General features: G+C 38.0%; 3 protein-coding genes across 5 annotated transcripts in view; 2 read left to right on the top strand and 1 right to left on the bottom strand.

Moving 5' to 3' along the window:
• Positions 1-4,425: 4,425 nt before the first annotated feature.
• On the top strand, positions 4,426-43,969 carry LOC106870685 (uncharacterized). 3 transcript variants are annotated; one of them, XM_089364314.1, is made up of 11 exons: positions 4,426-5,702; positions 30,114-30,203; positions 30,659-30,914; positions 31,232-31,416; positions 32,764-32,957; positions 33,754-33,916; positions 34,907-34,933; positions 36,060-36,227; positions 39,301-39,516; positions 39,858-40,010; positions 40,922-43,969. In XM_089364314.1, exons 1-11 carry the CDS (start codon positions 5,699-5,701, stop codon positions 41,014-41,016), a joined length of 1,551 nt encoding a protein of 516 aa, XP_089220440.1. In that variant the 5' UTR covers positions 4,426-5,698; the 3' UTR covers positions 41,017-43,969. The 3 variants fall into 3 exon arrangements, 2 of the variants coding, with proteins under 2 accessions (XP_089220440.1, XP_089220441.1); XR_016244620.1 differs by having other exon boundaries at positions 5,563-5,702; positions 39,923-40,010; positions 40,922-41,026; XM_089364315.1 differs by lacking the exons at positions 4,426-5,702; positions 30,114-30,203 and having other exon boundaries at positions 30,710-30,910; positions 40,922-41,026.
• A 6,284-nt stretch (positions 43,970-50,253) lies between these two features.
• LOC106870693 (metal cation symporter ZIP14) lies at positions 50,254-66,635 on the bottom strand. The gene is made up of 8 exons (XM_014916855.3): positions 64,878-66,635; positions 57,091-57,346; positions 56,810-56,979; positions 55,335-55,505; positions 54,238-54,379; positions 53,704-54,045; positions 52,900-53,087; positions 50,254-51,555 (listed from the first exon to the last, which is right to left on the bottom strand). Exons 1-8 carry the CDS (start codon positions 65,436-65,438, stop codon positions 51,412-51,414), a joined length of 1,974 nt encoding a protein of 657 aa, XP_014772341.1. The 5' UTR covers positions 65,439-66,635; the 3' UTR covers positions 50,254-51,411.
• A 40,646-nt stretch (positions 66,636-107,281) lies between these two features.
• LOC106870684 (protein virilizer homolog) overlaps positions 107,282-112,500 on the top strand; it is a 68,459-nt gene continuing 63,240 nt past the window's right edge. The window contains exons 1-2 of the mRNA XM_089364308.1: positions 107,282-107,354; positions 111,482-111,594. Coding sequence (XP_089220434.1) covers positions 107,292-107,354; positions 111,482-111,594 — 176 coding nt within the window. The 5' untranslated portion in view covers positions 107,282-107,291. The remainder of the gene's footprint in view (positions 107,355-111,481; positions 111,595-112,500) is intronic.

Raw genomic sequence — 112,500 nt, 5'->3', positions numbered from 1 at the left:
ATTCAGATTCTTCTCAGAAGAACACAAGAGATCCATCATCACCATTGTCATCCTATTCTACTGCTACCACCACCACCACCAACAACAACAACAACAACAACAACAATACCACTACTACTACTACAATAAATGAAGAATCACCCTCCCCATTTCCCGTCCACCTCAGTCTGAATGAATACCTGACAGCTCCATGATAAATCTGCCAAATGTAAATAGGTGCAGAAGTGGCTTGCATACCAACCACATGGTTCTGGGTTCAGTCTCACTGTGTGACATGTTGGACAAGTGAATTCTTCTATAGCCTCTGGCCGACCTGGTAGATGGAAACTGAAAGAAGCATGTTGCCAGTGCCGCTGGACTGGCTCCTGTGCAGGTGGCACATAAAAAACACCATTTGAGCATGGCCATTGCCAGTACTGCCTGACTGGCCCTCGTGCCGGTGGCACATAAAAGCACCCACTACACTATCTGAGTGGTTGGCATTAGGAAAGGCATCCAGCTGTAGAAACTCTGCCAGACAAGATTGGAGCCTGGTGCAGCCATCTGGTTTGCCAGTCCTCAGTCAAATCGTCCAACCCATGCTAGCATGGAAAGCGGACGTTAAATGATGATGATGATGATGATATATAAATGTGTTTGTATGTGTATGCTTGTGTGTCTGTGTTTGTCCCTACACCATCGCTTAACAACCGATACTGGTGTGTTTATGTCCCTGTAACTCAGTGGTTCAGCAAAAGGGCCTATAGAATAAGTACTTGGCTTACAAATAAGGGATTAAGAAATAATACATAAAATTTCTTTCAGTTATTTCTAGAATAGCTGAGCGTGTGGATCATATATCATTGAGCAAAGATTTCCACGTAAGTCAACTATTCCGTCTTTGGAGACAAAAAAATTAAGGAATATCTTTAATAAAAGACATTAGCAGTTACCAATTCATTGAAGAATTAAGGAACATCTTTAGTGAAAGATAATAGTGGTTAGCACTTACATGATCAGAGAATTAAGGAAATCCTTAGTAAAAGACAACAGCAGTTTGCAGTTCCATTGTTGAAGGATCAAGGAATATCCTTAGTAAAAGATAAAAGAAGTTACTAGTACCATCTTGAAAGAGAAAGTTAACAGACATTAGCGGGAACTTTGTAAATCTCATGAAAGAACTTGCTGTAAAAAGTGGTGCAGAAACAAGTCAGCAGCTTATACGACAAGTTAATTTCCTATCTGATACCATACAAAATAAAATCCTGGACCATATGCTCATAACACCCTACATGAGATCAGAAAAATTGTTGGAGATTCCATGTTTATTGATATCATATATGATTTGCTCTGGCATGGAACAAGAACCAATTATTGTCATTATGTTTCTGAAAGCCAGGATGTCCACAAAGATTTTCAAGGCTTTTATGATCCTCCTGACTACTCTTTGAAGGCACCGACTAAAGTTATTCTGGAGGTTTTTGTTGCCTAAACATTTCTCTGGGCTCAAGGTTATGCTGCTTTTGCCTTCGATGGCACACATACCATGAGCAGAAACATTTCAGGCACACAAAAGAGATTAAAAGACATGTTTCTTGGTACATATTTTGTACACTGTGGAAACCACTCTCAGGACAGGACCATGTCCTCCAAGAAGTTGGATCTATGGCTGCCGTGGTCACTGATGCATTGAACTTTGTTCATCACCGCACCATTCTTCTGAAAGCACTATGCACAAGCCTTTGTGATGGGAATGTCATCATGCTGCAAGCCAGTGTCTGTTGCATCAAGTGAGATGTTCAGCACACTTTGCTGTTTGAAGACATGACTCCGTACCACAATGAAGCAACACCGTCTGACACACTGTGCTGTAATGTATGTACATAAAAAAACTTGTGTGCAATGAAAACACTTTGGACATCCTCTTGAAAAACTTCATCACCAAAACGAATGAGCATATAAAGTTTTTTTGGAATGATTTGAAGCATTACTTTCCCATTTATGATAATGAAAATTATTATTATATTTGTTTTTATTTTGATATCAAGATTGAAAAAATTGGCCTTGTTTGTAAAAAATTATGGACCTGAGTTTGCACCTGCAAAGCAAATTTCGTTCAATTGAGCAAATGATTTCATGATCAAAAGTTTTCAAGTTGTGATCATTCGGTCTTTTGTCAGGCATAATCGTTATCCAATAGATTCTATTCTTAAAGGCATATGGCTGTGGTTTGGGGGTTATTTGGTTGCTGTTTAGCAGGTTCAGCATCTGTAAAGAAGCTCTCTCATTGGTTCGTTTGCTACAAAGTTTAAAACGACTGTGGTGATGGTGGTGGTGGTGTGATACTTAGCTGCTTCATATTATAATCTTCCTTTTGCTCCGCTTGATATCTAGAACCTCTCTTTTGACTACATCAGGGTTAAAAATATAGGAGAGTCAATGACGAAACCTCAGATACAAGCCTCTTTCTCGTGATTAAGATGGCAATCCTGAAAAAGCAGATATAATTAATATTTATATGACTTAAAAAGCAGGAGTTGAGGAGGAGCTAGCATCTAACTAGAAAATCGCAGCTTCTGCTAATTCTATTCAGAGCCATATCACTTTCGTCTTTGCCATTAACAGCTTGAATATCCCAGATGCCTTTTCTCTGCCTCACAGAAATTATTACGATCATTTTTCCTAACTCTTTATTGATTAAATATTCTTTTTTTTTTTATTTTTCTCATTCTTGATAGGGCTGCCATTTCAGTTTCATAAAACGTTGCATCAACATTTTTGAAAACCAGCAGATTATGCCAGAAAGTGGCTTAAAATGAAAATTTTGTTAGTATACATACACACACGTGGGCATGCATGCATACCTACTCTATTAACAAATATACGACTATATTTTTTTCTAACTTATGGATTCTTAGACAACAATGTATGTACTTCTGTCTGTGTGTCTGTCACTGAATGGCAAATGAACAAGAATTACGTAATACTCAACTTCATCAGCTTGCAACAGTTTGCTCTAGAAGACACAAAGCACTCAAAGCCGAGTGTCTGCAACATCTTATAGCTTCCGCGGAGCCCTTAAAAATGAAGTGTATGCGTGTATCTTATTTCGGAAAACACACACACACACATACCAGGGTTACCTAGAGATTGGCTCTAATTTACTCAGTAATATTATAGTCAATGCGATTCTTTATAAGTTAAAATCTTAAACTACCGTCTAACCCCATCCCCAAAGTAACACGCAGTCCTGAAACGTATCGTAATTCACTTTAATAGCTAATCCCAACTAATCCGCATCAGAATATTTACTGTGTTTAAGCCATTGTTGACGTCCAAGTAGATAAACCATATGGATCGGATAGTGTATCTGCTACAATACAAGTATTCATTAGGCGGGGGTATTAAACCAAGAATCAACGAACAAAAATAAAAAAAAAGTATAAAAAAAAAATAAGCGCGCATGTATGTATATGAAAAATAATGTGAATGAATTTCATAGGTAGGTGCATGCAGAGAGACGTGTGTGTTTGCGTGTGCGCGCGCGCGTAGTAAACTAGCAGAGAACATCTTGAAGATGTACACTGAAAACTTTTGATACCATTAAAAAAAGAAAGAAGGAAAAAAAGAAAGGAAATCAGTGAATTCCACAAAGTGTTTTAAATGACCTAAAATGCAACAATATAGGAACGATCTTTTCTGACAAACAGCAGTCGAGAGAGAGAGAGAGAGAGAGAGAGAGAGAGAGAGAGAGGGGGGGGGGGTTCTGCAACAATATTCAACTATTTGCCAATTAACTTAAAGAAAGACTTGTGGAATATATTAGAGTTCTGGTAACATTTGCATTCTGATTATGAAATTTTGCGAATCTGTTCATTATACCGAAGGAAAAACACTTACAAGGCAACCAACCACCTTAGTGGCACAAAACAATTTGTTTGTGTAACCAAAGACCCATCGTTCTAATCATTACTTCCCCCCTCTCTCCCTCTAAAAAGAAAAAAGAAAAAGAAAAAGAAAAAAAAGGATAAAAGCCCCCGAAGCTTTGCAACTTACTGGGGGTAGACAGACATCTGTGCAGAAAGATAAATTTCAGCGAGTAGCGAAGTTGGTACCATACCGTTATTCTTACCATTAGAGATTTGGGAATAAAGACAAACGATTTTTATAACTGCGTTCATATATTGCTAATCGTTATGAAAAATAATTTTTCGGATAGGAAAAAAAAAAGGAATCAAAAACGATTCCTAAGTTATTACCAAATAGACCAAATGTGTGATTTAGTATCAGAATGGTACCATTCTTTTAAATATCTACCCTAGCCTGGAAGTAGCTTCACTATTGACTTGTACGGAAATAGCCCAGGTCTGACATATAATGAACTGAATCACATAGAGTCTATGAAGAACCACAGCTTAGATATTTGTTTCTACTAGTTGGTTCTGAGGAGCTATTTCTCTCGCTTTTCCCTCTCTCAGATAAACAAATCTGAAGCAGCCGGAACCAATTTTGACAATTAAGTTGCTCCACTCTACCTTTTTTTTTCTATCTCAACCACCAACAAAACAGAGATGAGAAAGACAAGCTAATAGAGGAGCCTGTAACATCGTAACACAATCTGCTAGAAATATCAACCAAATTTTTCTCATATTACAATCTATTCTTTCAAAAAGGGAAGGACAGTTGATAATGTAATCCTAAATATACCATTTCTGGAGAGAAAAAAAAGATAAAAAAAGAAATGGAAAACGGGTAGTTGAGGCTGTAATATCTTTGAGTATATCTGATATGATCTGGAACTAAACAACAGCAGAGTTTAGCCAATTTTACAGAATGTATTCAAGTTAGTTGTTTATAGAATTGTAATTAATTTCAATCGTCTTTCAGAAGTTTAATGAAACAACATAAATACCGTGGTTAGCAAATAATTATATAAACCACCGCTCCCTCCGGAGTTAAGTAAAAGGGTAATATTTCTTCTACACAATGGTTAATGAAAAACAACTAACAACGAGTGCAAGTTAACTTGAAAAAATAAGCTATTGAGATTTGGTTTCGATTCATAGTTCCAGCTATTTCAGCTGCTGTCCTTGAGAAAGGCATGGATGTTATGCAATCTTTTTCTTCTTTTCACCTATCAAATTGCTCTCTTGTGTCTATCTAAAGAAATTAATAAATAAAATAAAATAGATAAAGATAATAATTTCTTTATTCACCACTAAAGGTGTCCACAAAGACCAAGAATGGTACAGAACAATATAATACGATATATGAGGACAGATAAAAAAAAGGAGAGGGCTTCTGAGGGTTACTCGTGGAAACTTCCACAAAAATCACGACTACCCTGACTGCTAAAGGCAAGGGCCCTTATCATAAATCATCCAGTGGGATCAACCCTGACAAATAAATGAGTTAGGAAAAGAAATTAATTTAAATGAAAAATGTTAGCTGGAAATTTAACCACCTCCCAAAACAAGTTAAATAAGAAACAGGTGAAAAAAGAAAAGAAAAAGAAACAAGATTTGTGTGGAAAGTAAGACAGGAGCAGCCAAAAACAGACGAATTTCGGTAAAGCTATGTTAGAGGTACGCCAACATCGTCATGAGGTGCTCTGCGAATGTAAACAGCACCATGCCAAAGCTAGAGTTACTTAAGAACTGGTCTGGTTTATACGCAATAGAGCAGCAACACACGTCGGAGCCGCGACTTCACTACAAAGATGCGTGAGTAATTGTTAGTCCCCTTCTCGTAGTTTTAGACCTTTCTGTTTTTCTTTCTTTCTTTTATTTTGGATGTATTTTCGCGTCTAATTTCTACCTACACCAAACCAATTCAAGTGTATTGTTGAGGTTGAAATGGTCAGTCGAAGGGGTGAAAAATTATAGATCTTACAAACGTGGGATTTTCACCAGTAAGTGAATGGATAAGCAGTTATTTATACTGCTTGGATAGAAACTAGTTGAAGGCTACGAGTGGTAGTAGTAGTAGTAGTAGTAGTAGTAGTAGTAGTATAAATAATAATATAGGGCTACTAAATATAAAGATAGTTGATATTGCCTCTGAGCAATTCTCGAAAAGTTTCCTTTCAAATAAGGAACTTGCTCCGAAACAATTACCAACACTTTCATCAGATTCCGGATTTTATGTACATACACGCATGCATATACATATGTACTCGTACGCGCGTGCGCAACACACACATACACACACATACACACACATATATATACACTTATACACACACACACACATATATATGCATGTATAAATATATATACACATATATTTATATATATGCATACATATATATACTAGTCTGTATGTGTATAGATGGATATATATACATACATGTATATACATATATACACACATATGCATGTATATATATATATATATATATTGGTCATCCCTTCTTATACGTATGTATATATGTATATATTATGCCACTCAGCAAGGGGGCCGGCCTTGTCACGCTATGTGTCACGCTGAATCTCTCTGAGAACTACATTAGGGGTACACATGTCTGTGGAGTGCTCAGCCACTTGCACGTTAATTTCATGAGCAAGCTGTTCCGTTGATCGTATCAGCTGGGACCCTCGTCGTCGTAATTGACAGAATGCTCCTTTAATATATATATGCATATATACAAACATACATGTATAAACTTACATATATATGTATATACACAGGCATATATAGGTACAGGACATCTATATATATATATATAAACATACATACATATATATATATACATATATATAAGTGCATTGCAACTTGTCAGAAATGGTTAAAAAAGGGGACAGAAAGTGGACATAGAAGTCAAGTAGAGGAAGCTAGGAAGTCCATTCACAATAGTAAAAGAATTGAATAGGTTCATCAGTGTTGGGGAATTTCAGGAAGCATTGAATTTTCAAAGGATGTCATGTCTTGACAGCTAGCCACTGACATGGGTAGAATGTTACATGCTTCAATAATTCTGAGCAGGAAAAAAATTGTTTCTGAAAATCATGGATGTTGCACTGTTTTTGATAATATAATCATGTCTACAAGTGGTAGAGGTATTGAATTCAAAATGCTGGCCAAAGTTGTGGGAAATGTGACAGATAATCTTGTGGGCTTCTACTAAGTCAGCCGCTAGATATGAAAGCGTTTGTGTGTCAATGCCCTGAGAAGCACTACATTCAAGATATGGTAAGTGAGTGACAGAGGATATTCATCTGGTTGCATGTCTCTGGACTGCTTTGAATAAATTAATATTCTGGACAAGATGGAAGTCCTAAACTGGAGATGCTAACTTTAAATGTGGACATATAGCTATAAATAGTTTAACCCTTTAGCATTCAGATTACTCTGTCAAATATAAAGCCTGTTTAATTACATTGTTTTAAATTAATTGTACAACATCTTGTAACTCTGAGATTTTGATGATGTCCCTGTTTATTTTTAGAATGACTTTGTAGGGTAGATGTGAGAGGTCAGAGCTGGCTGGTTTGAGCATAAAACAAGAAGACAATTTTGGCTTGATATGGCCGGTTTAAACACTAAAGGGTTAAATAGATAGCTGGTGAGTAACTGACAAAGCTAGGGCCATCTTAACAGTATCATAGGTCCCTGAACAAATCAATGCACTAGGTCCTATAATTTTTATTTATTGACAGCAAATTATAGCATATATTGATCCGAATTAGGCCCCTTGAGCTGTTAAGCTTCTGGGTAACTGTACAGTATACTTGTGACCTAAGGTGACATTGGATAAAAGTTTTGCTGAGTACGGCTCAGACACTTCTGACCTTTTTGACAATCTCAAAACTGTTGTTCATCCACTGCAGATCCTTGTTGACATTAACGCCTTGGTCAAGGCAGCGAGCTGGCAGAAAACATAGCACGCTAGGCAAAATGCTTAGCGGTATTTCGTCTGTCTTTACTTTCTGAGTTCAAATTCCACCAAGGTTGACTTTGCCTTTCATCCTTTTGAGGCCGATAAATTAAGTACCAGTTGCATACTGGGGTTGATCTAATCGACTGGCCGCCTTTCCCATAATTTCGGGCCTTGTGCCGAGAGTAGAAAAGAATAAGGCCTTGGTCACTTTCACCAGTAGACTACTTAATGTTGGTGTCATGGATGGTGAATTCTGAGTTTTAACTCATATTATGTATAGTAGTTCACTAGTTTACTGTGAGTTGCCAGTCAGCAATCTATTGCTGCATTGTGTCTAAACCAAATTGTCAGAAAGATTTATAGTGTATGATCCGTTTATTTTATCTCGAGGTACAACTTAATGTCATTTGCATTTTTTACTGTAGAAACATACTTCAAATTGGTATCTGTTTCCAAACCTGGGCACCAATCTATTAATCTGTTAATCAACAAAGTTAACATTTTCATTAATAATTTAACTTTTAAGTTAACTTTGGAAATCATTATTGGACTAATTAACTTCTATTACATTTAACTTCCATTAACTCAAGTCAACTTCTGTTAACTTCAATTGAATTGAAGTTAACAGATTTTATAGTTTTGGCACTTTTTAAAAGTGTGTTTAGGTGGGTTTTAGAGCAAAAACTGATTTTTCACCTTTTCTATAAAGAAAATTAATGTTAATGGTTTATCAATAACTTTGGTTAAATTTTTAAAGAATTAACTGGTTGACAGTTAACAAAGTTAACTTTTTGGTTCTGGATTCACAGTTAACAATGTTAACTTTTTGATTAACGGTGCCCACCTTTGTCTATTTCATTAATGTATGCAACAAATAAAAGGGGACTGAGGACAGATCTCTTCAGGACACCAGGTGTTGCATGAAGTGCAGAATGTTCTAGTTAATGTGACTACCACATTTCAGTTAAGAATGCAGAACTTCAGCCAGTTACAAAGATTAGCCTCCACCCCACTGCCGAGAGCTTTGCAATAAGTATTTTGTGTGGCACAGAATTAAAGGCTTTGCTGAAGACAAGATTGACAACATCCATCCATGAGCTGTCATCTGTGATTTGGGTGATGTCTTCAAAAAATTTGATGAGTTTACCACAGCAGCAAGAGTTAGGGATAAATCCAAATTAGGTTCTAAGAGTTCCAGAAGTCCCTGAGTGTCAGAGAGACACTCAGGGATCCATCAGTTTGGTGATACAGCATTTAAGACTGATCAAATGGTTAATTGACAGGTGGTGTGCAGTCACTATTTTTGAATGGGGGAATAAAGCTGGCAATCTTCCACTTTTCTGGTGAAATGTATATATTAATCCAAAATTGGAAAAGTAGTGAAACTTGGTGCAGTGGAAAGAGCCTGCCATGTTTGAGAAGCAGTGACACCATCAAAATCAGGGGAGGCATAGTTGCATATACGCTTGAGGTGGCATTGCAGCATTAAATTTAGCAGATGTTATGGAGTTTGGTTTCAATAGTGGTGAAGACAGTACATTTGGATTTTCATTAATAAAAATGCCAACATACTATTCAACAGTAAGATCTGCACACTCTTTGAGATCATCTGGGATCATCTGTAAGTTATATAGGGACGGTGAAGAAGGCTAATTGGAGAGTGAGGCCTCTATTTCAAAGGTACATATTTTCAGAACTCTTTACTCTCTGGTTTGGTTGCTGTGTTGTTTAAATTTAAGTACTGCGTCTTTTAAGTCACCTTCGTGACATGGTTTGACACTCTGTTGCCCCTTCTTCTCTTTTCGTCTGTTCTATGTAATCTGTATCCAAGTTCAGCATCTCATCATCCTTTCCTGACTGACAGTAAAGAAGAGGGTGAAGAGCAGCAGAATAATAATAATAATGATGCAGTAGACAGGGGAGAATAAGAGGAAGGGAAATGGTGTGTGTGTGTGTGAGGGTAGGTTGCATGAGAGTTACTGGAGGGGCAGATGTAGTATATGGTGAGAAAGAGAGATGTATGGTGATTGACAAGGAGAGAAAATTTGGTCGTGCAGAGGAGTGATCAATGTAAAATGTGAGTGGAGAGCAACAGTATTAAGAATGTCAATATATCATATCACTCCTATAAATTATTTATGTCCGTGAGCATTTTAATAGTGAAATTGCATTAACACTTTCATTACAGTATTTATTTTGAGATGCTCTGTTTCTTTCAATTACTTTAAAATTTAACAAAGAATTTAGTAAAATAACTTCGTTATCATTAAGCCAATGTTAGGAACATAAATTGTGACTAAAGTTTGGTGGAAAATTTTAATTCAAAACTTATGAAAACAAGACATTTGTACTTAGAGCCAGAAGCAGTTTCAACCAGGTTGGTATCAAAGGGGTTAAAAATTGTTTATTATATATTTTAACCCATGTGTTACCATATTTCCGTTGAGATGCTCTGTGTTTCTTTCAATTACTTTAAATATAACAAAGAATTTAGTAAAATAACTTAGTTATCATAAAGCTAGTGTCAGGAACATAAATTGTGACTAAGGTTTGGAGGAAGATTTTAATTCAAAACTTATGAAAACAAGACATTTGTACACAGAGCCAGAGCGGGTTTCAACCAGGTTACTAACGAACGGGTTAAATACAATAACAATTTATTACAGAAGTTCACAGAGGCAAGAAAAATTGTTTTTTTTCTATTTCAGTGAAACATAACCTGCAAGTCTTGTCTCATTGTTTTAGATGGGATGGTGAACAGTTTCAATTGGAAGACTTTGTCAGTTTGAATCAAGATATTATTGGAAAGAAATTTATCTGAAATGTTATGGGTGCTTTTAAAAATAAAGAAGCATGAAGATAAGAAGAGCTTATCCTTATTAAAGCCAGTAGAGGCCCTGTCTGCAGAGATTAGAAGGGAAGTTGAGAGAAAAACAAATAAAATCGTAATGTAACAGAAATCTGTACCACCATCAAGGATGTTTGCCAATCTAGTGATGAGTAGTTGAGATAATACTAATCACTCACGGAGATAAGCAGAATTTACAGGGGGTGGAGGTGGGGATATCAGTTCTGTTGACTGGCAGAACAACAGCTTTGTTAACTATTATAGAAGCAATGGCTATATACAAGAGAGGGGGGGAGAGGTTGTAATGGATTTAAGTAATGGACCTTGTAATAAAGGTGATAGTGAGTCATAGCAAAGCTAGTATAGGATTCAGTTGAGTTTCGTTAAATGCACCCCCCCCCCGCCCTGTTAACTCTTTTGTTACCATATATGTGTTGAAATGCACTGTTTTTGTTTTGTTGCAAAGGTGGTTTGGCTGCTTGAATAGTGGGGAAATGAAGATATATTTTGTTGGCTGCGTAAACAACCACTGGAACACACTTGCAAATATGAATTGCTGGACATCAAGATATTTGGTGTTGAGCTATTTATGATGACCAACGTAAAAAATATTTGCTGACTGGGAGAGAGAGAAAAGCCATGTCACATCGATAGAAGTTATTTATGAGACATTATGTGAATATTCAGTTTGGTCAATTCAAGAACATGAAAGTGTCTGGAACCATCAGAGTGGCAAAAGTGGAGGTAGGAGTTAATCAGCTGCCTTCAGCACTCGGCAATTAAGTTGAGAGCCAAAATGGTCTTTTATTGGGTACAAGAACATTTGAGAAAACCATATCAGGCTAAAGCCTCAAAATGATGTGTCTGTGGAGTGCTCAGCCACTTGCACGTTAATTTCATGAGCAGGCTGTTCCGTTGATCGGATCAGCTGGAACCCTCGACGTTGTAAGCGACAGAGTGCCAACAACAACAACATGATCAAAGCCATACCAGCTGTGACAGTCCTGTCCCTTTATGTATCTAGGATTATATCGTCCAATATGTCTTTTCCTCTTTCCTTTTAAGCTTGTTGGGTGCAATATGATGAACTTGACTTCTATTTCTGGCAAGTAGATTGGCCACACACACATACATGTATGTATGTTTGTATGTATGTATGTATGTATGTATGTATGTATGTATGTATGTATGCTCACACTCCATTATTGGCTTGTGCTGCTTTTGTTATTGCTGTTGTTGTAAACATGTGTCACACCAAAATGGAGAACCTGCAAAAGTTATGGAGGCCAATCCTTCTCTTGAAACTTAACAACAACAACAACAACAACAACAACAATAATAATGAAATCTTTTCTGGAAAACAAATAGATAGAATATTGAGATGCAAGAGTCAGAAGATAATGTTGTATTTTATTGGTACAAAGTGTACTGTAGGTTTTGGAATGATTCCAATATCTTTATGCTTCAAGTGGTTTCTTTCCAGAGTATCTTAGTCCTTCTGTCTGGCACTCAAAGAAGTAAACAAAAAAAAACAAAATTCTTATTAGCTTAGTCAGAGAAGGGAAAGGCAGTGCCCATGATCCTTTTCAAGACTGGTAGAAGGATTGGTTGAAGAAATCTTTAAACCAAAGACTGGGACTAAATACTTGCAGCTGAGAGGAATTTTGAAGGCCAAGGGCCAGGAGGGGATTTTAAAGGCAGAAGGACCAAGAGAGGATGTTAAACCAAGCAACGGGTTAAGTCTACCTTTAAGGAAATGAACTCTCCCTTTCATAGCATTCTACAGAGTTCCATTACCCAGGTAACCTAATTAGTGTGAGAAGTGACAGTTGTAAAAGCCTAATTGCCAGAATAATTCTTTGAATAAGCCTTTCTCTCCTTGTGAAGCACAAGGCCGTCAGTGGTTTTTCTTCCCTGTTCTTCAATCTGGGCTGACTTTTCTGCTTCCTGATGGTCAGAAACGGGATCAACCTTGCAGCTTGCTTTCAGGTTTTACTGCTCCTCTGTCGGCGGTGTGTAAAAAGCACCATTTGAGTGTAGTTGATGTTAGTACCACCTGACTGGCCCTCATGCCGGTGGCACATAAAAAGCACCCACTACACTCTTGGAGTGGTTGGCATTAGGAAGGGCATCCAGCTGTAGAAACTTTGCCAGATCAGATTGGAGCTTGGTGCAGCCTTCTGGCTCACCGGCCCTCAGTCAAACCGTCCAACCCCTGCCAGTATGGAAAGTGGACGTTAAACAACGATGACGATGATGATGATGATGATGATGTCCCCATCTCTCAGGTCTTGTTTGTTTTGCATTGTCATTGATTTTTCTGTGACTTAGCTTTTCTTCTAGGTAGGGGTGTTGGCCCTATGCACACTGATTTTTACCTTTGGGAAGAGGTGGTCCATCTTCACTAACCTTTGACCTACTGGAAGCTCATGCTCCATTGGAATAACTATAAGAGTCATTGAGGCATTCAAGCCACCACACTGTATCAAGGACTGGGCCTTGTGGTGGTCAATACATGCTGAGTACTTTACTTTATCAACCCCTGGAAAGCTTTAAAAGGGCACATAAATATAAAAGATATATAAATAACTTGACATTGAAGCTATCAGCCAGTGTTCAGCCTGGGTCAAGATGATGACTGCTGGAAGATCCTATGTCTGGCAACAGGACTCTGCACCATGCTACACAAGCAGGAGAACCCAGTCATGACTGTCAGACAGTTTCTGCAACCACATAACCCCTAACATCTGGCCATCTAACTCCCCACACTGCAACCTCCTTGATTATTGTGTGTGGGACACAGTTGAGCAAGAGACCCACAAGACTCCTTGTAACATTAAAGATGAACTGAAGGCAAGGATTATGACAGCATTCACCAACTTAAACAAGGAGACTGTTCAGAAAAGCTATAAGAGATTCCAAAATGATCTGGAGGCCGTGGTTGCAGCCAATGACAATTTTATTGAATAAATTTACTCTTTATAGTATTTCAAGATATTTTAATGTAATTTTGGTAAATATATCTGTTAAATTGAGATGTCAGTGTTATTTTCATTTGTGTGTAATTTAGATGATGATATATTCACTGCACCCTGTCTATATATATATATTGTGGTGTTAGAAAGGTCATCCAGCTGAAGAAGTCATCCCAAAACAGATGACTGGAGTCTGGTGCAACTCTTCGGCTTGCCAGCTCCTGTCAAATCATCCAACCCATGCCAGCATGGAAAATGGACATTAAGTAATTACAATGATATGTATTATTGGTCAGTTATCCATAAGTCAGAAACAAAAGCATAATTTAAAAGAGAATTTGAGTAGTTATACTTTTATATCGTCAAGTAGTATATTCCTTGTTTTGGCAAATAACTGGTCAGGTTACCAGTGGTTTCACATTTATTGTTGCACCTGGCAATACAGACATACTGGCTAGAAATGCACGTGCATGGACACACACACACACACACACACACACACACACACACACACACACACACACACACACACACACACACACGACTAGAATACTAACAATTATAAAGTACTAGCAGAAATACCCGGCTTTGCCCGGGTTAAAGAGAATAATGAAATCTAAAAACGCCGTCTAGACTACGCAACCCTCAACTGTTAGTAGCTACGATACCATATTTCTACATTAATAACTCCCCAATCCATGCCAGCATGGAACATAGACATTAAGTGGAATGCCAGTCTCTCATCTAGGAGGGCCTTGAAATCAATGTTACCAACTGGGGACTATGTGTGTCGCAGTGATAATAAAAAGACCCAAAGGAGGTCTGCAACGAAATAATTTTACTCAACACTTTGCAAGTGAATCAGTGGAGGCAAAGATGCGTCTCATTTACTTGACAATTTATGCACCACATTGCAGAAATCACAATGTAAGTATATCTGAAAGGGTAGTCTTACACTGTTGTACTGTTGAATTACAAATAATGCTCATCTGTTATGTTCGGGTTAAAATTTCATCATCAAAAATATATGAATTTTCATGGGAGTTATGGCCGTTATACATAGAATATAATTTCCAAATTTCATAAAGATCCGTTCAGTACTTTTGACGTAGTTTTGAATAAGAAAACAAATGACTAATGTGTGTGTTTGTGTGCATGTGTTTGTGTGTGATGGGTGTATATATGTATAGATATTTGTATGCATGTATATATATGTATATATGTGTACATATTACATGTATATCTATATATATATACATCTACACATATGTATACATATACATGTATGCATATAGATCTAGATCTATATATATATCTATGCATATACGTGTACATATACATGTATATGTATACATATACATCTCTTTCTCTCTCTTTCTCTCTCTTTCTCTCTTTCTCTCTCTCTGAAAGTATCTGTCATTACAGTATCGAAATGTGATTGTTTCAGTTAGTGGAATAACGTGTACATATACATCTATATGTATACATATACATCTCTCTCTCTCTCTCTTTCTCTCTTTCTCTCTCTCTCTGAAAGTATCTGTCATTACAGTATCGAAATGTGATTGTTTCAGTTAGTAGAATAGTTTCATTTTTAAAGTGAAAGTATTTAACATGAGTGTTTTTGTTTCAATTTTGACACGTAATACTTAAATAGCGGAGGAGATATTATGTTGCCGTGGGCTCGAACTCTGCAAGAAGTTTAATTTTTTTTTGACTAAAACACAACTGGAACCCTAAGTAAGGCATGTGTAAAATTTGAATGAAATTGGTTGCGTAGTTCTCGAGTTTTAGGGATTCACACAGACAGACAGACAGACAGACAGACAGACACACATTCTCATTTTTATATATATAGATAATTGGGAACAAGAACATTTGAGAAAACCATATCATGTCACAGCCTCATGCTGATTGGTTGTTTAACCCTTTCGTTACCAACCTGGCTGAAACCGCTTCTGGCTCTGTAATACAAATCTCTTGTTTTCATAAGTTTTGAATTAAAATCTTCCACCAAACCTTAGTCACAATTTGTGTTCCTAGCACTAGCTGAATGATAACTAAGCTATTTTACTAAATTCTTTGCTATATTTAAAGTAACTGAAAGAAACACAGAGCATCTCAACAGAAATAGAGTAACAAAAGGGTTAATTGAACAATCATGTGAAACTGTGGTGGTTCACTTCTGGTGTCTGACTGGTTATCTGGTGATTAGGGTTTTGAATCTATAGATGGAATCTATCCACTACCGTCTGGCAATCGCAATGACTTGTTCTGCTGTGGGTCAGTGACAGTTGATCAAAAACTTTTTCAATTTATAAAAAAAGGAGAGAACTTTAAAATAGCAAGCGATCATTATTTATTTTTGATCCAGGCCTGTTGAAACGCCAAGTATTTTCTTGGTTAGCTTGTTCCAAGACACATCTCACGGATGTTCTGCATTGCATCATCAATGCTGCTTCTGGGATTCTGGGATCTCAGTGGGATCTGGGCTTTTCAACATCAGACCCCACTTCACCTGGTTAACCCAGCTGGAGCTGATCGAAACCCAACTTGCAACCTGGTAGCAGCAAACCATCAGTTTGCCCTCTTTATTCAGAGCCACTGTCAAGTGGCCTGCTCTGCAGCTTCAGTTGTGCCATATATGGTCCACCTCTTTGCTGCACCAGCAACTCCAAGCCTAGTCAAAGCTTTGCAGTATGAACAGTAATAGAATAAAAGATGTTTTATTTTCATACAACTGATATTTCATAGAATTTTTTTTCAAAATATTGACCACCAACATCGATTCATGTTGAATGAATTGTTTTCAAAAAATAATTCTATTTGTATTAATTAGCTGTTCCAACCTAACTTGATTATATTGTTTATAAACATTGTAAAAAATCACTTTGAGGAGATGACAAATGCTACAAGGCATTGAAATTCTATTATTGGTTGATGAAATTCTGTCAGCACATTGGCAGATGGCACCGACATATAACATGGTTTCAACATATCACAGATCATCAATGGCAGCTAGCCAAGCTAAGTACCAGACAGAAAATCAGTCAAGCTGATGTAGAATAATGCTGGCCTAACAGCAATGATGTCACAGAAAGCTGGCAGGCTGTGTATAAATTAGTTGGTAGTGAAAGAAGCAGTCTTTGGAATGAGTATTAATTAGCACACCCAACCTAACTTGGGTGTGTTGTTTATAAAGCCTTAAACTGCTGTAAGTATTTAGACATGTATTTTATTTGTAATTTTCTCTTATAGCATTTTTTTTTTGTGCATTAACAAAAAACAAATGTTGAAAATTTACATTTTTCCCCTGTTGCCCTGATTGTTAGTTCTCGGAGCATTGACACACCAAAGTTTTGGCTTCTACCAAGTGACTTAGTAGAAGCCCACAAGATTATCTGTCACATTTCCCACAACTTTGGCCAGCATTTTGAATTCAATACCTCTACCACTTGTAGACATGGTTATATTATCAAAAAAACAGTGCAGCATCCATGATTTTCAGAAACAAATTTTTCCTGCTCAGAATCATTGAAGCATGTAACATTCTACCCATGTCAGTCGTTAGCTGTCAAGACATGACATTCTTTGAAAGTGGACTTCTATGTCCACTTTCTGTCCCCTCTTTTAACCATTTCTGACAAGTTGCAGGGCACTTGAGTATTCTGTGCAATAAGCTCATTATCATAATTTACTTATATTCATCATCATCATCATCATCATCGTCGTCGTCGTCGTCGTCGTCGTCGTTGTCGTCATTTAACACCTGTTTTCCATGCTGATGTGGATTGTGCCAGCTTACAAGGCCAGGGGCTGCACCAGGTTTCATAGTCTGTTTTTAGCTTGGTTCCTATAGCTGGATGCCCTTTCCAAAATATACTTGGTGCTTTTTCCATGGCACCATAACCAGTGTTTCTTATGTGGCACCTTGATTTTAAAATAAAAGACAAGTTACTGTTAATATATACTCATTGAGTGTGCACCTGGAAGATTGCCCAGGAGAAAACTGATTTTCTTTGTTAGATTTTAATGCCTGGTCTGTTGGACAATAAAAAGGTTGAAGAATCACTGTTGTTGGATTGTTCTTGGGACAACGGTTAACCTTATTCTGGTCGTGAAGGTTTACACTTTATCCTTTACTTGTTCCAATTGTTTGACTATGGCCATGCAGGAGCACCACCTTGAAGGGTTTCAGTTGAATAAATTGACTCCATTTCTTATTTTTTAAACCTGGTACATATTCTATTGGCCTCTTATGCAAACTGTTAAGTTACAGGGATGTAAACAAACCAGCACTGGTTGTCAAGTGATGGTGGTGGGAACAAACACAAAGACACACATGCCCTCATGCTGGTGGCATGTAAAAAGCACTGACTACACTCTCGGAGTGGTTGGCATTAGGAAAGGCATTCAGCTGTAGAAACTTTTCCAAATCAGATTGGAGCCTGGTGCAGCCTCCCAGCTTGCCAGTTCTCAGTCAAACCATCCAACCCATGCCAGTATGGAAAGCAGACATTAAACAACGACAATGACGATGATGATGATATATGTCTCTCTCTCTCTCTCTCTCTCTCTATATATATATATATATATATATATATATATATGCTGTCCAACTCATGCCACCATACAAAGTGAACAGCGAATAATGATGATGTTGATAATAGTATACACCGAGTTTCTTTCAGTTTTCGTGTACCAAATCCACTGACAGGTCTTTGGTCAGCCCAAGGCTAAAAGAGAGGACATTTGCACAAGGTGGCATGCAGTGGGACTGAACCCAGAACATTGAAGTTGGCAAGCAAACTTCTTATCACACAGCCACACCTCCTATTTCTAATAAGTTGAGTGACCATAGGGGGCAGGGGGTGGGGGTGGCTCTGTGCCATTCTGATTGGTCTGGGCTGAACACACTCAGTCCCATTTCTTTAAGCAGTTGTGAGTTTTAACATTTTGATAAACGGATCTTTGTCAGTCGGGTCAGTCGGGTTGGTTGCATGGGGCTTGGGTTTTCCAATTTCATTTCCTGTTTTTTCAAACTTGATAATCTGGTGAGACAAATGGTGGGGGAAGAAGGCAATTCTAAAGGGGTTCTGTGTGTGTGTGTGTGTGTGTGTGTCTGTATGTGTGTGTCTGTGTGTGTCTGTGTGTGTGTCTCTGTGTGTGTGTCTCTGTGTGTGTGTGTGTGTGTGTGTGTGTGTCTGCGTGTGTGTGTGTCTGCGTGTGTGTCTACATGTGTGTCTGCGTGTGTGTGTGTCTGTGTGTGTGTGTGTCTGTGTCTGCATGTGTGTGCATTTGTGTGAGAGAGTCCATGCAAGTAATGTGGAGGTGGAGGCAAAGCAGACAAATAAATATGGCAGGAGTGTTACAGGGACATCCTGACTGAAGAAAGACAGATTATGTATTGTGATATCCTGTGGGTGGATTTAGGGATTTATTTACATAAGTATTGAAAATAGCAAGTGGGATAGGCACATTCTCCTCAGCGAATTTATAAATTGTATTTAAATCTTGTGTAAACTTCCTTAAAAATCTATTGGGTTGGTGCATAATTATTGCAACAAATTTTATTCAGCAAAAACCAATAACAACATGTAACAAAAACATCTTTAAATGATTATTCCGGAGCATATTCACCATCTACTTCAATTACTGCTTCCCATTTGCTTGGCAGACAGTCAGACTGTCATTTAAAGATGATTTTATTTTAAATATTGTTATTGCTTTTGTTGAATAAAATTTATTGAAAAAAAGCGGCAATAATTATGCACCAACCCAATAGTTTACACTGTATCACATTATGTTCGACAACTTCAATTACCCCTCCTCCGATTATGTCTACTATGTCAATAGTATTGTTGGGATGGGAGTAAGGGAATAGTCTGCCCTGGGTGACACTCTTATGGTGTTTGCACTTTGGGGGTGTGCTGTATTTATCAACCCTGAAAGGATGAAAGGCAAAGTCAACCTCAGCAGAATTTGAATTCACAAGGTAAAGACAGACGAAATACCACTAAGCATTTTACCCAGCATGCTAACATTTCTGCCAGCTTGCTGCCTTAGTTCAGTTGATATAGTGAATAAATCCGGGTAAGAAGGCTGGCCTATATATAAACATGACGTTCTTTTGAAAAGACCAATCGTTTTGTTCCTATATTTGCAGTGAATTTCAACTATTTCATTTACACTGACAAGAACCACAAACCAAAAAAGAAAGGAAAAAAAATAAAACTAAAATCAAACTAGAAAAATAAAAATGAGAAAATCAACGGTCATGAGTACACAAGGCAAATATTTTGGTGAGAAGCAGCAAAAGAAAATTTCTTACAAAGAAACTTTAAGAAGCATATCTCTGTGAAACCGGAACCAGAAAAGCTTAGTTAATGGCAGTTTAAAGTTCACTGAAATCTTGGGTGCAGGAGTGGTTGTGTAGTAAGAAGATTACTTCCTCACCACATGGTTCTGGGTTCAGTCTCAATGTATGGCACTTTGGGCAAGTGTCTTCAACTATATCCTCGGTCTGACCAAAGCCTTGTGAGTGGATTTGGTAGTAGACGGAAACTGAACAAAACCCATTGTATATATGTATATATATTTTAGTATATATATATATATATATATATATTATTTTATTCTTTTATTTTTTGACTTGTTTCAGTCGCTTGACTTCGGTCATGTTAGAGTGCCACCTTTAGTCAAACAAACCAACCCTAGGACTTATTCTTTGTAAGTCTAGTACTACTCTATTGGTCCCTTATGTTGAACTGCTAAGTTACAGAGGATATGAACACACCAACATCAGTTGTCAAGTGATGGAGGTGGGAACAGACACAGACACACACACACACAAATATATACATTATATATATATATATATATATATATATATATATATATATATACACGATGGGCTTCTTTCAGTTTCTGTCTACTAAATCCACTCAGCTTTGGTCGGGCTGAGGCTATAGTAAAAGACACTTACCCAAGGTGCCACACAGTGGGACTGAACCCAGAACCATGTGGTTGGTAAGCAAGCTTCTTACCGTGTGTGGGTGGGTGGTGGGTGTTTGTACCCCACTGCTGCTTGATAACTGGTGTTAGCTTGCATACTTCCTCGTAACTTATCAGTTTGGCAAAAGAGACTGATAGAATACCTACCAGGTATAAAAAAAAGAGAAAAGAAAAATAAGTACAGGGGTTGCTTTGTTCGCCTAAAAATTCTTCAAAGCAATGCCCCAACATGGCCACGACCTGATGACTGAAACACATATAAGCTAAAAGATGATCCGATGAAAGATATACAGTTCAATGTATTGAACCCCATTGAACACTTTCATGTGGAGTAATCAGTTTTGTGTGAGTGCTGTATGCAGAAGGATGGGAGTGGGGGTATTTGTACATGGTGGTGGTGGTGGTTGGGGAGGTGATTGCCAGTGCTTGTGGGATCAAATTTAATATCTGTCAGTTTTGTGAAGTGACAATGCCTACATTTTCTAATTAAGTGATTGTTGCCATTTGTTGCTCATCATGTGATGCAGGGAATTAGTAAAATCCAAGTTGTGTTTCTTCTGTTCTCACAATTGTGAAGCACTGCTGGGAGAGAGAGAGAGCGAAAAGAGGAAGAGAGGGAGGTAGATAGATAAAAATAGAGATAGATAGACAGCAGACAAATAGATAAATAGATAGATAGATAGACAGATTGGAGCCTGGTGTTGCCATCCGGTTTCACCAGTCCTCAGTCAAATCGTCCAACCCATGCTAGCATGGAAAGCGGACGTTAAACGATGATGATGATGATGATGATAGACAGATATTGATAGAAAGATAGAAAGATAGATAGATAGATAGATAGATAGAGAGATAGATAGATAGATAGCTACAGAGGTGGGATGAACTTTAATAGCTCACATGTTTTATCTCTTGACAGAGTTACAAGCTATACACTTTTTGAAGTAGACTCAACTGACTTGAATGAAGAAACTTTAAAGTTCATAATTTGGGTTTATTTGCAGAGGTCGACATATGATCCCAGGTCAATCCTCACATTCCTTCACTTTTCTTTCTTTTTTTTCTTCTTAAAGTGCATCTAGGATCACATTATTTTATACAATATGTCTCTTTTTTAAAGACAGTAGTGTGACTTAAGAGAGATTTGGCTGTTGTTTCTAGCAGAGTAAACAACTGCACCCATAAAAGCTCCGTAATCGTTTCTACTCTAGGCACAAGGCCCGAAATGTTTTAGGAGGGGATTAAGTCAATTAGATCGATCCCAGTACGCAACTGGTACTTAATTTATCGACCCTGAAAGGATGAAAGGCAAAGTCGACCTCGGCTGAATTTGAACTCAGAACATAAAGTCAGACGAAATACTGCTAAGCATTTCGCCCTGTGTGCTAACGTTTCTGCCAGCTCACTACCTTACACACATACACACACACACACTCACAATGTTGATTTACATGTAATAAATCAACAGTATGTGTGTGTGTGTGTGTGTGTGTCTGCTTGTGTGTGTGCGTGTGCGCGCACTTTTTCTGTTATTTATTCAACTAAACTGTTGAAGAGACTTGTGGTGTGTGCGTACGAGTAGATGTAATCGCCTTACCTCGGTTTTCCTTTCCTCGACTGCGAGTCCGTCTTGCGGTATCCGATCCTTGAAGCTTGCCTTGACCCAAAGTACACCAGGAATAGCAGCTGCTTCTCCCAAACCTTCCCAAACCTAGACCGTCGCTTAACACGTCTTGTCCTGACCGCAGCCCCGTTCGAAAAAGGCACGAATGCCAATCGAGGCTCCCTCTGCCCTTTTTCTCCTTCCGGTCGACTCGCCCTTCCGGTCAGCCTCCCCAGACACTGACGTCATACCACACGCCACCCTGATCTTAAAGATCACGTTCACCCCTACTCCAATTCGAAGTCCGCCATCCAACCGGGCAGGCGCCCTACATGTCGAGATCTTCTCAAGCTAGGTGGCTCGTTTCCATCGCACTCTTCATCCGACGAAGTGGCTATCCTGCGCAGATCCAGCACGTGACGTGGCATTCCATCCACAGAGACATTGTTTCTGGAATTGACCGCTGTCACTGTTCCCCTGCCCCATTGTGATGTGCAGCGTGCCTTCGGCGGCTTGACCCAAACTTCCTCCCCTACTTTCACGCCGGCGGGTCCTTTCTCTTCCTTGCAGAACTCCGGCGTCTTACAGGGATGCCTCCATTCATATTTGAACACCGCTCTGTGCGGCACAGACTCTTCCGCTTGTCCGGATCGGGGAGACATATTGTACCAGTAGACCGTTTCCAGGGGCGAAATGTGCCCCCTTTCAGCTATGGCCTTGATCGTCCGATGGTGCCTCTCAACGATTCCGTTGCCACTCGGTCTATACGCTGCTCTAAATAATCGTCGCACCTTCCACCGGTCAAGCATCTCTCCCAACGCTTCCGAACGAAGCGCCGCCCCGTTGTCCATTAGCAGTTCTTCCACAGGACCCCTCTCCAAGAATATCCCGTTCAGAATGCGGGCAATCTCATCGGCAATGCCTGTCCTCAGCTCCCTCCAAATGGCCAGCCGGCCCGGCCCGCAGTCGACCATGCTGAGATACATTTCCTGACGTTAGTGCGTCACATCCACAGCCAGTCTCCTCCAGTTGCACTCTACTGAGAGGTTCCCCTGCTCATGCCCACCCGGGGCGGGGTCAATGGACTGGCATCTGTCACATTTCGCGACCACTTTCTTGACGTTTCTCCTAGTGACGTCAGCATCAACCATTTTCGCCAGATACAGGGTCCTATCCACCCCCAAGTGGTGCATAGCATGTAGCTCCTTCAGTTCAGAGTCACCCAGCCGACACGCTGCTGCTATCCCTTTCCTTGCTTCCTCCGGTTCCTCCAGCCACACCCTTTTCACCCTGGTCAGTGCGTCCGCCCTGTTTCTTTCCGAAGGCACGAAAACCACGTTCAGCTCCAATCCAAACTCGGCAATCAGCTCTCCCAGAACTCCTAGGCGGCGTTTCACCAACATCTCCGGTGCACCTTACGTCTGGACTCTCTTCTCGCTGGTAATTACTGTTCCTACCCAGCCGACCACGGTGGCCGAATCCGTCCGGATCTCGATCGAGCGCAGTCCCCATCTCAAGGCCAAGTTCACCCCTTTCAGCACCGCATCTAGTTCGGCGACATTGATGTGGTTGAAGTCGTCCGCTTTCCGTAGCCAGGCCGCATCCTCCACCTCAGCACTCCACCAAACCGTCCCGCACTCCGTCTTAGGCACATACCAGTTTCCTCTGACCGGGTCTTCCGCTCTCGTTCTCTCCAGGATTTCCCGCATCATCGCCTCTCCTACCTTGTCACTCCAACTCTCCCCCTCCGCTCGTCTCTTGATGTAACTACATGCAATGCGCAACCAACCAGTGATCGGATAGTGTCCGATCAACTTCCCACAAACAGAGAACAACTCTCTCCTGCTGACGCTGGAACTCAGCTCTGGGATCTCGTTTCCTCTCCGGAACACCAGCTCGCCCGATCTGTCTTTTTGTAGCTTCAGCCCCAGCGCAGCTCCCCCCACCATCGACTCAGGCGGCTTCGCCATCAGCCCGAACCTCTCCAGGTGTCTCACTACCTCGGTGGCTGGCACTACAGTCTCGTCAACCAAAATGTCGTCGATGTAAGAACTGGTGGCCTTCCTTATTCTCTCCTCTTTCCCTAGGACAGATTTGAGCACCATCGCCATAATTTTTGGAGCGGAATTCAGCCCGAAACCCAGCCTGGTTAAACAGTACGTCCGGCCCTTGTACCGCACCAGCTGGTATCGCCACAGCTTGTCACTCACACGGAGCTGCAAATATGCCGACTTCAAGTCGACGATCGTCGCTGCCGTGGTCGACTGTCTCCACACACGTAACGTCTCACCGCAAACGTCTGTTGCCTCGCCTCCTGTGTGGCACGATATATGGTCGTTCAGTTCCCTAAAGTCCAGCACCGGTCTGACTTTTCCTTTCGTCGGCTGCACCACCGCCATCAGAGGCAGCACTCCACTCACCACCTCCTCTTTCCACGGGACAAGGACTCCTTCCTTGATCCATGTCTCTACCTCCTCATCGAACTCGATGCTGGTAGCAGCTCACCCTGTTCTTTAGTAGTGGGGGCTCATCCTTCCATCGCCACTCTATCGTCCACCTCCGACCATCAAACGCCACCTGAAAATCTTTGTCTTTGATGGTGTAAGCGGCGCTATCCTCGACGGGGCTCTGCTCTCCCTGGCGGTCCAGACTCACGGCACACAATGCCCCCACGCTTCCGAACGTGACCTCATCTCCTGCATTCCTAACGCCACCAAGACGGTTGATGGCGTCCATCCCCAACACGACATCAACCCCGTCTATCACATAGTCGATCACGATCACCCGTAGCCTCAGCGCCACGCTCGGTAATGCTATCTCCAGACTGGAGCTGCCCCTGCAACGGATCTCTCTACCGTCGACCGCTCGGACGCTACTCGTCCCATCCCATTTCTTCACCACCCTTGGCGTCACGAGGGTAGTCGTGCAACCCGTGTCCACGAGGGCCTTGAACTTCTTCCCCTCGACCTCGACTCCGACCATGGGCAGCTCCTCTACTTGGTTGTGGGGAAAGTTTGAGAGGCAGCAACTTCCCCACGGTCGTTTCCCTGGTCGCAATCACGGGCGATGTGCCCAGTCTTCCTGCATAGATAGCAGATGGGCCCCGATTCGGCGCATTCCCTCGCCATGTGCGGCCCCTGACATTTGAAACACCGGCCCGAGAACAGCCGCTGTCGTTGCTCAGTAGGCTTCCTCACGCCGCTCTCAGGCTGTCGTCTGTCGGAACGTGCCTCTGTCGCCGCCATCGCTATCAGCTTCCTTCCGACGTGCTGTGTCAACACGCGAGCTTGCGCTACTAGCTCGCTGAGCGCCATCTTCCTCCCGCCAGGCAACTGCTGTAATCAGATCCCTACGTCGTCGGGGAATCCATTTACAAACGCCAGCCGCGCCGCTCTGTCCAGGCCTTCTCCCGTAAACCCAGCCAGTGTGGCCAGTCTTCACACTTCCGCCGCGTATTCATCCACCTGTTCTCCCCCCCATCTAATCGTTCCTAGTTTTACGAAGGCAGCGTACTCGCTCTCCGTATATGCCTCTCTCAGCCTCCGTTCGACGTTCTCTGCACTTAATCTTTCTTCCTCGTCCATTTCTAGGTAGAGGGTCAGGGCGCTCCCTTCCAAGTACAGAGCCATGAGACTCGCCACATCACTTATTCCTTGCAGCTTGGCAACGAGCCTAATTTTTCGTATCCAAGCCATCACATCTCCTTCGCCATTAAAAGGCCTGATCACATCGCTGGTGATCCTAATCTTGGTGGCTGCCATCGCGGCGAATTTCTGCACGTGGTGCCAAAATAGCTTGTGGTGTGTGCGTACGAGTAGATGTAATCGCCTTACCTCGGTTTTCCTTTCCTCGACTGCGAGTCCGTCTTGCGGTATCCGATCCTTGAAGCTTGCCCCGACCCAAAGTACACGAGGAATAGCAGCTGCTTCTCCCAAACCTTCCCAAACCTAGACCATCGCTTAACACGTCTTGTCCTGACCGCAGCCCCGTTTGAAAAAGGCACGAATGCCGATCGAGGCTCCCTCTGCCCTTTTCCCCCTTCCGGTCGACTCGCCCTTCCGGTCAGCCTCCCCAGACACTGACGTCATACCACAAGACTATTTGAACAAATTGACCCCGTTACTTTTTTATTTGAAGTCTGGTTCTTATTCTGTCAGACTTTTTTTTATCAGACAAACAAAAGCACAATGGTAAATACACACACACACACACGGCAGATTTCTACTCAATTTCCACCTACCAAATTCACTCACATACAAGACAATAGTCCAGCTCGGGGTTATAATATTGCTGTGCAATAGGACTGAACTCAAAACCACATAGTTGCAAATCAAGCTTCTTAACCACACAGCTGTGCCTATGATTTGATGATATTTTTAGCAGATCCACAAAGCACTGACACCAGTGATTCCCAACACTTCCTGGTGTTTCAAACATGTCTACTAAATACTAGATTAAGTATTTAAATGTGTCAAACGACAGTGTTTTGTCTGTAGAAAGGTGGTGAGCTGGCAGAATCGTTAGCATGCTGGACGAAATATTTAGCAGTAGTTTGCCCATCGCTACATTCTAGGTTCAAATTCTGCCAAGGTCGACTTTGTCTTTCATCCTTTTGGGGTTGATAAATTAAGTACCAGTAGAATACTGGGGGTTTGTGTAATCGACTTACGTCCTCCCCATAGATTTTTGGCCTTCTGTTTATAGTAGAAAAAAAAATTATTTTGTCTATAGAAATATCTTTTAGAAATAGTTGTGTCTATTAACTTTTGAGGTGTCTGTATACGGGAAGCAACATATTCCAACAACCAAACAAGCAAGATAAAACGATAATTCTTTCTATTAACATGCGCGCATGCACACATATATGCACATACACACACACACATATAGATGCACACACATGCATAATATATATGCACACACACATGCATATACATACACTCTTACACATACACACACACATCCCATACATATTCACATACTCATAGATATGTACGCGCAGAAGCCAGGTTGACATTGCTCCTATTAGATAAACCAATTTGCCTTTAACAAGAGAGATATGTCATCATCATCATCATCATCCTCATCATCGTCATCACCACCATCACCACCACCATAATCATTTAATATGTTTTTAATGATGATGATGATGATGATGGTCTGATACTAATCAGCAGATAGGATGTAATTATTTACATGTGTGTGTGTGTGTGTGTGTGTGTGTGTGTGTGTGTGTGTGTGTGTGTGTGTGTGTGTTGTTTTATATCTATTCTAAAAGAGCTGCATTTTCTCTCTCTTTTGTAATAAGGGAAGGTATTACATGTCATTCTGTCACCAGCATCCGGTTTAGAGTCATTAGTGAATATTAGTCTCCACCCTTAGAAACACACATAAATAATTTCCCTCGAGAATGACTAATACAACAATAAATATGAAAAAACATGATTGGCTCTTGGCAAACTTCGGAAAACTACTGGCCCAGTTCATGAGATATATTTAAGTCAAAATGACATCTACAATGAGAAAGTTTGCGGCTGCCGAAATCCTTTTTCCATCAGGGTCACCATTTTATAATGGAATTGAAGGCTTGTGATACCTGTGGAGCATCTCCTTCTCCCATTGCAATTGTTTCTGTAGTCTTAAGGATCTGGAACTCGAAAAAGAAGCTTACAAGCGGAGTGCAATTCAATAGTCATTTACTTTTGGTTCTCGTTCATGTGGCTCACTCCCAGTGACCATCTTTATGACAGCGCATGGTTTGTTATAGCTCTGTTCACATGAGATTCATTACTTCTGGAGATAACAGGTGAAGTTAGAGCAGGATAAGAGTCTGCTGTGAGCTGCCAGCTTCGCAGAGTTTCTCATCATATGCGAGAAGGAAGAGAGAGAAAGAATGTCTTAATTCTCCTGCTTAAAGAGTCGTTGTCGATGAGAGTCTCGCTGTCGTCTCACGCATGGCAAATGGTTGCTGGTGAGATCTTGCTCCTACAGCTACCAGCAAGATCTTGTACAAAATAGCGCTGGCTTCTTGTGCCTCACCACATGTCTTTATTTCTCTTCTCAGGCATGATTGTATGGTAAGAAGTGTGCTTTCAGGCCACATGGTCCTGAGTCCAGTCCTATTGCATGGTTCCTTGAGCAAGTATCTTCTACTCTGGTCCTGAGCTGACCAACACTTCGTTAATGGATTTGGTAGACAGAAACTGGAAAAAAAACTGTCACACACATGCACGCACACACGCACACACACACACACACACACACACACACACACACACACACACACATGTATATCAGCATCATTTAATGTCCGTTTTCTATGCTGCCATAGGTTAGACAGTTTGACTGGAGATGGCAAGGCTGGAGAGCTGCATCAGGATCCAGTCATCTGTTTTAGCATGGTTTCTACAGCTGGATGTCCTTCCTAATGCCACTCACTCAGCAGAGTATACTAGGTGCCTTTTGTGTGTCACTGGCACGGGTGCCATTCACTCGTCACGACTGTGTATGTCTGTGTGTCTTTGTCTCTGCGTTTGTCCCCCGTCACTGCTTGACAACTGCTGTTGGTGAACTTATGTCCCCCATAACTTAGCAGTTTCTGCTTACTAAATCCACTCACAGGGCTTTGGTCAGCCCTAGGTTATAGTAGAAGACACTTGCCCAAGGTGCAATGCAGTGGGGCTGAACTCGAAACAATGCGATTGGGTAGGTAGCTTCTTACCACACAGCCATGTCGACACCTTACTGATCTTCGTTTTACATCCCTGATTTTCACATCCCATTATAATGGCTATCGAAAGGGGAGATGTGATAAACAATCATATAAACTTGATGACCAATTTTCTAAAATTAAATGACATATGCTTGACATGATAAAAATGTTTGTAAACAACAGCGGTAAATATTTATCTGTTCGGTGAATAAATTGGACCAGTTTTATGATCAACACAATGCATTAATAAACTAATTTGTAATATTGGGCAGAGGGTAAAATGGGAATGGCTTTTGTGCCACTCACCTTCTTCCCAACATCAGAGTCATTTGTGGTGTGTGAAAAGGTGAAAAACTAAAGTCCAGAGCTAAAATTGAATCAGACTCAAGTGATTTCATTATCTAATTTCAGTTCTATACTTAAGCCATTTACATCCTACCATTTATATCCTGTGCAGTAGTACCTCAGTTTATGAACACTTTTGATCATAAATAAATTGTGATTTATATATATATATATATCATCATCATCATCATTGTTTAACATTCGTTTTCTGTGCTGGCATGGGTTAGATGGTTTGACTGAGGACTGGCAAGCCAGAAGGCTGTGCCAAGCTCCAATTTGATCTGGCAGTATTTCTACAGCTGGATGCCCTTCCTAATGCCAACCACTCCGAGAGTGTAGTGGCTGCTTTTTATGTGCCACTGGCTCAAGGAACCAGTCAGGTGGCACTGGCATCAACCCATACTTGAATGGTGCTCGATAAATTAAGTACCAGTTGTGTACTGGGTTGATCTAATCGACTGATCTCCTCCCCCAAAATTTCAGGCCTTGTACCTAGAGTAGAAAAGAATTTTGGTATTAGGAACTGGGAGAATTGTTAACATGTTGGACAAAATGCTTACTGCCATTGCTTCTGGCTGTCTTTACATTGTGAGTTCAAACCCTGGCAAGGTCAACTTTGCCTTTCATCCTTTCAGGTTCAAAAAAAGATAAAGTACCAATCAAGTCACCAACCTCTTCTTCTAAAACAGTTGGCACCATACCAAAATTTCAAACATAAATTGCAATATTATTTACATTTCTGTTTTATTTTCTATTTGCAGTGTCCTCAACAAGAAAACTGGAATTCTTTTTCCCATTTCTTCTTGTTCTTGTGGAAAGCATTGCAAGTTACCGACATAATGGACAATTAGGTATAATATATTCTATCTTTTCACTTTTACTCGTTGCAGTCATTGGACTGCAACCATGCTGGGGCACCACCTTGAGGGGTTTAGTCCAGTCATTCCCAACCAAAGACCCCTTTTATTTAAATGAGTTTTCCAATGGACCCCTTTTAATATGCTTATCCTTATGGGTATTCTTGTATTCTTTTACTTGTTTCAGTCATTTGACTGTGGCCATGCTGGAGCACCGCCTTTAGCTGAAGGAGTCGACCCCAGGACTTATTCTTTGTAAACCTAGTACTTACTCTATTGGTCTCTTTTGCTGAACCACTAAGTTATGGGTTACGGGGATGTAAACAAATCAACATCGGTTTTCCAGTAATGGTGGGGGGAACTTACAATACATTTAGGATGTTTAATTTTACTATAAATTAATTATTATTAATAATGTTTCTTTATTTTTTAATTTTTTATTCTTACAGGATTGATAGAATGCAGACAAAATTTAAAAGGACCACTGTGGCGGGCTATGGTAGGTGACAGTGGGGCAGTGGTCAGCACTGGTTACCCAAACAGCTATTCTTCCCACCCTGATACGATGTGCGAAGTGCTCTTACGTACCTGTAATAGCTGCCGATTTCTAATAGAACTCAAGAAATTGCATTTCCCATCATGCAATGGGACATCTTTAGGGAATTTTACAACAAAGACAAATGTGGAAAACCAGTGCATAAGTGGGTGTGTATTATTGCCTAATAATTCAGTTAAGAAAAAGTATTTGCTTGACAGAATTAATAGAGCAGCAGATATAATAATAATAATAATAATAATAATAATAATAATAATAATAATAATAATAATAATAATAATAATAATAATAATAATGATATTAAAAATAATAATAATAATAATGAAATTATTGTGTATAGTGCTCAGGTGCAACTCATCAAAGGTGCATGTACAGTACATAGAATTATGTAACAACAAAATTTTAAAATCAAACAAAATCAACAAACAATAAAGATTTTTTTGTTTGTTCTTGCTTTTGTTTCCAGATGTGACCATCTCTATATCTCAGAAGTCGACCATCCTTACAGTTTATATTCTCATCGGAATTATTTCGATGTTAACGAGACATCGACATATGTTTCAATCTCGTCCCATATCCGAATTGTCCATTGTATGTCACAAACGAATCTGGCAGCAGGAAAAATGTTTAAGATTAATTACAAGGTTGTAGGTAAGTTATTGACATGTTAATTACAAGGTATGTTCAGGAAAGTTAAGCCTTGCTATTTTCATTTGCTCTACTTTAGCTGCTATTAATTCTGTTGTTTAGGCCTGGGTCAGCCTTGATCAGAACACCTGCAACCAAAGATGCTCCAGTTGGGACCATTGCATTCCATCCTTTTGTCTTTTTACTTGTTTCACTCATGAAATTGTGGCCATGCTGGGGCACCTCCACAATAATTGTTTTATTTTTTTTTAAAGCCTGGTACTTATTCTGTCAATCTCTTTTGCTGAACTGCTTAGCTATGGGGACATAAAAACAACCATACTGGTTGTCAAGTGGTAGGGGGGGGGGACAAACACAGATGTGTTTGTACGCACGTGCGCACACACACACACACGCACACACACACACACACACACACAGCTGACCTTTTTTCAGTCTACTGAATCCACTCTCAAGGTGCCACACAGTGGGACTGAACCTGGAACTCTGTGGTTGGGAGACAAGCTTCTTACCACACACCCATGCTATCTTTTTATTCTTAATTCTTGTAAGTTGGCAGAGTATGATTTGAGGGAAATTTGGCTGAGGTCTCTAGCATGTTATATGATAGTGCATAGGCTTTTGACTGAAATTCAGTAGCTACAAACTGGGTAGAAGACCAACACACACACACACACACACACATATACCTATATACAATGGTTTGCAAAAGTATGTATACAGTTATGAAAAAAAACATGCACACTACTCATTTATTTTTATCATAAAAATTAAAAATTAGTCTTATTTTGGATATTTTCAGTGTCATTAATCATAATAATATGCTTATCATGATTATAATGATACTTTTATCATAACTATATACTTACTTTTGCTCCCCACTTGTATATATATGTATGTATGTGCATTGGTCTTCTATCCAGTTTGTAACTACCTACTTTTGCACCCCCTGTATTTATAAATATATATACATATATATATATATACATACATATATACATATATATATATATATATATATATATATATATATATATATATATATATATATATATATATATATATATATATATATATATATATATATATATCCAAGATAGAGTACCAACATCCTATGTGGGCAAGCTTGATAATTGTTGAGAATTCTCTGCATGAAACCACTGGTTGCCTTATTAATCCACAAATAAAGAATGTTTATCCACCAGCCTGGTGGTGTTAAGCACTCATTCACTGTTTCATATTAGCATGTATATATATGCATATATATATATATATATATATATATATATATATATATATATATATATATATATGTGTGTGTGTGGCTTTGATTTTTATTTATTTTACTAGTGAAAAAGGAAGAATTTTCTGGACATCCTCAAAAAGGAACTCTTAGTGATGGATTTTTTCATTCTCCAAACTTTCCAAGAGGCTATGCAATCAATGGAGAAATTTTCATATATTCAATACGAAATCTGGATCCAAATGGGTTCATAAAACTTGTCTTTGATGATTGGGATATTGCACAAGACACTACAGTCCAGGTAATCATTTCCCCCTCTTGTTCATTTCTTTATCATGGTGAAATACTTCATATGATTCAATCAGAAATCAAACCTGCCTTTACATACACAGCTTACACAGCTTTGCAGTGTTCACATAACTAAATTGTTCAAAAGCTGTCAAGTTTGTAGGGTTAAGAAGTTTATTTGGCTACTTTTATGGTTTCTGGATTTTATCCCACCTTGGGCAAGTGTTTTCTACCTCAGGTCAACCAAAGCCTTGTGATTAGTTTTAACATCCCCTATTTGGTTTATGGGTACTTTTATTAGAATCTAATCTGATGCAAACACTTGGATCAGGTCCCTACTCTAAATAGCTTCCTCTTTATATCCCACTTGTCTCAAGGGTCCTAAAAAAAAGGAACTGCTTTTTCTCCTCTAATTAAACCATAAAAAAGAAAAAGAACATTACTACCTTTAATTTTAAAAAAGGGTTCTTAGTTTTATTTGAGCCTGAAATTGTGCACATATTGGATAATTATATTCCTGATGAGGATCTATAGTTAAAATTGATAAATGTAAACACACCAACACAGACACAAATACACACAATGGGCTTCTTTCAGTTTCCTTCTACTAAATCCATTGACAAGGTGTTGGTCAGCCGAAGGTTATAATAGAAAACACTTGTCCAAAGTGCCATGTGGTGGGATTGAACCCCAAACCATGTGGTTGGAAAGCAAACTTCTTAACCACACAGCCACATCTGCACAATATAGAGTATTTAACTATTTTGCCATGCAAATGCATTGATTCTTCCTTTCTGTCTTTCTTGAAGGTTTATGAGAACAATCAGAACACTCCACTGACCATAAAACATTTCCAGAGACCAATCATTGTCTCTAACAGCAACAGTCTTCAGTTGATTTTCTACACTGGAGCAAAACCATCTTCAGACAGTGAAAACATTGGATTCAAAGCTTCTTTCAAATATTTATCAGGTTTGTTGAATTTTGGAAATAAAGCAAACCTTGTGCTTTGTTTTCATAATTTTATACAATTTTATATATTTTTGTTTCTTCTTGTATTGGGTCTCTCTCTCTCTCTCTCTACACACACACACATTTATAGAACCCATCCTTACATGTGGCAATGTCTTGGAGGATACATTGAGGTGGTGAGCTGGCAGAAACAATAGCATGCCAGGCAAAATGCTTAATGGTATTTCGTCTGCCATTATGTTCTGAGTTCAAATTCCACCAAGGTCAACTTTGCCTTTCATTTTTTGGGAGTCGATTAAATAAGTACCAGTTACACACTGGGGTCGATGTAATCGACTTAATCCCTTTGCTTGTCCTCTCTATGTTTAGCCCCCTGTGGGCAATAAAAATTTTTTTTTTAAATGTGTCTTGGAGGATCAACAAACAAAAGCTTATCAATGCTACTGAAATGTGGTTGCTTTGATGAATTCTGATGATATTCTATAATGGTAAGGTGACAAACAGTGAAGTCTTTAGGAGAGCAGAAACTCCCTGAAAACGGCACAAGGAGACAACATGCAAAGTTCATTGGACATCACATGAGAACATGAAGCATTGAACATTTGATGCCAATTGAGAAACTGAGGTGAAGAAGTGAGGAAAGACAGAGAATAAAGGCAATTTGATGGCCTTAGCAGATGGTTGCAGGAAGACTTAGCCAATAATATGCTAACATGTATAGGGGGAAGAAAAAGGTGGAAGTCCATAATGAAATAAGCACATGTAGAGCACTGGGGTCAATGGAATATTCCAAATTAATTATATTCCAAATTAATAACAACAAAGTTATTTTTCTAAAATACTTCAAAATTAATTGAAACAGAATCAGTTTATTTCTATAGAAATATGGTAACAAAAGGGTTAAGAGAAGTAATATATGTATTTATTTGGATTTAATTTTCCTTTCGCAAAAGCATCCAATTAATATTTTTACCTTTTGATATTTTTCAGAAAAAATTCAGGACAATACTAAACTTGGTAGGTGTAAATATTCTTATCTCATTTTTTTACAGAAATGTTGCTTCTCACAGCATATAACTATTGGGTTGGCAACTAAGTTCCCGCTGTTTTTTTTTAATTTTGGGATTTATTGCGTTTTTAAATTTTGGAATCTATTTTTTCGAGAATTCTATTTTTGAATCATTTTGGAATCTATTTTTTTTTTTCTAGTTAATTTTAGTTAATTTTTGTTTATCTTTAGATCATTAAAATGGAATGTCAAGTTAAGAAAAACGAGCATTTTCGACACCTCCTTCTTTTTGCTTTTAATCAAGGTTCTAAGGCCGCAAAAGCTGCTCACAACATTTGTGCTGTGTATGGAGAGGGTGCCATAGCTGATAGAATTGCTCGTGATTGGTATGCCGAGTTCAAAAATGGAAATTTTGACCTCAAAGACACAACTCGTTCTGGTGGTCAATACAGAAGCTAAGGATAGATGAGTGGTTGGTGAGAGCCATTACAAGCCATGTACCTGAATGCTGTTAGTAGAGTGAGGGTTGCCAATGTGTATAGTGAGGAGTTTAATGTACAAGTAGGGGTCCACTAGAGTTTGGTTCTTAGCTCCCTCTTATTTATCATGGTCCTCCAAACTATAACTGAGGAATATATGACTAGCTACACTTAGGGGCTCTTTATGCTTATGATTTTGTTCTTATTGTTGAATCACTACCAGAACTAGAGAAGAGATTTCAGGTATAGATGCAAGTTCAGGAATCAAAGGGTCTTAGAGTTAATTTAGCAAAGACCGAAATATTGATAAGTAGCAAAACAGACAAATTGCAGATTCCTTCAGGGAGATGGCCCTGCTCAGTATGTAGAAAATGTATTGGGAGAAACTCCATAAGGTGTATTTAGTGCAAGCTATGGACAAAGGGAGCTTGAACTGCCCTTCAGCTGGTCAGCTCCTGTCAAACCGTCCAACCCATGCCAGCATGGAGAATGAACATTAAATGATGATGATGGTGATGATGATGATGATGGTGATGATGATGATGATGTCTTCGCTTTGCGTTCCACTGTCTGTTGTATGTGTTGCTTTTCCCATTAAAAGAAATATTTCCAAAGAAATCTAATGTCTTTTATTTGGTTTTTGGTTTTTTTCCAGATTGCAGTGCTACTTTCCCTGCCAGCGTTGGAGGTGCGATCTCTTTCTACGGATTATCCCCAATCGACTCTGCATCGTATGACTGTGTCTGGGTCATCAGAAAGATTCCAAACAAAGAATACAATTATGAAATCCATTTACACTTGAAAGAATTAACAATGAAAGATGGTAAGATTGTTATTTTTCTTTTATCTTTTATTTGTTTCAGTCAGTAGACTGTGGCCATCCTGGAGCTTCACCTTGAAGAATTTTTAGTCGAATGAATCAACTCTGATATTTATTTATTTTTAAGCTAAGTATTTATTCTGTCGGTCTCTTTTGCCAAACTGCTAAGTTACAGGGACATAAGCACACCAGCACCAGTTGTCGAGTGGTGGTGGTGGTGGTGGTGGTGTGGGGGGGACCAAACAAACACGCATGTACACACATACACACGTACACATACACACACACATATATATACCCACATACACGCACGACGGGCTTACATTCAATTTCTCTTTACAAAATTCATCAACAAGGCTTTGGTCAGACTGGAGCTATAGCAGAAGACACTTACCCAAGGTGCTGCACAGAGAGATTGAACCCAGAACCATGTAGCTGAGAAGAAAGCTTCCTTAACCACACTGACATGCCTGCAGCCACTTTTACACAAAAGTCACCTGACAGAGAAGAATTATCTGCGTCTCATTTTACAAGAGACTCAGATGACAATCTGATTGATCCCCCCCCACACACACACACACATGTGATAATGATTTTTTTTCTTCGTTTGACATAATTGCTTCGGTCAGTGATCTCTGAAACCTCTGAGTGAGAGAGCAAAGACTATTGTTTTTTCCCCCTTCTCCCATTTTCACACACAAGTGTCGCTGATAACATTGTATTTTTGTATTTTAAGACCAGTTGTTATCATTTAACCGGAAGTCTCATGATCAAAGCAGAGATATAATTAGAAGCTTCCTGCCATGACCATCTTGCTCTTTCTTTTTACAGACTAGGTGCACCTAAGACTACATTATTCATCATCATCATCATCATTATCGTTGTCCTCATCATCAGCTTCTTCATTTTACCATTTTCTTTTCCATGCTTGCATTGGGTCAGATGGGAAAAAAAAAACTGTGTGACCGTAGAGAATGGAAGGGAAATAACCAAGATCTATCGTTGAGGTTTAAGAAAAGTGTTGTGCTTTGAAAATATTTCAGAGTCAATGCACAAGACTGGGAAATGTGGGTTAAGTTCTAGGTTCTCTCTCTCTCTTTCTCTCTCTCTCTTTCTCTCTCTCTCTCTCTCTCACACACACACACGCACACATGTAAACAAGTACACTTTGGCAGAAAGTTATTGTTCTTGTGTCATTTGGGGGATTCTTTGAAAGAACTGAAATACTCTTAAATTATGTACTTTATTTTTGTTCGCTTACTCTGTGTGTGTGTGTGTGTGTGTGTGTGTGTGTGAGACCCAATGACAGGTGTAGCAGCATTGTTGTCTGCTGCTACGGAAATAAAGGAAATGGTCCACGTACAATGCATAGAATTATGTACAAAAGTGTTCAATATGTAGGAAAGGTATTGGAAAGAATTCCATATATATACGCACATATCATCATCATCATCATCATCATCGTCATCGTTTAACGTCCGCTTTCCATGCTAGCATGGGTTGGACGATTTGACTGAGGACTGGTGAAACCGGATGGCAACACCAGGCTCCAGTCTGATTTGGCAGAGTTTCTACAGCTGGATGCCCTTCCTAACGCCAACCACTCAGAGAGTGTAGTGGGTGCTTTTACGTGTCACCCGCACGAAAACGGCCACGCTCGAAATGGTGTCTTTTATGTGCCACCCGCACAAGCCAGTCCAGGGGCACTGGCAACGATCTCGCTCGAAAATCCTACAGGAGCCAGTCAGGCGGTACTGGCAACGGCCACGCTCAAAATGGTGCATCTCATGTGCCACCCGCACAAGAACCAGTCCAGGGGCACTGGCAACGATCTTACTTGGCTTGCCGGGTCTTCTCACGCACAGCCCATTTCCAAAGGTCTCGGTCCGTAGTCATCGCCTCGGTGAGGCCCAATGTACGAAGGTCTTGCCTCACCACCTCAGCCCAGGTCTTCCTGGGCCTACCTCTTCCACGGGTTCCCTCAACTGTTAGGGTGTGGCACTTTTTCACGCAGCTATCCTCCTCCATTCTCACCACATGTCCATACCAGCGCAATCGTCTCTCTTGCACGCCACAACTGATGCTTCTAATGTTCAGCTTTTCTCTCAAGATACTTACACTCTGACGGGTATTCACATTGACATTACACATCCAACGGAGCATACTGGCTTCATTCCTTGCGAGCTTACGTATGTCCTCAGCAGTTACAGCCCATGTTTCACTGCCATGTAGCATGGTTGTTCGTACGCATGCGTCATACAGTCTGCCTTTTACTCTGAGTGAGAGTCCCTTTGTCGCCAGCAGGGGTAAGAGCTCTCTAAACTTTGCCCAGGCTATTCTTATTCTAGCAGCTACACTTTCAGCGCACCCACCCCCACTACTAACTTGGTCGCCCAGATAGCGGAAGCTATCGACTACCTCTAGTTTTTCACCCTGGAATGAGATAGAAGTTGTTTCCTGTTTGTTTGCAGTCTTTATTGCACCTGAACATCTGCCACAAACAAAAACTAACTTGCTAGTTAACCTGCCTTTGATGTTGCTGCACCTCTTATGTGTCCATAGCTTGCACCGGGTACATCTTATAGAGTTACTACCTACTCCTTTTCTACATACTGAGCAGGGCCATCTACCTGAAGGGGTTTGTGTTTTATCTACCTTCCTACTTATTAGGATTTTGGTTTTAGCTAGTGAGTGTATATTATATATGCATATATATATGTATGTGTGTGTGTGTGTGTGTGTGTGTGTGTGAGTCATCTAAGAGATCATAAGTCAGAGTAAAGATGCACTCCTATAACTGTCAGTAGAGTGAGTATATTATCTGAAAAGTACAGTATTAAATATCCATCACAGCTGATCTTACCAATTGGTTTCGCACGAGGAATACAATGGAGTGTTAGGTGACAATCTGATTATATAACCCTATGCTCATCAGAGTTAGCCTGTATGGAAGGGAATATGGCGTTGTTCTTTGTTTTGTCTGTTATGTCTATCATTTATCTATATCTATGCATGTATACATAAACATATTGCTACATATAATGGTGTCTGTTTTGTCTTGCTTTTTTAAATGAAGGTTGGCGTCTTGAACCAAGTAACAGCTTAGAAATTCACAATGGAATCAGTTCTATAGATCCAGTCATTGCTCGTTACACATCAGCTGAATATACACCATCACTTACCTGGAATACATCTTTGCAGAGTGAAGGGTTTTATATTAGACTCCGAGGAAACTTCAACCATTTTGACAGAGTTGAATTTTCTTACGCATCTGCTGTAATGATGACAAAAGGTCAGTCTCAATTTACATTTCCTTTATTCTTTATTAACATAATTATCATAAAAATTATGTTCTTCTTAATCCTTTAACTCTGTATGAAGCATTGGGTGCCAATAAGACATTTTCATCCAACTTGATGAAATTACTAAGTTATCCAATGTGTCCTTCCTTTTTTTCATATCATGAAACGAACAGGGTACGTGATTTAAATGACACAGCCATGCATACGGTTGTAAGTAATTAGAATGTTGAAGGGTTCTAATAGAAATTTAGGTTAAGGAAATATCTTTTACTGGTATTTTGGTATTTTTATTTATCTATTTAATTGAATAAATTTGAATTCTATTTTGCAGATGGCTGCCGTGAGAATTTCAAACTTCCGTGTTTCAACCTTCTGTGTATTGCTGAATCATTGCAGTGTGACGGAGTCGATCACTGTGGAGACAATTCAGATGAAAGTCCGGCCAGGGAATGTAATTTTGAAAGCAAAGAATTGCATATTTTGGGTGATTATTTCTTTTGTTTTCTCTCTAGAACTTGAAACAATTAACGTTACTAAAACCTTTATCTCTTCCTCTGCTGTCACTTCTTCCTCCTCCTCCTCCTCTGTCACTTCCTCCGCCTCCTACTCCTTCTCTGCCACTTCCTCCAGCACCTCCTCCTCCTTCCCATTGACTGTTCATGTTTAGTAATCTTCTCTTGGCAACGAGCAATGTGGTTAGCATCGTCCCTCACCACCAGACTACCTCTCTGGGCCTCCACACTATGTACCTACCAAGTGGTGGACAGCTATTGATCGTCCAGCGTCCAGAGGTTATGACGTCAGGGCTTGTTTTGGTTATTCAGTTGTCAGTGACCACTAACAAATCACAGGAGATTGAGCAGACAGTTAAAACGAAGGGGAGGCTGGTCAAATAAAGTAAGGACTTCAGAAAATTCTTCTAAAGCAATGCAATTAGCAAAAAGCCCATGGGCATATGGTGTAGTGGTTAAGAGTGCGGGCTAGAATAAGGTTCGTTTAAGGATGTTGAGCAAAACGCCCATGTTTCCAAAGGTGAATTATTCAAACCCCAAAGAATTCCTCTCAACACATGGCTATGATGCTCCCTCCACTACTTCTGCTTGTGATCAGAGATGCACATATCGTTAGCCACCAAGGGACATGCTCAACTAGTTAAGGTCAAGCAACTGACAAGCAAATCTATGGTGTTAAGCAGAATATTTGCTGTAGCCCATCTTTTATGCCAAGACAAAACAATGTACATTATTATTGATGTTGTTGTTGTTGTTGTAAAAGATAGTAACACTACTATTGTACAAGTTACCAACCTACTTTGCAGTCATTTACACTGTTATTAACATGCAATTTATTTCAAAGAATTTTTGCCAATTTATCAGAATATCTTTTCTTTTTCAGATACGACACCATTAAGCACAGGACAGAAATTTTTTGAAGATAAAACTGTTCTTTACTTTTTACTCTGCTTTTGTATTTCAAAAGAATTTGTTTGAGAAAAAACCATATTTTGCTTATTTTGGAAGGTTTTGAGTTTTGTTGTTACAAAATAAAATTATGGGGCTGACCCCCTGAACTCCCAACTCTTTCACTGCCTGTTGAACGAGATCAACAGGGAAGCCCAGTTTTTTTTTTCTTTTTACTGGAAAGAGATGCTACTATCTGTGCCTAGAAGCAGATGCAAGCCAAATGCTCCTGTTATTTGGTGATCAAAAAACCCATTCTGCTGACTTATGTTCAGGTAATATCACGAGTTTGATAATGGTTAAAAAAAAAAAGAAATTGTTTCCATACATATATATGTAGTTATATATATATATGTATATATATTATTCTTATTGTTCCAAGTTCAAATCTATGATGAATTCTACAACTTCAAACCCCACTTTTTTTGTGATACCTTTTAGTGGTATTATACCTTTAATTAAATCAAACTTAATTTTCTGATTAATAACTATATTACTTGGCTCAAAAATTTGTGTGAAGTCTAAACCAGTATTTTCCTTATTCCTGAAAAATCGTAATTTCTTGAAATTTAACGTTCCATATATTAAATGGAATATCTTATGGGACTACATATAAAATGAATGTAGAGGTCGTTTGCAATTAATATTCTCTCATTTAGGTGCCTTTTGCTACTTCCTGTCATGTCGAGACACAAATCACAAATATGAACAGCTCTATTAATATAAAAATAAAAAACAAAACTTTGGTGAACTTTTTAAATGATGTATTAAAAATATATTCTAAGTTAAAAATTTGTTGGAATAATATAATATTGATGTGATTCAATTCTATAAATCGAATCAAATTTGAAGATTTATTTTTTACGATTACAACTAAATAACAGCAAGTTCACATTGGACATAATGCGTTTTTACTGCAATAAAATATAAATTTCACAAAATCTTTGTTTTGAATTCCAAATATTTAGAGATGCTTTATTATTTTTTTTCACTAAAAAGGTGGTGAGCTGGCAGAATCGTTAGCACACTGGGCGAAATGCTGAGCAGTCTTTCATCTGCCAACACGTTTTGAGTTCAAATACTGCTGCAGTTGACTTTGTCTTTTGTCTTTTTGGGGTTGATAAATTCAGTACCAGTGAAGCACTGGGGTCAATGTAATCAACTAGTCCCCTCCCCTAAAGTTCCAGGCCTTGTACCTTTAGGAGAAAGGATTCTTTTTTTCACTGAAGTATCACTTGTTTTGACAAGAATTGATCTATCAAAGATATTGTTTGTTCTCTATTCTTGTGTGTGTGTTGAGGGGAAATATATCTAATATTTGGGTTTTGATAAAATATTACTTATTTCTTGGCACGTTTTAAATATTATGATTATATTAGTTATAACTGTCCACTACCTTTTCAAAACATTGGCTTCACATTTTTGTACAAGACCAATAGTTTCAGGGGAGGGGTCAAGTTGAACACATTGATCCCAGTGCATAACTGGTACTTATTTTATTGACCCCGAAAGGACGAAAGGCAAAGCTGACCTCAGCAATATTTGAACTCAGAATGTCAAAACAGATGAAATGCTGCTAAGCATTTGGCTCAACATGTCAACGCTTCTGCCAGCTCACCGCCTTAATATATAACCTTAACAAAATATTGGTTTCAAATTTTGGCACAAGGCCAGAAATTTCAGGGGGGGTGGGTAAGTTGATTATATTGACTCCAGTGTTCAACTGGTACTTATTTTATCATCCCCAAAAGGATGAAAGGCTAAGATGACCTCAGCAGAACTGGAACCTAAAGATGAACAAAATGCTGTTAAGCATTCTAATGATTCTGCCAGCTCACCGTTTTACTATCCTACCATAATACTGAGTATAAAACTTATTGGTGTACTTTTCGATCCATTGGGTCACTATATTCACGTGGATTATCTCTATTAAGTCAGATTGGTGCAAATCTCATCCATCTCTATGATAATCTCACAATAGAAGTTGAACTCATCATTGAGTGGTAACAAGCACTCATCAGCCACTTATTCTATGGGGTTTGTTTAAAACTTGGTGGACAGTACAGTCTGAGAGTTCAATGTGTTGGCCATGGATGGCCTTGGAAAGATTTTAACTCAGAATGTAAAGGGCCATAACTAAATACTGCCGGTATTTTGTATGCTGTTCTAATGGTTCTGCTGGTGAGGTACAAACCTTCAATCTCCACTTTGGTTATCTCGCTTCCTGTCAACTGTTCTCCAAACAAAATCTATGGAATGCAAAAATGTTACATATTTCCTCCCCTCATAGTTTTGCTTTACTAGTTGGTCAGAAAAAGAAAGGCAATGTCCATAGCCATTGCTTGTCCCTCAGAGACCATTTATACCTGTGGTTCTTAACTGGGATCGGTATGGTCCCTAGGGGTCCTCATAAGATTCTGTCATTAAAATTTATGTGCAATAATTTGGTTACACTTCCACAATGCACAAAATATTTGAACAATTTTTTAAAAACAGTTTCTAATAAAATTTAATTGTAAAAATACAATAAGAATTTTTTAAACATTGAATGGCTATGAGGGTCCTTCTGAGAGAAATAGGAATCAAAGGTAAAAAAATGGTTGGGAATCATTGACTTATATTTTGTACGACCATTTCAGTTCTTCCAACTTAATAGGACTGAAATGAATGATGTTGAATTTGCACTTCAGCAATTTCTTTTGGGGTGAGAAGCATAAACAGGAAAATGATTCTTGAGAGATGTTAAGGAGGAAGAATCAAGCAAAATATGGTTTGGTATGGCAGTTGACAGATGAAGAAACACAGTTGAATGAGAAATGTGTGTGTGTGTGTGCATGTGGAAATACATATTTTTTAAATAGTGTTGCAAAGAGCAAACATTTCCTTTCTTAAAGTTATTTGCTATGTTAGAAATGCAATTTACTACAAATATATTGTTTCTTTTTTGTTAAATTTGAAATAAAAAAGATTTAAGAATGAAAAATTGTTATATCATTAATTATTGTTTAATTGAATTTTCTGATGTTCTAGGAGAGATAGAAAAATGAAAAAAGAAAAGAAGAAAAAAAAGAGAAGAAAAATTTATAAAAAAACATTATGATTGCTACAGTATTCAGCAGAGACCCTTACTATGGCACATCCTTATTTAATGAGAGAATTGAGAATTGAAAGTTTTATAAAAAAATTTTTGTCCTTCCAAATTTTCTTGAACTCCACATTAATGTTTTATGCTCTGCCTCCCAGTAATCACATTCTAATGGAACATGTGTGTGTGTATGTGTGTGTTTGTCCCCCACCACTGCTAGACAATTGGTGGTGGAGTGTTTATTTCCCCAAAACTTAGCCTTTTGGTAAAGAAAACTTTAAAAAAAAAAAAATACTGGAGTTGATTCATTGGAGTTAAAAATTCTTCAAGGTGGTGCCCCAGCATGGCCCCAGTCTAATGACCAAAACAACTAAAAAAAAAAAATGAATAAAAAACCCCAGAAGAATGTAGATCAATGATACCAGAGAGAAACGTGGAGCTATTAAAAGCAAAAAGTAGGCTGTTGGCTGCTGCCCAGGGTGTAGGAATACTGTGTTTTTGAAACAACTTATGGCTGCTTGTTGAGAAAACAACTTGTTAAGTGCATAAACTGGAGGAAAACACAATGAAAGCCTCTCTATACAGAATGCTGCCATTGTTGATCTTGAGAAGGCCTTTGTAGTTTTGGGTTAACAAAAGGCAGGTGCAGATTTGTGTGTCAGTTATTTTTGGTATACTCTTTTATGTGTTTCAGTCATTTGACTGTGGCCATGCTGGAGCAGCACCTTTAGTCGAGCAAATCGACTCCAGGACTTATTCTTTGTAAACTTAATACTTATCCTATCAGTCTCTTTTGCCTAACTGCTAAATTTCAGGGATATAAACACACCAACATCGGTTGTCAAGTGATGATGGGGTGTCAAACACAGACACACACACATAAATATAATATACATATATATATAGGTGTAGGAGTGGTTGTGTGGTAAGTAGCTTGCTTCCCAACCACATGGTTCCAGGTTCAGTCCCACTGCGTGGCACCTTGGGCAAGTGTCTTCTACTATAGCCTCAGGGTGACCAAAGCCTTCCGAGTGGATTTAGTAGACGGAAACTGAAAGATCATCGTATATATATATATATGTGTGTGTGTGTGTGTGTGTGTGTATGTTTGCCCCTCCTGTCACTGCTTGACATTAGGTGTTGGTGTGTTTATGTCCCCATAACTTAACGGTTTGGCAAAAGAAATTGATACAGTACGTCCTGGGGTTGATTTTGACTAAAAAAAACCCTATAAAGTGGTACTCCAGCCTGACCACAGTCAAATGACTGAAACAAGTAAAAGAATAAAAGAATGCATTATCTTGTAGCTTCAAGATTTCAATGGCATGTTTGTAAATTTTTAGAATAACATTGTAGGGTAGGTGTGAAAGGATAGATCTGGTCAGTTTTAGTATAAAGCAGGTAGAATATTTGGGCCAGATATGGCTGCTTTAGGACACATTAAACCAGGACAGTCCAAGAGAAACATAAAAATTCTTTAATGGAAGGAAAATAGATTGTTAGAATACATAACCTCTAATGACAAAAACCTTTCGGAATAGCATTTATAGCAAAAAAAAAAAAAAAAAAAAAAAAAAAAGACAATCAAATTCTTTGAAAAACATCTCAACTTTATTTATGAATTTCTCTTTTTATTTAAATCAGCATCAAAAATCGGGGAGGAGGGGAATCACATTGGAAGGAATTTGGGGGGAAGGGAAAAGACAAAAAAAAAAAAAAAAAAAAAAAACTTTTTTTTCTAACTCAGCAGTGCCAAGGAACATTGTAGATAAACAAATCAGACAAAATTGAATTGTACCCAGCTAGAAAATCTGTATGCCACATCAATTTATGAAAATTCAGTGGAAGCTATAATATATATCTTACATTTTATTTTCTTATAAAAATTATGGTGAAGCAACTGTCTCTTTCCACTGTTTCACAGGAATGTTATATAAGTATAGTGTCATGGTAAACTTTAGGATTTGCCATTCATTGGAATATTTACAAAGACATAATACTCAATCAATCAATCAATGCGGAGGAAACCAAATTTTTTTTTGATTTTTTAAAAAACTTTTTCAAATTTTGGTTATTTATTTAAAAGCGGGTTAAAAGCCCTGCTTCCTATGATTTGATATGTCAATTTATTTTATTTTTTTTTAGTTTGTTTTTAATTAAAACATCTTACAAAGATCAATCTTCCAACAAAAGAGAAAAAAAAAATAAAACATTATATACACACACATACATACAAACTGACATTACTGTCAGATATCTTTGCCTCAAAGAAATACACCAGCCATATTTTATATATACACACACACACACATATATATATATATATATATTACATATGTATGAATATATACATTTATTACATGTAGAGAGGCTAATGTTTTATATTTATTTCTAACTTTGGCACAAAGCCACAAATTTGTAGGGAAGGGGTATATATATATATATCTATATAGTTGAGTGAATCAACTCCCAGTAAATTACTGGTACTTATTTAATCAATCTCAGGGAGAATGAAGGGCAAAGTCAGCCCTAGCTGGAGTTGGACTCTGAACATAAAGGGGATGTGACACAACACTCCACACAATATTTCGTCCAACACTCCTGTATTTCTGCCATTCAACTGCTCTGATGTTTCATTCTATTGACAGAAGGTAATAAAGCTCTCACTAATTTTTGATTGATGAATATCTATAAAAAGATATGAAACCATTATTATTTCGTGTTTTTCTTTCCTCACAGTGAATCCACACTCAAAATCTGTTTCTCATTTCTTTATCACAAAACTGTTTGCAATTATAAGTGACTCTCCTAAAACTGTGTTAAAAAATGAATGAAACAAATTGTAGCCAAGTCAAAAAATTCAAATGATTTACTTATTTTTTTAAGAGATTGGGCTCAGGGGAAATGAGGAATCATAAAAAAAGGAAAAAGAAAAAACTTTTCAGATCTGAAAAGAAATAAATAAAATGAAGATTTGTAAAAGAAAAAGTAAAAAAAAAAAAGAGAAAGAAAAAGAAACTGAAGAACCATTTAGATTGTTCAAGATACAAGTAAAATTTTGTCAAATGAAGTATTGCAAAAATAACAAGTGACCCCACTATTCTTGCTCTCTTCAATTATTTTCTGGAAGACTTACAAATAGGAACACAAGTCATATCAAACTGTATTTTATTATTTTGTAATTCTCGGGTTAAACTTCAGCAGGAGAAAAATTTGTTTTTAATAATGAACACAGCAAGTCTTATAAGGATGCATCAACATAGGTTTTACTACATTCTGTATCAAATGAAAAAAAAAAAGAACAGAAAAGACTGGAAAAGTAACATTTCTTAACGCACACACACACACACACACACACATCAATAGTTGACAAGGAGCCATGAACCTACACCATATCTCTCTTAACAGCAAAACCTGAAGGGAAGAAAATTACAATGATTTTAACTGAATTCTAGTCTAGAATAATGAACAAATTAATACAAGAGTAAAATAAAAAAAAAAAAAAGCTTATCTAATTTTAGTGTCGTTAGAAATAGATTAAATAGGATTCCTTTTTTTAGAAACATAAAATCTGCAAACAACAAATAAGTCTTCTTAAATTAAAAAAAATGTTAAGCAGTGTGAAGTTAAGACAATCTTAGAATTTCTGTATGACTTGTGAAAATAAAAACATTCACCACATTTGCGAATGAATGTTGTTCTTTAAAGGAAGAGTAACGTGGATAGAAGCTTATGTTAGAGGAGCAGAATTTAATTTAAAAAATAATAAAATACACAATTTGTTTAAACATAATTATATATAAATGTCCTTTAAAATATTTTACAACACTTTAAAAACAAAATATATATTTTTTTATTACAGTTTATTGGAGCATTGTTATAATTTTGGTTTATTTATTCATTTTTTTTTTTTTATAAGCATCAATTTTATGAAGAAAAGAGAGTTCTTTGAGAACAAGAAGGACTGATAAAAGAATCATAATTAACTGCTTGATTTAGGTTTGATATATGCAGAAAAGTATTATCATGTCCTTATTAGTAGAAAAATAAAGTATACATTCTTATGAAATGTGTACTGAGCAGAATCATTTAACATGCACATATAACATATATTAGCTTGCCTGAGTACTTAACAGCAACTAATAAAATTATATATATATATAAATTTATATATATATATATATATATATATATGATGATGCACACATCCACATATATGTGTGCTTAAGAAGGCCAAATATGCTTCACTTTATAACCACCATTCATGTTTGAGGTTGTAGACGGCATTTAAGAAAAATTGCTGTCTGACAATAAGAGTTTACTCAAACACTGGCTATCGAACACAAAGTGTGTCTTCTCTCTGTCTCTTCTTCTGCTTTTGCCCTCCTTCTTGGAATTTAATTTTACCATCCTCACCTCAACCCATACAACAGTTTCTCTCCACTTTTCCCCAGCCATACATACTCAGTTTTTCTCTCCTGGATTCTGTACTAAACACATTCGCTGAATCTTGTCCCTGCACTAATATTACATACCAGTGGGGCTACCTCTCTGCTCGAGCTTTTCCGATTCCTCTCCCTGCACTAGAACTATATACCTCTGGAATTCTCTCTCTGCTTAAATTATCCCTCAACCTGAATGCTAAATGTACAGATACCACCAGCCTGTCTTTCATCCTGAGACAGTCTATAACTACTATAGGTACTCATCTTGCTTTTTATATTAATAATAAAACTTGCAACTATAATTAGATGTACAGATATATACACATATATACATACACATCATAATAGTAGTAGTACTAATAAAAAACATTGTTTCTTAGAGGCACAAAGCCACAAATTTTAAGGGAAGGGGTTACTTGACTAAACTGATTCCAGTATTTGTCTGGTATTTTATTTAATCAAACCTGGAAAGACGAAAAGCAAAGTCAAACAAAGAATATAAATGAACCTAATACAGAACATTTTTGTTTGCTGCCCAACCAAATTTATCATCTGCTGTCTTTAAAAACATTAATAATAATATAAACATCTAAACATCTACCTGTAAATAGCCTTTTAAACTACGAAAAAAATAAAACCAACAAAACAAATTAACTTTGTTTTATCTCCAAGCTGACTCAAAAGGAATGCCTGATCTCAAGTTAATAAACTCTTATTTGTACATTAGAATGATAATTTTCCCTGTCAACACAAACATCATGTATTCCAAAACGTTGATGGTAGTGTGTTGTAATTTAAAGCTATTCTAAAACAATCCCTTAAAATATGGTTTTCTAACTTTCGGCACTAAAACCAAATTATTGTTGATGAAAGGGTACGATATTTAGTTTAATATCCTTGACCAGCATTACTGCCCCTTATTTCTTTAAAATAAAAGGTCTCCTTTTCATATTACCAGCATCGTCAATGTAGGTTTAATATGAAAATTAATGTCACCAGTTATTCATTATTAACGTTTAAATTGTGCTTTCATACTTTTCATGGGCAATAAAAAAACAAATAATTTATACATACATGTATACACACAAACATACATGTTTATATTTCTGAAGAAATGTCCCTGGTGGTAAGAGAATCTATATCTTCTAGGAGACATAGGTTTGATGCCAACCAGTTACTCTCTCACAGTCATTTGTGTTTGTATCCACACTTAATTGGTAAAATAAACATTATTTGTTCAGTCCCAGATAAATCCTTAAAAGAAAAAAAAAAAAAGAAAGAAAGAAGACCAATACACTCACATACACAAATATATACATACATTTCTGCTATGGCAAGAAACCAGAGAAATGTGTTAAGACGAATGTGACTATATCTGTATTTAAAACATATTTGTTTAATAATAATGTCTAATTCTAAGTCATTATTTAAAGCAAAAAAAAAAAAAAAAATTTTTTAAAGTGAAAACCAAAATCTAGTTCTCTGTCAGACATTGATAAAAACAAAGCAGACAATGGAGACCATCTGGATTCTTGAGTTTTCCGTCCTTCGTTGCTCGTTCAACTTATAAAACCAGCATTGTATGAAGCTTATAATGCCCTGCAGCAGGTAAATGCAAACCAAAGACAATGTTGCTTTGCAGGTACCAAAGTAGCATAATTACTGTCTGGAAATCTCTCTTCATTGAACTCATTTACTCAATATCAGTTTGAGAAAAGAAAAAAAAAAAAAAGAATCTTTCTGCTCACAAAAAAAAAAGAAAGAAGGAAAGAAAGAAAAAGTATAGAGTTACATGAATATAAAAAAGGTGAAGAATTTCATGACTATAGTATGTTGGGATGTGAAATAAGTTATCACAAATGAAGTTGACTAGTTATAAAGAAAACCCTCAAAGACACAGAAAAAAAAAAAAAAAAGAAAGCTTTGGATATCTTGCACTCGGGGACGGGATCCCAAACTAATAATTAATGGATTAAAAACAAAAGTATTGAGCTAATAAATAAAACATCATTTCATAGAATTGTATAACTAATGATATTTTCTAGTTAAAAGTTTTATAATAGATAACAGAACGCTTAAAAATTATTTGGAAAAATAAGTCATGAAGTGTCATTGGGTATTTTTCTGTTAAACCAACATGATGAACAGAATTTTAGTAAATCTTTGGTCCATTCCCAATCTCTTCTAATGAACAGCTTGCAGAAACATTTTTAAAATGTAAGTAAAAATCATAATATTACTGATGATGATGATGGTTGTTGTGATTGATGGTGGTGATGATGATATCAGCAGAAGCATGTATTTAGTGACAAATGATTTTAGTAAATGAGATAAAGAGAGGATGTGAGATTGAGGTAATTAAATTAGAAAAGCTGGTAATTCTGAGAAAAAGAAATTTTGTTTTCAACCCAGCATAACAAGCATGGAATGGAAAACAAAATCCATCGTATTGTTTACATGAATTAGGTATGTTTGTGGAGATGGGATAAAAAAAAAAAAAAACATTCATACTCTAATAAGCCAAAAGACCACATCACCAGAATGAGAATATTTAAAATAATCTAATGAGAAGCAAGTATAGAACCAGGATAAAAATATTAAAATCTCATTTAACAAGCAAGAGAAAAGAGAGAAAGGAGGGTTCAAGACAGGGTCCACTCTCTCTCATATTTGCTTTGATCTGTAGGTTATGTTGTTGCATGCCAAACAGCACAAAGAGAATATTTCAATGCTGATGCACTTTAAATAACAGCATTTCTCCATCACCTCAAAGAGGGGAATTTAGCACCGGCATTTCTAATATCAAGGAACCGAAGAAGTGGGTGTTGAGGGGGGGAGATGTAGAACGGTCAAAGAGACAGGTTTTTAGAGAGTAGAGAGGAAATAAGAAATAGCTTAGAATGCATTGATTAGATCGTGTTCATAATATGCAATCAACCACATAATGCCAGAACCAAACAGCAATCCTAAACATTGGATGAACAAATGTAGAAAAGGATGCTCTCCTTCCCGAGTTTCAACAGAAGAAATTTCAGGCAACTGCAATTAAAATAAAGAAAAATAAGTGTAAGAAACAATAAAGATGAAAATGATGTCAAAATAGGTTAAGAGAACAAAACTGAAAATTTAGACAATGTAGAAGAATGTGAATAATATAACTAAGGGAGACAGACAACTCCAGTGAAATTGGAGTTGTCTTCCTTCGCATCAAGTAAATTACAGTGGATTATTATTATTAGGTTGGTGCATAATTATTGTGGATTTTTTTTTTCAATAAATTTTATTCAACAAAAACAATAGCAACATTTAATAAAAACATCTTTAAATGATTATTCTGACCGTCTGTCAAGCAAATGCGAAGCAGTAATTGAAGTAGATGGTAAATATGCTCCGGAATAATCATTTAAACACGTTTTTGGCACATGCTGGTGGCACATAAAAAGCACCCACTACACTCTTGGTGTAGTGTCGAAACATTGCCAGATCAGATTGGAGCCTGGTGTGGACTCCTGGTTTGCCAGTCCCCAGTCAAACCGTCCAACCCATGCCAGCGTGAAAAACGGACGCTAAACGATGATGATGATGATAAGGAAAAAAAGATCTAGCCAAGGATAAACTAAATACAGCACTGAAAGCCAATGGAATATTTGTAAATGTGTAATGTTGTTGCAATTTACAACAGTGAATGATATTACACTGCAAATATAAAACTAGGTGAACTCAGCCATTAAGATTTAACCTTTTAGCAATCAGATTATAGTCAAATGTAATTCTTATTCTCATTGATTCAAATTAATCCTGCATTATCTAACAGGTTTCAGATTTCAATGTGATTCTTTTAGAATGACATTGTGAGGTAGGAGCAGTTGGCTGGATCTGGCCAGTTTGAACATAAAACAAAGACTATTTGGGCTTGATATGCCCAGTTTAACCCTTTCGTTACCAACCCGGCTGAGACTGATCTGGCTCTGAGTACAAATGTCTTGTTTTCAAAAGTTCTGAATTAAAATCTTCCACCAAACCTTAGTCACAATTTATGTTCCTAACATAAGCTGAACGATAACTGAGTTATTTTACTAAATTCTGTGTTATATTTAAAGTAATTGAAAGAAACACAGAGCATCTCAAGAGAAATATGGTAACAAAAGGGTTAAAATATATAATAGAGAAACAATTCTGTAGTGCTGAAGAGTTAAATCTGCTGTTCATAGCTGTGATACAATTGGGGAAAATGTGAACTTATAGCTTCTCATATCATTGTCCAGTAATGCATCAAATCAACCATTTGTGTTCTAATCTAATATAGTTTCTCACCTTACATAAGAGGGTAAAAACAAAGGTTGAAAAAAAATATTGAAATGAACTTTAAATAAATGTACTTACCATGTCAACTAAAGCAATATAAAGAAACATGCCTCCGACAGCTGCAAAAATCCAAACTGTGACTGAATTTATATTACCAAGTAACACTCCAATTATCATTCCAAAAAGGCAGAGCACAGAAGAAATAATGTTGTAGGTTATGGCTTTACGAAGACTCATGCCAGCCCTCAGTAATACTGCAAAATCTCCTGCAAAACAGTAGACAGCATTAAGTTTAATAGATTACATAATCTTAATCTTTTAAAAATGAATTTGACTATGATTACAAAATTAGAGTTCTAGAGTACTGGGTATCGACCAAAAGACAGTTCTATATTTAAGAGATGAGGAATTATGTACATTATTTACATTTGACGGATATTTGTCCTCATCTTGTTTGCAGGCATTCAAACAACCTAATTAGTAAAATGAAGTCTTAGCGAATGAAAAATAATTAAACTTAGATTTCTTAACTTAAAGTGACACTACATTAATAAGATAATCTTATCTTTCGGGTATTTTCATTATTTCGATATAGTGATAGTTTAAATGCTTGAACAGTAAATGTTCAATTGTCAAGAAATAATGGGAAAGGAACAGTCCTAGCAGCACAGAGGTTTACAAAACTCATGGGAAAAGTATTGTAGGAACAAATGGAAAGAAATTGCCATTGCATATAAGAAAAGAAACACATCAAAAACTGTTTCGTTTTGTACCTGACTTGGACACTCAATAACAATGGAGGATCCAGAGTACTTGTAAGACTAACACATTAAATATTTGTGTGCAAATATATAAGATATCAAAACCGGAAGTGGTACAAACCTATTTCATGAGGTAGTTCATGACAAAGTACAGCTATGGCTGTGCTGCATCCTACTGTTGTACTGAAACCAAAAGCAGCCCCAATTGCTAGACCGTCACACAAGTTATGGATACCATCACCAATAACAACAATCCAAGCCATTGCAGGAATATTGTGGCCATCTGCATCAATGCAGGGGACATGAGAATGGCCATGTTGCTGGTAAAAATTGGAGGTATTTTGGTTATTCGGACCATGTGATGGGGACATCATTGTTGTGTGTTCTTCATCTGACTGCTGAACCTGCTGTTGGTTACATTCTATCATATCAGCATGGCTATCTTCAGCCAAGTCTTTTAATGCTGCAAATAAAAGAAAAAAGAAAAATAAAATCAACAGACTACAACATATTTTGTCTGATAGATTTTCTTAGAGCATGAAATAAATGGTTTTTGTTTAATGAAAGAAAATATAAATGTAGACAGAGTTAATAAAAAACTTCAGAAAGCAATCATTACTTAATACAATTTATAACTGTAAAAGAGCAAACATACCTCTGTTAGGGTGTACCATCATAACAACATCTTCGCAAGATTGATAGTGTGAACTGCGGCTACGATGAGAGCTTAATTTGTTTCCAATACTAGAGTCTCCTTCTGAAATAGTTGAAACATGGGAGCAGTTTCGCTTCTTCTTCTGAAAGTAAAACAATTCATATTATTTATTTATTTATTTATTTGATTTTTTAAAGGTCTTCAACTCAATTGAATTTTCTAGTTTAAAAATTCTTTAATCAAAACCACTAAAGTTCTTATAGGTTCCTAAAAGGCCAATACCCAGAGCTCTGTTTCCATGGTATTTGTTTCTACTCTAGGCACAAGGCCCGAAATTTTGGGGGAAGGGGCCAGTCGATTAGATCGACCCCAGTAAGCAACTGGTACTTAATTTATTGACCCTGAAAGGATGAAAGGCAAAATCGACCTCGATGGAATTGCACTCAGAACGTAAAGACAAACAAAATACCGTTAAGTATTTCACCCGGCATGCTAACATTTCTGCCAGCTTGCTGCCTTCCTTGGTATCAAACACATAAAGGTATTTGCCAAACTAGTATGATTATTGCAGATGATTTTCAGAGATATGCATTTTAATCCTCAAATTAGGTGAACAGAAGTAGATAAGAAGCCCACTACACGCTGACAGTTCACCATAGAGGCTACCAACTTCATCTTGTAAAATATTCTGTTGCAGAAATGGTGACAAATGCAAAGCAGATGGTTACAGTTGCATGTTCCACAAAAAATAAATTAAGAGAACAAACAATTTAATAGAGATTCAGTAAATATAATGCTAATGTTAGTTTGTGTGTGTGCATGTAGATATATATATATATATATACACACACACACACACATATAAATAGCTAAAACACTGCCAGCCATTCCTACCACCCCACTCCCCATAGCCAATCTTTTCACAAGCATCTTACACTGTATCAAATGTCACAATGGACAGTGTAGATGTATAGAAAGTAAAAAGATGTGATAATAGACATACTACACAAACTAACAGGAAAATGTCGAGAAAGTGGAGTTTTTGCAAACATATAGATTTGTAAATACACAGAAATGAGAAAGGAGGACACATTTACCTTATTTCTTTTTTCAGTACGCATTAATGTAACAATTGTCATAACTCTTTCCATAATGAAAAAAACAACAATTCCAAGCAATCCAACCATTCCTTTTAAAATGGAACTTCTATCATGAGGAACAGAATGAGATTCTTCACACTGACTGTGATTGTGGTTATTTACTAAAGCCTGAATAGATTTTAAAAAAAACGTAAATTATCATGAGTATGAACATAAAATGATAATGAGAACAAATGGACATAAATAGAAATACACAATGCCCACCAAGTCTCTAAAATTCCCTTGTTAGTTTTTTTTCTAATCTGTTTATAAACAGAGATTTGGCATGAGAGTAGAGAGCAGTGTTCTTAAATCAACACAAAAGAGTGAAGGGAGTGACAAATTTTCTTTCTTTGACATACTATGCTTTAATTACGATGGAATGTCAAAAGTATATTTGCCTTGGGTGCTGAGAACCCTTGCCACATCACTGATTTATACTGAATTCAAACATATTCTTATTTTGTGAAAAGTGAACAGTTAAGCCAACCCCCCCCCCCAGGAACTGTCATCAACAGGTAATTAAATAGTTATGGGATGGATGAAAATACAAGGTTCATCATCATCATCATCTAATGTCCATTTTCCAAACTGGTATGTGTTGGATGGCTTGACAGGAATTGGTAAGGCCAGGAGCCACACCAGGTTCCATTATCTGTTTTGGCTTGGTTTCTACAACTGGACACCCTTCCTAATGCCAATCATTTTACAGAGTGCTTTTTACATGGCACCAGCACCAGTGCTTTTTATGTGGCACCAGCACCAATGCTTTTCATGTGGCAACAGCACCAGTACTTCTTATATAGCACCAAAGCCTTTTAAGTTTGAATGTTCATATCTGAATAGGTTCTTCTCAAGAAGAACAGATCATTGCTTTTCACAAATGTTGTCATCATCAACACCATCAATTAATTACCTGACACTGTAGCATCTTTACAGTAAGGCTGTGTAAAAAGCCTAAAGTATGCTTACTGCTTGCTAGAAATGACAAGATTTCTTGTGGAAGGAAAGATATGCCTTATCTTTTAGCATGAAGCATATAAAAATTTAATCACCATCTTCAGACCATGCAAAATGGTTGTCATAAACACCCAACTCTAACAGGATTAAAAAAAAGATTAGAATAATTCAAAAATCAGTAAATAAAATAATGCTGATGGTGCTTCATGATCTGCACAAAAATGCATACATTTATATATATTTACAAGAATTATTGTCCCACGAGCAGTTCATGACCACTTCATATACATTTTATGTTTGTATGGTCAAGATGAATTTCACTGGACAATTTAGATTTGCTTCAAGACAAACAGTAGCTATTAAAAACTAACCTAATAGAAAAATTTTGAAAACATTAATCCTTGATTTTTCTCTAACATATTAGAAACAATTAAAGCAATTAAATAACAATGAGAGACTAGAGTTATACATACATGAGGTAGTAAGTGAAGAAGTGCATCACCGGAGAGTGCTCCAATAGCTACTGCTACCAACCACTGAAGCAGATGGTTATAAAACACTCTCTGCATAAACGGAATTAAACAAACACCAAATAACCCAACAGAGCTGATACCAAGAACTGCTAAGAAACTCCACAGCCAAACTGAAATAAAAAACAAAACAAAACAAAAGTTGAAACAATTACATGTATGAAAATTAATCAATGTGTCACTAATTGTATCAAATATTGAAATGATATGCGAAAGAGTATTACCTTCATAAGGTATATTGCTAACACTTCGTGTTGGACATGTGTTGTTGTGTTCATGACTAGTAGCATCCGTGTGTCCCGTGTGTTCATGATTATGGTCATCGTGGTGTTGATGTTGATGATTGTGTTCACTATGGTTACAGACTTTGCTATCAAGCTGCTGAAGTAAAGCTGGGCATAGACTGATAAACTGTTCTGAAGTCAATTTATTGGTGTTAGTGAAATGGAAAGTAGACAGATAGTCGGTCAACGACATACACTACAATAAAAAAACAAAAAACAAAAAAAAAAACAACTCAAATTAAATTAGATATCAAAAAGTTTAGAAAGAAATATATAGAAGTAAAATGTGAAAAGAGAAAATGAACGAAGGGAAACAATTAAAAAAAAATCACCATCCTCACCAAAAGTGATTATCTCTCTTGAATATTTGGTAGCTTTTTAAATATTGCCTGCACTCTTGTCCTTACCAGTCGTGGCTAGTGTATAGGAACTGCAGCTTTCCACTCGATATTATCGATAACGTTCAATACAACAAGTCCTTTTTTCTTTAATGCTTTCTTTAAACTTGTACATTATATAATCCTTAAGCTTAATGTCAGTAGCCATCCCCTAGTTTATGAAAAAATACAAAAATCCTTGTATAGAACTATGCACTTCACAGTTCCAGCAACGCGGTGTTTGGCTGTTGTGTGCACGCTCACATGTCCAAGATAGGAAGCTTCATACTAGGGACAGAGAGTACTGCATGAATGACAGTGCCAGGTGAAAGGTAGTGTTTCTTTTTGACTGTGTGTGTGTTTATATTCTTGTCAAGTGATGGTGGGGGGACAAACACAGACACACACACACAGACATATATATAACAGGCTTCTTTCAGTTTCCATAGACTCACGGAGGCAATGTGACCGATGTCTGTGGCGCAAAGCTGGCATGTGAAAAGCACCCTTTGGGTGTTGGGCCTCATGGAGGCAACTGGCACCTGTGCAGGTGGTACATAACAGCACACATTACATTCTTAGAGTGGTTGGTGTTAGGAAGGGCATCCAGCTGTAGAAACCATGCCAAGTCAGACTGGAGTCTGGTGCAACCACTTGGTTTACCAGCCCTAGTCAAACTGTCCAACCCATGCTAGCATGGACAACAGATGTTGAAAGATAATGATGATGATGATAATGATTGAAGGTTTTGGTCAGTCCGAGGCCATAGAAGAAGATATTTGCCCAAGGTGGGACATAAACAAACCAACACCAGTTATCAAGCAGTGTGGAGGGGTAAGAAATAGAGACACAGTTTCTATACATCAAATTCTCTCACAAGATCAGGGCTATGGTAGAAGACTCTTGCCCAAGGTACTGTGCAATGAGACAACCTGGAATCAGCCAGATTCCCAATGTGATATCCCTTCCCACCAAAATGATATTTCTTCATACATATATGCTTGATAATAAGGAAGTTAGGCAATATTTTAAGGTAGTTGACTATTAACCCTTTAGCATTCAGATTACTGTCAAATGTAATGCTTATTTGTCCACATTTTTTTAAAAAATGGATCCTCGGATTTTCTTGCAACTTTGAGATTTCAAAGATGTGATTATTTGTTTTTAGAACAACATTACAGGGTAGGTACAAGAGGCTGGATCTGGCTATTTTAAGCCTAAACCAAATAGATTATTTGGGCCAGATCTGGCCAGTTTAAATGCTAAAGGATTAACCTGGAAGTAACCACAATTTTCCTTCTTTAGTTGCTCCCATTCTGGTTATGTTATCAACAGCAAAACAAAGTTATAATTCCGTTAAAACAATTACTGCATCATCATTATTTTTTCATGTATCAAAGAACATTTGCAAACGAGTCTCCTAATTAATTACTCGATTTTCAGTATTTACTGCTACCTCATCTGATAATCTAACTTGGCTGTTCCTATTAAGCACGTAGTGACAGCGCATAGCTTAATGGCGAAAGTCTCTGGCTTAAACCCTAAAGTCGTGACTTCAATTCCCAGTGACACATTGTGTTCTCGAGCAAGACCCTTTACTTCACGTTGCTCCAGTCCATTCAGCCGGCAATAATGTGTAGTACTTGTATTTCAAAGGGCCAGCCTCGTCATACTCTGTGCCACACCGAATCTCCCCAAACTACATTAAGGGTACACACATAATTTTGTGGGTTGGGGACTCGTCAATTACATTGACCCCAGCACTGAACGTACTCATTTTATCAACTCTGAAAGGATGAATGGCTAAGTCAACCTCGGCAGAATATGAACTCAGAATGCAAAGATGGAGGAAATGCTGTAAAGCATTTTGTCCGACACTAGGTTGATAATAACAAATTCATTATTTTAAAAATTAATTGAATTTGTATAATGTACTTCAAAAGAAATATGGCAACAAATGGTGAGTTTGATTTCTATATAATTGTAGATGTATTATCTACACACATATTTAGAACTTCTTGTTAGACAAATGTTTCATAGGAGAGTATTTTTCTCATATTTTGCAACCTAACTGAAGCACCAGCATGAAAGCAGAAACTTAGCTATTTGATTAGAAAGCCACCTTTTGTGAAAAGCCCTCGAACAATAACTGTTGAGTCCTTTTCAACCACAGAATACATTCCCCCACTACTCAAAGCTATGTGCCAGCAGCTTAGCTGTTTGACATATTTTCCACACATCTGCAATGCCTCCAGCTATGACACTACAACTGTTACCACACGTTGTTAGTTAGTGCTATTGTTATAGGCTTTGCCAATATCCAGATTGCTGTTAATTCAGGGGGAAAAAAACAACAACAACACACTATGGGAATTGTGAGATGAGTCAAAGAGCCAAATAAAATGTCCACTGAACTCAAAATACAACAATTAATCTGACTAATGTATTACAATGTGGTTTACTCAACACAGACCCAACTAGGGTTTCTCAATAACACTAATAACTAAATGCTGCACAGACTTTTTCTTTTTTTTTTCTCCATGAAGCCAACCTTAAAAGAACATGGACAAATTTCCTCTCTTCAGCCTCTCCTATTTATGGAAACCTTCATCCACATGAAGACAGAAGTAAAGAAATATTTATCAGAACAACACAAATTCATTAATAAAAACAAAGAGAAATTCCTAGATACTGCAACAATAAAAAAAAGAGAGAAGACAGATCAGTAATTAGTGCTTCGTATATCAGCTTAAATCACCTGTCTGCCCCACTCCCTGTATCTTTTAGTTGTTTTAGTCGAGAGACTTCAGCCATGCTGGGGCACCCCCTTCAGGAATTTCAGTCAAATGAATCAACCCTAATATTTAGTAGATTTAAAAAAAAAATATTCTTTGTAAGCCTAGTACTTATTCTATCGGTCTCTTTTGCCAAACAGCTAAGTTATGGAGCTGTAAACACACCAGCACCAGTTGTCAAGTGGTGGTGGGATAAAAACACAAACATACGACAGGCTTCTTTCAGTTTCCATCTACCAAATCCACTCACAAGGCTTTGGTCAGCCCAAGGCTATAGTAGAAGACACTTGCCCAAAATATCATGCAGTGAGATTGAACCTGGAACCATGTGGTTGGGAAGCAAACTTCTTACCACACAGCCACATCTATGCCCATAAAATGATTTCATGAGTGAGTACAGTACACAGTAGTGTACGAATGAATTTTGTTAGTCTGCGTCACTGAATTCCAATGTTCTGAAAGAAAGTTCTAGTTAGATTTATTTGTTGCAGTATATTATACAGTGATGCTCTAACAAATGAAATGGTTCCAAGATTCACTCTCACAGAATATTTTCAGTTTTCCTTCAAATTTGTTTAGAATTATTGATCTCTGAGGATTTGGAATACAGATGAGTGAGATACAAAATTGAATTTCACTGGGAATAGGGTGCAGTTATCTGATATTTATCAGCACATCGACCCAAGAGTTGAAATTCAAAGCCAATACAAAATTTAAATCCAGAATATAGAGGGGTAAAAAGCAAACTAAGAACTTGGTTGCTTCTACCAACTTTCTACCATTATGTTTCATTATTTGACTGAATCTTTTAGTTTTTACTCATTTCAATATTGGACTGTAGCCATGCTGGGACATGACATTGAAGGGCTTATTTAGTCAAACAAATTGAATTCAGAACTGAGTATTTTTTAAAGCCTGTCTGGTACTTATTCTGTTGGTCTCTTATACTGAAGTGCTAAATTATGGAGGCATAAACAAACCAACACCAGTTGTTGAGTAGTGGTGGGGGACAAATGCAAAAGACACACACATATATATATATGTATGTGCGTGTGTGTGTGCATGATGGGTTTCTTTCAGTTTCCGTCTACCAAATCCATTCACAAGGCTTCAGTCAGACCAGGGGTATAATAGAAGACACTCGCCCCAAGGAGTGACAGGCTAGGACTGAACTCAGAGCAATGTGATTGAAAAGCAAGCTTACCATACAGGTATGCTTGCACTATCAAAAGATAAAACGTTGAAAATCTTTAATAATAAATTAGACTTGAAAATATTGTGTGATGGTAAGTCTTTCAATTATTTTAGTTCTTTGAACACCAGCAGGGAGTACAACAAATAATCTAGCACAGCCTAGCCTTCGTGGCACTGAGGTTCAAACAAAACAAACTAAGAAAATATTCAAGTATATACTGCAATGGGGAACTGTACCCACCTGTGATCAAAATTTTAAAAACTGGCAATCTGTTGGTTACAACAAGGATTCCAGTAGATCCAATCAATGGAACAGCCTGCTCATGAAATTTTATATCCAAGTGGTTGAGCACTCTACAAACATGAATACCGTTAATGTTGTTCTCAGGGAGATTCAGCGTAACACAATCTTTTCTACACTAGACACAAGGCCCGAAATTTTTTTAGGGAGAGGGCCAGTCGATAAGATCAACCCCAGTGTGCAACTGGTACTTAATTTATCGACCCGAAAGGATGAAAGGCAAAATCGACCTCGGCAGAATTTGAACTTAGAACGTAAAGCGTGACACAGAATGCGACAAAGTTGGCTCTTTGAAATGCTGAGTGAATTGGAGCAATGTAAAGTGTCTTGCCCAAGAACACAATACACTGCTGGCTATTGAATTTATGGCCTCATAGCCAAATATACTAAACACCAAGCCACACATGGAAATAGACACATAATTTAAGCTGATGCTTGAAACATTAAAACTACTTCAGAAAAGGTTCTCACATTATTATGATGGAAAGTTTTAATTTAAAGAATAAGAAAACAACTTTTCTACAAAAAAACACAATGAAACAGGTATGGTCACTTCGTTATTCAAATGCTATACAACTGATGTAAAGCGTAAATTTTAGATTAAGATCGGTACCTGATGAGTCAATGAGGGGCTTCTACAATGTTACTTACTCTGTTGGAAATAGCAGCCAAATCTCTTAAATTGCATTTCCCAAATTCTTTGCACACAGAAAAAAGGCAAGATGGTCATGGCTGGAATACCTCTGAGCAAAGGCTGATCAGGAGCCAAATATCTGACCTCTTCTAGCATTAATTACAAGATGATAATTTGAATCAGATATTTACTTAAACATTTTCAAAATCTAAATCTGACAGGTTTCATTTGATTAAACTGAATAGAATTTTGAATTCTTATTTGCAGTCACATCACTGAAGACTGTCTCTTTGAGTTAGCTTCTGTCATATTCCAGAGAATAAATAATATCCTTTATTCTTGAACTGCTTTTGTTGTTTAGCCCCAGGTGAGTCTTAACCATGACCAAAACATTTATCTTGCATGGCAAAGTTTACCTAAGACCACATTATCCTGTGTTCTTTAATTAAAGAGCATAATCTGAGAGATATGACTGCTATTTGTTGCATGTTAAGCAACCACATTGAGGTTCCTCAACGGCTCATTCTTTAGGTTCTTGTGGGGGTATAAACAGTGAGATTGTTTTTAGCAGCTCAACCAGTTAACATTGAATACAATAATTAGTTAAATTAGGTGCAAATATTATGAATCCTAAATTTAAACTATTTAGCATTTAAACAGACCATATATTCCACCTATTTTATGTTCAAACTGACAAAATCAGGCCTCTCACACCAACCCTACAATATCATTCTAAAAATTAACAGTTACCATATCAAAATCTCAAAGCTACAAAATAAAGTGCAATTAATTCAAAACAGTGAATAAATAAGCATTGCATTTGACAGAATAACCAGAATGCTTAAGGGTTGTGTTGTAGACTAATCTAGAATTGAATGAGGAAAAGGGGATATATTTAAAAAAAATAAATGCATACAAACTTGAAATCAACAAGTCTTGTTAATTTCTTTCCTTCATATCAGGCTTAACCATAATTGACACACACACACATTTACATTATTGTTATCTCTTAAAATTTGAAAGCATTTGCCAATAATGATGTTTGATTTAGATAAGATAATGTTTTAACATTTAGTGACAGATGCAGGTGGTTTTGTTTCAACAAAACCATTAAAAGCTACTTGTGAAATGTGAAGACAAGAGTTACTTTCGTTGAAACCAAAATAATGTGGGGTTTTGATTAAAAAGACTACTTATATTGCTAAATAGTCAGTTTATAAAGAAACCTATATACATATATATATATAATACTTCTACAGTACCAACTTAATCTTTATTTTAAATTTTATATGGTACAGGGTACTTCAAATCTAAAATTCTCAGAGAAGTATAATATTATAGCAGGAATAAATTAATATTCTGAACATTGGTAAATCATGAGTGTGAGATGTACCCTCATTCTCTTTATGAAATGAGATATTAATCGACTGATGCAAAGTTTCAGACGTAGCATGCAATTTCTTTGTAACAAAAAATCTACTCTCTCAAAGTAAGATTCAGACGGAGAATAAAAAAATAATTCGATGCTGGTTTAACTGAAGAATATTTTTAAAGGTTGAAAAATTATGAATCTGAACAGCTATGCTAGGATCCTCCCCACCATCTCCGAATTGAATGCTAAATGTTATGTGATCAGTTCTGCTTCAAGACATTCAATCTTACACATGCACGATTAAATATGAATGAAAAGGATGCAGGCAACATTCCGTCGGTTGAGGAGACCGAATATCTTTAGCTGATTGATTAGAAATATCTCTGAAGTTATAAAGAACTTGGGATTCGTTCGAAGTAACTTTTTATTGCCTTTTTTTTTTCTTTCTTCTTATTGCTTTCGAGCCAACTGCTGATGGTGTGGACATACATATAATTTTGAGTGTTAGTTTCTTGCTAATCCGAGTTTCGCCTGGAGGTGAACAGACTCTTGTGGCAGGAGACACACACACACACACACATGAATGAGAGAGAAAAAGAGAAATTTAGCTTTTAATCCACTTGAAAGGGTCAGTTCTTGTATTTTAAAGCCATTTGGGGGTTTACAGTATATTGACTGAAGATAATAATGTGGAGGCATTTTTTTTTGTTTATGTCTGTTCGCATGTGTGTGTGTACTATACACACATGTGTTTGTATGCGTATGATATACTGGTGTTAATATATTGTATAGTAATAAAAGGGGGTACTTTATTTGCTTTTAATACATGCATATATGACAAAAATTAAAGTTTGTGTTGCAAAATATTGCCGACTTAGAAGGGAAGAGAGAATAGTGCAAAGTGGTAGCGGAGGAAAAATAACAAGTGAGCGAAGAAGAAAAACAATATATGGAGAGAGAGAGAGTGAAGAGAGGAAAGAAGTGAGTCTGGTTTTATGTACATAGAAGGTTAGTAGTAGAAAATATGTAAAAGTAAGAAAAATGTGAATATTACCGCTGATGATGGACGGTTGTTTTTCCCATTGTTGTTGGAATCAGAAGTTGATATGTGACTAGATACGTGTCTCCTGGAGCGAGCACCTTGAACAGAATTCAGCCCTTCCGTGGAAGCTTTCGAAGAATGAAGAAAAGATGGATTCGAGGGGACAGAAGACTTGGAAGTTGAGGACAACAAATCGGAGACATTCTGGCCAGTTTGAAGGCCGAGGCTGGAAAGTAAGAGTTTCAAACCGTCTAATGTCAAAGTGTCGGCTTCGCCGTATTTGTCAAAAAGAATCTTTATGTAGTGTAAAGTAGTGTTCCTACTATGGGGTAGGGAGATCTGGTGTTCGGATTCGAAATGAAGACTAGTTTTCTCATAAGATGGGGTACTTTTTTGCTTGTAATTATCTTCATGTCTGGCATTATGCGATGATTGTGGTGGCGGTGTCGTATTTGGTGACGGTGGTGGTGGTAAAAGCCGGGTTTTCTCCGATTTACTGGGAGAAGAAGGCGACAGAAGCAAACAGAAGAGAAAACATAAGATGCAATACTTTCCAGTGAATACCGGGCACATTGTCACAGCTTAGTCGTAAAGAAAATGTTCAATGTAAGACAAATTAACACGCTTGGAGAATATTTTTCTTTTTCTTCAACTAACAAATAAAAGACATTAATGAAAAGATAAAAAAAAATGTGTTCAAATTATTTAAATAAAAGAAAAAAAAATGAAACAGATTGAATTTTTTTTCTTCTAAACATCAATTCACATCCTCTCCAAAATTAATTAAACAATCAATTATTATTATTATTAACGTTTTTTTCTTGTTGTTTTTTTTTTGTTTTTTTTTTTCGCAAAATAAAACAAATAGAGAAGTTGGGGAAAATGAAGGTGTGGACTGCAATGTAAATAATGAGATTTTGCTATGTTCTTGCTTGGAATTTTCCAATAAAAAGAAGAAACATGTTCGTTAGAATACTCCGAAATATCAAAACGGGATCGCTGTGCTTAGTTTGTTGCGTTGGATAGGTCCCTATGCTGCAGACAAAATTGAAATGCGGGTATATAGCAAGTTTGTGTATCTATTATATATATTCTCATCATGACCCAAATTATTTACATTTGAAGGTCCCGGTTGAAATTTTTCTAACACATGGCCTTTCACGTTTGTTTTGGGCCGTGCGCAGAGAAGACGTGAAAAAGCAATATGGCGACGGATTCACATTTTCCACTGATTTCACATCCTGGGCCCTCACACGTCACATGGCTCCCTCACATAATCAATACGCAGGTTCGAATTTACTCAGCACACACACCTACCAACGACGATCTTAGAATAATGAAAAAAAAAAAAAAGAACCAAACACCCAGCGCTAACTTAATATTATATCTGTATATAAATATATGGAATCTGTATTATATGAATAGACTTTGTTAAGTAATGAATACATTATTTGTTTTCATTTTTTTTTTAACGTATAAATAAAAAAATAAATTTGTAAACAAATCTGTCACATTTTTTTGGCATTAGCTTGCAGTTGCTGCAGGCAGCTTTTAAGCTCTTACTGCAAGTGTAAATATAACTAATTTTACTTTTCTTATTCCCATAACGGATGTTGTCTAAATCCAGTTAACTTACTTCGGCAGTTAACAACAATAGAATCGTTAAATCAGCTCGACATTACGCGTTCGCGTCTTCATTTTCTTTTTTCGTTGAAGAATCTTAACCAGTTTTTTTTCGGTGCAGTCACACACGCACACACACACACACGCACGCACGCACACACACGTATACATACATACAGACACCATACGTATACACACACACATATGCGCACGCGTACATGCATATACAGCTGTGTATGTGTGTGTACACATACACATAAAACACATGCATACGTAATACTAACGCTTACACACATAATACTGTGTATAATATACACACATACTTGAAAAAATACACAATCACACGCATACATACATAATATACGCACACACACATATACACAGAGAGAGAGAGAGAGAGAGAGAGAAAAAAAAAGTGCATACTGTACGCAATGTATGAGCATATATGTATGTATGTATATATATATATATATATATATATATATATATATATATATATATATATATATATATATATATGAATGTATATATACATATATATATATATATACAAATATAAAAATAAATATATATATATATATATATATATATATATATATACATATATATATATATATATATATATATATATATATATATATATATATATATATATATATATAAGCCTATTTGTGTGCGTGTGAGTGTTTGGGTATGTGCACACACGCACACATACACGCGTTCGCACACATACACACACACATATATACATATATATACATATATATATATATACATACATATATACATACATACATATATATATAGAGAGAGGGGGAAGATCTTTTTATCTTTCACTTGTTTTGGTCATTAGACTGCGGCCATGCTAGAGCACCGCTATGAAGAACTTTTACTCGAATGATTCGACTCGAACATTTTTTTTCAGAGCCTAGTACTTATTCTATTGGGTTTTGTTGCGCCGAACCGCTAAGCTACGGGAACGTAAACACACCAACACCGGTTGCCAAGCGGTGGTAGAAGACAAACACAGTCACAAACACACACACATACACACATATATATCGGGAGGGTCATTTTTTTCTGCCAAATAAACACACGCACTATATATTCGTTCTTCACTTCAGACTTATTTTATTACTGTTCTTATTTTATGTTCTATGTCTGGGAATCTTTCGTCACACCTCCTCAGCGACTCTCCATCCCACGTGTCTCTTCCTGTCCATAAAAGTGCGTGTTTATTTGGGTAAAAAATAATAACCATCTCGAAATGTAACAATACTCGTTTCAACACACAATTTCACATCAGAAATCTTGCAAAACAAATATACAAACGTACACACACAACAGACTTTTATAAAATTCTGTCTACCAAATCCACTCACAAGGCTTTGGTCAGCCGGAGACTATAGTAGAACTTGCCCAAGGTACCACGCAGTGGGATTGAACGTGGAACCATGTGGTTGGGAAGCAAACTTCACTGGAAAACTGAGATGTGGCCTTCATACATTCCCATCGTTTGTCGACGAGGTTCGTTGAACGCTAAAAGGCTTTCTCATCCTAAAAGGCAAAAAGAAATACGGATCATAAGGGAATTATTGCAATAATGGTTTTTATTAAGCATTAACCGAGTTAAATTTTGGGACTACTAGACCATATAGATCAGGAGTTCAAATCCTCTCTCTACCAGTGTTTTATCGTGCTTCTGGTCAGGATATCGTATTCTAGCATCTTACATCCTTTGTTCACATTAGTATGATGTAAAGGCACTAGACTTTTCTGGGGTACTTGATCAGCGATAGACAAGCGTGCTGTTCAAGGGGAACTTGAATTTTCACCTATTAAACGCAGCGATAATCAGAATTAAGCACAGGTTTTATGAATTTGCAGCGATGATTCGAAACCGAACCGTTAGGTAGCCGGTCAGACATCACGATCGAACCACAGTAGTTTCACGTGATCGATCTATTAAGCAACCAAGCAGTGTTAAGCCATCACGTGATTCAATCTTCTAGAATTTTCTTGTACCCTATAAAGAGGCTTTTTTTTGTGTGGTAATTGTAGAATGTTGAGGCAACTGTGCGTTATATCTCTATTCTTACTACATCCAGCCGATTGCGACAGATGGTCGATAGTAGATAGGAATTTTCGTCGCTGCGAATATAATGCAATACAAATATAGAACAGTGAGTTTCCAGTTGTGATGGGCAACCGAAAGATTGCTTGTCATAAACTCTAAGCAGTGTGTCTCTCTTAGTATGTAATTTTGGCGTTAGCATTTGTAAAAATCCAACACAGCCAAATCATTATGTGCAGTACTAAAATTTTCAGCTAATTGTTCACGGATGTTGTCAGTTATTTCTTCACGCAGCTCGAGAAATACATTTTCATTCATCGACTCAACCAATTATCACCTCAGATAATCCACGGTGGATTTCTCTCTGGTTTGTGAAATGTTCTTTCGTACTTTCTAAAATTTGTAGTTTGCAACAAATCGTGAAAATCGCTTTAATGGATAGCGCACGCACGCACGCACGCGCAAAACACACACACACACACACATCATGTATAGCTCGAGGTTATTCGGAGTGAAGCGAAAAATGTCAGGGGTTTTTGGTAGTCAGCTGATTATACTTAACATCGGCGTTTGCGTCTGGCTACGAAAGAGCCTCCGCCCAATCTGCTGGAAATGACTGCTATGTAACCCTCAAACGACACTTTGGATAAGGTAATCCGAGGTACCCTATCCTCAAAGAATAAAAGATGGCACGGTTATAACTGGGGTATCGTAAGTTTGTTCGATAAGGGCTAGTTTAAGGCTAAACCTCAACAGTAACGACTTAGATAAATGTATCGCTTGTCACAAGTGTTTGAGCTTTGTCAGAGTTGGAAACTGTGACGTTCACACTTTTTGGATTTCATAAAGTACGGGAAACGATTTATTCCGACTGACTGTGGTGGTGGTGGTGGTGGCTGTGGTGGTCAATGTGGAATTGAAGAAGAAGAAGAAGAAGAAGAAGAAGAAGAAGAAGCGCCTTCCCTCCTGTCGAAATTGGGTGAAATTGCATTCCTCCACCCTCAAAGCTCTTGTGACCTCGTGGGCTTCATGGACCACGATGCTGCAATATACCTTTAACCGATTTTAGAATGGTATCGGGGAGGAATAGTTAATTGCTACAAACTAACTCTTAATTTGCTACAGGATCATATTTTTATCGTCTCTCAATAGATAGAAGGCAAAGTCAGACCTAGCAGGACTCGAACACAGGTAGCAATGTGAAGTAGTCGGTTGGTATACTGCAGAAGTCTATCATTTAAATATATATGAGCATGTCTAGATATGCAACTATATGCATGAAAATACATACATAAAACATTCAAATCTGCACACACATACATATGTAGCGTACGACTTAAGGGAAATTTCTCTCTGTTATATATACATAAATACGGACGTAGTAGATAACAGCTAACCTTCGGCTGCCCTTTTGGACCCTGTTATGTCCACTACTCTGATTGGTTGGTATTGGCGCAATTTGTCTCTTGCTCTATTGCAAGCTAAGATGCAACCCAACCAATCGCAGCCTTCAGATAAGTTCACGTGAGACAGTCTCTTCTAAACCCCAGTTTGCGCCGATTGCATCGTATAAAACGCTAGCTTCACACTGTCTCGAAGTTTTTCGGTTCCAGCCCTTTTGAAGTCTAGCCACTGACCACAGAGTACACAGCCAGTTCCAGCGACGACACAACAGCAGCCACAGGGAGACTCAACACTCGATCAACAGCATACGGCAATCTCCATCTTCTTAGCGACATCAATATTGTCTCTACGTACACACCAACCAGCAACGCTCGCACAAGTTCTATTTCCACACTGTTTGTGAATTACTTCACCATGGTTAACAGCAAATACAACCTGCGACAACCTTCTGTAACAAGAGACCGGCTCTGCATCGTAGCCACAACTTCTTATACAACATGTGCCTCTCCCCGGCTCTGCATTGCAGCCTCAACTTCTTGATACAGCACTTCAACTACTGTGTACCTTGACTACGAACTGGTATTTATTATCCTTGTGTCTGAACATTCTTCTAACGTCATATTGTAGACTCTTTCTATGCTCTGTACTTATCGCGCACGCGTACATCCATGTTTGTACACACATACACACTTTGTATACATGACGGCCTGTCTATTATTATGTTTATATGACGCACACACAGACACACATGTTAACCTTTCAATAAAATCTTCTCAACCGGGGTAGAATGTTTAAACATTCTACCCCGGTTGTGTCTCTCTTTTCCTTCTGGCACTTATACTCATTTATCCTTTTTCATATTTTATTTGTATCGACCGTGCGATGTACTAAAGAAGCCATTCTCGTTACCTCTCCTTCCGCACGGTCGTTTACAAAAAAAGCATACAAATAAAAGTACCCTGTTATTGATGTTGAAATTCCAATGCAGAAGCTTTGGATCTAGGTTAGAAACCGGTTCTTTGTTGGCAAGAAATCTTAAAATAAACTGAATGGCATACATACATATGGATAGATGCACACTCTTGGGCGTGTGCATCGACAGCTCAACCAACTCATTAAACCACATATTTACAAACTCCTGGAATTCTCTTCACTCAAAAACTCTTGTCACTTTGTTAGCGACTGGCTTGATCACTCTTAAGAAGAATTTAAATAAAACTCAAAGAAAAAAACATCCATTCATCCATCCATACATCCATCCATTCATCCATCCATCCATACATACATACAGCTTCATACCTGTTATTATTGGAGCAACAGGGTATATATACCAACTCGTCTGGAGCAAAGTATGGCTGAACTTGGGTTCTTGAGGAGAGAACCAGGCCCGACACCAGGCTTTGGTGCCTAGGGTTGCTTTAGAATATTCTGGGAGGGCTTGTTTGTAATAATGTTAAAGTGGAGTTTCGAAATAAGTCTCTTACTGTAAATCTGAGGGTGCACCATTGAATGGTGAGGGGCAGTTTCATCCAGTGTAACACATTAGCGATGATCATGAAGGGAACATAAATCCTTAATTCCTATTCTGCAAATGATCACGATATCTGAGACTATAAGAATCTGCAAGACCTTCTTAAGATTTAAAGGATTACAGGTAAAAGAAAATTCTTTCCTTCATAACCTTGTTAACAAGTAGGTGGCTGATAAAAATTTAATCTAAAGTAAAAAGAAGAACATGCATACATACAGCTCGGTTTTGAGAAATGCCATCAATTGACTATTGATGGCATTTCTTAACGACCTACACTCATTTGTACAGTTGTGGTAACAACTTGCACTTCTAGCAACATGTGGTCAGAGAGCTTATCGATTATGCTGACATGTAGCTTCATTCCTTCATGGAATTTTTTCATGAAGTGCTTTGCTTTCCGGCTACAAACAGCCATTACTACTACAGCACTCCGTCGGTTACGACGACGAGGGTTCCAGTTGATCTGATCAACGGAACAGCCTGCTCATGAAATTAACATGCAAATGGTTGAGCACTCCACAGACACGTGTACCCTTAACGTAGCTCTCAGGAAGATTCAGCGTGACACAGAGTAAGACAAGGTTGGCCATTTGAAATACAGGTACAACAGAAACAGGAAGAAAGAGTGAGAGAGTACAGCTGGATTCGCTCCCCCCCCCCCCCTGCTGGAACCTCGTGGAGCTTTAAATGTTTTCGCTTAATAGACACTCACAACGTCCGGTCTGGGAATCGAAATCGCGATCCCTCGACCGCGAGTCCGCTGAACTGAACCCGGGACCATGTGATTGGAAAGCAAGCATCTTGTCACACAGTCACGACCACAATATATGCGCATTTGATCAAAAAGAAGACCTAAACGAAGCCTCGGAGTCTCTCACTTGCAGTTGTTGGAAAACCGTTGACTCTCTTGGAGTTCATTTGCTCTTTGACAGGTTTTGCTTTTCGTTCTGCGGGGCGTCCTTACATGCTCGGTAGGGTTGCCAGTTTAGTGTCCGACAGTCTGACCATGCAACAAATTCTACTAGGTTGTATGTCGCCAGCAGCGCTAAGAGTCAACTGACACACATACATACATGCATCACACACACACACACACACACATACGTACAAACCTTGCCCATCGCTGGGGGTGCACTGGACGGCACTGTCCCCTCTCTATTCAATGGTGCACCCTCAGATTTACAGTGATACACATATTTCGAAACTCCAGGATTGTTACACATTAGTTTCCACCTAGAATGCACTGAAGCATTTCCAGGCACCAAAGTCTGGTGATAGGCCTGTAGTGGCTTTTGGAATATGTAGAGCCACGTCGGAGAATACCGGTGAATAACATCGAAGAATAACACCAGAAAGGAAGGAAGGGAATATTGTTTACATTTTTTCATTTGCTCGACAAGTGGTTAGTGAGACAGCAGCAATCGTAGTGACAGTGACAAAAGATTCGCCTGCTGGCTGGTAGTAGACGTTGCGGTGTGTTAGTAGAGATTGCACTGTGCTGACAATAGAGGAAGAAAGGATAAAGCCGATATAGTCCTTTCTTGATTTCGACCGAAAGCTTCTCTACGAATGTCAAACGAAGAACGAAGGGAAGTTTTGCTCTTGGTCATGCTGACGCAAAAGAGGGCGAAAATGAAATGGTCTCTATTATATATCTATGGCTGGAATATAGGTCAAATCCTAAACAAAGAATTGACCTTTCCTTGACCAGCACAGGTCACGTGTTTCCCATTAATCATCTGGTATGGGGATGCAAGCAAACGAACAAGCAGGTGGATTTGGTTTCAAATTCCATGCAGGGCTAAGCGAGGTCCTACAGGCCTGACACGGACCCATGCAAGAACTAGTAATAAACCCTGACTGAATGTAAAATGTAAACGCCATTTCGAATTGTGCAGTAAGTATTTTTTTGTGAGCATATATGTATATATATATATATATTTATATATATATGTACGCATATATATATGTTCGTATATATATATATATATATATATATATATATATATATATGATTGACCGTTGACTGAACACTATTCAATTTTTTTTCTCCGTGTTTTTCTCTTTGTCTCCGTATTCTTTCTGTTGAAGAGCGTAGCTCGAAACGTCAAAGACTTTCCGTATTCCCGAGCGTCATACTAATATATACTTTTGTTATTTACACCACCTGTCCTCGTCTGTTGTTATTATTTGTATATTCTCCCATATATATATATATATATATTTATATATATATATGCGAGTAAAAATAAATACAAAAAAGGGGGGGGGTGTATGATTGTGTATAGAGGAATATATTATTTTGTTTAAAAGAGTTCCAACACTGTCTGTTTTTCATGTTTTATTTATATTCCTGCAGAACCAATGTGGGATATAGAATATGGAATATACAATATATAATATAATATACAATATATAAAATAAAATAAAATAAAAATGGATGGCACCATGAAATAAAGAATTGAATGTAGATGAAATATTGAGTGTTCAATATAAAGGATCAAATATATAAATATATAAAGGCCTTTATATATTTATATATTTGATCCTTTATATTGAACACTCAATATTTCATCTACATTCAATTCTTTATTTCATGGTGCCATCCATTTTTATTTTATTTTATTTTATATTATATATTGTATATTCCATATTCTATATCCCACATTGGTTCTGCAGGAATATAAACAAAATAATATATATATATATATATATATATATATATATATATATATATATATATATATATATATATATATATATATATATATATATATATGTACGTGTATATGTATATTGAGAGAGAGAGAGAGACAGAGAACTCACAAGAGTTTCCCAGCGCCCCCAACTTTTCAACCCAAGGTGGTGAATTGTTTTGGATTCTTCTTTCTTTCTTTCTCTCTTTTTAATTGTGTTCCCTGTTTTGTCCAATTTTCTAATTTAACTTTGTAAAACTATTGAGCCTTATCGAAATTAAAATAATGGGAGAGGTCAATTAACTCCGAAGCCACTGAACACTATACTAATGACTGTGAAAGGGAGGTAAGTCCTCTGTTAATCTTGCCTTCAGATTCTAATTGCCAATAAACCACCCTTCAATTTGTTGTATATATATATATATATATATATATATATATATATACTTTATTTAAAAGCAGCAGAAATATAACAAAAAACTGTTACTCTGAGTTTCACGTTCCCGTTCATCGGACTGTCCGATGAACGGGAACGTGAAACTCAGAGTAACAGTTTTTTGTTATATTTTTGCTGCTTTTAAATAAAGCATATTACTCTAATCCCGACACTCCAGGGTTTTGTTCCGTTCGGCTACGGAAGCAGTGACCCCTCCCATTTAACGCAGCATCCAGGACGTGGAAGGGAGCAAAGAAGTCACAAACTGTGGCGTCCTACATGAGGTACCTGCCTTCCATCATTTCTGGATAATCTCGCCGAGATATATCGTACACATATTTCTAATTTCAATCTTGACTTTTGAGAAAAAAAAAGTGCGCATTATGCATGGATTTTTTCAGTATTAATGTAAAACGAAAAGTCTCAAGAATAATTCGATATAAATGGTGAGGTGTTGATGCAAGTTGGACATTCTACAAGATTATCAATATTTGTGGGGTTGCTTCTCTCTGAGCCTCGTTCAATGTTATTCTCATGAAAATACCTGGTTATTCTTTTACTTGTTTCAGTCATTTGACTGCGGCCATGCTGGAACACCGCCTTTAGTGGAACAAATTGACCCAGAACTTATTCTTTGTATGCCTAGTACTTATTCAATCGGTCTCTTTTGTCAAACCGCTAAGCTACGGGGACGTAAACACACAAGCATCAGTTGTCAAGCGATGGTGGGGGGGGGGGGCGACAAACACAGACACACACACTCACAGAGATTATGTTAATTTATGTTCCTTTAAATTTTATTTGTTTTAAACTATTTGCTATGTTCTTATTGTGATACAAATAAAATAAGTATCCAGAATATTTATTCTCTGTTTTCTTATATTTACGACCGGCTTCTTTCAGTTTCCGTCTACCAAATCCATTCACAAGGCTTTGGTCGGCCCGAGGTTATAGCAGAAGACATTTGCCCAAGGTACCACGCAGTGGGACTGAACCATGTGGTTGGTAAGCAAGCTACTTAGCACACAGCCACAAATATACTTCTTCACCTTAGTACCCTATCAATTACGATTATTTTCCGACTTTCGACATGAATATTGTGGGTTTTTTTTCGTATTAGATTTAACAGTTTGATTGTGTAATTAAGCGTCGTGCTTATTCCTGTAATGATGTTGTTTATCCACTAAAAGTTAGAATTGATCATTTCTACTTCTGTAATACTTTTTCGGTATCTCCTGTGGACACGCTTTTCATGTCCACCACCAGTGGTGGCTCGTAGATAAAATTAGTTGGGGTGCTACTTCAGAAAATTTTTAGCCATTGTTTTAATATTGTGTATAAGGAAACAAACATATAAAAAGGAAATTTATGCATAAACTTGATCGGTTCGCGTTTTAGCGACTGCCGAGTAGTGTGTTTAATTTGTTCACTGAACACCGCCGGGAATTCGCCCCTTGTTTTTCAAAAATCCCCCCTAAATTACAAAATAAGGGTGGGGAAATCTGCCCTATTTTTCATATCCTAGCTGCAACACTGAAGCTGGAAGCAGGATAATAATCTCAATCTATACTTTATCACATTCAAGAATATAAACATGTTTTTAAGCACAAAACACGCGAAGTCAAAACGAAACACTACCTTTCACCAGCCCATCAAGGTCGGCACTGCGTAAACCACAGTGCTCTCTTCCCCTAGCGTACAGCTTCTCATCTCGGACATGTGAGCATGCGCACAACAGCCACCGCATCGCTGGAACTGTGACGCGCACAGTTCTATACAAGGATTTTTGTATTTTTTTCATAAACTAAGAGATGGCTACTGACATTAAGCTTAAGGATTAATTAATGTACAAGTATAACGAAAGAATTAAAGCAAAAAAAGGACTTATTATATTGAATGGTATCGATAATATCGAGTGGAAATAGGGAGTGCTGCAGTTCCTATATACGAGCAGCCACTATCCACCACCAAAAGTGTTTGATTCTTGCTCTGTAAAATGATATTTGATAAAATATGTGAAAAAAAAGTTAAGAAAATCTGAAAAATTCACTTTTGCAAAGAGTGTTGTTGGAGGTGTCTCCGCCTCTCCAAAAGAGAGAGTTTTTTTTGTTTGTTTGTTTGTTTTTTCAAAGCCGTGGGGTAAAACCGCTTTCCACTGTTAATGGTAATAAAATTTTAAGTAGATATATCTGTTTTCCGCGTTCAAAGGATTAAGGCAGTTTTTTGTATCTTAACTATGATTTGTAAAGTGGTATTTTCCGGTAACATAACTACTGCTCATAGAGCAGTAGTTATGGACATTTTGGAATGCTTTCATCATCTATCTATACGAACTACGTGACCATCACACCACATTCTGCTACATTGCAAGAGAATTTTTACGTTTACAACATTCACTAACTTCACAATCTCGACATCACTCACATAATCTCCCCAAGACATAGACATAATTTATCAAAGACACTTTTACTGAAATGCTCGAAATATTTAACATGTCATGGAAGCAGTGTCTACGTTTCACAAACATATAACAAAACGGAAACTATGCCCGTTTCGTAGGCGTGGCTGTGTGGTAAGAAGCTCGCTTCCCAAGAAGCTTACTTCTCGCACATGCGTCGGTCTATTCACTGTGTTGATTTTTGACGAGACGGACGGAATTTTTTGAGCTGCTTGGCAGCGGTTTGTCGGTGAGTGTTGAACCGGTGGAAAGGAATGTATTCGGACCTTAGCGAGTATGAGCTGTCCTCAGCGGAGGAGGAGGAGCTCGTTAAGGCGGTAAATAGAATGGACGAGCATTTGGAAAAAGTAAAGAGTTTTGCTGAGGCTGCAGAGGTGAAGAAAAGGGAAGTGGACCTAACCGGACTGAAGGAGCTGTGTAAGATGACACAGAAGGTGGGTGCTGACGTAAAGTTATTACCCCCGAAAAGGGTTATGGAAAATATGGAAAAGAAGACCATTACCTACAAGGTGTACGCAGTGGAGAGTAGGAAGGTGGAGCGGATGGAGATGGAAAAAGTAGAAAAAGCATTGAAGGGGCTTTCGAAGGAAGTGACATATATAGCGAAAGGAAATGGGTACGGGACGGTGGTTGTCCAGTTTAGGATGGCAGAGGAGGCAAAGAGGTTGGCGAGTACAACGGTGAGAATGGAGGAAGTAGTACTTCTACCTACGTACCGTGGAAGAAAGACTTCTAACGTGAGGGTAGAAGGAATCCCACCCGCTATAGAAGTGGCTTGGGTTGCGACAGCCGTCCTCGTTGGTAGTGAAGAGGAGGTAGCTGTCCTCCAAGCCACAGAGACGAAGGAAGGAGGATATAGAGGAAAAACATTGGAAATCATCATACAAGCGGAGGCGAAGCAGCTGGAAAATTTGGCGGAGACGGTGACATTGGGAGAAATAGTATTGAGAGTATGTGTAGAGGGCAGAGTTCCACGATGCTTTAAATGTGGCCAAAAAGGCCACATTAGAGCTCACTGCCCTCAACAGAGGAAAACGACGGAGACGGAGGAGAAAAAGGAAGAAGTACAGATAGATGGGAGGAACAAGGAGGATGAATGGACAGTGACAGAGAATAAAAGGAAAAAGAGAAAGAACAGTCAGTGTGATGTAGGACCCCAGACCAACTCCATCCCACCCAAACCACTCAGACCCACCCTCTCCATACAGACACCAAACCCACCCACCCCTCTCCCCACAAGAGAAAAAGAAGAAAGAACAGACACCACAAAATTTACAAGACCCCACTCCCCCGGTGAAAAAGGTTACCTGTACATGGAGGAGAGAGTGTTGTCACTCAGCGATGGGGAAAACGGTAAACGAAAGACTAGATCAAAGACTAAAGAGGACTCAGAAGTGGTCAGTGGTGTTACTCAGTGGGGGGGGGGGGTGAGTAACACACTTTTCATATTCTCATTTCTCAGGCATCATTCATGTATCATTATTTCAATATTTTGATTTTAATGTTTTTCATGTTCATTTTCATGTCATTTATAGCACCATGTGTTTATTTTAATTGTTATGTCTCCACATGTGTTGTAGTGTCCCCCTCTATGTAATGCCTTTATGGCAATTCAAAAGAAATAAAGAAGCTCGCTTCCCAACCACATGCTCCGGGTTCAGTCCCACCTTGGGCAAGTGTCTTCTACTATAGCCTCGGGCAGACCAAAACTTTGTGAGTGGATTTGATAGACGGAAAGTGAAAGAAACCTGTTGTATGTGTGTCTTTGAGTCAATGTTTGTCCCCTCACCACCATTTGACAATCAGTATTGGTATGTTTACGTCCCCGTTACATAGTAGTTGGGCAACGGAACCGAAAGAATAAGTACTAGTCTTATTCTAACCGATAGAATAAGTTCCAGTAGGTACTGGGGTCGATTCATTCGACTAAAAATTCTACCAGGCGGTGCCCCAGAATGGCCGCATGCTAATTACTGAAACAAGTAAAAGATAATATATATATATATATATATATATATATATATATAGCGATGTGACCATACAGAAGAAAGTAATTTTCAAAAGATATCCATAACTCTATTTACGACCAAAACATACGAAGGGATGTACGTTTTATTTTTTTTTAATAAAAAGTTTTACGACATACTGTTATTTTAGAATAGAAGCGGAGTTTTAAATGACAGGCCTGATAAAGAGCAACAGTTTTATCAAAATTTATTATGGGTCCTAACATGTTACATAACACGGGAATTTTATCTACAAAGATTTTAAAGATCTATTTTTTTTTTTGCGACAACATCGCAGGCATTAGCATACAAGAGACCTTTCATCACAGACAAAAATTTGATTTAGAATTAAACCGTTACAGATAACTTTCCAGTTGTGTAGTAGCAAATGTAAATATTCTGTTGTGAAGCACATATAACCAATTTAGACGGTACAGTAAGACAGATGTGAGCAGTAAAGCTCACATTTCTTGATAATATATGTAAATTTTGATAATATATTTAAATTGATAATATATGTAAATTGATAATATATGTAAATTCAATAAGATATGTGAATTTATGACAAGAAAACTTTTCTGCAAGTTATAATACGATTCACTCAAAAGTTTTTAATGAAGTCAACGAAGAAATGAATGCAGCGAACGCTTTGATCAAAGCATATTTGTAACCGATCAGCTGAAATTATGTCACTGGTTCAATATAAAAGCGTGAGCGTCAGAAACAAAGGATATGTAGCATAAAAACGTGGGCAACAATGGCTGCTTGTTGGCTTCGTCGGATGTCACCAATTGCCACAAAGGTGTTTTTTTATAGATTCGCTATGTGGTTGTGTTGGATTACTAACCGCGTGTTAATGATGAGCAAAATCTCGTGAACAATTAACAGAAGTTTTATTCACTGCACATGTTTTTCATATCGATCTTTGAATGATGAATAAGAACAATAATTTATACACATAGGAATAGATAAACTGTGAAGTTAAAACAAAATAGCTGGTTAGTACAGCTCCGTGACCGCACTACTACGATCGGAGAAAAATCATAGTAAATTTAATGGCTTCCAATTTGCTCAATAAGTAAATCTGCGGCTTCCAGCTTGTTCAATAAGTAATTGTTAAAACAACTTTTGCTCTGCGTTTTCTGCTCCGGCTGAAAACTGAAAACTAAAGCGAGAATGTTATTTTCGTAGCGGCGGCCTACAATATTTCGAAGTTTTAGCGCCAAATATTCGTCTGTTCATAAGCCCCGTTTGAAGGAGTCTAGAAGATTACATCACGTGATAGCTCAATGCTGATTGGTCAGTAACATGGCCGATCACGTTAAATAATCATGGCCAAGCCGTGAGTCTTACTCGGCAATTCAACGATTCAGTTTCGAATCTGGTACTCCTGCAGGAAAACCTGAAATTCAGAAAGAACGGATATCCCAAATGTAGAACGAGCGACATCACTGAAACAAGAAATCCTTTCACCATGTAATCCCTCCTTACCACTTTTTCCTTTATGCAACACAAACGATGTTTGTGTAGGGTTCATATAGTGAGTATCGTGGTCTACGAAACGCGCGATGTTACACCGCTAAAAGAGGAAGCAACGTTGTACAAACTCAACTGGAAATTGTTAGAACATTCTGGACCATTTCTGAATGGAGGTAGATGTTGCAAGCTTTGCCTGACGAAAAGGAGAATCATTCTAAGAAATTCACACCATCCGGGTGCTTTCCTGAACTCAAAAAGCGAAATATTCGTATCGTGCCCTCATGAGCGGTACGAGTCGACATGGCCTGAAGTTGTTCTGTTTATTTTTTGTATTTGAAAGTTCATTCTGCTGTCTTCTTTGTGTCATAATACTACTTAATCAATGTTTGTATGTTCATAAATTGTGATTATCAAATACATTTTCTCCTTTTTCTTATTGGCAAATCTAATCAATATATATAATACGTTATGTGTGGTGAATATATATTTAACATGCTTTATGTATTTGTATATACACTTACTTCACTATTTATTATTATTCTACTTCATATATTCCACTATTACCTTTTATATTTTGTTTACAGAGAGGTATCATGTATTCAACTTCAGCCTATTTAATTATAGCATTACAGTAATCCCTCGATTATCCCGAGTGTTACATCTCCCCCACTGCGATAGGTGAAAATCCGCAAAGTAGAAACAGTATTGTATATCATAGATTCCCGTCATCTCTCCAGTGCTCTGACGACCTAATCTTTAGGAAACTCGAATGTTTGGTCAATGTCAGGCTCTCTCCAGAGTCCCTGCGAATAGGTTGCTTTGCTCAAACGGTTTGGGGGTCGAAGTTTGCACAAGTGCTCATCTCTATTATCTTTTAGTAGAAAGTGGGTTATACATATTTAGATTGTATACCTAACTTTCTACTATAAAATTATAGAATATAACGGAACGCTGAACTCCAGACTATCAACTTAAACAACACTTATTCAGGTGGTAAACATACATATATTTTGTTCTTGTTGTTACAGCTTTTGTGTGTATGAGCATAGTTGTTGGGACGTTGTTCTGTAGTTGTGAGCGAGCTGTCGAGTGTAAGTCCGAGAGATGTAGAGAGACAGCTTAAATACGTCCATGCTCAATCGCTGGCCAGCGAGAAAGAGAATGAATTGAGCGGGAAACGCTTGGTTGTTTAATTCTACGCATGCGCACAGCGTTACTACAGAGCTCCCTTGCCAGTGCGGAAAGGCACGATAAATGAAATCTGTTAGAACGCCTGAGGCAGGATGGCCACTGAAAACCACCCACAAGATGTGGTACAAACACACACAAAGAAAATTCAAAGAAATGAAATGTACACTTGTGAAATACATGCATGCAACGTATAAATGAAATGACAATGACAAAACAACCGTGATGACAACTGTCCAGGAAACTGGAATCACGCGATGTAAAAGTCTGAGTGTTTGTTTTCCCTGAAAGGAAAGAAAATGTATGAGTGCACAAGTGTGTGTGTGAGAAAAAAAAACACAGAACAAGTGAAAGTGTCTGTAGTATAGACTGCGAAAAGTCCCAAAACACCGAGATAGAGTACATTGATGAAGACGTCGGCGCAGGAACTGCTATAGCTGTGTTCTGTATGTGTGGTGGTAATGATCTGTTGACAGTGGTAATGATCTGTTGAAACTTGGCGACGTCGGGGGGAATGCTTGTAGTTGGTAGTAGTAATTGTTGTCGTCACGGTGGTAATCTTGGTTGGCGCACGACGCTGGTGGCGAAAAGGCTGTTTGGTGATGAGTGCTTGAAAAGGTACGCGTTTACAGAACGATCGACAGACAAATCTCTGTACGACCATTAGCGAAAACCTCGAAGAAAAATTTTCTTAACCTAAGATGAAAAAACGACCGTGCGAACTCAAAAAGGAGAAATGGTGACGAATGGAAAAACAGAGGACTCCTTTTATTTAAACGTGTCACACGGTCGAACCAAAATATATATCAAAGATGATATACAAGTAATTACGTTATACTACGAACATTAGTGAATTCGTAAATACCAGTAATGAGACGATAGAAAAAAGACAACCGTATGAAATGAATAACAAGAGTTATTGTGTGGCATAACAGATGTATGTGTATGTGAGAGTGTGAAATGCGACATATAAAAACATAATAAAAAGCAGGCCGTAATTCCTGTCTGTTTTTCGTGAGTGGAAAAATCCACTCTAACAGAGGCGAGAATGAAAACCGCTCTTGTTGAGTCGTGTTGACTATGGTTGGAGATGTTGGTAATATGTAGTTCAGTCTCCATGGCCGTATTTGTTCTTTAGTCGAGTACACCAGTTATAAGTTGGTAGTCCAGAGTCCATGCTGCGTTTTTTCTTCGTCGGGGTCACCACTTTAGTAGAAAGTGGGTTATACATCTTTAGATTGTATACCTGACTTTCTACTATAAAATTATAGAATATAACGGAACGCTGAACTCCAGACTATCAACTTAAACAACACTTATTCAGGTGGTAAACATACATATCTTTTGTTCTTGTTGTTACAGCTTCTGTTGTGTCTGAGCATAGTTGTTGGGACGTTGTTCTGTAGTTGTGAGCGAGCTGTCGAGTGTAAGTCCGAAAGATGTAGAGACAGCTTAAATACGTCCATGCTCAATCGCTGGCCAGCGAGAAAGAGAATGAATTGAGCGGGAAACGCTTGGTTGTTTAATTCTACGCATGCGTAAGACTACGCAAATGGATGAAGCTATGTTACAGTGGAGAGAGAGAGCTGGGTTTGTCAATTGAGGATAGACGGAAGCAGAGAGCATGGGGCAATCTGCGTTCAGGTCCCACTTTCAACTCTCTCCTTGATCAATTTGAACAGTTTTCAAGGTGTCGTCTACTTTCTGCTAGTGCAAAATTCTCGGAGGACTGGATTGATTCCCTGCCTGTGGCCAACATTGGAAGTCTACTCAGTCTAGATGAACTCCACTTCTCCATCGCACTTAGACTGGAAGCTGACGTCTGTAGGGGACTTAAATGTCACTGTTGTAGGCCTCTCGATCCAACAGGTCTGGACCACTAACCGCGAAGTTCTTCTCATCGTTGGCAGCTTGCCTCACCGATGTGTTAGGTGATGCCTGTGAGGGCGGGCGCTTGGCTTTTCCAACGCCTTAGCCTCGCCATCACCCGTAGTAATGCCACAAGCATGTTGACTCACTTTAGTAGGTTCCATTGAACCTTGAGGTGTGCGACCAGTTGAAGCACTTGGTGTTGCATTGATGGTTTTTCTTTCTCCTCTTTTTTTGTTGTTTTTCTTTTGCAGAATATATTCCTTTTCACTAAATTAACTATTTTAGTGTAAGTCTAAGCACGAATATTTAATTAGCATTTATGTATAATATTTAACATCCTTGCATATATTTATATATTTTTAGATCTGATATTTATGTATAAGTGATTAGTTTATTTTTTTGTTTCATTTAACCATTGTATGTATATTATGAATTTCCATTGTCCTCCCCTACGCGCTAAGTTTTTTTCACATATCGTACTTATTGGAAGTAATTAAACCTGTTTAACATTTGGGAAATGAGAAATATAATTTTATTATTATCCACTAATTTCGACACTTTTTGTCTACTTCCTCTTGCTCTCATTAGCAACTTTTATCGTACGTTTTTCAACATTATCTCGAAAGAGAAAAACTGAATATTCATTCATGCAAACCAAAATATTGCAATTATCTCAAAGTTTAGTAAAACATCCACCATCGTTAATGACGGGGTTAATGTTTACAACTTGACCTGGAAACGAATATCAGAAAAAAAATAGTGCAATGGGCGTTAAAAAATGTGTAGGAAACGAATATAAAAAAAAAATCCGCGCAATGGAACGAGAGGGTGGAGAGAGGACCTCGGAAAATTCACATGATCCGAGTTTCTCCCTCGTTGAGGTTCCTTTTAATTAAGTCATTCAGAACGGTGTGACGGGGGAGTCGGCTCGCTCTATGGCTGCAGGCTGAATTCATCGACAACCGCTTCACAACGGCATTTGTGTGGCTCACACACGCGGAGACCGAGGCACTTCAATACGAGTGCGCTCAGTGTATCGGTAGATGAGGAGGGGACCGAATTGAGATACGCATCGCCGTTTGGTTGCGAAGCAGAACAAAGGCAGGCGAGGCAGTGCTGGTCTAAGGATGTCTTTTATAACCTCTTCCATTGGTGGTTAAAACATGAGACTACAAAATTATCAGTGTCGTGAACAGTAATCCAGCCTACCCTCAAAACAAACGATTTCTAGATTGTTCTCAACGTTATTGTCAGTCTTTCGAGGTTAATAGATGTGTGTTTTGTTTTCTACTCATCCTCTGGTTGTTGACAGTTCGTGCATATGTTTCTAGAATACATGCAGTGAGCAGGCTAACTTATGTCTAAGCCTACCTCATCAACGCATTCAGTGTTTTGAATTGTTTACCTACCTGGGGCGAACTGGAGCAGTTCACACTACTACTACTGCTACTATTAAAAAGGACGGATGAACTTAGTAAACGTTCAACGACTTCCTAACAATAGCACGGACCCTCAAAAATTCCGGGTTGGTGTTTGGCGTGCTGGAAGACCACTGGGAGTGAGGTACCCCTTAGCCTTTGTTAAAGCTTGTCTCTAGAACCCGCTTGAGATCCACGCTAGGTCTGCTCCGATATTCAGCGATCGCCAATCAACAAGATGAGCTGCTACGGATCACACCATCCCAAAGTGTTTATGCAGGTGACCAGGGACCACATGTGAGTTTGTATTCTCACTGAAACTCCGGACACGAATTAGCTCGTTGGTCGGAGCCGACTCAACCCATCCCGGTCAACCTATCCAGCCGGCGAATTTTTTCTCCGCGAGAGTTCCGGACCCCAGTAATGAACTCATTTGCATACAGCCAATCAGAGCTCACCTTGGCCTTATTGTCAAGTTAAGAAAATACTCTACCAAGCAAACTCAAGTACGAAGAATGGTGTTGTAAGTCGACCGATTGCCAAGTTATGCCTGATTTTAGAAGGAGATAGGTAATTAGATAGATTTGCATCTATACCTATAATCGGATTTTGTTAGGGCCCCATATGGTAAAGATGTGGATGGGAAAATGTGGGGAGTGGGTGATGTGCTAGCAATCTACTGTTTTACAAAGTAAACAACCAGACAAATAATTACGCAGAGGCAGCCATGGTTGAAACAAGAACAAGAACAGCAAACATTCTTAAAAGAGAAAAGGAGCATGGTCATTCCTCACCCAAGTGACCTTATCTTATCGCCCATCACTTGTTATGCGCTCATAAATTAGTTTGATAGTTGAGTTCTGATTGGCTGTATGCGAATGAGTTCATAATTGGTGTACGGAACTCTCGTGGGAAGAAAATTTCGCATCCCGGTCAACCTATCCCGCCGCAAGTACAAATAAGTAAGTAACTAACTGACTACTACGATTACTATGCATTTTATTATTATTATTTCAAAACTACAGCAACAGGATGGAACCTATCTTACCAAAATCAAAAGCCCACGATGGTTATGGTGACAAAGATTTAAGGACATAAGGAGAGAGGGGGACTATCAAATTAAGTTTGAAATAAATACTTGTTTATGTTTTATTGCTTAGAACAATGAAAATACACCAATTAAAACGTGAAGACACATTTTAATCGTTCAAAGTCGCACAAAAACTGTTATCTTAAACATTTATTATTTGGTGTCAAACAAGGCGGCGAGCTGGCAGAAACGTTAGCATGCAGGGTGAAATGCTTAGTGGTATTTCGTCTGCCGTTACGTTCTGAGTTTAAATTCCGCCGAGGTCGACTTTGCCTTTCATCCTTTCGGGGTCGATAAATTAAGTATCAGTTGCATATTGGATCGATCTAATCGGTTGGTCCCCTCCCCCTCAATCAAATCGAAGCATAGTTTCAGGATAAAACTAATGCGAGCCAACGAAGGAACATCTTCGTTATCGTATGATCTACAAGGAATAACTGATAAATCTCCTTCAAACCACACTTTAACATCCTAAAACAGGAAAGACTCGTGGCGTAATATAGTCCTCGATACTGAAGAGTGGATTCGAATCCTAACCACTAGATACTCAGTTGAGCATCACGAGCGAGCCACCACAGTTTCATGTGATTGATCTATAAATCGACCAGTCCGCATGAAAATGTGGCGTATTGTAGTTTTCCCGAATGCTAAAATTTAACCTCTTGTTCTCTGTAAAACCAGGTTAGCCTTTTGGCTGTCGAGAACAGCCAGCTGATTCACATGCCTGTTCTCTTGCCAGCCAGGTCAGACGGCTGAAACCACAGATCACTTCGGAGATTTGCGTGGGTGACTTTGGGTTTCTTCTGTTTTTTTTAAAATTTATTTATTTATTTTTTAAATTGTTAATGTCACATAGCTAGCTTCGATATTTTCAAGGTCAGTTTTAGCGCCAATTTTCAGAGGGCGTGTTAACTTGTGAACCAACTACACGCTCTCTCTCGCCTTTATAATAATAGTCGTTTTCACGCCTGTTAGTTCAGCTTGGCTATAACTATCTAGCTGGCCGAAATGAAACCTCTATATTTTTTCTTGTCTTGCTAAACTTCAGTACAGAGCTTTTGCAATCAACTAATTATGAAGGCTCCGAATTATTCCTTTAATTGTGTTGACTTGATGTTGAAACTTTATAAATCATGACCAACTTATATATTACTTGTGTGGTGAAATAAAAGTTACAATTAAATATTTGCTTGGTGCTGTTACATAATTCATACACAGTCTCACGTGCCACGACACCATTATTACCCAAACTGGAAGATCCGGCACACCGACTTTAACGAATTGTGTACAAAATATTTCTTTTCTCTATCTGTCTTTGGTTAGTCAAAAATAGAGCAAAAGATCTCATTTTTGTAGTAGCGTCGAGTGAATCGATATTTTGTATACATACGAAAGAAAGGAAAAAGAAAGACAGACAAGACTACTTCATTTGATAAAAAAAAAAAAATGAGTTTCCCCAGGTGAGATATTTTAAGGTATAAATGTCTTCACATTCCTATGTGAACGGCGACAACAAAAACTTACAGCGTCTCAAACATTGTTGCCAAAAAGAAAAAAATAAATAAAGTTTACGTGAATAGTTAAGAAAGAAGTGGGAGCAACAAAAGATGTTTTCTTATCGGCTGAAGAAAATAGTAAACCAGTTCATATCTCATCCGCACCCAAGCTAAAGTCATCGACATTAAGATATTGATTTTTTTTTTTTTTTTACCGAAAACCGTGTCATTCATAATGTGGCACTTTTAATATTATTAAATGTGAAGCAGTTGACGTTTAAAAACTGAAAAACAACGTATTTCTAGGATCGTTCTTTTCGTCTTTTCTTTTAATGACTTCGGTCGTAGGCTTGCGGCTATGCTGGAACACAGCCTTAATTTATTTTCCTTCAGTTTTATTTGTCGTTTTATGGTCGGCAGTTGGCCCGTAATTGAGTTTGTAGCAGCTGATCGCTGATCTTCCCTGGGTGTAGTTGGCTGGTCTGGTATCGTCATTCTGAGTTTATCCAGTGTTTTTTCGATGTTTCAGTACATTTTTAAAATTCGTCAGACGAAAGAAAAAAAACGAAAAGTCTAATTTCGTGCTCCTCCAAAAAGGTATACCGATTTATGATCTAAAGTAGGATACTTGGACGTGCTCATCAATTGTGTGTGTGTATCAGAGTCACTGTATGTCGCTTCGCAGCACTGTTGTTTCGTGTTCGATTACTACTGCCCGATATCTTGGTCAAGTCTTTTTACTACAGACATTCACTAATGCTTTGCGAATAAAATTTATTAGAATCTTCTGATGATCTCATTAGCGTGCGGCATGCGGAACTTACAACTACTAGTACTTGTATCTGCAAGTTGTGTGCCCCACCTCACACCAAAATCTATCTATCTATCTATCTATCTATTGGGACGAGATAACGAGTAGGGTGGCTACTCTCGCCCGGCAATGGGCCGAGAGGCGCAGACACGCGCTGAGACTGCGACATGTCCGGCTCCTCGTAGACGACGGTGAACAGGTGTGGTCGTCGTTTGTGAGGTGCGCTTTCCCGCAACTCGTCTCCATGACCGAACTGCAGTCGTAGATCAAAAAGAGGCCAAGGAAGGGCGAATGGTACCGCGAGTGTCGCGTTGTTCTCGAGCATCTATGCCGTCATAAAAATGATGACTCTGTCCAAACTGGTGCGCTAAATTCAAATTGTCATTTCTGCAAAGCTTTAAAATTTCCAAATGAAACTAATGGCATGCGCTGCTCAGGTGGTCAGGTAAGATTGTTAGCACTACCAGCTCTTCCTCAACCACTTGTAGTAACGCTGTGCGCATGCGTAGTCTCACGCATGCGTGGAATTCAACAACCAAGCTTTCCCGCTTCATTCTGTCTCTTTCTTGCTGGCCAGCGATTGAGCAAGGACGTGTTTAGCTGTCTCTCTCCATCTTTCGAACTTACGCTAGACAGCTCGCTCACATCTACATACCAACGTTCCAACAACCATGCTCACACACACAGAAGACGTCTCAACAAACAAGAGCTAAAGATGTATATATTAACCACCTTAAAATAAATAATTGTTACGTTGATAGTCTGGAGTTCAGCGTTCCGTTAATTCTTAATTTTATGTAGGAAAGTCAGGTGTACATCTAATGATGTATAACCCACTTTCCACTAAACACTTATGGATTTTCTTGAAGGCACTTCCATCCAGTCAAAGGATTTTCTGAACAATATCAGATAATACAATTCTGCATTTCAAACGACATCGTTTGCTGCATCTATGGAGATAGCTGAACAGGGATTTATGTCGATGTTCAAAGTTCAAGAGCAAGTCTGTCACCTCATTGGTTTCCTGTTACCCCCAAATAACCAAAAGTTCCTCCAAATTTACTTTATGAGTGATGTACAACAGACTCGAAGATGTCAAAACATCAGATGATGAGTCGTGTTAGATGCAGCGCCGACAGCCGCAACGGAGATTATATGCACTGACAGCTTTTCGGTACGTTCAAAAATCACATACCTCCGCCAGGTTAGGGCCTGGGATGCCCGAAACAGACGTATGACATATCGCTTAGTCGAATTAACCCAGCATTTACTCCACAAATGAGTTGACGTCAATATTGCACTTTCCATATCACATGTTTCAACATAACTGTAATATATATACAAATTATGCCATTTTAATCCCGAGCAACACTGGATATCACTGCTAGTATATATATATATATATATATATATATATATAAGCCTTTTCTACACTAGGCACAAAACCCAGTTGATTAGATCAACCTCAGTATGCAACTGGTACATAAAATATCGACCCCGAAAGGATGAAAGGCAAAGTCGACCTCGGCGGAAGTTGAACTCAGAACGTAAAGACAGACGAAATAAGCATTTCGCTCGGTGTGCTACCGTTTCTGCCAGCTCGCCGCCTTATAAATATATATATAACAAAACAGGACATTGGGAATTTTTAGTGTTATTTATTCACCACTACGCTTGTTTCGTTTGCCAATATAAATTACGAAGTTTTACATGTTTGTCTAACATGTAAGACTTTGTAATTCTTATTAGTTAACGAAACACGTATAATGGTGAATAGATAATGCCAAAAAATTTCTAGTTTCCTGTTTTGTTATACAATAACACTGCAAATAATACCCCCCCACCCACCCGTAAGTTATGAGGAAACAAAACAGTGAAGCGAGCTGCTAACGCTGACGAGAATTTCGCAGTCCTTCCGAACGTAAACTGAATTGATAATTCTTTTATTACTGGTTTATTACATTTAATATATTATGCCTCATCTACGAATATGTACTTTATGCAGAAGACGCCCCTAGCAACTTTTTTCCATATCATCATTGATAAAATTGCCAAATTCATAAGAGAATTTCAAGCAGAACATTACACCCCAAAGAGGGCACACGTAGAAACTTGCGGGGATCTGCGTCGGCTAAAATTGGTTCACTAAAATAACAAAATGGAATAGAAATGTGAGAAGAGGTGGCTGATTAAAAGAGTCCTTCGATAAAAAAGAAATGAGATGAACTTTTAAAAGCTGTAAAGTGGGTTGAAGAGGGCTGAGAAATGCAAAGGGAATGTTTGAGAGAGGACAGTCAAACAATCAGAGAATAGGGCAACGAAGAGAAAGAGAAGGGAGAAATTAATAGAAACGTTCACATACTTGTATATGAATACACACGTGTAAATATACACTCATTTACGCACACAGACAGACAAATGGATAAGTAAACAGAGAAAGAGAGAATCACATATAGCCTTATATGTAGATACAAAAAGAAACGAAGAAGGAAGACAAACTAGATGTGACGTGAGAAGGAGGAAAGGTCACAATGGTCATCAAGAACAAAATAAATACGCGGTCTCATCCCAAACAAAGGAAAGTTTGCGAGGGTCTGAAACCTGAATCTCGACGTTCATATATACCCACGCCCCCGCACACACACACACACATATACAATGATTCACAAAAGTGCAAACGCACGTGATAGCTATTATAAAGAGATCAGGGAAAAGTAAAAATGTTGAGCGGAATCGTTTATGTTGTGAGTTGCAGTCTTATGCAGTCGACTTCAATTTTTTTTTTTTTTTCATTCTGCCAGGTTGGACGAATAAAGTACTCGGATTTTGGCATAATCTGTTTTGCTGAACCGCTAAGTTACGAGGTGGAGGGTGCATACACAAATTAGTACGGGTAGTTAAGCAGTGATGTGAGACAAGAACATACATAATCACACACACACACACACCCATCCACATGGCATCTATTTTAAAACGGGGGCCACAGTTTTCATTAATGTTTTACGTAGTGTTTTTGGTACCGAAAGACTTTCAAACTTCGTATACTTATCTATTTTGTGTTATAGAACAGAAAAATATCTTTGTATTCGAATTTATTTCATGTAAAAAATTGTCTTATTTCGATAATTTCAACCAATCACTGACAAGTATTCAGTTGTTTACATTTACTCCTTTGGCTGATTAAGCGGTGTAAAGCGTATTTAATCTCCATAGCTTCGTTTTATTTGCTTTCATTTTCTTTTTTTCTTTCTTCGTTTTATTTGCCTTTTTCTTTTTAAATTTGCTGTTTTACCCTAACCCTAACCCTAGGGTTAGGGTTAGGGTTAGCCTATAATAGAAAGGTTTATTAGCTACTGCCAATATGCTTCAGCCATTTTTTGACAAGGAAATAATAATTTTATCACCGATAGAATTGTTTCAGAATCGTTTGTTTATGTAGTCGGCACTTAATGTATATCGGCTGAATGGACGTCAGTGATTGGTTGAAATTACAGAAATACGACAACTTTAACATGGAATAACTTAGGGATTTCTTTTTTTTTAAAGAAGACTAAGAGAAAAAGATGTTTTATATGACACATTCTACCAGTGTTCCAAGTTTCAAAGTGTTTCGTTAAGAAAATACTGTGGCCCCCGTTTTAAAATAGATCCCACACATGTACACACACACACGCACACACACACACACACACACACACACAAACATGTACACACACACACACGTGTATCTGTGTGTGTGTCTAGTTGTTAGTGTTTGTCTGTCAACACAGCTTAATCTGAATATTATTTTCTACTCTCTGCAGAAGGCTCGAAATTTTTGGGGACGTGGGGGCCAGTCGATTAGATCGACCCCAGTATGAAACTGGTACTTAATTTAACTGCTTAATCTGAATATTAAAGGGTTAATCACACCCCTTTGCCTGTTTTAAGTTCAAATGCTACAGAGGTCAACCATCCATTAGAGGAATGATTGGAATGGGTTGAGAAAATTAAAAAAAGCACAAATCAAAATTGACCAACTTTTTACCCCCAAAACCTGAGACCAATTGGCCTTGTGCCAAAATTAACAGAATAAATTCATACACACTAAAGACATTTTTTATGTGTAAGACTGAGAGACTTGGTAGTGTCAATTTCATTATTAATCATGTCCTTTTGCACAGTGAGAGCAAGGAAATGGAGTGAGCTTCGTAACCTATACATGCTTTTGTTACAGATGGAAAAGTTGGTCTTTTTTCTCTTGATAATGTTTAGCTGTATGTCTTGCTGACATACTTTCTTCTATAAGCATTTCAATTTGAGTTTTGCATTTCAACACTCTGTCACCAAAAATGATCTATGGTCTATCATACATTGGTTTTGTGTATTTCATTTCATTTGCAGTCACATTAAAAAAAGAAACAAACTTATGTTTAGAGAAGAGAAAATGTCAACCAGTGTACAAACCAAGGAAAGTAAAATATGGAACTGATGTGACTCAACCATCATATTTCATTATTAAGAACAAGATTTACTTGCAAGTAAGAAACAAAACAAAAATTAAGGCAAATTATCTAATGAGGGAAAAAGAACCAACAAAAAATAAACAAAAAAAACCCAGTAAATCTCTCATTTAATGTTTGTTTAATCACCTGTTTAAAAAAAGAACTCTTTATGCTCTTACAGACACGTAGATGTGCATGCACAGACATATACATCAGAGTATATATTAGTTGTTATTGGTTATATTTCTATACGTATGCACATATGGAAGCACAATGGCCCAGTGATAGGGCAGCAGACTCACGGTCACAGGATCATGGTTTCAATTCCCAGACCGGGCGTTGTGAGTGTTTATTGAGCGAAAACACCTAAATTTCCACAAGGCTCCAGCAGGGAGTGGTAGGGTTAGGGAAAATATTAGATTTATAAGCCCTAAAATTCCCTCCATAATTACCCACGGGCAAATGTAAATAATGCAGATGATTTTTGTTATGTTTAGAAGAGGAGAAAATTTTTTTGTGTTTTGGAGAAAAAGAGAAAAATAAGGAGCAGGACAATCAAGAAAGATAAGCAAAGAGGGGGAAATAGATAGATAGATAGAGAGAGAGAGTTTCTTTTCAGTTATATTATTTGTTTAGAAGAGGAGAAAATTTTAGTTTTTGAAGAAAAGAGACAAAGAAGTAAAAAGAAAATATATTTTTGGGAAGAGGACAATTGAAAAAGAGGAAGAAGAGCAAAGTGGGGGGCGGGGGATAGATAGTTAGACAGAGAGAGACGTTTCTTTTTCTTCTCTTTTCTTATTTTTCCCATCCTACTTTCTAAAATTGACATCTTGAAAATTTATTTAGCCATTTCTTCCTACTCTGAGAAAATATGTATATTTACAAATATGTCAATAGGTATACAATAAGAAGGGAAAGAGGAGGAAGAGAAAAAGAAAAAAATACTTTGTAATGATATTTCAATGGGTTGATCACATCAAATTGAAAAGAAACCTCTCTCTCTCTCTCTCCTTCTTTCTCATTATCTATCCTCCCCCACCCCTGCCTTTCTTTTTCTTCCTCTTTCTGACTAAAATCTTCAATGCAGTGCTACAGCATGGCCACAGTCCAATGACAAAACAAATAAAAGATAAATATATCGGCACAGGCTTGGATGTATGATATTTGGGGTTCAATCTCACTGTGTGGCAGTGTGGCACCTTGGGACAATCAAGGATTTGGTTGATAGAAACTGAAAGAAGCCTGTTGTATATATATATATGTCTAGGTGTGTATATCTTTGAGTCTGAGTTTGTCCCACACTACCATTTGACAATTGTTGTGTTGGTGTGTTTACATCCTTGTAACTTAGCAGTTCGGCAATAGGAGCCAACAGAATAAGTACCAGTCTTTAAGAAATAAGTCCTGGAGTTGATTCGTTTGACTAAAGATTCTTCAAGGCAGTGCCCCAGCATGGCAGCAGTCAAATGACGTGAACCAAGTAAAAGATAGAAAAATTGACAGATAGTATGCTCCGATGGATGTGTAATGTCAGTGTGCATACTCGACAGAGTGTAAGGACCTTGAGAGAAAATTTGGACCTAAGAAGCATCAGTTGTGGTGTGCAAGAGAGACGATTGCACTGGTATGGTCATGTGGCAAGAATGGATGAGGATAGCTGTGTGAAAAAGTGCCACACCCTAGCGGTTGAGGGAACCTGTGGAAGAGGTAGACCCAGGAAGACCTCGTATGAGGTGGTGAAGCACGACCTTCGAACATTAGGCCTCACCGAGGCAGTGACTAGTGACCAAGACCTTTGGAAATATGCTGTGCGTGAGAAGACCCGGCAAGACAAGTGAAACCATAACCCATGGCCTTTACCAGAGGTGTAGCCAGGCCACTTATGTGTACCTTTCCTTCATTGGACACTAAGCTCTGCTTGTGAAGACCTGTTGAGGCAAGTGAAATTGAAATCAAAATCAAACCAAATTCGACAACTGGCACCCATGCCAACCTTCCTTCAATGGACATTAAACTCTGCTTGCAAAGACCTGTTGGGGCAAGTGAAATCGAAATTGAACCAAATTCGATGACTGGCACCCGTGCCAGTGGAGCACTAACAGCACCATCCAAGCGTGATCATTGCCAGAGCAGCTGTCTGGCTTCCGTGCTGGTGGCACATAAAAAGCACCATTTGAGCGTGATCGTTACCAGTGTCACCTTACTGGCACGTGCAAAAACATTTGAGTGAGGTCATTGCCAGTGCCACAGGACTAACTCCTGTGCAGGTGGCACATAAAAGACACCATTTGAGCGTGACCGTTGCCAGTATCACCTGACTGGCCCTCGTGCCAGTGGCACGTAAAAGCATCCACTACACTCTCGGAGTGGTTGGCGTTAGGAAGGGCATCCAACTATAGAAACTCTGCCAGATCAGATTGGAGCCTGGTGCAGCCATCTGGTTCGCCAGTCCTCAGTCAAATCGCCCAACCCATGCCAGCATGGAAAGCAGACGTTAAATGATGATGATGATGATGATGAATATATTCTAAATATCCCTAGACATGAGGGTAATAGCTGCAAATAGCTGTAATTTCTAAGTCTGTTACATCACAATTGAGGTGGGGCTAAACAACAGCATCATCGACATCACCATCATCAAAATTCTCACGAAAAGACTTCCTTGTAAAACCCTGTCTGTGTCATACCAAACCTGCAGGACACAATGGATTCTTTATTCTTTAATCCTTTCTTTCAAAGGCAATTCTAAAATTCCCAAATGAAGGTTTCTCCATCTGAGAAATGTGTAGGACTTTTTTCTGTATCTATTTTTAATCAAATGCTTCATAGTAAAATACACTGAAAAGATTATTCTGATGGTTGTGGTTGTTCTTATTGTTGGTGTTGTTGTTGCTTTACATGGATTTACTCTTAATGACCCTATGAATAGACATTCTCACGATCACCTTCTCACATTTATTTTTCTGGCACCTATTGTTTCTTAAATTACAGTGTGCTGATAATTTCCCTGTGTACAGCAACTATTATAATAATGTAATTAAAAATTCTTCCACTTTCTACTTAAGATTCCAGTTTACCTTTTCAAATAAGAGAAGCCGGATGTATACACCTTTTAATAAAAGCATAAATGCTTAGCAGAAAATTTTGATTGGTCCAAAAGAAAAGTTGATATAAATATTGTGGCTGTTTTCACAAAAGAAATTTGCATACATGTACATCTATCTATTTCTATGAATATATATATGAATGTGTGTGTTTATATACCACCAACACATTGTTTTATTTCTGATTTTTTTTTCTTTTTCCCCCCAACCATGTGGTTCTGGGTTCAGTCCCACTGTGTGACACTTTGAGTAAATGTCCTCTCATATAGCTTCAGGCCAACCAAAGCCTTGTGAGTGAATTTGATAGATGGAAACTGAAAGAAGCCTGTCGTTTATATCTATATATATATAAAAGAGAGTTTGTGTGTGTGTGTGTACATATGTTCCTTAGGCATTCGAAAACTAAGTTGATGATTTTAATGTATGGGGTATCAAAAGATTCAATAATCTTTTGGCTACCAAATGAACTTTATTTTCATTTACGTATTTTCTAGGTTATCTCAACAACTAGCTATAGTTATTTGAAAGACACTGCTCTACAATGATTGGGTTTCATTAGGAAGTGAAAATAGTTTTACACTTTCAATTTGAACCAAAATTACAAAGTGTTGCATAACGAGAGTGATAATGTGTGAATAATGAAAGTAAAGTTTCTCCAATTAGTCATATCTGTACTATAATGTAGAAAGCTGCTTATCATCTACAATATATATATATAAAAGAAAGTTTGTGTGTGTGTGTGTATTTCCTTATGGATTCAAAAACTGAGTTGCCGATTTTAATATATGAAGTATCAAAAGATTCAGTAATCTTTCTGCTACCAAATAAACTATGTTTTTTGGCACAACTTTTTTTACTTCTAAAATAATCTCGGAAATGAGGTTGGGTTGCACAATTTTGAGGTCATTTTCGGGCAATATTTCAATTTGTTTCTAATGTTTCACAAGTGCGTACAATTCTACTCAGACAAACATTTATGAAAATTTACACATAAATATTGTATTAAAATAAGCCACAATCAAAAAAATTTCATTAAAAGACATCCATTTGTGTATATGGTATGAGAAATTACAGTCACTCACTCTCTCACACATGCACATGCACACACACACACACATACATACAAGAAAGATGTATGCATATGTATTTATGTACATGTATATGAAAGATAATGTTTGTCAGAGAGAGAGTTTGTGAGTGAGTGCCACTTACATATGCATGCAAAAAATACATACATGACAATACATACCTTCACTCATGCACTCTTTCTCTTTCTCTCCCTCTCATGCACACACAAACATGTACCACACACACACACACACACACACACGTGCGCGTGTCCATTTCATATACCTGTTCATACAGCTTTCACTTTTTCCTCTCTTTCATTTTCTGCTCTCATAATTTGTGATTCTTCTCAAGAACAGAAAGTACTTTCATGCAAACCGATGCAAATTGTGCCCTCCCCCACCATCAATATCACTTTTAAACAAACAATAACTTCCATTACACCTGTAATCCAGTTCACTATATGTTAGCTGTGCCGAATTTGCCCATAAGAAAGGAACAAATAATTCAAAGTGGCTATAGGTCATAACACCCGGGCAACGCCAGGATGCATTGCTAGTGTGTGTGTGTGTATTTCTTTGTGTCTGTGTTTGTCCCTCACCACCACTTGACAACTGGTGTTGGTGTGTTTATAAGTCCTGGGGACAATTTGTTTGGCTAAAATAACCTCCAAGGCAGTGCCCCAGCATGGCCACAGTCTAATGGCTGAAATAAGTAAAAGATAAAAGATATGTGTGTAGACTTTCAACAATATTACTTTAATCTTCTGAAGATTGATAGAAGTGGTTGAATTTTTAGAAAATGGGTAATTCCCAATTAGCTGATTTCCATGTTTGATTAATAAAACAAGACAAGCAATAGCTTTCTCTGTGTCGTTTCTATAGTTTTAACTTTGACATGAAGTTATTTTTAACTTTCTGTGTGAAAGGAATCAGTAGTATTTTCTTTGATCTCCAGTGGCCTACCATGTCAAAAAGAATTGAAAATTACAGATTTATAGTGTATATATGTGGATTTATGAGTCTATATCTACTCACACAGATATATCATGGCAACAACTTTCCCCTTTCACTGGTGTAACTCACCTCAAATCTGGGGGTAGAGGTGTCAAGGTGGATGTAACTTGAAACATTTTTATATCCCCCACCCCACCCCCACCGCTAAAAAAGACAATTACAGATTTAAGTGATGAATGATATTTAGCTTGCAAAAACCTGGGAAATTCTCTTCAACACATGACTGTTTCAACATATTGGTTCCTCTCTTCCATTCTACACACCTACACCATTCCTCCTAAACCATGATGGATGAATGTCACAGCCTGAATGGTCGCAGTGAAAAATGACCTCTGGAATGGAAATTCTATTTCTGTGAAAAGTGTGGAGAAAAGATCTGATGACAAATGAGAATTATACCCCACCCCAACCCCACCCCACCATTAATAAGGAAAATTCAAAGATTTTCTACATGACCACAGGATTTCTTGCTGGGAATCTCATTTCCAAAATCTTCATTGTTATTACACATTATTAATGGTAAGCTGGCAGAATCATTAACACATCAGGTAAAATGCTTAGTGGCATTTCGTCTGTCTTCGTGTTCTGAATTCAAATTCTGCAAAGGTCGACAGGGATGTAAACACACCAACATCTGTTGTCAAGTGATGGTGGAAAGTGGGGGGGGGGAGACAAACACAGACACACAAACAGATACATATATATGTATATATATATATATATATATATATATATATATATATATATATATATATATATACATATATTTGATAGACTTCTTTCAGTTTTCATCTACCAAATCAACTCACAAGGCTTTGGTCGGCTCAAGGCTATAGTAGAAGACACTTGCCCAAGGTGCCACACAGTGGGGCTGAACCCGGAACCAAGTGGTTGGTAAGCAAGCTACTTACCACACATATAGACATACATAGACATATATATGTCGTCATCATCATCATTTAACATCTGTTTTCCATGCAGGCTTGGGTTAGACGGTTTGACAGAAGCTGACCAGCTGAAGAGCTGTTCAGGTTCCATGTCTGTTTTAGTATAGTTCCTATAGCTGGATGCCCTTTCTAAGAGCAGCCACTTTACAGATTGTACTGGGTATGCTTATGCAGCACCACTATGACTGCTTTCCACGTAGTACCAGCATCTATGAGCCCACAAAATAAGAGATGCTCAGTTGCAGGGACGAGCCTGGATGCAAGGATAACCACACTTTTACTTAGCTAGAAATATATAAGTAAATTATATATACATATATGTATGTATATGTATGTGTATACATAAATAAATATATTGGTACAAGAGTGGCTGTGTGGTAAGTAGCTTGCTTACCTGCCACATGGTTCCGGGTTCAGTCTACTGTGTGACACCTTGGGCAAGTGTCTTCTACTATAGCCTTGGGCTGACCAAAACCTTGTGAGTAGATTTAGTAGGCGGCAACTGAAAGAAGCTTGTCGTATAAATATATATATATGTATATATATATATATATATATATATATATATATATATATATATGCATGTATGTACGTGTGTGTATATGTTTGTGTGTGTGTGTTTGTCCCCCCAACATCGCTTAACAATTGATGCTGGTGTGTTTATTTCCCTGTAACTTAGCAGTTTGGCAAAAAAGAGCAGTAGAATAAGTACTTGGCATACAAAGAATAAGTCCTGGGGTCAATTTGTTCAACTAAAGGCGGTGCTCCAGCATGACCACAGCCAAATGACTGAAACAAGCAAAAGAATAAAAGTATATACATGTGTGTGTGTGTTTTTGCAAATGCTTGGTAAAATCCATTTACGCCTCTCAATTAAAAGGATTCCAAAGGCCATTGTTGTGGCTGCTTTTGTTGCTGATGTTATTGCTGTTGTTTTTGTTGCTTATCATAGGTTGGACAAGGAAAAGCAGTCACGTTCCCAAGACATTCTCTCTGTGACTATCCCAAGTTTTGTCTTCCTGCTGACATAGTTGAAAGAACTTATTCATTAAAGGACTTTAAACATTTTAGCTGTTTCGTGGCAATGTTATGGTAATACAATTGTAGTAACGCTGTGCCCCACTTTCCTATACAATCAAACAATTTACAATTGTGCATTTAAAGATCTGTATTTACCTTAAACTAGAGTGGGATATAGAGAAACGGATATACGCACCTTTTGGCGTAAGAAAGAGGTGAAGTTAAAAATTTAATTGGACAGGAGAAAGAAATAATATGAATGTGCTTTTATATTAGTTTATTTTATCTAATACAATTTCTACAAAAGAAAGATGAAGAAAAGAAAAGAAAAGTGGAAAAAAGAAAAAGCGAGAGAAAAAAAGAGTAAAAAGAGAAGAAAGAGAAAAATCCATCAACGCAGCACGAAGCGCTTCGATTGGTTGCACACCACAAGGTTCAACGGAACCTACTGAAGCGAGTCAACATGCTTATGACATTACCATGGATGATGGCAAGACTAAGGCATTGGAAAAGCCAAGCACCCTCATGGGTATCACCTGACACATTGGTGAGGTGAACTGCCAACAATGACAAGAGCTTCAGTTAGTGGCCCAGTCACTCCAAATTTCTCAAATGCCACAGGTTGGAAGAGAGAGTTCATTGCCAAATCCCGATACTTCAGAGTTTTGTTCCATTTGGCTATGGATGCAGTGACCCTCCCATTTACTGCAGAGTCACAGACTGTGGTGTCCCAGATGAGGCACTTACCTCAAACACAGGGACAGAGGATAAGACCATCTGGTCTCTTTCCATCACTTCTAGATAATCCTGCTGGCTCCAGAACTGAGGGGATATTAATCTGAACCATGGCCTGCTTAATAATTAAGATTAGGTCAGTGTGATGACCATAAAGACCTGTGGAATCAAGGGATCTACCACAATGACATCTCAGTCCCTACAGACTTCAGCTCTTACTCTGAGTGCAATGGAGAAGTGGAGCTCATCTAGACTGAGTAGACTTCCAATGTTAGCCACAGGCAGGGAATCAATCCAGTCTCCTGAGAATTTTGCACTAGCAGAAAGTAGGCGACACCTTGAAAACTGATCAAATTGATCAAGGAGAGAGTTGAAAGTGGGACCTGAACGCAGATTGCCCCATGCTCTCTGCTTCCGTCTATCCTCAATTGACAAACCCAGCTCTCTCCACTGTAACATAGCTTCATCCATCTGCCTGTTGGAATTAGTCCATGTTGGAGCGGAGAGGATGTTACCTACTGGAGGGGAGCAAGCATGGATGGAGGAAAGAAAACAAACAGGGGAGAGATTGAGACATGCACTTGCACAGACTTTGTCCCCCAAACCGTTTGGGCAAAGCAGCCTGGTCACAGGACTCTTGGGGGAGAGTTTGACATTGACCAAGCATTCAAGTTTCCTGAAAATTGGGTCATGAAAACATTGGAGAGATGACAGTAATCTATAAGAGGGACTAACTCACAAACACACACACACACACACACACAAGTGCAAAGCTCTAGTTGTGGAAGGAGTAGACTCAGGAAGAATGGGATGAAGTGGTGAGGAAAAATCTTCAGAGGGGACAACAAGATTTCTGGTGCTTTGCTGTGCTTGAGAAGACACGTCAAGAAGAGTAAATACATGGCCATCCTTACATGTAGGCATGTCTCCTGCATCCCTCTTCAGCTGAGTGTCCCTAATCTTGCAGGCTCATAGGTGCCTGTGCCATGTAAAAGCACTTTGCTGGTGTAACAGAGAAGCATCCAGTGGCACACTCTGTAAAGGGGTTGGCATTAGGAAGGGCATCCAGCTGTGGAAACCATGCCAAAGCAAACATGGGACATGGGACCTGACCTCCAGTTGGCCAGATCCTGTCAAACAGTTCAACCCATGCCAGCATGGAAAATGGACATTAAATGAAGCTGATGATGATGATATATATATATAAATATGTGTGTGTGTATGCATACATACATACACATATACGTGTATATATATGTGTATATATATATTTCATTTATTCTTTTTTTTTTATTTGTTTCAGTCATTTGACTGCGGCCATGCTGGAGTACCACCTTTAGTCAAAGAAATCAACTCCAGGGCTTATTCTTTATAAGTCTAGAAGTTATTCTATTGGCCTCTTTTGCTGAACCGCTAAGTTACAGGGATGTAAACACACCACCATCGGTTGTCAAGCAATGGTGGGGGATAAACACAGACACACACACACACATGACGGGTTTCTTTCATTTTCCATCTACCAAATCCACTCACAAGGCTTTGGTCGGCCCGAGGCTATAGTAGATGACACTTGCCCAAGGTGCCATGCAGCGGGACTGAACCTGGAACCATGTTGTTGGTAAGCAAGTTACTTACCACACAGCCACTCCTGCACCTATATATATACACACATACACATATGTGTGTGTATGCATATGTATATATGAATATCTATGCATATATGTATCTGTGTGGGTCTGTGCATATGTGTGTGTGTGTACGCATGCATATGTTTTGTGTGTGTGACTCATGTATGTGAGTATATATATATCTGTGTTTGTGTGTGTGTGTAAATGTCACAGTCAAAACTTTCCCCCTTTCCCTGTCATAACTCACTCAAAGCTGAGGTGGAGGGTTTGGGGGTGAGTGTCACTCGACACATTTTAATACCGAAACGCAACAGTAAAGTGATGAATGACATTTAAGTTGCAAAAAGCTGGGAAATTCTCTGGAATCCTCTTCTGCTTCAACTTATTGATTTGTCTCTTCTTTCATACTTAGCCCTACCTTTCCTCCTAAGTCCATGACCTGTCATGGCCTGAATGGTTTGAATGAAAGCTGACCTCTGCTATGGAATACTGCTGCCTTGTATGGTGTGGAGAATAAATTTGATGACAAATGACCTATTCTCTCCCCACCATCATCAACCATCTTCAAACCACCACCACCTCCAACAACAAATAAAAGAATTCAACAATGCAGTATGAACTGGCTAGGGACTCTAAATATTGATCTGCTAGAAATAACAGCCAAAACCTCCAGCAAATTTCACCCTCACTACTAATTGGGGAGAAAAGGTGATTAGATGTTGTAGTCCAAAGTAAACACACTATCATCATCATTATCATTTAGCGTCCATTTTCGATGCTGGCATGGGTCAGTCGGTTTGACCAGAACTGGTAAACTGGAGAGCTGTACCAGGTTTCAGTTTGATTTTGGCTTGGTTTCTATGGCTGGATACCCTTTCTAATGCCAACCACTTCAAGAGTGTCACAGTCACAAGTGCCATTTATGTGTCGCCATCATGGGTGCCATTTACATGCTACTGGCACTGTTCACAAATATGATTCCACTTGGCTTGAGCAGGATCTTTTCAATCTCAGTCACAGATTTTTTAATTATAAACAGTTTGAAACTTTGGATACTGGTTGAATGTGTCACGTAGAACACGGTTTACTCTTAACGTTTTTGACAAAATTTTGTATTTTAGAAGTTATTTTGTTGAGTTAAATACTGTTAAGAAATTCGCCTGGAGTGCTAACGTTTCTGCCAACTTGCTGCTTTAAATATAAACACAAAAATTAAATGGAAAATCATAAACCCTATGCTCTGTATATAAATGCTTCTTGAATTTGACCCTTTATACATCACAGAAAAATACACCATAATTAACACTAATCATACAATTGCTAAATGCTAGACACTAAAATAAATTCAACTTCAAAAAATGGTCTGAATTAAAAATAATTGGATAAACAACCGAGAATGCAACATCAAAGTAGAGATGCACTAACCACCAAAATAAAATACAGACACACTAACATTTACAGGAATTGAACCACAAATAGATAATCCAAACTGAACAAAATGCTACATCCACACATCCATATACACATACACACACAAATATGCATGCACACATAGAAACATATTTAGAAAATCAAAAAATCACACACACACTCCTACACTCACACAAATACACACACACGCACTCCTACACTCACATTAATACACACACACACACGCTCAACACACACACTGACACACACACTCAACACACACACAGAAACGTGCTTAAGAAGCTAAAAATGACACAGAAAAATGGTGTGAAAAGAATAATCACCATTAAATAATCCACTAAAAACCTCTCAGCCCTGAAAACCGTATTCAGAGAAAATGAAGCATAAAAAAGGAGCTTCTTTACGATTTACCAAATGAATCGTCTTCATTGAAACACAAATTTAAAAATGGAAATACCATTACATATGAATTGTAAATAAAATCCTCCCTGTTTTGACAAGCAAGATAGAGGATTAAAAGAAATCACGATAAATATAAAAGTCCTCAAGAATAAAAATATGCTAAAGAGGACCATAAATCCGCCCAGCAAATGTTAATATAAAGCTGAAGAACAGTAATAAAGAGAACACCTACACTGAACTATTGAGAAATCTGCAGTTACTCGATCCAGGTTACAAGTTCAGGTTTTTACCTGTAATTATTGGGGCCCTGGGATATGTAACACACTGCCTAAATACCAATCTAGAGAAATTAGGCTTCTCAAAACCAGAAAGGAAAAAGCTAATTCAGAGACTACAGATCCAATCCATCACTGGGACTGTAAAAATCTTTAGAACTTTCCAGAAGTTTATCATTTAAATATATATGAGCATGTCTAGATATATAACTATATGCATGAGAATACATACACAAGACATACAAATCTGCACACATACATACACACATACATGATACACACACATACGTACATACATAATACAGACATACATACATACATACATGCTTGCATGCATACATACACAGATACATGCATACATACTTATATCCATAAATACACAGATATGTATTTATGTATATATTTGTAAACATATGCATCAAACTAGTAGTTGGTTTTCCTAACCTAATTCTTCAAAGACATTGAAATGAAATTTGGTGTGTCTAAATGTAAATTTTGGTTGGTAAAACATGAGAAATGTGTGTCCTTCTCCAAGACAGTAAACATGAATGATCTACAAAAAATCTTTTGCTCTCTGTAAAAGCTACAAGTATCTTGGACAGAATGAGCTAGATTGGAGCCATCAATAAAGAAAAGACAAGGAATGAATACCTCAAGAGAGCTTTAAAAAAGATGGTTGTCTGTACTCTCAGTTTACAACAACTATTTTGCTCAGAACATCTTAATTCCTCTCCCATCCTGAAAAGATTTGATTGAAATGGTTCAAATTTTTGCTTGTTGAATAGGATAGGTTGAGTGTCTTTCTCAAAGACATAATACGATGCCAATAACTGAACATAAGTCACCAATTCTTCAGTTGGTTGTCCAGTATCCTACAGTTTTGTGCATTTGTGCTATCAACTTGTTTTGGCACTATCCATAAATTATTCTAAAGTAGTAAATGCTCTGAAAATAAAATTAGGAAAATAAGATTACTTTTGTAAGTAGATTTTTAATTTAACTAGAACTCCATCAGTTATAATCTTTTCTACTCTAGGCACAAGGCTTGAAATGGGGGCGGGGGGCAGAGAGGAAAATTGATAAAATTTCAAAAAGCTGTTTAGTCCAATAGTATATCATTAAATCTTTATAATCAAATTACTTTTGTCATCATTAATATTAATATTTTTTTATCGAAATAAAATCAAGGAAATATCGTTTTTTTTTTGTATTGCATTTTAATAAATAGAGATTTTTGAATGAGTCTATAGGTGAGGGTGTCTGGAATGAATTGTAGGTGGTTATAGCTGTGTGCATTCAGGTCGGTAGTATTTACTTGGCTGATATTGCAGACAGCTGCTACAATTATACAACAACAGTCCCTGTTTTCAGTGTTCAGTCCAATACATCACCTGATTAAATGCTACCGTCATGTTTACTCTTTATTCCGGGTCTCAATGCTTTCAATGGAGTTTTCTATGTCACAACCTATTGGATCAGATTGCTTGCTTCTGACGATTTTCAGCAAATGTTCAGACTGAGCATTGATCACATTCATCTCAACAACAGAGATTCTGCAAAAAATCATGGATGCTGCTCATCTTTTTCATTTGACTGACTCATTGAAAAAAAATTTGCATAACAAGTTGCTTTTTTATTATTAGCATAACCTTAAACAATTGCATGTTAAATTGGTTTCAAATTTTGGTGTAATGCCAGCAATTTTGAGTGAGGGGAGGGGGTGAGGAGAGTCAATTACATTGACCCCGTATTCAACTGGTACTTATTTTATTGACCTTGAAAAGCTGAAAGGCAAAGTCAACCTTGGCAGAATTTGAACTGAGAACCTAAAGACAGATGAAATACTGCTAAGCGTGTTGCTTGGCCTTCTAACAGTTCAGGCAGCCCACTTTACCTTACCTCCTCCTCTTTTTGCGAGCCACCGGCACGGGTACCTTTTGTGTAACTCCGGGGTGTTTTTACATGCCACCAACATGGGTGCCAATTTGCGTGACACCAGTACCTGTCACAACAAGGATTTTGCTCTGCTTGATGGGTCTAATAACTGTAAAACGGGAAAAAAATTCTGTGGAGTCGATACATTCAACTAAAAATTCTTCAATGCGGTGCCCAAGCATGGCCACAGTCTAATGACCGAAATAAGTTAAAGGTGAAAAAAGTGGAAAAAGTAATTGAAAAATATAACCGTGGGGCTTTTGTCACTTTCACACTTTAACTATGGGGCTTTTGTCTGTAGGGCTTTTGTCCTTCTCAGGGGCTTTTGTACTATACTCATGCCTATTTAGAACTCTCTCTATGTAGAACTGTCTCATGAGGTAATTTTCCTCAACCGTATTGTTGATATTTATAATGAATATTTCTAAATTAGCACTATTTCTCTCTCCATACACATTGGATAATCTTAGTCTCAGTAACTGGGCAGAATATACTTTGCCAAAGAAGTCTAGTAAAGCTTAAAATATGTCCGTTGCTTTTATGGGCTTCAACGGATAGATTCACTACAATTGTCTACATTATCCAAATATTTCTGTTAAATTATATTAAATTTATGACAATCACTTGTTATTTTCAGATTTGAAACACGGCCAGAGGGCGTTTTTGTATAATTATTGTTGGGATAATCTCAGGTGCACACAGTTATTTTCGAATGTATTACGTATATGGAACACTATAAAACAGTAGAATCCTATTCCATAAGCACCGTTTACGAAGGGAGATCACTTTATATTAAAAAATGGCGGATTCTACTCAAGTGGAGTTGCTGTTTTTTGATACATTTTCTCACGAAAATATCGAGGTAGGATATTTTGTCGGCTGTAAATTAGCTTTTCATATGTTGTCTTAATAATTTTTTTCCGATATTGTAACATGTTCTTTCTCGAACTGAGAAAAACATTCAGTTTTATATTCGTTTTAAACAATTAGACGAATGTGATACACATTTTACAGTATTTAACAATTCGAAGACAATGTTTATTATCAGAAAATTTATTCAGTTCCGTTGCTTGTTCGGACTCGATATGTATTGTATGATGTATTTATTCTCTTTGCATTTTAAATGCTGTGTTATATTATGTTTTCAAAACATCTCTTCGCAATATTTGACTTCTTACTTTGCTTAATTTTCGAAACGTACATCTTCCTTTTGTTTTGGTTTTTACGAAATATAAACATTTTGCAACGATTATATAATTTACCTAATAAATAATAATAATAATGTTATTGTATCCTGATACTGAAAAAGCAATTATAGCATACTGTTCAATAGGTTTTAACAGAAACAAACATAAAACAACATATGCAATTAACCAATACAACTTAGAAAAGCAATAACTTAATATATTGTTTTTAAAAATTTCTGGCATAGGTACAATACTTTTTTGTGGAGAGGAGACAGTCCATTATATTAAGCCCTGTATTAAACTGGTATTTTATTTTAATCAATCTTGGAAAAATGGAAGGTGAAGTCGACCCCGATGAGATTTGAACTAGGAATGTAAAGAACTGGAATGAATACCACAAAGGTTCTCTCGTGAGAGTTGTAGTTTGCAGGGACAGTAAAAGCCTGGACGAAATGCTCTCCTAGTGTTTGTAGTTAGTTTCTACTCGCTTCCGCTGCATCATATCTACAATAGCTTCGGACTTGTTTTCTTTTTGTACCGGTGAAATTTGAAGAGGCGTGTTTCCGGTGTCTAACAGGTAGATTAGTATTTACTTCCTTCATTTGAAGGAAAGAAAGTTTAATTGTTTAGTAACAATTCCAGATACTTTGACATTACCCGGTGTCTTTCTATTTACCTTTTTATTCCTTCATGCACCAGCACATAACCGTAGTGTGTGTTAGTGTTTGTTGATTGACAGGTGGGGGGGGGGGGGAGAGGCTAAAACTTCGTTAGATATAAGACAGGTGTCAACAACAATATTAATATCTAATAATGTACCCTCCCGTCGAAAATATACAAATCCTCATTAAAAGGAGCACTCCGTCGGTTACGACGACGAGAGTTCCAGCTGATACGATCAACGGAACAGCTTGCTCGTGAAATTAACATGCAAGTGGCTGAGCATTCCACAGGGCATCCAGCCATAGAAACCATGCCAAATCAGACTGGAATTTGGTGCAGCTTTCTGGCTAACCAGTATCGGTCAAACCGTCCAACCCATGCCTGCATGGAAAGCAGACACTAAATGATGAGGATGATGATAATGTGTAACTTGAACTGGTGCACAATATGCTCCAGTCACAAAACAATGCATTAAAGGGAAATTAGTTACGCATAATCCAAACAGAGCGATGCTAATGTCCCTTACTATTGTTGTGCATATCGTATGGAAAGCTGGACTAATATTGCTGCCAAGCCTGTGTCCAGCAGATTGCAGGCAGAGACTGGAACACAGAGAATGTCCAGTGTAACCACAATGCAACTTATCAAACTGCATGCTGGCATTTTTGAGATTTTTCCTGCTTTACTCTCGTCTACTGCGGAATGATCGTCTGTCTTTTTTGACAGGTCAGATTTTCACCTTGTTGAGTGTTTAGCCCTTCCTCACCAGGTCAACCTTCTGGTCAGGTTGCCAACATAGTTGCTGATGGCTTGACTAGGTAACAAGTTCAATTGGATTATGTTACAAGTTGCATTCAGAGCGACCTGGTGTATGATCTATGTACATAGTTTTATTTTGTCTCTTTCTTGTTTCAGGAATTTGACTGTGGCCATGCTGGGGCATTGTCTTGAAAAGTTTTAGTCAAATAAATTGACCTGAGGACTTTTTTTTAAGCCTAGTACTTATTCTATTACTCTTTTACTAAACCACTAAGTTATAGAGATGTAAGCACACCAACACTAGTTGTCAAATGGTGGTGAGACAAACACAGACACAAGAACATGCATATATATATATATATATATATATATATATATATATATACACACACACATACATACATACATATGTATATATAGCACTGCCTGACTGGCACCTGTGTCAGTGGAACGTTAAAAGCACCATCCGAGTGCGATCATTACTAGGGCCGCTGACTGGCTTCCATGCCGGTGGCACATAAAAAGCACCATTTGAGCGTGATCATTGCCAGCGTCGCCTTACTGACATTTGTGCCGGTGGCACGTGAAAAATAACATTTGAGTGAGATTGTTGCCATAAACACCATTTGAGCATGGCTGTCACCATTACCGCCTGGCTGGCCCTCGTGCCGGTGGCACGTAAAAGTACCGACTACAATAAGAAGAGGTGAAGTTAATGTATGCAAGATTTCGCAGCTCGAGCATCACTCATTCGTAGTCAGCTTATGAGCTTTTCAGCCCACCCTCGTAGAACATACACAAATACATATACACACAAGGACATGAGCATACATATACACATTATCCATCTGCACCTCTATAGATATGCATATGTAGACGGTTTGACAGGGCTGGCAAGTCACGAGGCTGCACCGGGCTCCAATCTGATCTGGCAAGATTTCTACAGCTGGATGCCCTTCCAATATATGTGCATATATATCCTTTCTATTATAGGCTACCTGACAGGCTCCTGTGCCAGTGGTGTATAAAAAGCACCCACTATGCTCTCAGAATGGTTGGTGTTAGGAAGGGCATCCAGCTGTAGAAACTTTGCCAGATGAGATCGGAGCCTGGTGCAGTCTCCTGACTTGCCAGTCCTCAGTCAAACCATTCAACTCATGCCAGCATGGAAAGTGGATGTTAAATGATGGTGATGATGAATGAACTCTAATTTAGGGACAAGGCCAGCAATTTTAGAGGGTGGGGACGGGTCGATTGCATTGATTCCAGGACTTGACTGATACCTTATTTTATTGGTCCTGGAAACATGAACGGTAAAGTTTAGTTCAGCAATATTTGAACTCAGATTGTAAAGAGCCAGAATAAACAGGGCATTTTTTCCAACACTAATAATAATAATAATAATAATGATTTCAGATTTTGGCATTGGGCCAGCAGTTTTTGAGGGAAGGAGAAAGTTGATTACATTGACCCCTGTCCCTATTTTATTGACTCCAAAATAATGAAAGGCAAAGTCAACCTCGGCTTCGTCGTTCATAACATTAAAATAGACAGACTGCCATTAAGCATTTTGTCCAATATGCTAACAATTTTGCTGCTTTTATTAATACCCGTCAGAGTGTAAGTATCTTGAGAGAAAAGCTGAACATTAGAAGCATCAGTTGTGGTGTGCAAGAGAGACGATTGCGCTGGTATGGACATGTGGTGAGAATGGATGAGGATAGCTGCGTGAAAAAGTGCCACACCCTAACAGTTGAGGGAACCCGTGGAAGAGGTAGGCCCAGGAAGACCTGGGCTGAGGTGGTGAGGCAAGACCTTCGTACATTGGGCCTCACCGAGGCGATGACTACTGACCGAGACCTTTGGAAATGTGCTGTGCGTGAGAAGACCCGGCAAGCCAAGTAAGATCGTTGCCAGTGCCCCTGGACTGGCTCTTGTGCGGGTGGCACATGAGATGCACCATTTTGAGCGTGGCCGTTGCCAGTACCGCCTGACTGGCTCCCGTAGGATTTTTGAGTGAGATCGTTGCCAGTGCCCCTGGACTGGCTTGTGCAGGTGGCACATAAAAGACACCATTTCGAGCGTGGCCGTTTTCGTGCGGGTGACACGTAAAAGCACCCACTACACTCTGAGTGGTTGGCGTTAGGAAGGGCATCCAGCTGTAGAAACTCTGCCAAATTAGATTGGAGCCTGGTGTTGCCATCCGGTTTCACCAGTCCTCAGTCAAATCGTCCAACCCATGCTAGCATGGAAAGCGGACGTTAAACGACGATGATGATAATAATCCATTTCTACTAAAGGTACAAGGCCTCTAGTAGAATAGTAATAACAACAACAACAACATCAATAAAATATTTCGATTCATTTTAAACTGTTTCAGGAACTAAATCTAGATCTTGTGAAGTTTTCCCGTCCAGCTGTTCTCCATGAAGTTCATGTCGTTCCACTTGGCACCAAAGTTCAGGCTGAAGTACCCGGAGGTACTCGTCTTGGGTAAGTTAGAAAACATTTTCTGTTCTCTGTTACTGTTTCAGATTTAGTTTGTATTCATTAATACCATTGTTGTACATCTGGTTTCCATGTCTCCGTGAACAGGACAATCTGTCATGTTTCAAATCACTTTTTATTCAAAGCTATTGCCATCGGAGTTAGGATGGAAAACAACACTTTTATTCTACTTTCCATATTTGTCATGATTTCTTCAGCTGGATGATTTTATTTATACTAATCACTTAAGAGGGTGTACTGGGTGCATTTTATCATGACATCACTAAAATGGTTGTTGAGTCCTTGGAGAGACTGAAGGCTCTTCTCAACCATGTATTGTGTTTTTCTGTTTGCCAGCTTCTTTACTGAGTATTCTAGGTGCAGCATTTTATTGAGCACCATGGCACTAGTGAAGTTGCCTTGCGCACAAGTCTAAAGAGATTGCATATGTTTGATATTATCTCCATTTAAAGTTAAAAAAAGACATTAAAAATATAAAAGATTCTGCTTGATTCGGGCTAATCCTCAGTCACTACATCCCCACTATATTCGAATAATTTAATTTTTGTTTTTGCTCCAGATACATACACATACATTACAGGCTTGCATACACACACACAATATATATATATATATATATATATATATATATATATATATATATATATATAACTCTATAAGATGTACCCGGTGCAAGCTATGGACACATAAAAGGTGCAGCAATATCAAAGACAGATTAACTATGAAGTTAGTTTTTGTATGTGGCAGATGTTCAGGTGCAATAAACACTGTAAACAAACAAGAAACAACTTCTATCTCATTCCAGGGTGAAAAACTAGAGGTAGTCGATAGCTTCCGCTATCTGGGTGACCAAGTTAGTAGTGGGGGTGGGTGCGCTGAAAGTGTAACTGC

This window comes from Octopus bimaculoides, chromosome 16, assembly GCF_046866305.1.
Source record: "Octopus bimaculoides isolate indiv1 chromosome 16, ASM4686630v1, whole genome shotgun sequence".
In the NCBI taxonomy this organism is placed as follows: domain Eukaryota; kingdom Metazoa; phylum Mollusca; class Cephalopoda; order Octopoda; family Octopodidae; genus Octopus; species Octopus bimaculoides.
This window is presented reverse-complemented; position numbering and strand designations above follow the sequence as displayed.

Excerpts from the sequence above, each read along its gene's own strand:
- LOC106870685 (XM_089364314.1), top strand. Across the intron at positions 34,934-36,059 it reads TCAGGACAATACTAAACTTG|ATTGCAGTGCTACTTTCCCT; the intron begins GTAGGTGTAAAT and ends GTTTTTTTCCAG. Across the intron at positions 36,228-39,300 it reads AGAATTAACAATGAAAGATG|GTTGGCGTCTTGAACCAAGT; the intron begins GTAAGATTGTTA and ends TTTTAAATGAAG.
- LOC106870693 (XM_014916855.3), bottom strand. The coding sequence starts at position 65,438 with ATGTGCCCGGTATTCACTGGAAAGTATTGCATCTTATGTTTTCTCTTC. Across the intron at positions 57,347-64,877 it reads ACAACCGTCCATCATCAGCG|TGTATGTCGTTGACCGACTA; the intron begins GTAATATTCACA and ends TTTTTATTGTAG. Across the intron at positions 54,046-54,237 it reads GATGGTACACCCTAACAGAG|CATTAAAAGACTTGGCTGAA; the intron begins GTATGTTTGCTC and ends TTTTATTTGCAG.